General features: G+C 27.6%; 17 protein-coding genes, 2 long non-coding RNA genes and 1 other non-coding gene across 34 annotated transcripts in view; 9 read left to right on the top strand and 11 right to left on the bottom strand.

Annotated features, from left to right (window-relative positions):
- Positions 1-30386, bottom strand: part of LOC118070815 (atrial natriuretic peptide-converting enzyme-like) — a 45801-nt gene extending 15415 nt beyond the window's left edge. For 3 of the 4 annotated variants that reach the window (XR_004690805.1, XM_035089638.1, XM_035089640.1), the window contains exons 1-4: positions 30271-30386; positions 20799-20945; positions 1674-1734; positions 457-565 (exon numbers count right to left, since the gene is read on the bottom strand). Coding sequence is in view for 3 of the 4 variants with exons in the window: in XM_035089638.1 (XP_034945529.1) it covers positions 457-565; positions 1674-1734; positions 20799-20868 (240 nt within the window). In the remaining variant the exon portion in view is untranslated. Of the gene's footprint in view, positions 1-456; positions 566-1673; positions 1735-8762; positions 8834-20798; positions 20946-30270 lie in introns of those variants that run through there. The other variant, XM_035089641.1, reaches the window with a different exon arrangement.
- Positions 4235-4591, top strand: LOC118070819 (uncharacterized). Its single transcript, XR_004690806.1, has 2 exons — positions 4235-4373; positions 4466-4591. It is a non-coding gene; the product is annotated as an uncharacterized lncRNA (long non-coding RNA).
- Syn2 (Syntrophin-like 2) lies at positions 30271-45183 on the bottom strand. 2 transcript variants are annotated; one of them, XM_035089645.1, is made up of 11 exons: positions 44770-45183; positions 42904-43008; positions 42128-42323; positions 40985-41110; positions 39939-40106; positions 39590-39774; positions 39238-39396; positions 38730-38954; positions 37922-38125; positions 37692-37843; positions 30271-30391 (listed from the first exon to the last, which is right to left on the bottom strand). In XM_035089645.1, the coding sequence occupies exons 1-10, from the start codon at positions 44830-44832 to the stop codon at positions 37697-37699; spliced, it is 1578 nt and encodes a 525-aa protein (XP_034945536.1). In that variant the 5' UTR covers positions 44833-45183; the 3' UTR covers positions 30271-30391; positions 37692-37696. The 2 variants fall into 2 exon arrangements, with proteins under 2 accessions (XP_034945536.1, XP_034945535.1); XM_035089644.1 differs by lacking the exon at positions 30271-30391 and having other exon boundaries at positions 36910-37843.
- Positions 45184-45671: 488 nt separating this feature from the next.
- Positions 45672-48004, bottom strand: LOC118070818 (solute carrier family 25 member 51). Its single transcript, XM_035089646.1, has 2 exons — positions 47865-48004; positions 45672-47798 (listed from the first exon to the last, which is right to left on the bottom strand). Exon 2 carries the CDS (start codon positions 47750-47752, stop codon positions 46832-46834), a length of 921 nt encoding a protein of 306 aa, XP_034945537.1. The 5' UTR covers positions 47753-47798; positions 47865-48004; the 3' UTR covers positions 45672-46831.
- LOC118070816 (SET and MYND domain-containing protein 4-like) lies at positions 47949-52782 on the top strand. Of its 2 annotated transcripts, none has more exons than XM_035089642.1 (8): positions 47949-48049; positions 48123-48178; positions 48603-48699; positions 48771-50179; positions 50272-51357; positions 51469-51749; positions 51860-52162; positions 52224-52782. In XM_035089642.1, the coding sequence occupies exons 4-8, from the start codon at positions 50149-50151 to the stop codon at positions 52461-52463; spliced, it is 1941 nt and encodes a 646-aa protein (XP_034945533.1). In that variant the 5' UTR covers positions 47949-48049; positions 48123-48178; positions 48603-48699; positions 48771-50148; the 3' UTR covers positions 52464-52782. The 2 variants fall into 2 exon arrangements, with proteins under 2 accessions (XP_034945533.1, XP_034945534.1); XM_035089643.1 differs by lacking the exons at positions 47949-48049; positions 48123-48178 and adding an exon at positions 48362-48503 and having other exon boundaries at positions 48771-49998; positions 50083-50179.
- Positions 52783-52969: 187 nt separating this feature from the next.
- On the bottom strand, positions 52970-55156 carry LOC118070790 (odorant receptor 67c-like). Its single transcript, XM_035089603.1, has 6 exons — positions 54956-55156; positions 54636-54888; positions 53887-53990; positions 53500-53799; positions 53165-53443; positions 52970-53029 (listed from the first exon to the last, which is right to left on the bottom strand). Exons 1-6 carry the CDS (start codon positions 55154-55156, stop codon positions 52970-52972), a joined length of 1197 nt encoding a protein of 398 aa, XP_034945494.1.
- A 1810-nt stretch (positions 55157-56966) lies between these two features.
- Positions 56967-58628, top strand: LOC118070834 (uncharacterized). Its single transcript, XR_004690808.1, has 2 exons — positions 56967-57638; positions 58287-58628. It is a non-coding gene; the product is annotated as an uncharacterized lncRNA (long non-coding RNA).
- A 697-nt stretch (positions 58629-59325) lies between these two features.
- Positions 59326-67886, bottom strand: Argk1 (Arginine kinase 1). Of its 2 annotated transcripts, none has more exons than XM_035089660.1 (4): positions 67689-67886; positions 61485-61842; positions 60645-61019; positions 59326-60119 (listed from the first exon to the last, which is right to left on the bottom strand). In XM_035089660.1, exons 2-4 carry the CDS (start codon positions 61827-61829, stop codon positions 59772-59774), a joined length of 1068 nt encoding a protein of 355 aa, XP_034945551.1. In that variant the 5' UTR covers positions 61830-61842; positions 67689-67886; the 3' UTR covers positions 59326-59771. The 2 variants fall into 2 exon arrangements, with proteins under 2 accessions (XP_034945551.1, XP_034945550.1); XM_035089659.1 differs by lacking the exon at positions 67689-67886 and adding an exon at positions 62361-63138.
- Positions 67887-72813: 4927 nt separating this feature from the next.
- LOC118070833 (helix-loop-helix protein 1-like) lies at positions 72814-73723 on the top strand. The gene is made up of 3 exons (XM_035089662.1): positions 72814-72907; positions 73204-73347; positions 73570-73723. Exons 1-3 carry the CDS (start codon positions 72837-72839, stop codon positions 73721-73723), a joined length of 369 nt encoding a protein of 122 aa, XP_034945553.1. The 5' UTR covers positions 72814-72836.
- A 3834-nt stretch (positions 73724-77557) lies between these two features.
- Positions 77558-80361, bottom strand: LOC118070810 (protein KRI1 homolog). The gene is made up of 4 exons (XM_035089627.1): positions 80120-80361; positions 79950-80038; positions 77993-79859; positions 77558-77932 (listed from the first exon to the last, which is right to left on the bottom strand). The coding sequence occupies exons 1-4, from the start codon at positions 80232-80234 to the stop codon at positions 77580-77582; spliced, it is 2424 nt and encodes an 807-aa protein (XP_034945518.1). The 5' UTR covers positions 80235-80361; the 3' UTR covers positions 77558-77579.
- Positions 80362-80519: 158 nt separating this feature from the next.
- LOC118070799 (Golgi resident protein GCP60) lies at positions 80520-82331 on the top strand. Its single transcript, XM_035089616.1, has 3 exons — positions 80520-80824; positions 80887-81977; positions 82057-82331. The coding sequence occupies exons 1-3, from the start codon at positions 80638-80640 to the stop codon at positions 82222-82224; spliced, it is 1446 nt and encodes a 481-aa protein (XP_034945507.1). The 5' UTR covers positions 80520-80637; the 3' UTR covers positions 82225-82331.
- Positions 82332-84429: 2098 nt separating this feature from the next.
- On the bottom strand, positions 84430-88005 carry LOC118070794 (uncharacterized). The gene is made up of 7 exons (XM_035089608.1): positions 87564-88005; positions 87356-87487; positions 87155-87235; positions 86835-87062; positions 86465-86668; positions 85186-86372; positions 84430-85116 (listed from the first exon to the last, which is right to left on the bottom strand). Exons 1-7 carry the CDS (start codon positions 87582-87584, stop codon positions 84615-84617), a joined length of 2355 nt encoding a protein of 784 aa, XP_034945499.1. The 5' UTR covers positions 87585-88005; the 3' UTR covers positions 84430-84614.
- A 1575-nt stretch (positions 88006-89580) lies between these two features.
- Positions 89581-92203, top strand: FucT6 (alpha-(1,6)-fucosyltransferase). Of its 2 annotated transcripts, XM_035089613.1 has the most exons (3): positions 89581-89937; positions 90053-90783; positions 90868-92203. In XM_035089613.1, the coding sequence occupies exons 2-3, from the start codon at positions 90103-90105 to the stop codon at positions 91909-91911; spliced, it is 1725 nt and encodes a 574-aa protein (XP_034945504.1). In that variant the 5' UTR covers positions 89581-89937; positions 90053-90102; the 3' UTR covers positions 91912-92203. The 2 variants fall into 2 exon arrangements, with proteins under 2 accessions (XP_034945504.1, XP_034945503.1); XM_035089612.1 differs by having other exon boundaries at positions 89581-90783.
- A 607-nt stretch (positions 92204-92810) lies between these two features.
- LOC118070793 (dnaJ homolog subfamily C member 4-like) lies at positions 92811-94421 on the top strand. Its single transcript, XM_035089607.1, has 4 exons — positions 92811-93200; positions 93321-93408; positions 93606-93787; positions 93871-94421. The coding sequence occupies exons 1-4, from the start codon at positions 93127-93129 to the stop codon at positions 94253-94255; spliced, it is 729 nt and encodes a 242-aa protein (XP_034945498.1). The 5' UTR covers positions 92811-93126; the 3' UTR covers positions 94256-94421.
- Positions 94422-94680: 259 nt separating this feature from the next.
- On the bottom strand, positions 94681-101832 carry LOC118070813 (dopamine N-acetyltransferase-like). Of its 7 annotated transcripts, XM_035089634.1 has the most exons (7): positions 101720-101832; positions 100391-100554; positions 99819-99883; positions 99482-99647; positions 96262-96523; positions 95142-95361; positions 94681-95007 (listed from the first exon to the last, which is right to left on the bottom strand). In XM_035089634.1, exons 5-7 carry the CDS (start codon positions 96509-96511, stop codon positions 94809-94811), a joined length of 669 nt encoding a protein of 222 aa, XP_034945525.1. In that variant the 5' UTR covers positions 96512-96523; positions 99482-99647; positions 99819-99883; positions 100391-100554; positions 101720-101832; the 3' UTR covers positions 94681-94808. The 7 variants fall into 7 exon arrangements, with proteins under 7 accessions (XP_034945525.1, XP_034945527.1, XP_034945526.1 ...); XM_035089636.1 differs by lacking the exon at positions 99819-99883; XM_035089635.1 differs by lacking the exon at positions 101720-101832 and having other exon boundaries at positions 100391-100568.
- A 410-nt stretch (positions 101833-102242) lies between these two features.
- Unc-76 (fasciculation and elongation protein Unc-76) lies at positions 102243-106952 on the top strand. 2 transcript variants are annotated; one of them, XM_035089629.1, is made up of 8 exons: positions 102243-102686; positions 102840-103089; positions 104842-104967; positions 105043-105202; positions 105278-105389; positions 105481-105810; positions 105899-105964; positions 106127-106952. In XM_035089629.1, exons 1-8 carry the CDS (start codon positions 102581-102583, stop codon positions 106141-106143), a joined length of 1167 nt encoding a protein of 388 aa, XP_034945520.1. In that variant the 5' UTR covers positions 102243-102580; the 3' UTR covers positions 106144-106952. The 2 variants fall into 2 exon arrangements, with proteins under 2 accessions (XP_034945520.1, XP_034945519.1); XM_035089628.1 differs by having other exon boundaries at positions 105278-105392.
- Positions 106953-107231: 279 nt separating this feature from the next.
- On the top strand, positions 107232-112494 carry Upf1 (Upf1 RNA helicase). The gene is made up of 5 exons (XM_035089605.1): positions 107232-107484; positions 107557-107812; positions 108118-108395; positions 108479-108634; positions 108729-112494. Exons 2-5 carry the CDS (start codon positions 107624-107626, stop codon positions 111457-111459), a joined length of 3354 nt encoding a protein of 1117 aa, XP_034945496.1. The 5' UTR covers positions 107232-107484; positions 107557-107623; the 3' UTR covers positions 111460-112494.
- A 1850-nt stretch (positions 112495-114344) lies between these two features.
- Positions 114345-118973, bottom strand: LOC118070798 (poly(A) RNA polymerase GLD2-like). The gene is made up of 10 exons (XM_035089615.1): positions 118632-118973; positions 117743-118257; positions 117047-117654; positions 116765-116955; positions 116397-116683; positions 116117-116285; positions 115902-116045; positions 115533-115842; positions 115340-115455; positions 114345-115242 (listed from the first exon to the last, which is right to left on the bottom strand). Exons 2-10 carry the CDS (start codon positions 117932-117934, stop codon positions 115064-115066), a joined length of 2196 nt encoding a protein of 731 aa, XP_034945506.1. The 5' UTR covers positions 117935-118257; positions 118632-118973; the 3' UTR covers positions 114345-115063.
- A 1161-nt stretch (positions 118974-120134) lies between these two features.
- Positions 120135-140052, bottom strand: sha (shavenoid). The gene is made up of 9 exons (XM_035089611.1): positions 140026-140052; positions 125954-126077; positions 125375-125563; positions 123745-123858; positions 123548-123681; positions 123332-123482; positions 122722-123254; positions 120795-122649; positions 120135-120701 (listed from the first exon to the last, which is right to left on the bottom strand). The coding sequence occupies exons 2-9, from the start codon at positions 126060-126062 to the stop codon at positions 120211-120213; spliced, it is 3576 nt and encodes a 1191-aa protein (XP_034945502.1). The 5' UTR covers positions 126063-126077; positions 140026-140052; the 3' UTR covers positions 120135-120210.
- A 745-nt stretch (positions 140053-140797) lies between these two features.
- Positions 140798-140870, bottom strand: TRNAV-CAC (transfer RNA valine (anticodon CAC)). The gene has a single exon. It is a non-coding gene; the product is annotated as a tRNA-Val (tRNA).
- Positions 140871-141781: the final 911 nt, after the last annotated feature.

The raw sequence follows: 141781 nt of genomic DNA, 5'->3' as shown, positions 1-141781 counted from the left end.
TTACTCGGGAAATAATGAAAAACTGCAAGTAATTAAATAATGCAATTGAACAATACTATTAGGAAGTTTTATTTCAAAGAATTATTTTTTTAAATCAATAAAAATATATCTCAACTGTTCAATGCATTTGTCAGGTCAAAGATGTAATAAGGATAAAAATAAAAAACAAAAGGGAACAAATAACTTCTTTTATCGAAGTGTACAAGGGAAAAATAGCAAAATGACTAGAAAGTATTGGAATAACACGATTATTAAATATTCGGGTCACTAGAAACTGAAACGATGTGAGATCTAACATCAAATATAAAGTTTTTCAAATAAAAAAAAAAATGTGTAGTTAAAGAGAAAAAGTCAGAATAAAACGAGACCAAAAAGAACAGTTTATAAAAAAAAAGACTGTATATGAAACCATTGCTAAACTATTTCGTTGTGCTTTATTGGATAGTGCCAACGTACTGCTGGAGTTTCAGAATGACGACGTGGTAATGGTGGTTGACGTTGATTTCCGTTGACCAGTAGCATAGAACCACATGCCGGAAGTGCCACACTGTTAGTCCGAATTTGTCTGAAAAATTCAAAGAAAGAAATTAAGAAACAGAATTAATTTTTATTTGTTTTGTTACCTAGTTTTTTTCTTTACTTTTTATTCTTTTAATTCTATTAGATCATTGTCGCAATAATTTAACTCACTCAATCACTTCATTAATAAAGATAAGAATGAAACTAGTTAATTACTATTTTAAATTCATTTTCATTTATTCAATGAACACAATTTTTTTTAGTAAATAAAAATTTAAAAAAAAGTGTAATATTTTTTAATCTACAGTTTCTGTACAACTTCTCTTTACTCCAAGAATATTTTGAATTTCATGTAAATCCATAATATTAATAGAAATTCGATGAAATTTATTTCACAGTCCATTCAATCAGCAAACAGATTATTTCCTATCAAGTATAATTGATTTTGTTCATTAAATGTAATTATTAGTAATATATTACATCAGCTATTATTACTAAAGCTGAAGTTATTAACTAATAATCCACGTACCAATAAATCTAGATATAATTGAAGCAGTAATTGTTTAATTTGGGGTGTTCAATAATTACTATTTTTTTTTTTTAAGCACAACAAAATGGAATTCATTTAAATGTATATAGACAGTACCAACAAAAGTAATTACTCTTGAATAATTATTCAATCTGCATATTAAATGGCATGAGAACGGTCTAAACAATTATTTAGAATTGCTAACTGTGTTTCAAATACTTCTCGACTAAAGCTTTCCAGCAATCAAGGATTATTAAAGTAAGATAGTTCGCTAGGTGAAGGGTAAATTCATACAAAAGAGGTTTTTTATTTAAGATAAATAAATTATAAAATAATTTATCGTTTTTTTTTTATAAACTATGTTTTCCTCCTATAAATGTAAAAATTAAAAACAATTTTTTTTAAATACAATATTTATAACTAACTCATGTTTTACATCATCAATAATTAAAATGAACAACAATAAAAAAATTAAATCTAATGGATCATTATTAAGCGATTATTAATAATATCTACTGAGATGTGCTTGCATACTAAAATTAATAATTCATTAGATAATAATGTATGTAACAATTAAAATAAACTTTATTATGTTAAAAATAAAATAGATATTGATTGTTCTCACCTCGGTTGGCAGATTGAATTTAAATCATCTTCTCTACCCTCCACTCTCGACATTTCGTTAACTGCAATTGAAAAATGAATGTAATCATGTTTATTATTATCTAAAAATGTACTTGTTCTGTGTTAATTAGAATCTGAATACGCAGTTTGAAGAAAATAATAAAAATTTTTTAATGACTCAGATTTTGGTCACCACTGGCGCTAGTTTCCGATCTCGCGAAGGCACGCATCGATAATCGATTCTAACGTCCAATCAGAATATTTTGTTGCTTGAAACAATCGATTGTCGGAAATTGACTCTTTCTTCTCGAATCGGCCGTTACAAAATTCATCAGGTAATTCTAAATCTTAATATTAATATCAAGTTTAATTTTAAATTCTAACTCGATACTTTTTTGAAAGCATACAAAATGAATGCCATTACTTATTTGAACATTCTACAAAAGCAACGCCATACATTTATTCAAGATCTTCGAGATAAATTAGAAAGAAAACCGAGTGCAGTAGGAAACATGGAATTAAGTTCTCTCAAGACGATACTTGATGAATTAGAAAGTCAGAAAAGAAGATTTGAGGAGACACATGAAAAAATCCTTTTTTCATGTGAAAACGGAGTGCTTTATTTTTATGAATTTGCTGCTGATTATAAATACCTAGAGCTTGTTGATAACTTTATTTCTGCGAAAACTAAGTTATGTGAACTCATTCATATAAGTAGTGTTGCATGCAACAAGTTAAAAACGATTTAAGATAAGGTTAATAATAATACAAATGACATTTTATTATATAATAACAATTCCTTCAACTTTTTATTCAATCTATTTATTGTCTAATATTTGTTTGATTTATCATCAATGAATATCAACAATTCAAATTAATAAGAATTTTTAAAATTTATTTTTCTAAAGTAAAAATGTATCAGTAGTAATTTGATTTTTAAATGTAGTCCATTTAGTTTAATGTATTATTTTGGTTATTAAAATGATCATTTTAATAATATGTCTATCGAGGTTTACGAATCACAATAATCATTGTGATATTCAAATTAATAATAAATAAAATAAAAAACAATTAATTAAAAATTTGCTTTTTTATTTTAAAATTCTAAAAAAAAATGCTTGCCATAAAATCCCTTTACCAATATTCAAACAGAAAAGGGAAATGATTACATTTTTCATTGACTTTGAATGACTCATTGAATCAATTCTGACGTCTAATTAGAATATTTTATTACTTAAAACAATTGATTATTAGAAATTGACTCTTCTCGAGTCAACTGCTTTAGAATCAACTGTACAAGTTAAGGTAAGTCTGAATCTTATTATCATTTTAAGTAAAATTTCAATGATTTTAAATTCTAATTCGATATGCATACGAAATGGATTCAATATCTGATTTGGAAAAACTACAACAAGACCATTATAAATTCATTCAAGATCTTTGTGCGGATTTGAAAACGAATCGACATGCATTCGAAACTATGGAATTGGAGATGTACAAATCGAAACTTAGCAAACTCGACGAACATAAAAGAGATTTTGAGTTCATTCATGAGAAGATACTTTCTACATCTCAAGATGATCTTTGTTATCATTACAAATTCTATGAAAGTTCCAAATATTTAGATGTTGTTTATAAATTCATCGATGCACGGTTCTTATTACTCGATTTCATTTATTTAAAAACAGAGTGTTAAAAGAATAGGATACAATTTTAGATAAGATTCATCATAATACGAATAGCATTTTATAGAATGATAATAATTCTTTAAACTTTTCATTCAATCTATTTTTTTCCTATTATTTGTTTGATTTATCATCATCAATCAGGATCAACAGTTAAAATGAATGATTATTTTCAAAATTTAAAGTAAATTGATTTTTAAATATATGCTATCAAGTTTAAAGTTCAATATTTTCTGTTAAAATTTATAAAAATTTCTTTTTCACAATGGAAGTTTAACTGAAACCAAAGCTAATTGTGTTTATTAATGATATAAGATGGCTGTTCATAGAAATTGTGTTTCTTGAAATAAATCAACGGATAAGGGAATGATACACTCCAGCTACTAGAAATATATATTACACATTTGAGTAGAGTTATAAACTTTGTAATCATCATGAATGCACTTTGATACTCATCTCGTGCCTATTTGGTCATAGGAATTCCAATTACACCAACCTATTACATGCACTGAAATGAATATCTACCACGAGTTGAATGAAATGATGTTTTATGAGATGGTAACATTTGTCACTATTTGATTACTTTTTATTTGTCATTATTTATTTGATTTATCATCAATTAATATTAACAATTTCAATTAATAATAATCTGAAAATTCATTTTTAAGAAATAAAAATGTGTTAAGAGTAATTTGATTTATAAAATGTATTTCATCAAGGTTGAAATTTAATAATATTTGTTATAATTAATTTAAATAACTATTAATTAATTATTTCGAATGTTATTTTTGATAATTTGAGGTCAAATACTTAGTAATAATCAGTATTTATTCAAATAGAAAAGGAAAATAATCAACATTTCCAATAACTTTGATGATGATCAATGAAGGCGGTGTTCGATCTCGTAAACGTATTTATCGATCTCTTGATCCTGATACTTAAATGGGGGAAATAGTATATATTGATTAGTGACACTAGATCTGCCCCTTTGAATTGGCTGTCAGTGTGATCTACATGTAAGTTGAAGTAAATCTAAGTTTTATTATAAACTTTGAGTGTAACATTTGTGATTCATAGTTTTAATGTAATATTCTATTGATAATTAAAGGATGGAGGACGTTTTTCGACAACAACTCCAGCGTCATAAATACATCATGAAGCTGCGTAATGAATTGGAGAACGAAAAGATCGACTACCGTAAGGAGAAATTGAAGGCAATTAAGTCGAAACTCGGCAAAATAAGAGCTAACTTCGAACGTGTTCATAAAATGATACGTGAAGAAGAGCCAATTGAATTTCTTCAGTATAAATATGAGGAGGTTGTCGAGCTTGGAGCATTTTTCGAAGACTATCTTGGTGCTCTACGCAAGCTCATTATACTGATGGAAGCTAAGGAACTCAACACTGGTTGCATCTAGGCTCTCAATAGCCCAAAGGAAGAAACACTCATTTACAACGATGTCATGAATTTCTCATACAAGTTCAGTGAAATAACATTTTACAATATGATAATAATTGCTGCTATTTGATTACTTTTCATTCAAACTGTACATTTTTATTATTTAGTTGAATTTGAATTATCATCATTTATCTATCGATTAATTATCAATTAACCAATAGATTAAAGGACTATAATTACTAAATCTTACTCTAATCGATAAAAATGTATCAGCAATCATTTTGTCTGTTCCAAAAATGTGCTCTGTTAAATTCAAAATTCTATATCGTTGATTAAATTGAGTATCAAATAAAGAAAATTTCAGAAAATGTAAATTCACTGGTGTTTTTAATATTTTTATAAACATTTCAATTATAATATTCGTTATAAAACTCTTCTATCAGTATTTGAAATTCGATAAATCTTTCACAATCCTGGATATTATCAAAAGAAACGTCTTGGTGATTTTATCTAACAGGTTTTATTTTTCTTCAAATACTTTTTTTCTTTTGAAACTGACCTCTACTTTTGTTATTTATGAGATAAATAATTCCTTTTGTAATTATTTTAGCACTGAAAAAACTGATAGTCTATAACTATTGTGACGTAGATGTGATGATAAAATAAATGAAAGAGAGGAAAGAAAATTGAAAACTAGAAAAAACAAAAAAAAAAGATCATTGAAAAGGTTCAAATTAAAAAGAAAATATTATTCGATTTCTCTACACGATCTGTCGATAAATCAAAAATAGTCATTAATAAGTGTATAAATCAACAAAAAATGGGATATTTTTTTTATTTATTATTAAGACTTTTTATTACTATTGCTATGACTCTATAAATTCGTCCTCAGGTGATTTTGTGATAGCGAATATTATTTTTATGTCACATAAAGAAAAAGAAGGATTAGAGAGATACAATAATCGATTTTCGGATAAAATACATTTGAAAAGATATAATGACAAGTCTAAGATATTGACAGCTGTGGACGAGTATATCTTCCGGTTGATTAACTTCCGCTTCTCATACACTTAATCTCCGGTTTTATAGATTTTTTTTTTTCTTCATAATTCTTTCATTCTAAAATTAATTTTATTTATTAAGTCCATGGATGTCATACGAGAAATGAGTTTAATTATCAGATTCTTTTAACGATAAAATTTCTCAACAAATTAAAATTTTTTTAATAAAAAAAAAAGGAAATGAAGATACCTTGATTTAAAAGTTGGAAAAATATTTTTAATAAAAAAGTTTTTTATTGTCTGAATTTTTGAAAAATATTGAAAGGTATTGGAAGAAGTGCAAATGACTGAGTTCGAAATGATTAAACTTCAATAAAACGGAGTAAAATATTTTCTAAAGTTCTCCAGAGTTCATGTCACCTCAATCAATATTTAAAAAAAAAAAAAGTGAGTTTTTATAATAAGAAAAGGGAATATCTTGATTCTTCTATTTCATTCCGGATACGTCTGCAGATTCTTTTAGATCATTCTCGGATGTTCCAAAGAGTGATAAAAGAGGCATAAGAAAATAAAAAAAAAAGATAGTTTGGACCACCGACAAACGAGCTTGACAAAGACTCTACCAAAAGAAATGGCTAGAGGGTTGAAAAAGAAATCCATTCGTTTTCATCGTATACAAAACTTTCAAAGAACTTTGTACCAGATAAGATATAGTGAGACCTATTATAGTCAAGCTATTGCTGATACCTTCATTGGATGTATATAAATATATACATGACAATAAATACATGGTAAATTTTGATACATTACAGCTATTCGGAGAGTGGCGGAACAAAACAGGATTATTCTATTGTTATGTTAGCAGAAATTGGATGATTTTGTTTTATTTATATCATCATTATTTACAAGCTGGAATGGAGCAAAATGAGATACTCTGAATGTTTTTTTTAAAAATTCTTTTCCCCACATAGAAATATTCAAATAAATTTTAGCAAATAAAATTTCCAAGTTTATTAAGATGTATATTTGTTTTATTTAGTAGTGGTATATAAAATGTTCGAGAATGATCTAGAATCTTGGCTATTTACTATGGAGATGTAAACAAAATTCCTAAGCAATTAGTGTATTTCAAAACACCTTGCCCATCAATCGTCTCTGTAAATTTAATGTGTTTTGATAAATAATAGTTTGTATCTAAACTTGAGTTCTCTACATATGATCTCTATAAACTGTAAGTAAATAATAATAACCGACTGAATAATGAACCAAAATATGAAAATAATTCTTGTTGAAAATAAAATTCTTTTTTCAACAAATTTTATTGATGATAAAATTGATAGTTTTTATGTAACATAATTTTTTTGACAAAAAAATATTCATTACAGAAAATCTCTTCTTTTTACATTGAAAAAAGAAAATAGGAAGACATAGCAATTGGAAGCCTTTTTATTGCACTTCAATTTATGAGAAAAGTTTCAAAATATTTAAATTAAATAAAGAGAAAAAATTACTAATGAAAAAAAGATTGATTACACAAAAAAAAAATGATTGGTGATAATAAGTTAAATTATTGATTTTTATATTGATTATGTAATCCTTTTCCAGTCATATTACAATATAGAATCAACTCTTATCTATTTATTTTTCCATAATTACGTATTTAAGTTGATGATTTAGCTATTGTCAGAATGATGTATTATTTGAGCTAATTGATTTCATACTGTAATCTCGAATACATATCACGCAACTGCGTGAAATCTAAAACAATAGGAAGATCTGAAGTTCAAGAGTATTTCATTGTGTTACATAGTCTCTAATTTAGTCATTGTTCCTACATGTCTATTACAATAATTAAAATACACTAAACAATTATTATACCTCATCAATAATAGCAATTGAAATTTTTTCTCGATTCTATTGATCTAAAAAAAAATCTTAAAGGTCGTAAACAATAAAAACAACTCTTTTTAAAAAGAAAGGCGTCACCGACACTCAAGGAGGTTCTTGCATTTAACAAAATTAAAGATTAATTTATAAAAATTTTAAAAGTGGTAGTTAATAATTTAAAGAAATCAAGTTTGCTTTATTAATAGATTTTACCGTTTAGTTTAGCAATAATAAATGTATAAAGTTAACAATTGAGGTGAAAGTTAGGTCAAACATTAAACTCAATGGCAGAAATAAATTTAGATTTCTTGTAAACAAAATGCTCAAAAGTTTCATAATTGTGTAATTAATCAATTCTAATTGTCATGTTTTATTTAATATCAAATATTTTCATTTATCGGTAAATAAAATTTAACTATAGGTTTTCTCTGTACCATACTATTAGTCGTGCAAGAACCTCCTTAAAGGGTCAAAGGTTTCAATTGCCACTGATGTGGAGGGATTGAGTCTAAGTAGAATTGTCTGGATTTGGTCAGACGCCAATTTTTTGGGGATGTAGATCTGGTTGAATGTTTTTGTAACATATTAATTGAATTTTTTTCTTTTATTTAGAAGTTTAAACTGACAATTCTAGAATAAAGTTGAAGTATTTATAGATCATGAATCTTGCATGGGTATAATTATTTTTTTCTGACAACCAATTTTTATTAGTAGTTAAATTCGTGTGTAGAAAAATAAGTTTATTACGTAATACGAATGATAATGATGTATTTGAATTGATGTTAAGCTAACTGAGCCTGCAATAAATTAATTAATTTGATGTAAAAAACAATAAAATAATTAATTAAAAATACATTGAAAATAATAAAATAATTTTAATAAAAGTATACTTTAATGTGCTTTAAAAAGTTTAATGCAAATAAAAACTGCCAGTTTTATTAAAATTTAATTGACTGTAAATATTGTCTGTCTGTCGATGGAATTTTGTTTGTGTATTATTATTTTACATTTATAGAATCACTCGGAGTGTTTATAGCATTGATAAAAATTTTTTAGTTAATTATAAACAATTAATAATTATATGTAAATACTGAATAATTGATTTGGTGTTAACTTACGTATCTGAAGATATTTTTCTCGAAGTAATTAAAATCTACCAAAGTTGTTGGATAAACAGCATTTTGTCTTCCTCCATATCAAAGTGTAAATGATGAATGAAAAATATTTTCATTTTAAATTTTACCATAATCTTGTTATAAATAACACTTAGATAATTGACGGACATGGATTGTTATGTTTTTCATAAAAAATAAAAATATTATAATTCAATTATTTAACCCACGAATTTTTTTTTTTTTATTTTCAAACTAAAATTTTATTCAACTCGGCATCAATAATTGTTGATAAATTTTTTTAAAAATCTTTAAATTTCGATATTTTTAATTTTAGATTTAGAATTTAATTAAATGAACTTTGAATTTTTATTTTTGATGGTTTAATAATATAATTTTATTAGTAAAATTAATTTTTAAAAATTGTCCAATACCTAATTATTGTGAAAAATTATTTTAATAAAGAAAAAAAAAGAATATTTTCGATGTTTGTGGCCGAGTTACACGTGGCGTAATTGTGCGTACTATATGCGTGGGTGGTAGAGTACTACTGAGTTGGCCGACGACGACGGCTTGTCGACGTCGTTGTTCGTCGACGGCGGCGGCGGCGGCGGCGGCGGCGGCTTTTAACCCCCCTACACATTTATCGTCCCTTTTCTGCAACCTTTATCCAGTTCTTGCGCAGAGCATCTTTACTCAGACAATTGTTTCATCTTTTCTAATCTTTAACATCCTTAAGAATTTCAAACCCAATCAAGCTCTCACTCATTCGTACTATTTTCATTCACTAATTAACTAAATCAACAACTTTAAACATTTTTACATTATCTATTCCAAATTACAGAACAATCAATCGTTATAAAAAACAACTCACCATAGATCTTTCAATGTTATAAAGCTTATGAAGTGTATTTGCATGGGTTTTAATGTTAAACTACTGTACGCGTTTTAATTAAATGCACATGGATTCATGATGGATTTGCAGTGTAGGGTAAAATGTCCTGTAAATTATCACTATTGTTTATTGGGAATAAACCCATGTAAAAAAAATTTATTTCAAAACTGTTCTTCATGAGGACGTTTAAAAAAATTAGACAAAATATAATTTTGGAACAATATTTTTAGAAATATTCTATTCAATTATGCACTGTAAATCCCAGTTTTCCAAAATGCATTATTTTAATGCGGATAAGTGTGTTAAATATGACGTCACCCATTTGATTAACATTTTAGTCACTTTTTACACACTTAGAAATGCATTAAAAGTGACTACAATGTTAATCAAATGAGTGACGTCATATTTAACACACTTATCCGCATTGAAATAATGCATTTTGAAAAACAGAGATTTACAGTGTGAGAATATATTTTTTAATAGCAGAATAATAACTGCGAATTCAAGTGTGTTTTTTTTGTAGACACTTTTAACACGTTAAACCTGTTTAATATTGAATATCATAAACCAACTATAGATTTGAATACACTTTGAAGTGTATAAAAAGTGTCTACAAAACATGTACAGTTTGTTTATGAACATTCTACATGGAACACACTTTACGAGTGTTATTTTATCACGTTTGGATTTACAGTAAATGAATACAATGTTAATCAAATGGGTGACAATATATTAAAACACTTTTTAGTGTATTAGCACTTTTAGTGCATTAAAATTAAACACTACGACTTCCAGTATTCTTTGAATTGAAAGTAAAAGAATTTTTCTGCCATTAAAAAATTCATTGCTATTATTTAATAAAGTACTTTTTTTTTATTAAAGCCAGAGAAATATCTTATGAGGTTTAATACAACTATTAAACAATGAGTACACTCAATGATGAGAAAAATAAAAACAATAATTGGAAGAATCAAAATAGAGAAAACATCTTTTGTATAGTTAGACCACATTCTTTAAAAAATTTATGGATTAATTGACAAGTTTTTATACTTGGCTTGGCCAGAAACATTGCAATAAATAAATTATTTTAAAGAATATTCCTAAGTTCTAAAATAATTCCGAATAAAATTCTATTTCATTTGATTTTTTGAACATCTTAATGAAAAACAATTTTGAAAAGAATTTTTTTTCCATACACTGCAAATCACTGCAAATGTTAATCATCTAATAAGTAGAATCTATTTCAAGTGTCTTCTTTACTCAACTTATTTTACACTCTTTTTGTTATAAAAAAAGAACAGCGGGATCGTCTTTGTTCAAACTTTATTCAGATCTTCTTCATTATATTATCTTTAAAATGAAATTAGTCCGGAGTCGATATCTTCAGTGGTTCTCGAAATGTGTTAAAAATAAACATTCATAAACGTGTTAAATAATATAAAAGAATTACAGATTTTAACACACCTTGAAGTATGTATAGAACAATTAAAAGACTTTTATCGTTTGTTGATGGTAATTAACATTGAACACATTTATGTGTATTCATTTTTAACACACTCTAATTTACAGTGTAGGGAATAAAATATTATTAATAAAAAAAAAAATTCTAAGCTTATTAATTATTATTTAGTATTGCCTAAAATGAGGAGGAATGGTAATATAACAACTATAAGAAATGAAACAGCTTAGAGTTGATAATAAATAATATTTTATCATGTATACTGGTGATCCACTGGACAATGATGATGATCATCCATAGGGTAGTTTACCCCAATAATCTACAAAACATCGAATTATTTTTCAATATCAAAATCAACTTTAACGATAAATGATTGTCAATTGACTGTTATTTATATGCAGTTGGAGATAAAGAATTTAAGAAAAATAAATCAAATCACTAGACGAAGGAATTTAAACCAATAAAAGACTCCAACAAAGTCAATGAAAATTATCAGTAAGATTTTAGATAGCTAAAAATGATTCGAGTGTTAAATGAGAAAACATTTTTTCAAGTCTAAGGAGACAATGTAACGAAGAGTAATATCCTCTTCTCAATTTCAAGAATCTTAAGCTCGAATAAAAGAAGGAAAATTCAACACTAGAGATCTCATACGTGTTGTTTGGATGGACTTGGTAACTTATATGAGTGTGTGATAGTCTGCAGCCACATAATAATCTTTAAGAACTTAGACATACTACTACTTCAAAGTTGATATCTCGATTTTCCTTGGTACATCGCTAGAGAACTGTGACCCCATCTCTTTTTTTTCCACGTGACAAAATTCAAACTGGCTGACAGCCAGATAATGCAAGAAAGCATTTTCCAAGCTTTAAAGGCTTAATGGATTATATGATGTTTTTCAACAATCTTTAAACATTATTAAAAATATTTTTAATTTCCATATTAGGAAGTTATTGTCATAGGGTTCATTATTAAAATTCGTCTTTTTATCATATTTTTACGTTTTGAGACATTTGAAAGCATATTAGAAGGTTTAAAAATATATTTATGTACGTACGTACAATTGTCCGTACGTATGACAGGTTTTTTTTGTTTTCGATATCTCGAGAACCACTGAAGATATCGACTCCGGACTAATTTCATTTCAAAGATAATACAATGAAGAAGATCTCAATGAAGTTTAAACAAATTCGGTCCAGTTGTTCTTTTTTTATAACAAAAAGAGTGTAAAATAAGTTGAGTAAAGAAGACATCTGAAATAGATTCTACTTATTAGATGATTACCATTATTGACGACTGAGGTCAATATAATATGGTTGTTAATAACTCTATATGACTCTAAACAATTATGTATTGTTTATAACAAATTGAATTTGTTATAAACAATTAAAAATGGTTTGGATTTATTGAATGATCATTACTATGGTTATATTCGATGAATATCAATAAAATATTGTTATAAATAACTTGATGTGATTAAACAATTGTATATTGTTTATAACAATAGTAATTTTTTATAAACAAAAAAACTAAAAGATGACAAAATTACGGATTTCAATGAATGGGAAGTTTGTCGTCAGGTCACAAACTAAGCTCAGACGTATTTTCTATTATAAAATACAGTCTTAGAAATATTAACTATCATTAGGGCCATACTGGACCAAAGGTAGCGAAAAAAAAAAGAAGATTAACAACTTTATATTATTAAATAATACACAATAGGCAGAATGAATATCCGAAGGCAAAATTTAGTATTAATCAAAAGTAAAAATGATAAGTAAATTTAATATTTAGTTTTACAGGAAATGTTGCCATTAATGATACATAAAATAATAGTAATTACAGTAACAGTGAACAAATAAAAATTTTTATCAAACTTTAATTATTATTGTCTCTTGTTAATGATCAGAGGAGTTGAAAAATAAAATAATAAATAGTTCATTAAGATGAAGGATAATTCTTGAGATACTTGAGACATTGGAGAACAGCTATCTATGGAGAGATAAAAACGAAAAAAAATTACCACTTCTCTGTTGCTTAGCATACAAATAAGTAACAACACTCTATTTTACAAAATTACAACGTCTAGGCACGAATCAACTACGTTATGTGATGAATAGAAACTGCAAGCATTCGATGCACGTATTGAACAATAAACTATTCGAACAAAAATATATTTTGTTTTAATACATGGTGAGTCTAAATCTCTTCATAAAATTATGCAATGTATTTGTTTTCTTGCTGAGAAAAATATATAACAGATCAAATATGCACACTTCCATAAATGAAAAAAAAAAAAAAATTTTTTTTAATACTTAATTAATTCTGCCAGGGTTGTTTTATGAATATAATTGAATTATTTCCACCCCTAATTACTCTTTTGTTATTCAATAATAAATTCCATAGCTAATTTTATCATTGAAGCAGTTAATAATCCATGAAATGATGAATTTCATTTCATTCTTCCCCGAAACATTTGAGATCAAAAAGGAGGAATAAAAAGAATAAAGATTTTTATTGTATTTATACGAAAGTTTTGTCAAAAAAAAAAAAAAAAATACATCGTAATTTAGCAGAGTAGAGAAAATGCTCCCTCATTTTTATATTTGACTAGACTACAAGGCGCCTAGTGGCGGGTGAACTCCCTTATAACGCCACCCCTTCGCTTTTCAACTGAAAGCTGAAATGGTTTGGCTGCCTTTGCGACAGTCATCGATCCGTTCATACCACAAACCAAATCCCAAACTACTGTCTCTCTTGGATATTACAGTCGTACCTATATACCACGATTATATATCCAATGTGATAACGAGTCATATTTTGTTACGTAACATCAGAACATCATCGACGTAAATGCCATTTGAGATACTATCAGTCATCTAAAACATCCTATGTTGCATTTATATTTACGATGGTTCGTTAATTAATTAAAACTCGCTCGTCTGAGGTAGAAATATCTTCTCAAAATTCACATTTATAAATGATAATTGCCATTAAGAGTCATAACTCTTGATAAAAGTTGTTATTAATTTAAACAGTCATTATTTTTTAATAATTAACATTGGTTTAAAATAAATTGATTGAATAAATTTTTGTTGGAAGTTATGGAAGTGTCATCAAGAAATAATCAATAAATAAGTCCAATTAAATTTTCTTAATATAACTCAGTTGTCTTTATTAAAAGACGAATTGCATTTAGAGAAAACATCCTTACGCTACAGAAAGTCGTCCAGAATTAACTAAAAGTTTAAACTTCCAAATGTATTGGAAGAACAAAGAGATCTAAACCTCTTTTCCGTATGTTTTAAAATTACAGATGGTTTTTGTAAATAAATGTATGCAATATACTGAGGATAGAGGACCAAAACTTATTAAATATTAATCAAAAGAACTGAAAACTATTAAAAATAGTTTATAAAACCATTCTGTACTAAATAGGTAGTAATAACATAATCATATTAAATATAACAATGTATTGTTATAAACAATTAAATATTATATAAAATATTTCCTCACCATTACTAACTATTAGAAATTATTTTAAATCACTACAAATATTTTTTAATCGTCAAATGTTGATAAAACTAATTTAATAATATAGATTTCATTAATAAATTCATAATAATTATCGAAAACGCGTTGATATTCTGGATAAAGACCAAAATTTTTATTTTAAATAAAGTATGGTAAGCAGGTTCAGCGGCAAAAATAAATTTTTTCAGGGGGTTCAGTAGCAAAATGAGAGTAAAGTCCTGACTCGGGATAAAACAGAATTAGGACTCGTTTTTCCTGTTTACAACCAAGTGTTGAATCTTAAGAATAAATATTGGTAATTATTTAGAATTGGGGCTCAAGGCAAAAATTTTTTATGCATTTGGGGTTATTTCTGATGGTAGAAATAGTGAATTTAAGACGGGGGAGACATATTTTTTCCATTATTTCAGACATTACATGGTAGAATTTACGTATGATGAATCACTGAATGTCTTTAAAATTGTTGATCGTACATTTTAGAACGTAGCAAAAAGAGGCAAGGGGGGGGGGATGTTGAAAGGACGTAAATATTTTCAGAAATTACAAAAGTATTTATGCCCTTTAAATACCCCCCTCCCTCCCTCCCGCACCTACCATCCTCTTCGTCACTTTATTATTTGAATTCAAGCTATATACCTATACTTAAAAATCCTGTTTTTTTCGATGGAACCTCATGAAACATGTCTCCACCACCTTCAATTGTCTAATTCTACCTAAGAAAATAGTTTCCAGGTAGTGAAAAATTTTTTGGAGCGATTTTTGCCTGGATCCCCAATTCTCAATAATTACCTTAATATTATATATTTATTTTAAAAACTATAAAATAAAATAAACAAAAATATCAACTAACTAAGATTCATTTTTGCTCAGATAATCCAAAAAATTTTTTAGATGACAATTAAATATTTTTTTTTAACTCCAAACATTTGATTTTTACAAATGCAAATAATCTGATAGAAATAATTAAAGGATGATTAAAAATTTCCTACTGATTTTCAGAATGGTGCATATTTGTGAAAAGTGATCGGCTTCCGATAAAGTTGGGTGCATTTTAATGCTCTTCCTCATTTTTTTTTCTTTCCAGTCTGTCATTAAAAATCCTTTATCACTTCCACTTCGCTCCATAAAAATGGAAAAAAAGCAAAAGAAAAGCCAAATAATCCCGTCATTTTTTTGTTCGAATTTCATAGGAAAATAGTGGGATTAAAAATACTTGATAATTCCTTCTAGTTGAATATATTTGTGATTTTGATAAGAAATAAATATTCATCGTCATTTAAAATAAAAGAAAAATATGAGATAATTTTTTTTTAATACTGCCTTACTTGAATAAAGTTGAAAAGGAGGAATATTGGAATATTTTGAGCTCAAAGCGAACGTAATATTTCAGATTCTACGTCAAAGTTTACATTAAAAGTTAAAATCCATCAAGTAAATATGCCGTTCTGTTATTAGCGGTGTTGATATGGACTCAGTTTCATTGATCAGTAAACAAATCTAGTCTGGTTAATCAGCAAACATTAGATTTACCACAAAGAATCAATAAGAGTTTCATCAATCTTTTTTGAAACAATCAAATAAATCAATTCCACTCTTTTACTAGTTACCAAAAAGTGTTCTCCTGAATAATTTGATTTTTATTGATAATAAACATCGCTTTCACTGCAAATCAAATTGCATTCTTGTCAACATCTAAACGTGTTGAATATAACGTCACCTATTTGATTAATATTTTAGTCACTTTTAATGCATTTCTAAGTGTAAAAAAAGTGACTACAGTGTTAATCAGATGGGCGATATCATTTTTAACGGACATAAATATATTTTTAAACCTTCTAATATGCTTTCAAATGTCTCAAAACATAAAAATATGATAAAAAGACGAATTTTAATAATGAACCCTATTACAATAACTTCCTAATGGGAAGTTAATAAATAAATAAAATTGCATGTATATTTTTTTATCAAAACACTAATATAAAATTCATTATTTGAATTAAAACCGCATATTTAGATGGTAAAGAAAAATAGATAATTCCTTGCCCTTGCAAAAATATTCCATAGAGAATGACGAGTTAATACTTGTGGGTTGGAGGATAAAAATAAAAATATTTATTGTTGGCACAAGTAAATAAACATCGGAAAAAAAAGTATTCATAACAATACGATGATAACGGAATGTCACAGTTAATACAAGTTATGGCGTAAGTGTTAATGGTTTAACTGTTGCAATGATACTTGAAACGTGCCTGTGCTGTTACTACAAGTGCACTTGCAGTCGTGAAAGAGCAAATAGCTTTGTCTCGTAAATTGTCCTTATAAGTCCTCGGTCTATACACTTTGTGCTATAAAACCGATATATCGTTGATAAAAATGGTTTTTTCACTACCACTGCGAATGTGAATTCTCAACAAGTTCAAGCTCGTCTTAATATTCTTTTCCAGTACTCATAAAAAACTTCAACACTGTTGCAAGTTCAAAACTTTTCTTTACTGATTTTCCTTTCGTTTTAGGAAAAATTATATTTTAATATAAACTATTGAAATTTAATAAAAAAATACTAGTGTCTGATTGTGTTAAGATGTTGATGAATTGTTAGCGTCAGGTTTTAAGACAAGAGAAGAGAATTTATTTGAAAATGATGATGGAGTAAAAAATGATTGTAGAAAAATTTTTAATACCATCAGAAATAATCTTTTAAGCTTTAGATTTTTTATGAAAAAAATTTATAGGAAAATTTTGATGAAGTTGGAATGAAGATTGATGATGGAAAAGAAACTTAAATGACAACTTTTAAAATAAATTTAAAATGTAAAATTCTATCTCCGAGGATCAGATTAAAATTAACAAAAAAAAAATCATTCAGGATCAATAAATTTTTTTGTGTCATTGATGATGGGATATAATTTAAAAATATCTCTGATGGAGTTTTCATCCTCTATATTTTGTCCAGTTTCTGTAGATGGACATTGAAAAATTCATGGTGAAACCTTTTTTTTTTCTTTTTTCATTGTCTGTCAGAAAATTGAATTCAAGATAGTAAAAAATAACTTAAATATCCACCTCATCTGATTTAAGATGATGATCAGACTAGTAAAAGAAGGGCACAAGAAAATAAGCAGATTAAAAAAGACAAAAGGTTCATCGTTGAGAAAGTGATGTGAATTTAAACGACCAATGTCGAGTGTATTGCCCTCAAATTTTATTAAAAATCAATACTTTGTTCATGACTTTGTCGTTCATATTTATATCACTTGTAAACAAATTAAATAAAATTCTCATTGTTTTCTGGTAAATTAGTTTTACATTTTATTATTAACTATTCTCACATTTTTTCACGTTAAAGTCATATAATTCCAAATAACTTTTACATTAATCTATAATAAATATAAATTTATTATTTTATAAAAATTTTTTTTTCGTCTTATCTATCATTAATCACAAAATATAACATTTTTTCATTTTTCTAAAATTATTTTATAGATCAAAAAGAAGGATGATTAATAAGATTACCTTGGAGAACTTGAGAAGTGGACAAAAGACTTTAGAAAGGTCTCTAATACCATAACGATTCAACTGAAAAAGACTCAAGTCACAAACAAATCCTAATTGAAAATTTATTTTAAAAGAGTTTTCATTCGTTCAAATGATTTCTATATTTATTTTTTTATTTTTTTTTCATACTTGATAGATATAATGCTTTAACGGGTATCAGGGTACTCCTTTTGCGTCATTAAATTACAAAAAAAAAAAAAAATACTATAGGAAGGCTTTAAAAAAAATATATAACAACATTCTTAAAACTTTTCAATAATAAGCTTAAAAAATAAAGTTCATTTAAACTATTTATAATAAATTAAATTATAATTTTAAACTAATCTTAGAAATTTGTTTATATAAATAATATTATTATTTATAATTTCCTGATATTTAATAATATTTCATTTGAAATAATTTACTGTTTTTATTTCATTTTATAAACTGCAATTTATTACGTTTTATATCATTTTATTACTGCTTATTTCAATATTGGAAATTCGATTAAATTGTTATTTCATAAATTTCCTGGATGTACATGAATAAAGGATAATATTTTTATTTCTTTAGAGTAGTAACTATCAAGTGCAGTACTAAGAAGAAATACGAACTTAATTATAATATGATTTAGTTTTTATATTTATTAGCATAGAAAAAACAGCATTATAAAATATTTGAATAATAAATTTCTTCGATGTGATAAATCTAATAAAAAATTTGACTATAGATTCTTTTTCCTTGTAAAGAGTTTTTGAAAAAAAAAAAAAATATTAAAATGATAAATATTTGAATGCCAACAATGATAATAAAAGTCAGGAGATCAAGTGAAAAATGCGAACCCCCTAAGCAAAATCAATTCTCTTCGTCTTACACACGTTCCTCTATTTTCTTGGTCGAATGACAAGTAACTTGAAAGCCGATAACGCTGTTGAAATTCTTGGACATACCACCCTTTTATCTTCTCGATCACAAAAGTAGACAATGCTTTTTTTTTTTTTAAAATTCCACAATTTACGAAGAAAAAACTCATTTGCTATTTTAATTTTATTGTCGATTTAATTATTTACTTATCTACTTGATAAATCTTTACAAATCAACTAATTAACTTCTCATTAAGAAATTATTGTAATGGGGTTCATTATTAAAATTCGTCTTTTTATCATATTTTTACGTTTTGAGACATTTGAAAGCATATTAGAAGGTTTACAAGTATATTTATGTACGTACGTACAATTGTCCGTACGTATAATTGTACGTACGTATGACAGGTTTTTTTTTGTTTTCGATATCTCGAGAACCACTGAAGATATCGACTCCGGACTAATTTCATTTTAAAGATAATACAATGAAGAAGATCTGAATGGAGTTTGAACAAATTTGGTCCAGCCGTTTTTTTTTTATAACAAAAAGAGTGTAAAATAAGTTGAGTAAAGAAGACATTTGAAATAGATTCTACTTATTAGATGATTAACATTATTGACGACTGAGGTCAATATAATATAGTTGTTAATAACTCCATATGACTCTAAAGAATTATGTATTGTTTATAACAAATTGAATTTGTTATAAACAATTAAAAATGGTTTGGATTTATTGAATGATCATTACTATGATTATATTCGATGAATATCAATAAAATATTGTTATAAGTAACTTGATGTGATTAAACAATTGTATATTGTTTATAACAATAGTAATTTTTTATAAACAAAAAAACTAAAAGATGACAAAATTACGGATTTCAATGAATGGGAAGTTTGTCGTCAGGTCACAAACTAAGCTCAGACTCATTTTTTTATTGAATTAATTAAAAATTAATTGAAAATCATGATAAATGTAATGATGGAAATATTACAAAATTGATAAAATAGAGCTTTCATACTTACTTTAAATTGAAAAAAAAATTTCAGGTATTAAAAAGGTTTTTTCCTAATGAAAAAGCAGCAAATGATGTGGAAAGAGTAAAAGTCAAAATACTTTCACGGATTATTTTGTTGATTTCTTTTTTTATTAAAAGACGAGATGAAATGTTTTAGCATAATGATGAAGAATAATATCTATATTTTCATTATAAAATGAATTTTTAACTCATTTTTTGTCTACTTAAATTACTTTTTCTTTTTTAAGATGTATTAAAAATTAATGCAAAGTAAAAATAATTGTTTGAATGCAAGAGTAGCATCGAAGAGAATGAAAAGCTTTGCAAAATTTGTAAAAACAGCAAAGTGACAAGTACATAAACATTTCTAGTACATGTGTGAATGTATTTAAGCACATGAAATGCAAGCTCACTGGATTACAAATAGTTGCTGTAGCATCAAGATATAATCCCACGAGAAATGTTTCAAGCTTTAGGAGATATACACAGCCTATTTTAGATTCAATTTATGTCTAATCGATTGTCGAAACTATCGGATAATTCAGATATTGTAATTGAAAAAAAGCAAACAAATAAGTGAATTAAAAAAAAAAATTTCTGTGCTTCAAAATGAAAGCTGGTAAATAAATAGAATTTTAACAAATGAAGACTAGTATAGAATAAGAATAAAAATAAAAATCCATTAGTTGGAAAAATAAAAATAATTTCAAGTTGAAATGTCAACAGTTTACTTACCTTTGAAGACAACATTTCTGTTGTTCATCCAAATGACTTTCCCTGCATCGTTGCTTTGAACTACATACATTTGGCTTCATTGTTTTCACGATAACTATAAGCTCCAGAGAATTCTGAGTGCATTCACTTGGAACATTGCCTTGGATTCTGTCGAATAATTATAGTAAAAATAAATGATTTGTATTGTTTAGTAAAACAAATAAAATAAGAATATAATAAAATATAATATTAGACTTTAAATAAAAAGTATCAATACTAAACTAAAAGAATAAGAAAAACATTTTAGTCAATTTTTTGAAACCTTCAAAAGGTTTATTACAACATGATTAGTAAATATTGCATTGATACATTAAGTATAAGTAGATAGAAGATCTATAAGTAAATAGAATATTTAGAAATAGCAATCATTATGTGAAAAGAAATAAAAAACGAGAACCAACAATACAGCGATAGTTTTTCCAATGCATATATGTATTGTAAAATGATAGAATGAAAAAAACTAATATTAAAAGTTAATTTATCAAAAGTGACAGATTCAAATACAGAATCAAAGACAAGACGTCAAAAGTTAGTTAGTCTCAGTTCTAAACTGGAGATAAACAAACTCTCCCCTCGTTGCTATAAACAATCTAATTGTCAAGTAATCGTCGTTAACTAACAAACTGTCGTTAGTCAATCAGTCCATAAATGGAGATATTCATACATTTTACACTTCTCCCGATCTTCTAAAAATTGCCTCCTGACAATTGGCAAATATTGGATTAAGCTGAAATAAATTTACATGCAAAATCTAAAATTAAACTTCTAATTCAAAATTATGAAAATCAATTAAATAATCATTCAGCCTAGATTCCAATATTGCCGCTTCCCAACTCTGCCTGCTTAAAAATAAATAAAACCAATTTTTCTGGAAGGAAAAATCCTGCGGCAGGTAAAAATCTCCAAAACAGGCGAAAATAATCTAAATTAACTAATAACGTGACTCTATACAATCTTAAAAAAAAAAGAGACATTCATACATTTTACAGTATCTATATGTACATGTGTGTAGATATGTAATATCTTAAAAGATTGTTGAGATGATGAAGCCACACTCTTTAAAAAATTTGCAAATAAGCTTTAGTCAATTAATAATATCAGATTGATTGATTTCATGTAAAATTCATCTACGACATTGCAATAAGTCTGGAAAAAATATATTTAAAAAAAGTAGATATTTTTTAAAACTTCTATCACTAAATTTCAAAGCATTGTAAATTTTTCAAATGAAAATATCTACTACCTACAGCATCTTACTTGGGATAAAAAAAATACTCAAGCTCACTTTGTAAACGTTCAGAAAACATGTCTGATCTAAAAACACGGACTCTACTGCCAGCACCAATGCAGTAATTTTCTCCTTACAAGTCTAACTTGAAAGTATTTTTCCACTTTCCTTCATTCTAGATTCCATTTTTAAACAAATACTAAATTAAATAAAATGCAAAGTAACATATGTAGATTCTAGCCAAATTACTTAGTGGTTAATACTAGAGTAGACTTGATTTATATAAGAGTCCAAAAAATATACATAGAGTATGGTGAGTAGGTTGGAAAGTATCTGATGGTTTTCCGATATTACGTGGTTGTGTAAATTAGTTGAAAGAGAAGTCAGAATGAAAAGAAAATGAAAGATTCATTGCTTTGATAATGAGAATAAAAAGAGGATAATTATGTTTGTCGAAAATTTAATGAATATCAGATAATTGGTTATTAATTCATCCAATTATCTCAAGATTTAACTTATAATTTCATTTATAATCAAATAGTCATTCTTTATGAGGTAGAAAAGAATTTCAAAGATACTTTAAAAGATTTAACTTTACCAATTTTTTATTCTTTTTTTTTCTGATTGATAAAAAACTCTGGTGAATGGAATAACTTGATTTTGATCAGAAGTTTGTATGTTTTATTTTATAACACAAATTTATTCTGTGGATTATAAATGAATTTTAATTATCTGTTATTGTTGTAATTAATTAATAAATTAATTGAAATATACTTTGCCAGGAGTGATATTGAGTCATTTTAATTTATTGTCATTTCCAAATTTAAATGTTGAATCCATTTTAACATTGGAGGTTTATCGATAAATTAAGGGGTTGGATGAAGGTTTAAATATAAATCCTTACTTCATGCAACCGCATACAACGTAGAAATTAAATTATGATGTGCTACTGGAACCTTAAGCGTCCAATTCAATATCCACATCCAGCCTTTAGAATTTATAATTGGATCGTTCGATCAAGTTTTTCATGGAAGATATTCGCATTTATTTTTGAACCAGCTGTTACTTGAGAATCGATGAAAATAAAATGATAAGAAATTAGTCTCATTGACTTCTCAATAATATTATTCAAATATTTATTTATTTAATTCAAGCTAGATAAATAAATAAGAAGACATATATATAAAGGCAAAATAAAAAGCAGGTGCTTGCAAGTTCAATTAATAGACTTAGTGGAACTGAAGGGTCATTTTTCATTGACTATTAAACCACATGAAATGAAATATGAAATAATTTATAAGGGAAATAATTTTTAAAAAAGAAAATATAGTGAAATAAAATTAATTTTTTTCCATCTTAAATTCACTGAGTTCAATTTATTCTTAATAATGTCAACTTGCCTAAAAGCTTTTCCAAAAGCTGTCATAAGAATTCAAAGTCTAGAAGTCTTATTCAGATACTCAATAGTTGGTCCAATTGTTTTTTTTTTTTTTTAAACACCATTTTTCGTCTGTCATTAAAGTTATATAGAGAATTCTAAGTGTATATATGATGAGATAAATTTTAGAAAGTTTCATGAAGTATGTCAGTTACACGTGCTTTTCTGAAAACTTTTTCACTTGTGAAAGGAACACTTGAGCAGCATAAATGCATTTTATTCCCAAAAAAAATTTTTGTTGCTAACTACATTAAAAATTGTGACTATCCCAGTAATCATCAGAGTTTATTTTAATTTTTTTAACTCTGATTATTATAAAGTAGCTTAACCTGTCAACTGGTAATTCTAATAAAAATAAGTAGTGGCTAACATTAATGAACATATTGCTATCTTATAGCAATAATAAAAACAACAAAAAGCTAGCAGAACATTAGGTTTTGAAGTGAACTCTAAAAGCTGACGAATGCTAAATATTCCAATTCCTCAATAGTCATGTAAACTAAACATTCTTACACTCAGTGGAGCTTCCAATCATTCCAACTGAAGGCATCAACTATGAAGCTGCTGGTGCTTTTTGATATGGTAATAACATGTAACATCAAACTCATCAATCTATTTCCTGATTTCATGGAGCATATGTGTCTATCATACCTAAACAGAGGTTTCAAATTTGATCTAATTTACCAATCTTTTCATAAACATGTCAATTACTGGGAATTTCTACAGTTTCATCAATAAATTTTTAATATATTTAACTGCTTCAAACAAGTCTCTTTCATTAATTCCAGATGAAATGAAATAGTCAATAAAACAATGATAATGAACTTTTCAATTATTTAGCATACTACAGTGATTCAGATCTAAAAGAAATATGATGATGAATATTTTTTAATATAATAGTGGTATGAATAATAATACAAGTTCGAGTGGGAAGATTTCCATGGTATTTATTTCGATGGAAAAGAAATTAGAACACAAATACCCGACTGCATATAGTGGAATTGTTGGATTCTGACATCTGACAAAAGCAGAGAGACGTTAAGCGCAATATGATGGTATGGTATGGGCGATGTTTACTAAGCTCTCAGTTACGCCACTCGTGTTGATACTCCGAATCTCATCCTCCACACTTAAACTTCCATATATATATCAGGAGTCCAAGTGAGTACATGATATAGAAACTGTAGATGATGAAACGAGTGGGCACATCATGTGTGACATATGCCAAGACACGAGTTTCTATTCTACTGCTATTTATTAGAAATAAATTAATCCCCTCTCACGTCACGTTTAATTGGCATTCGAAAAATCTCAGAATTTTACCACCCTTAGTCGTCATCAACCACAAGCTGTTGAGATCTGTGCTTACTACCAAATAGGGAAGTTATTTGATATTGAAAAAATGAGTAAGCATCAATATTATTTAGTAAGGAGCTTTTTATATAGCGTCAATGTCTTAAATCAGAGACGATGACTGTCATGAATTATAGTGAATATTTTTGCAATGTGGATTTTTTTATTAAAATACTTGGAAGTTTTTATGAATGGAAATAGTAATATGAATGATTAAAATATTTTGGAAATATTTTTTTTTCTTTATCATTCAGTTGGAAAGAATACTGATGAAAAGATGACTGATTATGTGGAAATATGATTTTGCCAAAAGAGCAATAAAATTTTCACAATAGTTACATTCAACATTCAATAGAGACACATATGTGTTACATTGGAAATTTTACAATTCAATGAATTTTATTTGACTGAAAGCTTCGTACTTGGAATTTTTGGAGTTTTTATGACTCTGTTTGATAAGGAAGTTTAAACCATTTCAATTCTGTGAATTATAAATATAAAGTTCAATATTTAACTAATAGACAAGAAATTTTTCAACAATAGTCTAGATGTTAACATCTTTGTTTATTAATATCTATTATAATTTTATTGGAAAGGATTATCAGGAAAAACAAACTTCTTTTAAAAAATTTTCAAATTATTTCTCATGAAACCAATCAATTTAGGTCATCGAGGATTAACTTGAGGATTTTGGATTTAATATCAATTCAAATATGCTTTTTCTTCTGCTTCTTGTTGATAAAACCTAAACTCTAGTCCTAAAAAAATTGATAGTTTATAATTATATAAAAAATATCTTAATTCTTAGCAATTATGATATTTTAGTAATTAAAATTGTCATTAAAAAAGGAAAATAATGCTGTCATAAAATAAATGACAATTCAATTCAACATATTTACGTAACAAGAGCTTTATTCTTGTAATTTAAATAATTGAAACCTAATTTGACAGCAAGAAACAATAGTAGAATGAACATATGGCATGATAATTAAATGAAGACATGTGTTAGAATACAACTCATCTTTTATACTTCTGCCACTAGTCGTTCTACAATTCCAAATGTGTATGTTACATTTTGTACAATATAAATTCATGTATGTGTAGATATTATTTCTACATAAACATGTGGCTGTATGGGTATATTTGACAAGGATTACCATATACCAACCACTACATACATTTGAGCTCAAGCCTGTCCCTTGTGAACTGCATTTGTCTCTGCAACACTCATGTATAGAAATATATGAAGTTCTCCCAGAATTCTATGTTGCAATTTTGCCGAGAACATGACCTATATTTAAAGTTTGATCCTTCGAAGTGCACCAATATGTCTAAGCATTCAATATATATATGGATATGAAGAAATATTGCATTTTAAATACAAACCTAAAAGCTAGATATTATTGGAGTTCAAGTAGAAGAAGAAGTCTTTCTTTCCAGTAAATAAAAAACATGTAGTAATTAAGAACACTTTGGTAGAAGGTAGAAGCTATCCATACAGAAAATGCTAGACTTGACAAACATTGCTCTAGACTAGGTAGCTGAGTATTTCCAATTCCAAGTTGGTTAGTGGTATCAATATTAGCAATCAAACTTGAACCAATAATCAGTAGCATTGGCTAGAGTCTGTTCTAATTTTGGATCTGTTGTTATTTCCTACATGAGGGTCTTCATCATTGAAGTCATATTAATCCAAACTACCTAACTGATAGAGATCATTTTCAAAAGCTTTATAGAATGCTAGGTAAGCTTGAAGTTAGACTGAAGTATTTATCAAAAGAGAAAGATTATTATGAAACCAATTTCTTCTTGTAGCATTTACTTATCATCATTCCACTGCAGCCACAGACTAGATCTGTTTACCCTTTATTTTTATTCCAGTCACAACACAAATTTTTTCATGCAAGAGATTTACTCAAACACTAATATCACTCTAGAATATCCAAAGTGGCTTTTAATGCATTAGTAATCACATTAATAAGCCGATTATATTGAATTTATTGAAATTTACGTTGAATCAAATTCTCTGTTTCTGTAATGAATGAAAGGTCTATCCTTATAGGACCATTTGGTCACAGTAAATTTTTATAGATGGAATAAAGCATGTCTGTAGATGCAATAAAAGGATAATTTATAGCGACTACACAAATATGTCACTCCAGACGAAATCTATCAAAACCCTTGGCCCAGATAGGCTACATACAGATAAGAGCTTAGACCACATGAAGGATATTTCTCAAGGACAACTTTACACTCTCATCTGTATGACTTTATACAAAAGTAAATATACTGACATTCTTATAGATAAAACTAGAATTGGAGTAAATTTTACTACACTTAACAGAGTTGTTTCTAATTTAATTTTATAACTAGAGGAAATAATTCCATTTATTCTTCTACTATTTTTTGGCTAATTCTATTTGTATAATTCATTTGAAAAATTATCTTTGCTATTATTTTTAATAAAATTATTTAAAAATCCCGAGTCAAAATATAAAACCTATTTTCATCATAAGACTATCCTTTCTTAAGGTTTTATTTAAGATAAACAAATTTTAATTAAATTCGGAATACGTAACAAATCAGTGTTTTCGTAGGACGAAAATTTTTCAATTTTATCCTAAACTCATGTTAATTTTATCCTATCTTCATCCTAATTTTATTTTTCTTTTGCCTTAGCTTCATCCTACTTTTATTTCATCCTTTTCCTGGTTTCAATCTAATTTCATTTAAGATTCGAGTAATTTTATTTTAATAAAAACATTATTATTCATAATTATTTATTTTATTTCAATTCCAATTGGGCTGTCCATCAGCATTGACATCATATGTATTATTAAAACAAGTATGACTGTAATGGGAGTTATTATAATATTGACCATGTTCATATTTGAAAGAGCAGTTTCATTTAATTTATTATTAGGTTGTAACAAATCATTTAAAACAATTCAATTTGTAATAAATATAATTTTTGGAAAATTAATCCATTATATGAATCGTGACCTTATTCCAACTACTTCTATAAGTACTTCTAGATATAAGCAAATCAATTTATGAGGTTAAAATCAGGCTATTCTGTCTATATCCTAATTTTTACCAACTTCAGAAGGATAAAAAAAGTATTAGGATTAGAAGGTTAAAATTAAGCTTTATCATCTTAATTTTTATCTACTCAAAGAATAAAACAGAATAATATTAGGATAAAAAGGTTGAATCTACCCGAGACTTAAAAATGGAACTTATTTTGATTTTATTCACCCTGCTTCAAGATTTAATTTCAGTTTGAAATCATGAACCTGCAGGTTCATTTTATATAATAAAAATTGCGCTAATTTTAAACTGGTAAACCAATATAATTCCACTTTCAGGGCTTAAGGTTCAACTGAGGTTATTCATTCTTAGGAACTAGTTTTGAAACTACTTTGGCCCTAACAAACCTGAATCCAAACTACTTACATTCTATTATCCTGAAAATGAAAAACCTAAGTTGAACCTTAAGCCCTGAAAGTGGAATTATATTGGTTTACCAGTTTAAAATTAGCGCAATTTTTATTATATAAAATGAACCTGCAGGTTCATGATTTCAAACTGAAATTAAATCTTGAAGCAGGGTGAATAAAATCAAAATAAGTTCCATTTTTACACCTCGGGTAAGATAGAAAGGAAGAAAAGTGTATGAGAAGAATAAATTTAGGTGTTATATTATGACTTGGTATAATTAGAGTTTCAATAATTGAATTCGAATTATGCAAATCATTTTATATGACTTTTCTCAAGAGCAAATATAGTAATGATGATTACTGGTATTGCTAGGGTTGATAATTCTAACTACTGGTACAGATTGGTCAATATTATAAATTCTCATTGGAGACATATTGCACAGTGTAATTTGCAGTAATCTGTAGCACACACGTGTCGCCATCGCATAAGTTTGTCGGTGAGAAATATTACCATTTCCCACTGCCCTATTATGTCAAATAATATTAAATAACTATCGAAGTTATTATTTATTACTAAATTCATCAAACCAATTTGCGTTATTATTTATTTAATAGCTATTATAGTAATGATTTTTTTCCAATTTTTCAAAAGAATATACACAGTTATAACTCGACTTGTTGAATAAATAAAACTTTACTAGCTTGGAGGGAAGAAATATAAGGAAAAAATTATGAAGGAAAATGAATAAAGAAAAAAAGATAAAACAAAATAGAGGAAAGAAATTTTATAATGGAAAAAATCGCGTTTCACGATACAAGGCTTCTTGAGGTCGATCCACTCTTGCATGTTGGGAAAAACTTCACCTGCTATTTCGTCTTTTATTTGCTCTATCGCTTTTCTCAAATATTAAAAAAAAAAAAAAAGATTCTCAACAGTTAGAATTGAACTTACTTTTAAAATAAGTGATAGTAAAATAAATAAAAGCCCTAACTTTATCCTGCTTTATTCGTACTTGTTTCATTTAAAAAATTAGTTTCTTTTACATTTAGTCCAACCAGCACTTGAAGAAGTTCAGCAAATAAAGAATAAAATTTAAAAATAGAATACATTCATGAAAATACACTTTTGTTATCATCAATTGTATTTTTATGAATGAAAAAATTGTCAAGCTGATGCTATCTATTTTTATTTCTGTTTCATTTCTTTTTTTAAAAAAAAAAAAAAAGAAATTCGTATATAAACTTTTAAATACTTTTTATAACTATTATTTATAAATTTTAGTCAAAGAAGCTTTCTTGTCATCAACAAATGTAGTAAAATATCATAATTAAAAAAATAAATAATCAAAAGTTATTTAAATAATTAAAAAAAGGCCATAGAATTACCACAAATAAATGAAACATTTAGCATCATGGTCACTACTGTTGTTGGTAATCTAGCTCTTTAAAGACACTGTTCAATCTTCTGTCACAAACATCCATTACCCAGGGCAGTATAATTTAATCGTTTAAAACCCACGCAAAAATTTTTCTACAAACATCTAAAGCTCTTTTATCATTCTTTATTGCCATTAAAAATATTAATGATTTTGTAATCAACATTTCACATCTAGGAAGACTCATGCTAAAGGAAGAGAGTAAAAGCCCTAATAGCTGACCAATAATTGATCTTGTGGAAAGGTGAAAAACCTTACGTTAATTATTCGACAGTGGTAAGGAAAAATATTTATTAAAAAAAATAAAATGTATTAATTAATTAATTAAAAAATTACTAGTTAATAATCAATAACTCTTTAGAATCTTAATACTTCGTTCATTGTAGCTTTAAAATAATCATTTTTGCTTTTTTTATCATTTTTAATATTCAATTTTAATTAAATAATAATTCTTTCCGAGTCAATACTTATTAACAGGTAATTCTTTTTCTATTAAAATTGAACTACAGTACAATACATGGTAAATAATGAAACTCACCATTGATGTCTGCTGCTTCTTCTTTTGTCTCTCCAAATCCTACCTCATTATTATCAGACCAAAATTATTCAAATAATTGACTATTAACTGGCATTGTTCATATCGATTATTAAAATTAGATCTGAAACAGAAAACAAACCCAGAGAATAATTTATTTGAAGTGACTAGTGCTTGTGATGCTACAGAGAAGTTGTAAATAATATATTGATAAATAAATCATAAGCACGAAATAATTAATAATGATGGAACTATCAAGTTGACGGTCACCGATATACTGGTAGATATACTCGAAGGCAAGTGACTGTATGCCCTATGCAAGTCCTCTCGTGGGTTGTAGTTTGAAAAGGTGCGTGGGTGATCTTTTATCTCTTACTCTCATTCAGAGAGTTATTCTCTACTACATCAACTTGGTAATCCATTTTTCGAGTAGAGGATATACAAAATATTTCCATTTTTTTTTGGTATTTTTTATGGAAAATACATTGTTTGAGGGATTAAACAATTGAAATTATTCGTGAAATGTTTAATAATTACCAAAATAATTAAATTCATTGATGATAAAATGTATACAGAATTTGTAAGTTAATTATTTTATAAAATTTTAAATAATTTTAATTCAAAAGAATAATAAAATAAGTATTTTATTTAAATAAAAGCTTTTGAATCGAATGACAATGAATTAAGAAAAAAAAAAACTCCATTCGATTTGTTAATGGTATTCTGTCAAGTCAATCATAAAAGATATTTTGAATGTTAAAATAATTATCTATTAGAAAAATAGATTATTTTGAAAATATAATAAGAAATTTTATGAAATATTGGAAAAAGAGCATTAAAACTTGCATAACAACACTTCACACATAAAGCTTTAGAGCTTTTAATATTTTATTCTTTCAATAACTTGATAGAAAAAAAAATCTCAATCATTTATCGACGTTTTTATATTCAATTATAAGACTATTCAAAAACAGTACATTTTACTTTGAATCCTATTTAAAGATATTATTTCATAAAAAATAGCACTTTAAATTGATTTATGGATAAATAGAATTAAAAATAAATTATACAAAAAGGAAAATACTAAAATTTTATATAAAGTCTAACACCTGAAAGTTCTGTCAAACTTTTAGAAGCTTTAATAAGTGAAGATATTTTTAATAAAGCAGATTATATTCAACAAGTAACAGGATTATAACTTTCAACTTATTTCTTCGAGCTTATAATATTTGCTTGACTTATTTTTTCTAATCTCTTCATTAGTACTCGAATATAATATTTTAATAAAAAAAAAAAAACTTTTACATTTCTTGTGAGTTAAGGCGATTTTAATGATTAATATTACTAATAATAAATAATAATTAAAAACAAATGTCAAAGGAAATAATTTTTTTTATAATTATTGAGGCCTATTTTAATTAACCTAGGGACTTTGAACAAGTCCAGGTCATCCTTTTCGGTTGGCAAATCTATTGAGAAAAGATGTAACAATAGATAACAGTTTAATGAGTAAAAGAGGAAATGTAGGTCTCTAAAGAAATCGATTACAAGACGCTAAAAAGCGCGTGCTCGATGCAAGTCTTTTCTTATCATTTTATTTTCTTCCTTTATTACAATATTTATTACGTTATATGTCTTATTAGAGAGAGAAATATTTTTTTGCTCAAGACCTGACATAATAAAATTATTTAAGATTTAACTTACACTCTAGGGATCTCAATTATATTTCTAGTTCTTCTTTCCTTTCGGATTTTTAACGACTCGATGAAACAGAAATAATTGTCGATATTTGACAAATAAAAAAACATCTGCTGTTAATTTTTTTTCAATTATTTTTTTATGACAAATGCTGACGTTTTAGTTTAATTTAGGCTTTTATTGTTTCATCAAGGAAGCTAATCCTGACATTTGACAGACAAAGTCTGTGAGAATTGCAGACTACCATTAACATTAATGCTTGGATAGAAACATTTGTCAAATTTATTCTAAAAATTTCCTTGAAAGAATTTTTGTTAAAAATTTATTTATAATTCATGACTTGTTGTAGGTTTTATAAACCATTAATTTTTATAAATCTCAAGATTTATTAACAATTTATTAATGAATGATAATACTGAAAAGAAATAATGATTAATAATATAAAAAATAATTTTTCTCAATATGATAAATACTAACTTCAGATTTAATGTCAGATCTTGAGCAAAATATATTTAATAAATATAAAAAATGAAAAGAGATTTAGAAGTTTTATATCCTAGTTTACCCAAAGTTTAAATGTATTTCATCCTTCATCACGATTATACTAACTATTCTTATCACCAGATCTTATCTTCTAATACCACATTGGATTCTGAACTCAATCGTTATGTAAAAGTCAATGAAAAATAAGAAAGATTAATTACTAAAGTTAGCAAAGATTTAAATAATAAAACGAAGTTTTGAATGATCTACCGTAATTATTTCCTTCATTATTCAATGAAATATTTATTCAATTGTCTTATTAAATTTAAGCAAAGTTTGATTGTAAAGGTACAGAAGTGGAAATAGATAAGAAAATGTCAAGAATTTCTTTGATTGATTTCTATCCTTTTGATAAAGTAAGTAATTTTTCTCTATCATTGAACGCAATAAAAAAAATAAAATTCGTTTTAATAATAAATTAATTCCAGTGAATATTTTTATAAAATCAGACAATCTACAAAATGCAGGAATTTTTTCATCTTATAATTACAGAAGTATGAAGAAATAACTTAATAAAGTTACTTCCAAGTAGAAAACAAATTAAAACTCAAGAAAAATTCAAATAATTTATGGACAATTAAAACAACAAATTCTTTTACAAGTTTTTCTCATGATTAAATGCAGAAAATTTCGATGTAAATAAAAAATTATTCTGACTCTGAATACTTTTTGATAATGTATTTATTCAGCAATAGATAAATGAAAAATATTTGACTATTACGGAAATAAGGTAAATATATATTAAACGTAAAAAAGCAATTCGTCAAAGTTCATTTATGATAACGAGAAAATAAAAGATATAAAAGAGAAAGAATTGATTATTTAGATGTCTGTAATCAATCATAAGTTTCAACGACAAATTGTGCAAGTTCATGAAAGAAATAAAATAATCAATCATCCATTAATTTTTTCCTCAGTAACTTCTACGTAAAGCTAGGAATTTAAATGTTAAAATAATTTATAGCTAGTAATTTACTTTCATTAAATAAAACCCTAGACTTTTAGGATAATTTTTGTCGAGAATAATTAAAAATACAACTGGACCATAAACCTATAGAAATCCCTTAAAAATTATTACAGTAATTATTTTAAAAGGGTACGGATTGCATTCTGGTTTTAAATAGTTTATTACATTAAAAAAAATTCAACTTCAATAACTTTGATTCTATAACTTGGAATAAAATTAACATCAATACTATAAGTTATTGTATTGATCAACTGTGCTATCATTTATTAATTAATTATTTTCCTATTCTAATTTTCCTGTCTCTCCTTTTAACCAAGGACATCACTTCAACTTGAAAAGGTAAAAAAATGAAGACAATAAACTTCTAACAATGATATATTGTATTTTAAAACATATTGTCAATGGGGGATAGACATTATAACATAAACTATATGTTTAAATGCAAGATCGTGCGAATAATTTAGCATTAACGTTTAATATAAGCAGCGTTTACTTGGACAGTTACTAAAATCTACAGCTAAATGAAGACTTGACATTGTTTCATACGTTTTTTTCTTTTGCTTTAGTTACATAATTACAAGAAAGCTTCAGCATATTTTTTCACCCCAATTGCAATTGCAAAAATCAAGCTTAAATATTCTTCTATATTTTAATATAAAATCATTTTCTCAAACACATTCGTCAAAATTTCTTATTATTAATTTTTAGATTAAATTTAATTCTAAATAGAAACGTTTTTTCTTAAGAATTTTAAAAATTTTTTTATCGATTTCATTGAAACATAATTATTTTTAAATGATGAATGTTTATAAAAAAATTATTATTAAAGTATTGCTTACATATTCTTTATATAGAGACTTGAAAAATAAGCAAAAGAATTGTTCTTGGTGACATTTTATAAATATTGAATTGCTTTAGCCTGGATATGTATCTAATTTAGCTTCATTATGATCACGTAATATATAATTGATCTTGAGTATCATAATTGAACGGTAGCTGCTTTATATTTATTTGTTTTTTTTTTTTTCATTTATTTACTTCTAGTTGCAATTATTTTATGAGCTCTCACTCTTTTGGCCTTCTTATTATACTTCGTACATTTGCAAAAAAAAATTACCAACTGTTATTATTGCATTTTTATCCCTCATTTTGTTTAATTATTATTTATTTTATAAAAGCAATGTAGTTATCATTTTATTTATTTAATTTCTTATAAATTATGATAAAAGTTAATAAATAATTTTTGCAAATATTAAAAGTATTATGAGAAGAACTTAATCTTATTAGATAATAATTTTTCATTATATTTGTATACTTCATTTGTTAATTATATATATTCAATATATTTATAATATATCTAACCAATATATTGTGCAGTCCTTTATTAATCACTCGGCATTAATCGCAGATTAATTTTCTTATTTGATAATAACCTTTTTTTTATAATTTAATATCATAATATTTTGTCTTTTACTAATAAATTCTACGATTAATCCGAATTGCTCGAGTGTTATCTGAATATAATATTGCATTCAATACATTCAAGCATACAACCATTTTCTCATTTGTTTATTTTGTTTATTATTTTTCTTGTGAAATATTTTTTTTATCTGATTTATTACTAAGATTTAGTATTCATTGACATCAATATCAATATTCATATATCTGTAATTGTTGCATTTATTTGTTGAAATAAAGTTATTTTTGTTCATTGCAACAATTAATTAAAATCTGAATTAGATTCATTTAAAGCAATTAATTATAATTTATATAATAGATTAATTAATCATAGCGGACTTGGTTGTTTTTGTTTAATAAATTTTTGACCATGGCAACACCTTGGAATTGTGAGTAATTGTTCATATCCTAGAACTTCATGTCATCAATTAATTTGTAATTGGATTAGACAAATTATTCACAATCAACTAATTCATTTGTAACGGTAACTGCCTAGAATTGTTTATGATGTAATTGAAAAACTGATTTTAAAAATTATTCATCATTTTGTATATTATTTTATCATCAACGATTATTCTATAAAGCCAACCTAAGTATTGATTATAAAAAATGTTTGGACAGAGACATTCTTACTTATCTCTATTTTATATATTCAAAGATTAATTGAATTTAGATAAAAATTATTTGGTAAAAACCGATTAGAGAAATTTCGGCTTAAGTTTGATTGACCTGCATTTTTACAATTGCAATTATTTCTATAAAAGCAATTTTTTTACATGAATATATTTTTACTTGAATCAATTTTAACTCTTCTATAAAAACATTTGAATCAATAATTTGAAATGAATCGACATTTCAAACCACAATTCTGAAAGTTTTCTTTTTACCTATCAAAGGAAACATGTTAAAAATAATGTATTTTAGAAAAATTTAAGTTTAATTATCAAGTAGAATCCTACTTCTAGACAATTACCTGGTTCATAATTAGAATTGTATTCAAATACAAAGTATTTCATCAAGCACCCTTTTATCTTATTACATAATTGACTAGTTCAAGTGCCATTAATAATCATCACCAACTAATTATCATTAACTAATAATAATTAATATAAGTTCAACTAATGATGACTATCATAGTAACATAAGAAATTCATACTAAGTAGAATAAATTTACATCTCAATACTATTTTAGGCACTTTCTACAATTAAAAAAGCTAGAATTATAAAAGTATCGAGGGGGTGTGGTCATTAATAGCATGTCGAACTCTTAACTTCCTAATTAAAAAGTAATTAACATTCGATACATGATTAAAGTAGAGTATTCATGAATATTTACGAATTAAAATACTGTTTACACTGGGAATATTTATAATAAATGGTTAAGTAATGAATTTAAATAAAAGGAAATAGTCAAAATAAAAAATGCTTTGTCATTTTTCAAAACCACAAATTCCCCCATTAGTTATCCATTAGTTACTACCAGTACTTTGTAATATCAAAGGCCGCTAGATTGAAAAATTGTAATTATTCAATTCAATAAATATTACATTTTTTTTTCAAAAATACATCCAAAATGACATAATTGGCACATACCTAAAAATATACCAATTTCTAGAATGTGTGAAAGAGATGAAATGACAAAATGACAATTACAATGATTTTTCAATGTCGTGGTTTTTAAAAATACACAACATTATATCTTATTTTTAAATATTAATTATCAATATTAATTATTCTGTTTATAATATTTTATCAATTTAATTTAATTGTTCCTTTCTACTAATAATGGTTCCAAAAATTGTTCAATTTATTTAATAGAATTATTCATTAATAGGTCGCCACCATGGTCGTCAGAAATATTTTATTGCACTTCATTATAATATTCAAATAGTAATAAATAATAATTATTTTTCATTTCGTCTATGTTATATTATTTTTTATATTTTTTTTAAACATTCATTAATACTGTTCCTAATTAAAATTTGTTTCTTTTTCGTTTTTACTATTATTTTTTCTTTGTAGTACGATAACATCTTATATTTTATAATAGTACATAATTAATAAAGTTATCGAGAGCTTCTTATTTTATTTTCATAAATTCTATGGCCTTTTGTATTCTATTACATAACTTGGATAGGATAATTGTTTGTAATTTTCAAGATACTGCATTTATTAGTAATTCAAATGAACACAAAATATCTATATTAGTATTGGAGTAATGAATTAATTGTTTCCGATCAACCTATCATTCAAGAAGATTAATTCATTCATTAAAATATTATCTCTAAGATTAACACCAATAATTACAGTAGCTTGAACTTTATAAATATTTGTACGATTGTTTAGGGTTCGATTGGCGCTTATATACAATACCGAATAAAATATCACTTATTCTTTTAAATTTGTTTAAAGCGGCTAGCCGAAAACTATGCAAAGTCATAATTTATTCGACTGTAAAATGATACTTTTCAAACCTAGAGACTATGAATGATTGTGAACAATTTGAAATGTTCTCAGTTTTCAATTAGAAATGAGTAGCTCAAGGAAATGAAGTTATTATGTAAATTAAAAGATCATTCGATTATAGAATAATTGAAAAAAACATCTAACCAGCAGAACCCCAAATTTTACAACGAATAGAATTGCGATATTCGATATCTTATTTTATAATAGCATTATCAGTCAATGGCTAGATGTTTATTGGCCAAAAATAATGGAGAAAAAAGATAATAAAATAAAAATAAAAATGATATTATACCGTTCTTAATTTTCTAATGGGCGTGAATTGTGGTTGTTTGTAGTTTGTAGAGTTGTTGATTTTAAAAATGCTGGATCCAACATGGCAAGTCTTGCAGTGACAAATGCATTCATACAAAAAAGAAGATTCTGCAATTGAATGCATTCTATTTCCTGTAAATTATTTGTACAAATTAAGTTAAAACATTGAAATTATTGATGATAATTAATTATAAGTTGATCAATACATACCTTAGTCTCGACTATTGACTTTTCTAACTCTTTAAAATGCAACTTCAGTCTACTTTTCCCGTCATCACTAGATCCTCGAAGTTCACAATATCTATATTTCCACACAATATCCTCGTGCCCCTCGTAAGATAGCATAAATCCTTCGGTACAGTCTAAAGTTAGTCGTGAGCTTCTTCCGTTGTGAATTACCATAAATGTTTTGCTCTGTTTAAGAATAAAAAATAAATTAACTTGCTTCGTGACTCTATTCTATTAAATTATAATATCATTTTTCTTAACAATTTCTTTAAAATTAACTTAGTTATAATGAAATTTCTTCAATGCTTTTAATGCTTCATTCAAAAAGTTTGATTGAAAAAACATTCAATAGTAGAAACAGAATAAAGTATGAAGTTAAAAAAGAATCAAGTCAAAAAAATTTTCTCGATAAATTTGCTTTGATTGTTTTTTATTATATACTAATTAAGTTTCTATACTTTATTTTAAATAAAATTTTTCGAGCATAATACTTTATCCTTTATAAAACTATCAAAGAAAAGGGAATCAAAACCAATTATAAATTTTTCCAATATATTTGAAGAAAAACTTTGCACAAGTTTTTTTTTTACTGTCATGGTACATTATTTTAAAATTATATTTCACGTCAGAAAGATTTTTCAACGTTAAAAATACATTAAAGAAGCTAAGATCTCTTTTGTAATGAATAAAATAATGAATATTACAATAAATTATCTAAAGAACAACATGTAAATAAGAGTTTTTATTTTTTTAAACCATTATTATTATTTTGATTATTATTGCTGCGTACCTTGAGGCGTATTATAGCTGCACAAACAGTAGTATGCCAAGCAGCTTCAACTCTTAACAACTCTTGTCTAGTTTCAACACTCATATATCTTGGTGGTTTACCTGGACTCTGCGTCTCAAAACAATGCTGTCGTTCATCAATGTGCTCTGACTCCCTAATGACACTAAACATTGTCTCGTAGACTTTAAATGTCAGTGCGCAACGAGACCAATCTCCAATATTACACTACAAATAAATATAAAAAATATTCACATGTACGATTATTATAGTGATTATTTTAAATGGAAAAAAATACTTTCAAGAATGATTGTAAAGTACGTATAACTTGTAAAATCATTCTATTAAATAATATGTTTTTTAAAACTTATATCAATGTTAGAAGAGTATTCTAATATTAGAAAATATATATCGTTGATGCTTTGAAGTACTCTTGAAATATTAAAGTTGACTTTTCTTCAACATAAAAATCAGAACACTTAAAAATATGTGCACACAAAAGTATACTCACGGGTGGTGTTTGAAAGAGCAACAAATCAGACCCTTTTAAAGCCAAAAATCGTGGTCTATAGCTTTTCCAGGGCTGGTTGCTATTACTCACAGCTTCGTTTACCCAACCCATGTATTCAATGCGGTCACCAATTCCGAAATTTCTATTATAAAGCTTCATCTGTAAACAGTTTGGTAATTAATTATATCATAATCTCTCCTATCAATATTATGTTGATATATGAATAAATAAGATAAGCAATCAATAACAACAATAACGGAAGTAATCAATTGAGTAATTATAATAAATAAAATCAAACTGAAACTTACTTATGTGAAAATAGAATAAAATACTGGGTATTACTAAAACTTACCTGCAAATACGTTAAATCAGTTATATTGTCTGTTATATATTTCAACCATTGACTAAGTATTGCACTATCATCGCAATGAATTATTCCAGTTCTTGATCCGTTTAATCCTCTTACTTCAAAAGCATTCTTTCTTAATTTATCTGTACCGAATATATACCTCGTAATATATGCCATCATTAACGGTACTGAAACATTTACAAGCGAAAAACTTTTAATTAATTGAGCTTTTTAAATTGGCAATACAACTAGAACATATTTTTATTGAATTTTATATTCACTATTTTTAATTAGAAATGTACTTTCTTTCACTAATTACCTACTGTGAAACAAAAAATACAATTAACTATACCTGTAATTACATCAATCCATTTTTTAAATTGTGCCGAACAAGTAGATGTAGTAGAACCATGTCTACTATGGCCACTTTTAGGACTGATAGATCGTCTATTAGGCAAACTCCATTCATCTTCGACATCACCATTTGCAGCATTGTCCAGTTTTTCTTCATTATCTTCCACTTAGTAACAAAATTATTTCATTTGTTAAATATTTATTAGAACGCCATTCAATAATTAATTATAGTTCATGTATTTCAAATTAATAATATCGTACTAATTAAAATAGTATTGATGATAAAAGCTTATTGATAAAATATTGTTTTTATTTGAAAACTGATGGAGCGTAATTTTCCTATATCTTTTTTAAACCGTTTTAAAGTGACTATCGATCGGAATCGAATTCAATTTGAACGGAATTAGTTTAGTTGCTTTTAAGACATTTGAAAATTTTCGTCGCTCATTAGAAAATAGTTCAATCGATTTAGTTTGAAACTTAAACTTCAATCGACCACAAAATGTATTGGAAAAAGGTGCTACTCCGCTAACCAAAATCTATCTATCGTTCCGTAGAGATTCTTAGTATTCGTGACTTTGGCATTGATTGAAAGATTGTCTCTTTTATTTTTCTATTCATCAATAATGAAAAAAGACATATAAAAAGAAAATTCTTCTGACAACATAAAATATTAACATATTATTTTATTTAAAAATAAAATTATTACCCTCGTTAATGAAAAATTATTGAACTATTCTAATGAAAAGTATATAAAGCTTTGTTCTATAATATGTCTTGAGAAGCATCAATAAAAAAATAGATTTTAGATTATAAATTCTTTTTAACCGAACAAAGCATTGATGATATCTTGAAAACAATTTTACTGATTTCAATCAATTCTTTTTTAGGTCACAATATCCTAGTTAAATTATTTTGAAGTTATTTATAAAAATTCATTATTATCTAAAGCGAAAATTTTTATAATTAATTTTTTCATAAATACAATCAGGATAAAAAAATAAAAACTAACAAACTTCTTCGAAAGAGGAAGAAAATTATTACCATTTTTTTGCAGAAATGGTTTTGCTGCACGATAATGTTTCACTGTTAAAACGACAATATCACCAGCATTTCGTAAAATATTCACTGCATCGTCGTGGTTACACGCTGTTATGTACTCTCCATTAACTGCAAATGGAAAAATAAAAATAAGTAGGAAAAGAATCATTATAATTAGTTAAAATTTCTTCGAATTTTGATAGAATTTAAAATAAGAAAAAATATACTAACGTATAATCAATAATAATTATATTACTAAATGAGTTTAACTTAGTAACTGTATTTTATTTTTAATTATTCAGCTAATTAAATTTATCAATGAATGATATTAATGATATAGAATGTTTCTCTATGTATTGATAATTTGTACAAATAAGCTAATTTAAACGAGAAATCCTTTTAAACTTTTCATTTAGATGTTCTTGTAATTAAATTATATAATTAAAACCAATAAATGAAAATTGAAAATAAACAAAAAATAAACTTGAAATTAAATTTTAATACTGTATCTTACTGATGAAACAGAAATCTGTATTAAATTTAAAATCACCAAACAGTAAATGAAAGGATTTAGGAAATTCATTCACAAGCAACATGAATAGATGAAAAGATAAAACAACATAAACAAAAGCTACGTATTTTTAATACAGATTATAATTATGAATATTTTAATTGAAAACATTTTGATTGGAGTAATTTTATATCAAAAAATTTATGAACAAATATTTCAATTAAAAAAATGCATTAAAGGAGAAATTTTTCCAAATTTTAATTGAAATAACTTCTTGATTTCTACATTTTAATTGTTTTTCTAATTACGAAGAGAAAATTCTCGAACGCAACTATTGGTAAAATGTCAACTAGTATAAATTCGATCTAGTAAAATGTAAAATAATTCTAAGAAGTGAAGTGAATAATCAATTCTATAAAATATTTATAAATGTATTGACTACTGTGCTCTACATTTAAGATAATAAAAACAGTCTGTCATCACTTGACATGGATTTATGAAAAAATATTATACAGAACTATATATGTATACATATATTTGAGCATCACTTGTATGTGATAACGGCTGCTAACCGGTTATTGAATCTTAAAATATTCAAATCTACTTGAATCTTTCAAAGTCTTCAAGTTCTTTACCTTTAATAATTGCATCACCAACAAAAAGTTGACCGCATTGATCAGCAGCTTGGCCTTTATATATTCTTGATATCAACACTGGAAGTTTATGCTCTGCTCCTCCTTTTATACTCAAGCCCAAACCGCCTATTTTTTGTCGCGTTATTTGGACCATTCTCTCCTTTGAATCTGGTGGTGGTTTATTATGATTCGTAGTCTAAAAAAACCAGGAAAAATTTATTAATTTAATTAAAATAATAACAAACTTTAAATAACTTTTACAAACTGAACATTTTTTATACTATTTTTCATTCATTTTTTCCAACAATCATTCATACTCTGGACGTTTTTGATAGAATAAAAAATAACGTTTTATTAAAATAGTTTGCAACGATGCAAAAAATAATATAATATTAATAAAATGAGGAAAATATGAATAAATATTGTTTGTATAACTACAGCATATCTTTTGTGTTTACTTCATAATATCATGATTTACTACCACGTTTCTTTTTTTTTTACAAATAATCTACATTTGTATATTCACGTTATTATACTTAAAATATTTTTTTTAATCATCATCTCTTTGATAAACTTTTTTTGAATAACTAACGTGAATTTATGATTTAATAGAATAATAAAATTCAAAGTATATATTTCTAGTATAAAACTTTTTCACTCTGTCATTTAATTAGATATAGTTTCTACCAAGGATATTCGTATAAAAAGATTTTTCCAACTATTCCAATTAAATTAAATCATTACTTGTTCATCAGAGCATTGAATATTTAATTTACCTCTAAATCTTCACGTTGGAGTTTCAATACTTCCATAGATAATTGAAGCCGCATTGGAATAGGCTTGCTCTTTCCATCGCTGACTGCTACCATCCCCGTCCGCACCTACAAACAATTTCATTAATTATATCTATTCAAGGTAATAAAAATAATACGGTCATCATATGAAATTTATTTCTATTATTCAAAAGAAAAAATAATTAGGTATAAAAATAGATATTGATTAGCTACTGATGATTTTAACTTTTTCAATTTTAGAAATTTTCCGATCGAATTATCAAGACTTCACCTCAAACTTGATGTTGATGAATAAAAATTATATCAAAAATTATTTCTCTTTGAACTCTCGTGGAGTACGCAATTTTTTTTTTTTTTTTACTTAAATTAAAAATTTAATTAATTTCACTGATGAATATAGGGAAGAATATTTGAATAAATTTGAAATTAATGATGACGATAATAATAATGAGAAAGAAGAGGATTCAAAATTTACGTGTCTTTACATTTATTTATAATAAAAATAAATATTCATTTTACAGTAAATTATGTAAAAATTTTAATGACTAAAAAGATGATTTTTGATGCAGAATTATAAATTCTTTTTGTAATTAAAATCTCTTCAGTTTCATAAAATTTATTTTGATTATAATCAAAATTTAATAATATAATCTTGATCAGTAGGAAAATTTACAAATGGAAAATTTATTAAACTTACTTAGTACGATAATTGTGTTTGCATGCTAAAGATAAACCCTTAAACTACATCTTTATCGAATTTAAAGCTACCGCATCGATCTTTTTTGGTAAAACGTAGTGGTTGAATATTATAACGATAAAAGAATGGAAATTCCACGTATTGAATTATTTAACAATCCAATGTCTGAGTTATTTCAGATTATCATTCACTTAATTTCATTCAAAATATAAAAATGGTCAGGATGGAAGTAATCAATTTCCTATTTTAAAAAATAATACTTAAAAAATGTAACATTCTAAAAGTAACGTAAAAATCAATACACAAAAAAATATTATCTTGATAAAGTTGAAAAATACATTCCGTTCAATTGTGTATAGAATTAGTCTAAAGTTTTTTATCGCAAAAGTTATTTCAACAACTAACCACTGCAATAAGAAAAATCAAATAATTAAATAATGTTATTCCATTATCGTTGAATTTTTATGATAGAATGAAGATTTTATTATACCTTGAGCTTTTCTTAAGTTAGTTCTTAAGTACTAAAAAGTCACGTATAATGTCTATGATAAATCTTGATGTGATTTCTATAAGAGCTCAAGCAAAAAACAAAAAATGAATTTCGTAATGGAATCCAATAATTTTAAAAAGTCCTAGGATGGTTGATAACGTATAATTAAAATTAAAATGCATGATAGTATTTAGAAAAAAAATACTCATACCTAGAAATAAGTCATAGTTATTAAAAAATGATTAAATAGAAAAAAAATTCTTTACATCACAAGTAAAAACATAAGAAGTTATAAAAATAACTATAAATAATAATTAATGTCAAATAATAATTTTAATTATAATACATTTCAATTATTGTTATAACAATTAGTGAAATAAATTTTTTTTGTGATTTAATTATATCAAATATTCATGAAAAATTGATAAAAAACAATCGAAGGTAATATAATAATTACTAACTAACAGTTTCTTTCATAAAACAATTAAGTTTCTAATAAGCAAAACAAAAAAAAACAAAATAAGAAAATAAAAAATGCTATGTCTTTGTCTTGACAATGTTAAGGTTTCATAATATTCCAAAAATCAATAATAATTATTATAATAACTGGGTAATTATATCATGCATAAAAACAAAAAAAAAAACAATCAAAAATACTTGCCTTCAACTTCTGGTCTATCTTCTCCTCAATCGGAGTATTCATCTTGATGCTGTTAATTCTCATAATCTTGTTTTATATCAAATGGTAAAGATTCGCACTGAGAGTAAGCCGAAAATAGCTCACTGCTTCAAGGGATGATGATTCAACGACTGCATTTGCAATACTAAGTTTTCTTGTAAATTCCATCGCTCGTATTGCACTTACAAAGCTCATATCAAATAATTCTACTTATATGGATCGATTCTCAAGCTGCCACCAAGCTTAAAATGTGTACGGTCTTGTAATTTCACTAAGTACCACATCCGGAAATATTTTACGACTACTTGAATTGTCAAAGTGACATTTTCTTTTACGTACTTGTCCTCTTTCAACTCTTTACTACCCTTCACTTCTGCAAACTGCGAGCATGTACCGCTAGACTAATCCTTCTGCGTTCTTTGCACTTGTTCTGTGACCTGTGTCTCAAGCATGCGCAAATCAATTTAAATGTGTAGCCATGCGCAACAAATGAGCGGTTTATTTGAACAAAACCAATTACCTATCTAGGAAGTGACCCTAAATATTTGATAAAAAAAAATAGGGGCAAGAGTAAAATCTCTGATATATCTACATACAGATTTTATTTTCATGCATTTTTTTTTAGGGGTTGATGACCACTACCCTTTATCAAAAAAAGTATGCTGAAGAGTCTCCTCCCACTAGGATCTTCTACTCTTTTTATAAGGAGGGTGAATTATTTCCTATATATATATTATCAAACGAAAAAATTAAAATAAATTACTACATTTATCTTTCATTTGTAGGTTTTAATTAAGAATTAATTGATCCATCTGCTAATAGCTTCTCCTAGATTAATTACATACAATTTATTGAAACGAATATCAGATCAAGTTAAAACTTTTTGAGTTTAATTAAATTTTCAATACTACACAAATATTTATAATTATCAATTATAAATTTAGTAATAGTCATGTTGGTTACGTTGATTTTAATTGAATTATTCCTTCCATGCTTGTCTTATCAATTATAACTTAATTATTCAATGAAAATGTCATTCAATCACTTGATTTGATATGTATAAAAATAAAATTAACTATTTTTGAAAGATCAACATGTATATTTTATTTTGTATTTACCACATTTGAAAATTATACAAAGATTTAATGTAATTTTGATAGAAATCAATTCTTATAAAAAACTCTAAAAATTAAACATCATTTATCAAATTTGATTAGAATAAAATAGAACACTTGACACATTGATGTTGATAATTTCAATTCATCATTCAATTTCAAAACAATCAATATAAACTGTTAAATTTTACGTTACATAACAAACTATTAAAAATAATGTCAAATAAAACGAATAAGTCGTTATCACAAGAGTAATTTCCTAATTAGTTCAGCACCAGACTTAAAATTTGCATTTGTGAACTGTCTTTCATTTTCTCTTGAATAATACATGCCTTTCATTATACTTTACAACTGCATGAAATGTCACAATAACTTATCAAACTTAATTTAATTTCGTATTCGTTGTCAATAAAAATAAGACGATTATTCATTTAAATATTTACACCATTGAATGATTTATATTCTGCAATATTTATATTTGTTTGCCAGTACAAATAAAGTCATTATGTACTGGAGCCAAAATTATTTTATCATAAATGAGATTTTCATTCAGCAATTATTTGAATATTCACAATTATTATCACTATTTAAAATATTCTTGTTTATCTTTAACAATATTAATAAACAATTATACTAATTACTATTACACAGGATTCCAAATTGCTATAATTATATTTAAAAAAAAGTATTTCACAATTTTACTTAAAATAATTCATTCGATTTATGTAATTTATTTCATTATTATTTTGTATAAAAATCAATGAATTTTACTAATGTAAATTTTCAATAAATTAATAAATAATTACTTGACCTATTAAAAATATCAATCTCTGTAAAACATCCACAGAAATAACGTTTATTTAAATTGAATTTATCTAATTGAATAATTGAATTTATTCACTAAAAATTATTAATAAATTCGGTTTTTATCAAAAAATAATGGACTTTAAACAATAGTATGACGCATTAATTACTCCCCAACTAACGAAGGATCTTATGTAATTTAAATGCACACCTTGATAAAAGTTTCGAATATTTCGGTCTCTTGCTATCCACACATCTTTTAAAGCAACAGACATTTTATCAAACTCTCCTCCTATTTTATTTTGCATGTGAATTTTTATTATATTCATTGGATAAAAGATGGTACTCGTAAATCCACCAATTACTGCACCACAAATGAAATTCGTAAATAAAGTTTGTTCTCGTCCTATCACTTTTGTTGATTCATCTCTTAACATGAAGAATGTTACATTCGACAAACCATTTCTTATAATAATTGGTGTTAATCCACGATAACATTCCTGAATTCCATGCGTTGTTAAAATATGTTTAAAAGCATGGGATGTATTTTTGAACTTATTGTGATATCTCCAATCTTGAAGAAGAGTCTGAACTCTTTCTAATGGAGTCAAAACTGCTTCAACAGTTCCAGCAATATTAGCAGCTAATACTTGTGATAGAATTTCATTTTTTGTGAATAAATTCAATCTTGATCTACTTCCTTCATAAACACTGAACATAATACTCAAGGACAGTGTTTTTTGACAAAGTGGAGGCAATATTCCTCTATATAACAGTCTTATTCCTTCTTCTGATAATTGTTTTACAGCAGCATTCACTTTTACACCTTCTAAAATTTGTCTGAAAATTATTTTATTTATTGGATAAGTCACTGTTACGTTTATAACTGCAGCACCCCATCCACACAAGAATTCCTTGTAATCATCAGATGTAATTTGATATATCGAAACAATGGAACTATTTTTTTTCAATTCAATATCATTTTCACATCCATCTGTTGCTTTTATCGTTGGAAATAATTGTTTGTTAATATTATTCCAATCCATAGTTTCTTTTTTTTAAATAACAATGTAGATGATGGAGTAGACTCAACTAAAAAATAAATATTTTCAATTAGAACAGTCTAATAATGTTAAGCAGTTATACACGTAAGCTTACTTAATTTCCACTGCAATCCCATCGTTCCTTAGTCGATTTATCATATAAAATTAATAGATGATTTATATCTTATCGAAATATGTAACATTTTTAACAAGAACATTACATAATATGCTCTGATTACAATTATACAATTGATGAGTTGTAAAATTTGAGGTTAGTTGCTCCTAACTGTAGAATTATTGGTGAGTAAATTTTTCCAATACACAATTTTTCTGATAAAAAGTACTTGTCACTAAAAATTTCGAATTTTTATAGATAAATTTTTTAATAAATGTCAATTTTTGTCGTATACGTCACTCTCAGCTGATCAGGTAAGTCGACATGTGGGCAATGAACTGTCTTGAACGTGAACTGCGCGTGTGCAAACTCAATTAGAAAGAAAATAGAGGATAAAAAAAAAGTTTACCAATTAATCTGCTGGTATTATTTATTTGTTTACAATCAGATAAGCTTGTTATTTATTGTACTATGATAAAACCATAGAAATTATTTATTGGTGTCCAATCTTTGGATATTGTATGAAAATAGCTGAAGATGATATAGATATTTATGATACTAGAGAATACAAGATTGTATATTGTGATATTTATACATGTTACTTCAAATTTCCTATTGCCACGTTATTAAAAAGATTGAGTATAATATCTCTATTATTAATTAAATTATTATACTAAAGAAATAATAATAATAAGTTACTTTAATTATTTGAACTATCAATGAATGTTTTCATTTTAGGTTACCGGCTTTATCACTGAATGCACTTACCATGGTGAACTATCATCATTTATCACTTTGATTGATGAAAGTAGAAATACTCCAACAACTAGACATTGTAAATATAAATATTAAAAAATACAGAAATAACATAATACTGAATTATACATTTATTCTGCTATTTCATAGATGTAACAATGGCTAAAACACCAGCAGAACGAAGCCGAGAATACAGAGCACGAAAAAAGGCTTTGACAAATACTACCAATCAACATTTAAAGTCAGGATGTTCAGCTAGTGTTTTAAAGAAGAATAATATGTGTATTATAAATCAAGAATCATCTCAACAAAGTATCACAGATGATGAAGATGTTACGCGTGAAAATAATCATCTTATACTTTATAAGTATCTCACACATCAAAAAAACCCTGATAGCAAGCAAATTGGCAATGATCATCAATCAACTATTGTTCAAGTAGATGTGCAAGGACAATCTATCAATCAAAATAATGTGACAGTATTGAAAAAAAAATTAAAAACTGCTAAAACGTCAGCAGAGCGTAGTAGAGAATACAGAGCACGAAAAAAAGCTTTAAAAAATGCTGTGATTAAATAATATTCGAAAATTAAATATTTAAAAATGCTGTGGATAATGAGCCTATTTCATTTATTCATCAACTCGATAATTATTTTTAGCTTTAAAATTACACCACCGTGTGTATTTAAATAAATATATGTATAAAGAACATCAGTAATTTGATATAAAATTAATGTAGTGAAGAATTTGCAACGTAATCAGATACTGATCTATTTTAAATGTTGCCTAGTCTATCAAAAAGTTATATGCTATCGATTATATTAATGCATTAAAATTAATTAGTTTCACAATACATTGCAATTCGCTTTTACATTATGATTTGTAAAAATTTCAAAAATTGTATTATAATTGTAAAAATTTATGATCATCAATATGTTATTGACCTTGTATGTGGTTCTATAATTAATCATAATCGTGGTCATTATCAGGGAAATTTCCGTGTTGTTTTTAATAGCTAGTAATAAGATCAGGGTCATCAATTGGTACATTTACCTCAGTCATGTGAGTCGTCTTCAAGTTTAATAGCTCTTTATAGTGGTAGGAGGAACTTAGCTAAGCACAATAGGTGAGTAGTGGGACAAAAAACCTCTTTCATCAACTAATTAACCAATGGCTATAATTAATAGTCGATTTTTAATTTGAAGTTCAAGTAAGGTTCTTATGATGATTGATTAATCGTTTATTCTACGTTTATTCCTCATCACGTTTTAATAAGTTAGAGATTGAAGAGCTTCTAAAATTTTTTTTCTTATCATTATTTGTAATTGCGATTTATTTGTGATTAAAAATCACATTACATCAAGTAACAGTTAAGTAAAGTGAGTACAGTGAAAGTTGCATAAAATGTTATTATTATTTAATAAGCAAATATTGACTAGATATTGTGTGTTTTATGTAAAAAGGTGAAATTAAGTCAAGACAAGTTGAGTGCAAAGAAGTCTTAATATTTGATATTCTAGTGATTAAAAATGGAACAAACGGAATCTGAAGAAAATACAGGTAACATTATTGATTTTCAATTTTTAAGATTAATACACTTTATCACATTTTAAAATTTACCAGAATAAAAAAATCATCTAATGGTATTACAGAAATGGAAGATGTAGAAGAAATAGAAGAAATAGAGGAAATAGAAAAAACGATGCCAGTAGATGAGATTGTTCAATATGTAATGCAAAATATTATTGACCCTGAATCAGAAAACAGTGAAAAAGAAGCTATAAAATTTATTTTACAAAATTTAAGTACAAAAAATTTTTTAGTAGAATTGAAAATTCGTCAAAAATGCCAACAACATGCTCGAGAAAAAATAAGTGCAGGAAATAAATTATATGATGCTTATCCATTTATGATAGATGATATTCTGAAGCTATATTCTGAAGCCATAGCATATGCTCCAAGTGATTCACCTGAATTATGTGAAGCTTATAGCTACCGATCTGCAATACTGAGTAATGCACGATTATTCAAAGATTCATCAAAGGATATCGATCGAGTATTACAGGCTGATTACTCCGAAGATCTAAAAGCTAGATTATACATACGGCAAATAAGAAATTTATTAACCCTAGACATACGTAATCGTCCAGAAATCGAAGAAGTTGCTACTGCAGCTCATCGTTGGATGGAAGAAACTGATGATGATTATAACAAGAACCTTCTGGAAGATAGACTACAAGAATTGAGTGAACGAAAGATTTTTCCTAAACCTTATGAAAAGCCTGATAATAGTCATATTGTACCACATATACTTAATCCTCATGAAATTTACTCTGATGCCTCAAATGCTATTGAACTTAAATATTCAAAGCAATTCGGTCGACACTTTGTTGCTGCAAGAGATATCAAACCCTCTGAAATTTTAGTCAGACAAAGAGCTTATGCTATAGCACCTTCTAATCAGTTTCTTTATACTTACTGCTGGAATTGTTCAAAGCGAGCGTGGGCTGGTGTTCCTTGTGAACATTGTGTCAATGTTATATACTGTGATGAACGCTGTCGTGATGAAGCTTGGAATAATTACCACGAGCTTGAATGTCCATTTCTTACTTTCATGTCTCTAAATAGACTCGCTGATACAGAGTTAATGGGTATGAAGTTGACTATCAAAGCTTTAAAAGGAGCAGAGTCCATTGAAGTTCTTAAAGATAATTTGAAAACAGTTGATGCAGTTTCAGGTACTGAATTTAATCCTTAATAAATAAAAAGGAATGTTGTTAAAAAAAAATTAAGTTTCTAGCATAGAATGTTTTCAATTTATTCATAATTTTTTTCCATACCTGTTGTAGATCCTTTGCTGAAAGGATTTATTGAAGGAAAAATGGATGGAACGAAATATGAAAATGTGTACACACTCACCAGAAGTTTTCCTTTCAAATGTAAAACTCGCTATTATGTTGAAAATTTAATTAGATGTACAAAGATGCTTTTTGCATTGATAAAATCTACTAAAATTCTTGGAGAAGAAATTAAAACTATGAGTGATCTTGCAGATAATGAATCAGCTCTTTTCATCGGAGAATTATTGATCAGAAATATGGATATTGCAGAGATGAATTGTTATGATATTGTTAGTTCAAGTTAAATGTTTCTTTTTAAATTATTTAAATAATCCGTTAATGATAGAATTTTTTCGTGCTTATTTTAAATGATAATTAAAATTGAAATCATCTTTTCTAGGCAAATCTTTCAAATAAACGAGATTTTTATAATCGTGGAATTCAACTTTCATGTTTAACGAGCTTTTTCAATCATAGCTGTGATCCAAATGCATGCATGGTTCATGCTGGAGACATTATGGGCATTCGTAGCCTCCAGATAATTAAAAAAGGTGAACAAATATTTGTTAACTACATGAATAGATATGAAGAATGTCCTACGAGTTATCGACAAAAAATTCATGAAGATCGATATAACTTTCTTTGTGAATGTCATGCTTGCCAAGAATATTGGGGTCCACACTCGCAATGGCCATCTTTCATGGTAATTAATTCTGTTAATAATATACTGTTTCATTATGATAATTTTAAACTCATTCTTATAGGAGCAGCCATTGCCTAATCAAATAAAATATAAAATAAGGAAAAAGTTTGCGAAATTTTGTAAACATTTCCAAGGACAATCACCAACTATGGTTCCAGAATTAATGCTTACTGATCCTTCATACATTCCTCTGTTACTAGAGTTATTAGTTACGCTTTGTGAAAACGCTTATTATCCATGTTATGAAATTTGTGAATACAAAGGACTGCTGAATGAATATTTTGAACATTTTACTTATTAAAAACGAAAAGTAATTAAATGAAGTTCGTGAGTATTAGTAATATTATCAATAGATATTAATTTAATAAAAATTCTTTCTAAATGAGAAAATAAGTCTGGTTTGAAAATATGAGAAAGAATTTGAATAGATGAAATGTTTAAGTCAACTTGGAGAAAATTTCGAAATTTAAGTATTATATTGTGTGTCAAAGATATATAGGTAACAATGACGTGATGAGTAATAATAATAGATAAAAAAAAATAGAGCAGTCAGCCAAGATGTGTTCTAACTGTTATTTGTTTTTGACTTTTAAAAATAAAAGCAGATCAATTGAAGAAAATAAAAGTGTTTCTTTTTATTATCAGTATCATAAGAATTTGTCATCTTTTCAAGTTATCACACACAGTCTGTAGAATACTTACCCAATTACTGTAAACTAATGATTATCTATTGATTCAATTCATCATTCTAACAATATTTGGAGTAAATATTTAATTTATTAAATCATTATTTAGATGTAGTGAATACTATTCACTATCATTGACCGTTTGAAGAACAGTAAAGTAAGACATTGCAGTCTTCAATACCTAAAATGAAAATATTTTAATATATCATATTGGTAATATTTCGAAATATTTATCTGTAATATCAAATGATTATTATTATGAGGAAAAACATTTTCATCATAACTTTGAAATAAAAATATAGATCTATATTTATACCCCAGCAAATGTGTTCAATGACATCGGAGAGAACTTCCCAACTGTTATTACACAAGGTCTAGTAGTTCGAATCATAATAATTTGGAGTGATCTACAGATACCATTTTTTTTCGAACTATTCGAAATATTATACCAGAGAGCATCATACGTTGCTTTACCTATTGCATCGCTTTCCTCTATAATAGTATGACATGATAAACTAAAAAGTAGTAATTGAATAATACTACCAACTACAAATTGAATATTTAAAATAGTTCGTTGCATACTTTTTCGAAAATTCTACAATAGAAAAGAAAATTAATTAAATGCAATATCATATTTAATGATCTGCTCACCATTACTACTCCAAAACCACTGAAACATAATGATATCACTGTACCCATAGCTTGACATAATATAACTTTATTATAAAGATTTTCTATTTCTCCAACGTAATCCAACAAAATTTGATGTTTTCGGATACATTTGTTTAATTTAAAATCTACCATTGATGGATTATTGAAATATGAATATTCACATAATGAACTGAATTGATCTTGGAGTATTTTAAATTGACCTGCAGCGTAAATATTTATGGTGAAAAGGAAACTGGCACTTGTCATAGCACACAATGATACTCCATACGCTGCTAAAATCTGATGTATTTATAATCGATCTTCATATTTTCAGTATTAGTTTGTCAACAATTATTATCGAAGTTAATAAGTATTATTATTGATTACCTCTTCAACATAAGCTATTTGATAAACAGGAGTTTTTGACCATTCTACACCAAAGTATAATGTAAATGGTAGCGTTCTGATAGTCCCATTTGAAAGAAAATATTCTGAAAAAAATTTTTCTGAAGAAAATTTAAACATTTGATAGTTTTTTTTTTAATTTTTATACTATTTTTTATTTTCTTAGTTCTAATAGTTAATGCAAGCAGCTAGGTATCACACCAAACATTTAGTTGATGATGGCACACAGACAATTGAAATAATAATGGTATTTATCTATCTGAATTAAGTATTAATGCTTTAATAATATATTAATATAATATTCATACTATATTAATACATATTAATGTATTAGTTAATCAATTAAACAGATTGATCAGAAATATATCTGCAAGCAACTAATAAACAGCAAAGAACCATCAATGAATTAACAGTGCATTATTTATGTTAATTAAATAATAATAATAATAATAACAAAAATAAATCAACTGCTTATTTATACATATTTGCAGAAGCTTTGGTTTATTTTAGTTAGAAAATACAACGAAATATATTTTTATTAGTTTTACTTTCAACTGATTATTAATTATTAATTTATTTCAATCAATAACAGCAATAAACGTTAATACTTTTCTGCAATTTATTGAAAATATTTTTTGTTAAATAAAAAAATTGTAAATTTTAAAGACATTACTGTGTCTGAACGATTTTTTGCGATTAGTTTTTTAAAAAATATGATGAATAAATATTACCTTTTAATGGCATTGTCATGTACTGAATAGGTACAACGTATAATATTATAATATATAATGGATATAAAGAAATTATTTTTCGATTGCAATCATTTAAAATTGCCAAATCGTGAGTATTGTATTTAACTTTCCAGAAATTGATTTCAGTGTAAATATTTAAATTGATGATTCTTTCACGTTGGTACAAAGAAAGACAGAACTTGAAGCACTCTGATAGACCAACTGCAATAGCGGGCATTGCTGTTGTCAGTTCCTTGGCAGGGAAATTATTCATTAAAAATTTAAATAATTAATTTTATTTGAAAATAGTTTTTTCTCACTTCGAAATCAGATAGACGATAATAAAAATCCATAGATTGCGCAATTAAAACAGTTGTCATTAGGAGAATGACAAGAGTGAGACTGATATTAGCACGAATTTTATCACCACGTGTTTCAACATACCACATCCCCATCATTCGCATAAAAAAGCGTGTAGTTTTTATGGCGATATGATGATTGATAGAACTTTGTACTTCCATCAGCATTAAAAATCAAAGAGCTCCAGGAAGAAAAAATCTACCAGTTGTATTATCAACGTTACTTTCTTTAATACAATTAGATCAAAGACTTCAAAGACTTGAGACAATTTTTTCATGTAATTTGTAAGTATGAAAACGACAGTTTTTCATTGATATCTGATCGATATTGATGTTTGTAATTTGTGCTTACAAGTTGGACAAAAATTACTAAGGAAGAATTGATTGAAGTAGTGCACCTGGTGTAAACCACAAGGGGGAGTATTGCGGAAATTCTTTACAATAGAGAACTTCAAAGAAAACTCCTTCCCTTCATGCTATTGTCATGTGAAAGAAGTGGTTTTCTTTCAGTTTAAGAGTTTATACATTTTGTCATCATTTTAAAAAATTTTATGCATCATATTTATTAAAACTAGAAAAACACAGAAGTTTTGTCTAAAGTTTCAAAATAATTTTTTAAGCAAACGGAAAATTATCAACAATGATTTAATATTTTTTTGTATTTATTAAAAATCAAGTAAGTGAGAAATAAAAAATGTGTTTAAATTTAATTTTTCTAGAAGAGTTTTCTTTTGGTTGATTAAAAAGAATATTAAAATAAAAAGTATTCTTATTTCTGAAGCTGGCTAACTTAAACAAAAAACTTTTACAAATGATCTTTTAATCCACATCCCTTGAATCGTTAACCGATTTTTTACCGGAGTGAGTCAACCCTAGAGCATTGAATGTGTGGAACTTGAAGAGTTCAAATCTTGGCGAGAAGGTGGAACAGCTTATGATTCAAAAGCATGGAACTCTATTGTGACAACTGGTACATCTTTCATGTAAGAACTTGAAATCATCCTTTTCCAAAGTCTACACCTATCTTAAATTCTGCTAGAAGCTATTAGAACCTATAGAGTCAAATTTGCAGAAGTAATTCAGCATCTCAACACCCAAATTTTGGATTGTCCCATAGATCTTTGGCAGTCAAAGGCAATTTAGTATTTATCATTTTTTTGTTAATCAAGATGCATTTAATAAATTATGTAATCTCTCTCATTATCAACTACAGTCAGCCACCTACTGAGCAAAGTTTCAATACCCTTCTTCCAAAATGAAGGAGACTGGGAGTCCAAAAAATTTTCGACTAACAATCAAAAGTGACAAGAACTTATGAGATAACCTAATATTTTTTCTATGGCATACACGCAATTGCAAATATAATCAATGGTCCTGGAGCCTACATATTCTTTTTGAGAGTATTGATGATGATTAAAAATATGAAAATTAGGTTAGCTATATTATGATTAATATTTGTTCATCTTTCAGGTAATCAAGATTTAGATATTAATTTACTAAATCATTGTTTGTTTCTCATCCCCATTGAAAGTAAACATTTTTCTCCTGATTTTAGTGAAAAATAAGTCTAACTCTATCCGTGATAAAAAAAGCAGTACATTATTCATAAAAATGTCAATAGAACATGGTTTTTTTAAGTTGATATACCAAATAGATTCGTCCTAGCTTGTAACAAAAACTATTGAAAGAAGGTTTCTTTGTTATTGAAAAATATTCGAATACTAATAATAAGATTCATTGTCATAGAAATTTTCTAAATTTTCCGTCACTCCCAAACTTACCCAATCATTTATTCATAAATTAAATGAAATACTCATTTATATACCTATCTACCAATCAGTAAGATAAAATATGTAAACATTGAATATATAAACTATTAAAGCAGCTTGACTTTATCATCTTATCATTTTTAAGTCAATATAGATATGTACTATTAAATACTTTCTTTACTTCAACTTAAGCTATTGTCAGTGGTATGAGTCTTGTCATGAGGTTTCTTAATATTTTTTTTTTTATTCTTCTTCAATAAATTATCATATATTATTGAGTGTGTATGTATGAATATTACGACGAAAAGTGATATCTCTTTAGTACAACTCTCAATTCATTGGAGATGATGTGTTGTGGAGAACATAGAAGCATTGTTTATTTATTTTCTGTGCAAAAATTCCTAAATGAATAAGACAATTATGAATAAATTTTTTTAGTTGAATAAAAATTTTTTATCTAATTAAAATGTAAATTGATGAAGGATGAGAATAAGAAGTGGGAACAGGTCAAAGATAACCAATTACAGTTCACATTAAATCAGAAACATTTGATAGTGTCGACATGTTGCTTGTGACAACCTCAAGTTTAATAAGACTATTATGAATAATAATGAGTAATAGCAGTAATCTCAATCGTATTAATAAAGAAGAATGTACAACGGTTGGAGTGAAAGCAGTGTTACAGAGTAATAGAACTGTTCATCACGACCAGAATCAATTATACATGTAATTATGGAATCAGAATATTTTCAAGTTTCTTGGAAATTTAAAGTTCAATGGATTAAACGACGTATCAATGAATTGTTACAAGAATTAACAAAAAAATACAGAAGAAAAAAAGGGTATAAGAGATTTCTCACTGATGAAGAAAAAAGGTGTGTATTTCATTATCATAGATTACTTTTTTCCAGGAGAAATGATTATTATCAGTCATTATTATTTTTTAACCAGTCATTGTTTTCAATTAACTCATTTGAAACCTTTGTTTCGGATTTAAAATTATCAGTGTATTGTATGCAATTAAAAAAATTGATAAAAACTTTTAGAAACAGTGTTTAAATTTTTTAAACTCTTTAAAGTAATCATTTTTTATCTAAATTATAATTGATTATTTCTATTATCAATATTAAAATAGAACTTTACATTCAATAATTAAATTTATTTTATTTTTTCAATCTCTCCTGAAGTATCCAGAAATCACATTTTGATGTTGATATTGATTAATTGATTATATCAATTCAATATTCTGATACCAAATCAGATATGTACTAGTTGGAGATGATTTAAGTGATTAAAAAATTATTCTTTTCAATTTCCTCCACAAGAAATACAAATATCTATCAATTCTATAAGCAAAATTGTCTATTAAAAAATCATACTTCTTTTTTTTTTCTATTACTGGGCTAAAATTATACAATAATTAAATTATCAGATCACTTGAATGACATAGACTTTATCATAAATCAAATAATAATACTTTAATAATTCATACGTATTAATGTAAATTTTTTTTACTTTCACAGGTGGCTTGCTTCTGTTGAATATGATATATCTACCAGAGTTGCAATACCCTACACCATGTAAAAGAACGTCTTTATGATAATAAATGTACTTCGAGTTATAATTTAATGTGATGAACAATTCATGAATTTTTTTATACTTCTCGTAATAAAATTGAATTTTCATAATAATAGAAATAAATGTTAATTCTGACTTTAAAAATCCAAATAATTATTACTGTCTAGTAATAAACAATGTAGGATGCCTACACGAGAGAATAAAAGAATTCTAGTATATTTATAACTACAGGATGGAATATCTGATAAGCTATCTAAACATGCAAAAATAAATTGACTAGAAATATCTATAATTATTTATAATAAATAAATTTTTATACGTTTTAGTGTAATTTTTACTTTATTTGTGATCTCGAGTTGTATTCTGGTACATCAGTAACTTTGTCCTGCTATTCCATTCAAGTTCACATAAAGAACAAAAATAATTTTTAATACTTTCTGAAACTAATAACATTTAATACTGCATTAGTAATTATCTCGATGAAAAAGAAAATTCAAACATTTGATAGTTTTTTTTTTTAATTTTTATACTATTTTTTATTTTCTTAGTTCTAATAGTTAATGCAAGCAGCTAGGTATCACACCAAACATTTAGTTGATGATGGCACACAGACAATTGAAATAATAATGGTATTTATCTATCTGAATTAAGTATTAATGCTTTAATAATATATTAATATAATATTCATACTATATTAATACATATTAATGTATTAGTTAATCAATTAAACAGATTGATCAGAAATAGATCTGCAAGCAACTAATAAACAGCAAAGAACCGTCAATGAATTAACAGTGCATTATTTATGTTAATTAAATAATAATAATAATAACAAAAATAAATCAACTGCTTATTTATACATATTTGCAGAAGCTTTGGTTTATTTTAGTTAGAAAATACAACGAAATATATTTTTATTAGTTTTACTTTCAACTGATTATTAATTATTAATTTATTTCAATCAATAACAGTAATAAACGTTAATACTTTTCTGCAATTTATTGAAAATATTTTTTGTTAAATAAAAAATTGTAAATTTTAAAGACATTACTGTGTCTGAACGATTTTTTGCCAATGTCTATTGTGCGTGAAGCATTCAAAAATATTTTATAAGCATGAAATCTAAAACTAAATAATTTGATTTAACATTTTTTTATTGAATTTTTTTTAATTTTTTTTTTTTTTCAGCCTCTATACAACTTGACTGATAATGAATCGCACAAGTAGTCGCACGACAATTAATTATTTAACGTTTTGTTTTTTTTTTTTTAATTCACTGGGGAAATGGGAATTTTCACTTTTTATTGGATTATTTGCTTTTTATTTTTGACAGGATAATACTTTAAATACTTCAATTATTTCAAACATTTAAACTGCGCGACTCTATTATGTTGACAAAGAGAAAAAACAATATGACAATAAAAAGCACTTTACAGCTCTTTCTCCATTTTTATCAATTCAGCAATTCCATCATTCATTTCCTTGACTGCTTGATACTCAGTAAGACCAAGTCGTCGTTTGTTTGAGATATCATAAATACCACCCTCAGCTTCAGTGTGTTCTCCACGAGTACCACGAACTTGGAGATTATATTGAGAAGCAACTTCTTCAAGCTTGGATTTGTTGGCAGCTAATTTGGGTAATTTAATGTGTACCGAAGCACGAATAGTTGTTCCAAGATTCGTGGGGCAGAAAGTGAGGAAGCCAAAACGCTCATTATGAGAGAAGGGTAGTCGTTTTTCGATTTCGTTAACAGCAGTTACTAGACGGCGGTAAACCTAAAAAGACATTTCATTATTTATTTATTTGTATTAAAATCGAAGTAATAATTTATTTAATATTTTATTATTATCTAGTGATATAAGTACTTATTTATTATTTATGATTATTATATTCAGATTAAAAATGGTCATAGTAATTCAAAAAATAAAAAACTTCTATTCTCGAAATTTCTTGCAGCCAGAATGGAACAACAAATGAAGTAATGCATTAGATAATAGTGTAGAAGCTTTTTATTTTTATTATCATCAAGAGAATCATTTATAACTTTATCTGTAAAACTCATCAAACCTATTATTTTGTAGCAATCAACAATTACTTCGTGCCTTACATGTTGTATTCGAAGTAATAATATTTAATGCATTTCTACTTGGCAAAAAAATTTTTTAAATAAATTGCATTACTGTTCTAGTTTCTAAACTAATTTTTTAAACGATGAAATTCGACTGACTTATCAATAATTTATTATTAACTTATATTGTTTATTCTACTTTTCAACGATTAAACATATTATAAATACTAACCTGTCCAAGATCACCACCCATCTGCATAGAAATGATACGCAAATGGTCCTCTTCGTTGCACCAGACAAGGAATGTCTTGGCATCATTGTGGAAAATACCACGACCAGTTGGCCAGAATCGGCAGGCATTAGCAGCTTGAAGGAAACGATCACCTTCTTTAAAGAGGAAGTGATCATCAATAAGTTTCTGCTGGACTTCCTTGCTCATTCCAGTCAATGGGTAGAAGGTTCCCTTAAGTTCACCCTCAAGTCCTGATAGGGTACTGGAAACTTTCTCTTCCATTTCCTTGTATTGAGCTTCCGTTAAACAAGGATTGAAGGGGTATCCTTCCAAAGAACGTCCACATCGAACACGAGTTGAGACAATGTATTCACCCTGTAGTTAATTAATTGAGTATTAATAATTAATTGCAATAACTTAATACTACAATTACGTTGATGATCAAATTATAATTAACAGTAAATCTTAGTATTATTTCCAATATCAATGTCTTGAGTATTTTTAATTGTTTAAATAAATAAAATTAATCTCTTTAAGTATATTGCAAACAAATATTTGTTTTATTTTACAGAGTAATTATTTTAGTGATTTATTAACATATCAGTTTCAACCACTTTATATTTATTCAGAGGAGCCATGAAAATCGATTTTGCCTGTTGAAATGGTCGTGGAATAAGTCAATATCAATAAAAATTAGCATAAAGCCTACCACAAAGAATAATAAACTCATTTTTTATTTTTATGATTTCTCTAGTTGTTACCATCATTGAACCAATTAGTTGAAATTATTTGGAATAAAAAAAGGTATATTTACATAATGACAAAAAAAAACCAACTTACAGTGGGATCAAGATTTCCAAGGGTATCGGCATCACCGAAATCTTTTGGTGGATGTTTATCAGTCTTTTTGAATCCCTTGTGATAGTCATCGATGATTGGATCGAAGAGGTCAGCGAACACAGTGTAAGCCTCAGCATCAGGAGCATAGATACCAACACCAGAATCCAAATTTTCAACACCAGATTGGATGACATCCAACAAGGTTGAGCCAAATGATGTTTTCTTTGTTTTTAGGGCATCGAATACCTCCTTAGTAAGGTACTTCTTCAACAGGGATTTGCTATCAGAGCTTGAAAGCTTTGCAAATCCAGCTTCCAATTTATCCAATACTGCTTGATCAACCATCTTGTCCTTTTTACTGCAATTGCAAGGTAATTTTTTGGATTTAGAAGACATGATTTATTAATAATTCTACACTTTTGTTACTTATTACTACTTTTAGCCTTGATTTATTTTTCATATAACCTTCATTGTATACCCTTAGTTAAATTATTCAGTTTCATGACAATCGATACTCATTTTTTTCGCGATAATAATTTTAGTACTGGACAAAGAATATATTATTTTTATTTCAAATTATTCAATGTCGAAATTTATTCCAATTTTCAATAAAAAAATTCATCATTTCATTAATATTAATGATGTTATATTTCATCAAAAATCATTTATTTTATTTAATAAAATATTTCTTGTCAAACAATTCCTAAAAATCTTATCATATGCATAATTGTTCCGTTTCTTTTAGTATTCTTATTTCAATTAAGATGCTTGAGACATGTCAATAAATCTTATCTCATGACTAAAGACGATAGATAAAGTGCTTATATTGCATCAAAAGATAATGAAGGGTGTGTAAATGTATTAAGTGATACATACTCGTCACCTGAAGCTGTATCCTTGGACGTACACCCACCCATGATTGATAAAAAAAATTCACAATAATTCTAGATTCACTAAATTAGTAGTTTTTTTTTTTTTTTATAAAAAATCTTTCAGTATGAAATGTCAAAAATTTTCAAAAATATTTGCAGTTAAAAAAGATTATCAAGACAATGGACGTAATTTTTAACAAATATTACGCTAACTTTTGAATAATCCGTGGTCCCACATTAGTATATAGATATATCTGATAGGAAATGAGTGTGTTCAACAGGGTGTGGTGACTAGTGGATTTTCTTTAAAGTCACACTGTTTCAGTGCAATATTTAACAGCGTTTTTATTCTTAAACTACACTACACTTAATTTTATTTCGTTATCTTCGCTGTTGGATTAATAAAAAAGATTTTATTTATTAAAAAGAAGGTTATTAATACAATTATCTCACAGACACTTCAAAAATAATTATTGCTAATTATATTACAATATTTCACATGTAAATTTAATCGCAATAGTATGTAAATACTTTCAAATAGTGCACATTTTGTCAAAAATAACTGCAAATATTTCTTTGAACCCACAAAAGTAATATGAACCCGTGTTATTCTTTAATTCGTAGTCGATCTATGAGTGTACTTTGAACTTTTTTTCAGTCATGTGTTAAAAATACAATGACTTTGTCACAATGTTGATGAGAGATGGATTTATTTAACAATGGTTTATATGATTATAAATAAGGTGATGTAAACACTACAGTATCTACGCTATCACTAAGCAGAAACCCGTGGGCATCCTGCGTGGATGATTCTTGGATCTCACTCTTTTTCTCTCTCACTTGCTCGTGAGCTTCTCTCTAGCTAGCAACACAACGCCCCGAGTTCCCTAGGAGTAGGGTGGGGCACGCAACGCCGGCTACGAGGACACCCTCCTGTCGGGGTAGTACTACTCTCTCCCTTCCTCTTTACAACCAACGAATCGAGACTGCAAGCGCCTTCTATAAGAAACTTACACACTTTTTTTTACTCTCGTTCCGCGAACAGGACCCCCTTGTACGCTTTGGTAATAAAAATACTGATAAAAATCGCACGATTCTAGGACTTTTCATGCTATCATTTGATCTAAAAGTGTAGTAAATATTTAGCAATAATTATTCGTCAAGGGGTTTCGGGTACTAGTGTTGCAGAGAAGTTCATTATAGAGAGGTTCAATTGAAACATATGAGTGAGAGTTACCGGTTAGAAAGGGATATGCAATTAACTACCCTGAACAGAACACGGTCGATAGTACGAGGCTTTTACTCGTTCCATGAAAATATATAGATATATTTCAGTTGGTGCGCATGCTTATTGAGCTTTCCCCGTGATTTTTTTGCATTGTTATAAAATTTACATTTTATTTAATTCCATGATTCGATATTATGTATATATACATAAAAAATTACAAATTTCAATTGATAAAAAAACATTTGTGATAAATAAGAGACTTTGTAACCAGCTTCATCTATCAGTATCAGCTTGATTGTTAATAAAAAATATCATTATTTAAAAAAAATTTATATCTCATGATCTAATTTTAATTACTCAATAATTAATTTATCATTTATACTATTAATTATTTTTATATAAACACATTTTTATCATTGATAAGCATTGATTATTAAATTAAATATTAAATAACTGTATTCAAATGAATAATTTTAAATGAAATTTAATCACTAATTAATTTTGAAATTGATATTCAAAAAGATTTAAATTGTAATAATAATTAAAATTATGCAAATAAGATGATCCATCTGTTGGAGAATCAATAATCAATAAATTTGAATACTTCTGGAGTTTTCTTTAGTTAAATAATATCTATAAAATATTTATCTATTATTTAAACAGCCAAGACGATGGTGATAACGATATGAGCGATTATAACAATAACGATAACGATCGAGACGAATTGATAAGATTAGATTATTTGAAATGTACACTTGAATGACAACAACAGTAAAATGAAAGTAACACAAAAATCCCTATTCTTGGAAAGAAAGATAAAAAATATTGCTTTATGTAAAACAAAATTAACTGGTCATAAAAATGACAACTTCTCCTTCTTTTATGTAACTATAAGTTGAATTTTAAAATAAACTTGATGCCTTTGAAGGTTTACTCATTTTTATACAACACTATTCAATTAATGTACTTTATATGTATTAATATATTATATTAAAACGATCAATTAAATGATCCTATAACCGCTGTTAACTTTATAATGTCAGGGACATTGTATACTATTTTTATTATGGGAACTAGAGACGTCATTTTCAAAAGTTTATTCTAATTATCGATCAGTAATTGTCTCACACAGTACGTCATTCATAATGTTCAATTACCACAAAGCATATTATTAATTTAATTATTTATCTGAAATGTTTATTCAGTTAAAATCAATACTCTATTAAAAATAAATTAAAAAACGAGAGTTCAACGAACTCTTTTTATTTTCGGAAATTTGAACAAATGTGTTAAGAAATATTTATGAATAGTTATTTAACTTTAATCGAATATTTTTCACTTTATTATCTTATTGATTAGCATATTTAAATAATTATCACTTTAAAAATCAAGAATATTAATTAAAATAAATTAGTATATTTCACTTGAAAAATCTCATTAATTTTCTTTTCAACTTTCTTATTATAAAAATAATTATGCTAGTCCACTACATAAATAATTGTTAAGAGACCCAGAAGATTTCTTAGAAAAAAAAAAAAAAATTCCTTAATTTATTTCCAACAATTCATCAACTTTCTGTTGGCATGTCAACAATAATTTCTCAAACGCGACCACAAAATTAATGAAAGCTGTAATCAGTAAAAAAAATTTATTATCTATTGTCAAATGTCTACGAAAGATTTACAGCAATGTGAGGAGTTCAGAATGTATTTATTTTTGGAAGTTGTCTGTGAGCACATGTGTAAATGACTCTACAGCTAATTCCCGGGGGTTCGCGATGGAGTTCTTTGTTCCGAGAATAGCAAGCGAGGTTCTTTTTTTTTTTTTCAGTTTAAATTTGAAAATATATTACAATATATTTTTATTCAGTCTAACACTCAAATGTACATAACTCAAATAACACTGGAAGAAACTGAACGTAGCGAGTTAAATTTCGCTGGGTCACATACACACTTCTGGTGCAGCACAATGATCAATTTCCGTTTTACATTACCGGTCGTATAATGTATGCTCACTGTACAGACTACAAAATATTATATGGTAACAACATTTGAAGAACCTTTGAGAGTCAGATTTAGACAGTAAGTTCAAATAATGCTGCCTCAACACGGAATATTAATCCTAGTGTTGTTGCACTATTGTTATAGACTGACTACTTTTACATACTACATTGCACATCAATTTTTTTTATTTTTGAAACTGACATTGGCTTTATCGATTTCATTGTGATTATTCATCACAAATGCTAATGGTGGTATTATACTCGGATCGAATTTATCGTATCATTTGTCATTGGTAAATAATATGGTATTTCTTGAGATTATTTATTGTTTCTTTTAATTTTTCAAGCAAACAGAATGATCTTGGTAATGAAACATATATTACCATTACATAATGACCACAGTTATTCGATACGAGGTTTTTTTTTCATTATAAAACATTTTTATGAACAAGAGAATGATAAAAATTTCTTATTATTGTGAAAAAATCTTAGATTATTATTTTTTATTATTAATATTTAAAATAATACTTGAAATTTATTAATTTTGTTTGTTTTACTACGTTTCATATTTAATTAATTGTTTATTTTATTTCAAATTTAGACACCTAATGATGTCAAAATAAATCATTAATGTTCAAATTTATTTATAAAAATTTATTATTATTTTGTTCATTTAATATTAAAGCAAACGTTAAATGATCCATTTTATTGTTTGTTTAATTTCATTTGCCAAAGCATTTTAATAAATAAACCTGTCTCTCTCTATCTCTTTTATTTTATATTCAAATTAAATATCTATCAATAGATATTAAGAGTTTTGCTATTATTTACATAAATATTATATTAAATTTTTCTTTTTTTTTTAATTTTAATATTTCAACTTCTAAGAAATTTTATGTAGTTTCATTAAATTTTATTATGCTCTCATAAAACTTTAGTAGAAACATTCTATGACACAATGAGAAAATCAACTACCCATAAATAATTATTTGTTTATTATGTCAGCTATAAAGTCATTATTGTTCTCCATTGATCTTTTATGATTATTGGTCACCAGTAGTTACATATCATCAGTTGAATAAAGTTTAGTAAATAAAAAAAAATTTATCTTATCAGAAATCTCTGTAAAAATGGTAGCCTGAAATGCTACTAAAAAAAAAATACTTCACTTGAGTTTATATCTGAAAAAAAACATCAAAAATAAAAAACATTTTAAAAATCATAGATTATTAATGACAGGACTACCAATCATAAAATGTTAATGGAGAAAATCACTTTCAAACATAAACTTATACTTAGTTTTGAAGAGATTCAAATCTACCCTAGTTTTCTCCACTTCAAAATCTGTCTGCCAGACATTTCCTTCTATTCTATTTTCGTTCTCAAAATAGCTTTAGTAACTTACTGTCTGGTTGTATCGTAAATTATGAGTGTATATTCCCAGCTAATTGTCAACAATCAAAACAGAACATTTATTTTTCAAACATGATTTTTAGATTGATGAAAAGTAGATAGGGTAGAGCACCACTTTAGTAGTGAACACATCCCTGCTATGCCTCAAGTTATGTAATTACGACTGCACCCATTTTGAAATCGTCAAACCAATACTTTCTTTAATTTTCATTTGCTTCACGCGTCATTAAAATTTGAAGAAAAAATTCCTTATGAAGTCACCCGTTAAAACAAATAAATAGCTTACCAGTATAACTCAATCAAAATAACTTGTCGTCCTTGAAAATAAAAAGAAAAATTCAGAATATTATTTCTAAAAACGAACATAACTAAATCACAGAGGATTTAACATTAAAATTGATTTCTAATACGTTATTATAACCCTAAAATGTGGATAAAATGAAGCATATAAAGTTAAATTAGATAATGAAGTGTTTGAGAAACCGTTGAAGAAGCAAAACAGTTGAAATCGATTTAGCAAGCCTACATGAAACAAAAAACTGCTAACATAATCTATATTGGATCTAACATAAAACTTGAGTGGAACATTCATCACATGGTAACATGAAATTCCATTATAATTGGTGGAGATGTGCCTTAATTCTAACGGTTATAAAATAATGATAATAACAAACAAAAAAAACACTTACCCTTGCAGTAAAATGAAAAAAAATTGAGAGAAGTGAAAAGTGATAACTAAATAGCACCAGCAAAGATATAAGAAGGATTAAAACTGATAAGAAAATTTATAACATTAATATGTGTGTATCAATTCGTGTCAACTAGGCACACGGGTTGGAAACCAAATGCGTTCTCTGAGTTTGGCTTCGACTACTCGGACGCTTGCCTCTCTTCAGTTCTACCCACCCTCTCCCTCTCCTCATCCAGCTTATTCTTGCGCCCCCCGCCAAGTACTGATTCTACTTCTATATACATATACCTACACACACATATTTACCTTCCATTCAGCCCTTCCACATATTAAATCACTGGCCTTCAACTCCCACTATTCTCTCAAACACTCATTGAATTTCGTCCATCAATTTCCGGTCAATTGTGTCGGGTCGTTATTATTCTTAATCATTGCCATGATTGATTCCGTTCATTTTTTACAAGTATTTTTCCTATAAAAGGATTGACCGAGCATGAAATACGTAGGTATACATATTGGTTTGCGTTGATAAAACTGCACCTAGGGTATGATGGGAAACATGGTGTAGGTAAGTGTGGTATATAAGGTATATATTATTGCGAAATCAGCTGTTGTGCGCCGTTGCTCTAGCTTATGTCATCACCATCCCCTCCAATAATCTGCGCAGCTGGTTGCCAACCCTCAACCCCTAGATTCATGGACCGCGGTAAAGATTTCAAGTGTAGAAATTGCAGCACATCTTCAACTTAAGATCCTCGTTTATCTAACAATTTATTTTAAATTTGTTTTTAACACCTTGATTTTCTTCATTGATTTTCTATTCTTATATCTCTTTCAATGCTATTATTATTTATTATTTGTTTTTTATTTTTAAGTATTCTCTTTTATTGTTGTTTTTCTTTTAAACATTACTATGTTTTCTGATCATTGTCACTGAGTTCTTGCAGCTTTTAATCAGGTCACTGAATTATTCTTATTCAATAACTGATTTTACTTTTAATTCTTATTAAAATAATAATAATAAATTAATTTCATCATACCAACTCTCTAATTTTTTATTATTTTTCAAGAATTTGTGTTAGAAATATCTATTTGTTGTTGTTATTTTTTAAACATCATTCCATCAAGTCTTTTTATTGATGTGTTATGTAAATAACTCTTAAAAGATTCACCTATTAATTTAAAAAAAACACTTCAAGCTTATTGATCCTATTTCAAAACTTGAGAGTTATTCTATCAACAGCTCAATAATGTGATTATTTTCTTATAAATTTCTGGATTCTCTCTTATTGGATTTTTCAAAACATGTAAATAAAAATTACCTGTAAAAAATAAAATGTAGATCAGTGAAATTTTTTTTTTTCAGAGCAATTGTTAAGTTATAACAAAGTTTAAAAAAATAAATACAAAAAGTAAAGAGCAATTGTTTAAACACTTGACGATAAATCTGATTATTTTTTTAATGACTGTTTTCAGTTGTTGAATAAATGACGGAAATGAGACATTCAACTAATTGGATGGGTTTTAGTTGCTACCGCAAAAATTTGGCAATTGCTCAACAAATTGCTCAACTAAGACAAAGTCTAGAGTAAAATAGGAAAAAAGTGAGAGAAGATTGTAACAGTGATTATTTTTATTACAGAATATAACATTAGCACTTATGAAATACATTTTGTCTTATGTAAAACCACCCACACATTATGATGAGGAATAGTTTTGCTCTTCAGACCTTGGAGATACTTGCCAGAGGCCTTCAACCTCAAAAACACACTCTGTCATTTTCCTAGCCAAATTTCCTTAGTAAAAATAGTCAAGTAAACATTTATACACACCTTAATATTGACGGGAAGAAGAAATGCATTTTTCTAAAATAGATTCGAAGTTTCATTTCGATTATATAATGATTCTTCTTGCTTTTGTCATTCAAATTGAATTAGATTTTTAACTGGCAAGTAATCCAATAAAATAACGAAATTTTTTTTGTGTTAATTGCTTATTACATTAATAAAGCAGTAAAAAAGCTGTTAGCGAGGGATATAGCTATGCGATCGATCAGCCTACCACAAACATAAGTCCAAAGTGCACTTTTATGCTTCTACACATGTAACAACTGATGCACTTGTTTTTTTTATTTCCTCATAAATTATTGTAAACGATGGTAGATAAGCAGGTGTGCAGTTTTATTAACTGAATTTCTTCAACTACAATCGAAAAGAGTAAAAACTGTAATGCTTGATTGCTCATTTGATGATAAAACAGTCATAATTGAGATGGACTCCAACATTGAACATGTATTTGGAGCTATGAGAGTTTGTTCTTAGTTTATTGTTAAATAATATTCAATTTTATTGGATACCTATCCTCTATATAACCTCAAATTAACTTATTTAAGATATTAAACAAATTTTTGTTGGAGATGAATGTTAAAGAATTTATAAATATATCAAGGTTAACACCTCTACTGATTATTTACAACAAACAAAAGTATCATGTAGAAAATAAACAATTAAATAACAACAAACTATTTTTGATTGTTAAGAAAAACTTTGAATAATCAGATAACTATTATATTAAATATCATTGACGTAATGATGAAAAGTTTAATTCAAAAAATATGTGTACAAGTTTCTATCCCACAATTATTTCTTGATGCACACATCAATCGTGAAGTCACATAATTTCAATCATCGGAGTCACTAATCTACAGATATATCCAAAACTTTAAATATATGCAAACACGTGTCGACACGTGTTGTCACCACAGCTCAATTTGTCATCGCTCATCGGTTCTAAAATTATCACATTGTCTGCACATGCAATACACACAGGAGACAGTGATCAAACCATAAATAAAAACTACGAAACCGATGGATTAATACTTGTCTAACATCTTTTTAACATGTAAAAACTCATCATGGGAAATAAAATCATTCTTATCGTGCACAATAATTCTTCACAAGTTTGATGTTTTTAAAAGGTAACGAAAAAAAATATGAAAAAATCTCAGATATGGTTGAAAGAAGTAGTTGAAGAGTATGGATTTTCTGAGAGGATCAGGTGCAGAAGAGCCAAAAATTCTGTAATTCATAAGTTACAGAATTTCGGCTTTTTAAAGACATATTCCAATGTTTTTTTTTTATTAATTCATTGAGGTTGATGTTTTTTTAACTAATTTCCTAGTTTTTGAACAGTATGTTTAAATATATTATTTTTTACCATTTTTTTGTTGATAATACTTAATGATTAAACCAGAGTTTGACAAATATTTATTAATTGAACAGTTTATTTATGATTAATTAATTTTATCACATCAAGATATCATAATTTTATTCCAGAACTATTTCTACTTAGCTGTTTTCAATTTAAATTAAATAATAGTATTCTTTATCAATGACCATTTTAATAAAATTCAATTTTTAAAGTATGAATTCAGTTTAAAGATATAATCATTTAATTTTTAAACAAAAATGGAATTGATTAAGAGTTTTTGTATTCATAAATTTATTTTTATGAGTTTTAACTAATAAAATGTTATCAAATAGAATATTTACTCGACATTTTGACACAATTACATTGACAACTATTTTTCGTTCTTTGTTACAGTTAATCAACGAGACTGATTCCACGGTTGAAATTTAAAGAAGTCAGAAGATTGATAATCGAAAATATTTTTATCAGTGGATAAATTGTCTGATTGTTTAATGGCGGCATTATAGAAACAGTAGGCGTGTTATGGGTAAATCAGCAAGTTGAATCACAATTGGTGGATTCCAGAAAATATCACGAAGTTGGGGTGTGGCTTGATAAAGGGTGGAAACCACCTCAACGCAGGGATGCTGCGATGTGCCGTGTCATCCCTCGGAACGGATAGAAATCTTATCAGATATCTCACACAAGTTCTCTTTTACAGTTGACAAGTGTTTTAAAATTTGTTAAAAACCATTAGAAGAATTTTATTTTTTATAAAAATGCTCATTGTTATTATCTGCTCAAATTTTTAGTTAATTTACTATTAATAAATGTTTTGATAACTAGAGGGTAAATCAATATGGTTGAATTCAAATGATTGGTAAGTTTTATAATTGTTTAAAAATATAGATACATAATATTTTAATAATTGAAGAAGTTATCTGAATCATACTCGTTAGAAAATTCGGATATTTCTTGCCTTCAAGAAGTTTACATAGTTTACAAGATTAGTAAATAAAAGACTGAATAATAGGATTGCTTTTATTAGTGCAGAAAAATGTTTATTATATTTGTAAGATTGTTTAATCAAAACATTTAGCAAGTTATTATTTACATTAGCCTACTCGTATAAATTTATTATCTTGAAATTGTTAAAAATTTTTTTGTAACGGGAAACTGTGTTTAAATAGTAACAAATAGAGATTAAAAAAATGCAATAAAAGTTGATATTTTGTGAATAATATCAAAATATATGTGACGAGAAGTAATGTCATAAAAGAGGGTAAAGGAATTCATCCTTCGAAATTATTAAAGAGATTATTCTTACGTGTTCTCTAAATCCATACAAATAGTCAGTTTTACATCGAAATTGGAAAAATAAATATGTAATACTTATGTATATATAAATTTTTAAGTGTTCTTTGCATAACACATAACACGACTTGTCCAACGATGTCAATATGTTGAATGTTTTGATTTTTTATGATTTTTTTACAAGCTCACGACATATAAAGATATAAATTAAGCTTGAATTTTGATTCTGTTGATATTTTGTTGTCAAAAAACTCGACTAAATTGAAGTCTCTAAATTCATTATCATTATTCGACGTCTGACTAAATACCCTTATATCTACTTGTAATGGTAAAAATAGCAAAAATCAGAGATATTTTTTTTGTAATTTTATTTTCGATTGTTGACTATTTGGATTTATTTGACTCTCAAGAGAATAAACATTATGGCCAAAACACGGAAATAGAAAGGGTGAAAAATATTATTGACACAATAACAGAAGGTTAAAGTGTTGGTCTATGACTTATTATTTATTTAACACATCAACAAAAATTATTAAAATACAATAAAGAATTGGAATTAAATTAATAAGCATAAATATGAGAAAATAATTAAAATAACGAAAGAAAAAGTAAACTTCTTGGGAAATTTTAGCAACATTAATACATGATGGAGAGAGAAGCATTGCATCCAATATCAAAATGCTGTAATGTAGGTGTTCAATCACGTACTCGAAGGTGTGTAAAAATATTTAAAACTCACAAATTTTATCATATTATAATAAATCAACGAATGTTCTTACTCTCGAAAAATGAAACAGTGAAAAAAATGAAATATACTGCAAAATCAGTGAATATTCATTAATTTTGCAGTGTAAATGGAACCATTGATTGAATCAGTTGTATTATATTCACTGATTTTGCAGTGTATTTCATTTCTTTCACTGCTTCATTTTTAGAGAGTAGAAATAAAGTCGATTGAACAAATCTCAACATTCATATTTGTTTAAATTTTATATTTTAATTATTTATAGAGAAAGAGAGAATTCAATTAATATGAACCTTAATGGATCAAATGGAGTTATGAATTCTACAAATTCATTAAGCTCTCTTTCACGAGAGGAACGCCGACGGCGTCGGAGAGCTACTCAAAAGTATCGAACTGCTCATGCTACTCGGTAATTACTCAATTCAACTCTTTACTGTAATTTGAAAAAAAATTATTATTTAAATTAGAAAGCAATTTATGTTCATTTTTTCATTTTAATTCATTGATTTTCCAGGAAAAATAAATTTTAAAATTATTTTCAATATAATTAAATGATTTTAAATATTAACAATTAATTGAAAAATCAATAATTATTCACAAAAAAATCATTCTAATAGATACTTTACAATAGGGAAAGAGTAAGAGTGGAAGCATTCAACCTCGCATTTGCAGAACTAAGAAAGCTCTTGCCGACACTTCCGCCCGACAAGAAACTCTCCAAAATTGAAATCCTTCGATTGGCTATCTGCTACATTGCATACCTCAATCACGTTCTTGAAGCCTAGATTTATTTCAATTTGTACATTGAATACCAAAATGAATGATTTCTAAACAAATTATTATAATGATAATAATTAATTAGAACTATAAAAAAATATTGCTAATAAGTCAATAAATGAATTTAATAAATAAAAGATTATTTAAAACTGACGATATTAGTATTAAGTTAAATAATGAACAATCATTTTTTTAAGCAGAATATTTAGCAGCTTGAATTGTATTAATTAGTTTAGACTTGAGAGGTTTAATTCTCTCACATCTGGAGACTAATTATTGTCAGTTGTCTAATCGACACGTCTCTTGCCTAGTATTGTCCGTTATCTGAGTATCAATTCCCTCAGGATCACTTCTCTTTCTTGCATCTATTGCTAAGTGAAAAAGAATGAGATTACTAGAGGCCAACTTCACGGATCGTCACCCCTGTAAGTCCATCAATTTTTTCCCTATTTCAGTTTTCCCTAATTTAGGATGCTCGACCGGTTGATGTTCCATCAGACTAAGTGTGCATTGAACTAAAAACTTTTTTAAATAATAAATATAAAAGTGAACTCGTATAAACACATAGTTTATCAATTTATTTTTGGTATCGAATCGTTCATTTGTATTAATATTATCAAGTATGTCGTTAGAGATCCAGCAAACTAAAAATTAATTTCTATCAATGATTTCTAAAGATATAATTTTATAAATTATTATAAAATATTTTTATAATCACTCACATCTCGGATGAATGGAAATCCCAGTTGTATCAATCCGCATGGAGAAAATTCCAGAGGATGATGCATTAATTGTATACAAAACTGTTGAATTTTATTGCGAATATCTACATCAGATGATTGCATATTTAACTGATGAACAATATCTCCAGTTTTCCTGTACTATAAAGAAACAATGAATGATTTTTTTATCAAACAGCAATAAAAAAAAAATTGTAAAATGGTCCTTTAACCTCCATAGCAGTTTGAGCGCACACATAATTTATTGTTATCATTTTAATAAAATGTCCTACGATTGTCATAATAACAACAAATGATTTAAATGTTCTGTCGGGATGAAAAATTTTTGGATCCCACATACTTAAATATAGTGTGTAAAATAAATACGTTGTCATTGAAAATATTGTAGTCATCGTTGTTACCACTGAAAGACCGTACATGCTCATGACTTTTTTCGACAAAACTTTAATTTCTAAATGAAGATATCTGTAATATAGACTCTAATAAATTCTTTAGTTTAAATTAAAAATTTTACATATTTAAAATTACTTGATAATCTGTAGAACATTCTCAGCATTGGATACCAAGTCATTAGACTTAGAAGCTGAATCAGATCCAGTTTGACTCCTTCGAGAAAATTGGGCAGAAAAAGAAAAATTGTAAGGTGAAATATTATTGGTTTTTTGTATCCAATCATCATGTTTGATATTATTAAAATTAGATAGAATTTGGTTGACACTTTTTAATCGCAGTTGGATGTGTTTGATTGACAACATGAAATTGATATCAATAAATTCATTTACATGTATTGGATGTTGAAGAATACAAATAACTAAAAATCCTTTTAAAAGTGGAATATTTTGTCGAAACCAAATTATTAGAAGTATGTTGGATGCTGTACTAAAAGTAATCCAATTCAAAACCATCCATAGAGAGTTCTTCAATGCTTTTTGAAGGTTTACTGGTGCTCCTAAAAACTCCAGAATTTTTTCTACAGCATTATTTCTTTCCCATACTTCTGCTAGTGTCTGAAATATTCATTAGACTGTTTTAAAAAGTACATCTTAAATTAAAGACACTTTATAAGAAAAATCTTACACGCTTATTACTCCATCCTTTCATGAAATTTACCACCATGATTGTACAATTGAAAATGATGAAAGGTTCTATAAATTTATTTTCATGCTTAGGCCAATCTAAATGGAAAAAATATAAATATGCAAAATAGAAACATATTGAATAAATACTGCTGACAAAAATCAAATATATCAGAGAAAAAATTATCCCTAATTTATTCAAAGGATGTTCTATAACTCCATAACCACACATCCAAGCTACTATCATCATTGGTAGTTGTGCTTCGTTTAAGTTTTTGGGTTCCCACATTTTATACATCACTGCTCACATGAAAGTGTAACAATAATTTCTTTCATCGACCAATAAAAGTAAAAAAATACTCGTCTTCATTCATTTCACCTGTAGAAGTTATTTCATTATTATTAATTCCAGTTTGTATTTCTTCTTTTAATACTCTAAAAGCCCAAGATTATCAGCATTACTCAGGAAACCATCAATGACATGATAATGCACTTAATGTTGTTATTGTTGTTGCTGTATGTTTTATAAATAATTTACAACATACATGATGAGAAACATTAGTTACGACTGTACTATTTGTACTTAGATTATCTAATTATAGTAGTACTATTTGAAATTATTTTTTTTACTGCTTCTAGATACCTTTATACACAACTTATTACGTCAGTTCATTTTATTTTTTTAAATTTAAATTTCGATAAACATATATGTCTGATAAATGGATTAAATATTTATATTTTTACAGTTCATTTTACTAAGTGAGTTAGCAAGATAGAATTATCCACTGATTTTCAGATAAGCTAACTCAAATTGAGTTATGTGTTCATTGACACGGCTATTGGATCGCAATTACAATAGTAATCGACACTTTGTACTCTAATAGCTTCAAGAAAATTGAAAACCAGATGGAATCGTTGGTCCGGTTAATATCATCTCTTATTGATTATAAATAGTGTTTTAATTCATCCTGAACAAAAAGTTCAATAACATGAATTAAATTGGTAGAATGTTATAAAAAACAATTAAATAATACATTTTGTTTAAAAATTTTAGAGTTAAAATGGATAAAATAATATTGATATTTACCCTAGCAACAGAGATTAGCACTAGATTTTTATTATAAAAAATTTATCAAATCTCTTTACAATACAAATATAAGTGTTGTTTCGTCTTGTAAAGATTGAAAGGATCAACTTTTCTGTTAAAGTAGTAGATGACATTAATTGAGAATTAGAGAAGCGACTGGTGGGTATACATAGTGGGCGTGTGAGCCACCTGCTCCTAAACTGGTCTCTCGAATCCACAGCAAAGGGGCCAATTGATTTATCGCACCCAAGGGGCTGTCTCCACGCCTGCCTTATTCTTCCTTGTACTACTTGTGTAGTAACTGTGGTACTTTAATATAACTAGTACTACTACTGTTATACTATGTCACTCTTTACCTATCTCCACCTCCGTTCACTTCCCTTTCATTTATCTTTTTTTGCACTGTCTTCAATTTAACTAGAATTACTTTAGTTTTCCTCGAATTTTTTGTTAAAATAAATATTGAATTAAAAAAAACATCATTATTTATTTAATTTGCTATTTTTCAAGTACTTTAATAAAATATAATTTATTGTATTTAATAAAAGGATAAAGAAATTCGGGGAATCAGAGAGTGCAAGTCCTGGTTGTCAAGAAATAATGAATAAAAGGATTTTAAACACTGAACACGTATTCGATAATAAAAAATTTTGAACAACATATGGGAGAGCTTAGAGAAGGTAATTGTAGAAATACAAACATCGTTTGAACAAGAGAATATCTATCCTTAAAAGATAATCCGCAAAAGTCATTTATCATTCTTTTCCCCTGTAAAACTTGAGTGCATACACAAATATTTTTAAATTGATAATTTTTAAAACTTTATTCAATCTTATTTTCATGATAAAAAATAACAATTAATTTATTTATTCTTATATTATATTAATATAAACAATATTATTTAACTAACTTATAATTACTTAATTACAATTATTCCCTTTTTTTTAATTTAAACATTGTATTAAAATTTTTGTTTACCATATTTTAATTTATTTTTAAATTTCTTAGGATTCAATCCATAAGCTTCTAATCGTTTATTACTCATTGAAGTAATAAGATCTTCTTGTTTCTGTGCTATATTAGTGCTGTTCGATTTTTTGTGTTTTTGTTTATTTTTTGCTGATACTTTTTCATTTTTGTTTTTCGCCATTTTTGATTTTTTAGATGGAGGCGAATTTGACTTGCCATTTTTTGCCTGAACGTTTTCATTTTTAATTTTTTGTTTGTCCTTCTTTAGTTCTTTTGGAATATTCACTATTGGTTGTATTTTTGTAACGTCTATCAATGGTGTTTCTGCTTCATCTTCTTTAGGAACTAAAAAACAAAATTCAATTAATCTTTAGGTAAATTTTTAAAATTATTTATCAATCTTACCTTTTTCTTTAGATTCCCCATTCTCATTTGCATCTTCAATTTTTCTTTTCCTATCATTTTTATTATTCACTACTACATCTTCACTCGTATTTTCAACTTTGATTTCTGGTTGACTTGAATCTTCCATTTTTATATCTTGTTCATCTACTTTCTTCTTATTCTTTTTTCTTTTCTTCTTATTTACAGTTTCATTAGTTTCTTGTTGATTTTGGTCATCGTTCTGATCTTCATCATCATTATTTTTGTATAAACTAGATAAAATTTTTTTCTTGTACGCTTCATTTTTAGCTTTTTGCTTATAAATCTGAATCTCTCTAAATTCCACATTCTCAGGCTTATGCTCAAGTGCTTTTTTCAATGAACACCACTTGTTAAGTTCTTTATCATCTGCTAACAAAATCTCCTCTGTAGTGAGACCATAATCATTAGGTACCACTTTTCTATATTTAAATCTACAAGGTATATCCCCAATCATATCTTCATAATCAAGGGCATAGTATTGATCAAAATATTCCATAAACGATGAATGAAGTTTCGGATCAAACTTAGGCTTTTCTGTTGCAATAAGTTTGGCAAATTTAGATTTTCGTTTTCGTTTTTTCCTTGAATTGTCAACTAATTCTTGTTCTAGATTGCTTTTATTATTAGGGTCGTAATCAGCGTCCATATTAAAATCAGGATCTTCACAGTGGGGTTGATTATCATCATAATCATAATTCTCAGCATTTTTTACAGCATTCGGATCAACATTATCCCAATCTCTTTCGATTTCTAATTCTTGATCTAATTCAGGAAATTCTGGTTTTACATTATCTTCACCGTTGTTATAATACTCTTCATTAAAGATTTGCTGCATTTTTTTATCATGTTCGTTAGGATCAAAATCACTGTCAAAGTCAATAGAATCTAGATTAAGATCATCATTGCCAGTAATTTCTTTTAATTGAGCTATTTTATCCATAATTTCTTTCCTCTTCAATGCTTTTAATTGTTTTAATTCTTCCTTCATACGAATTTTTTCTTCTTCTTTTCTTTTTTTCACCTCTGCTCGTTTCTGAGCTCTTCTTGTATCTTTTTTTCTCAAAGAATTTTCCATTGTTCTTGGATACCGTTTAATAAATTCTGCATCGGGTTCTTCAAATCTAAAATTATACTTATGTTCAAATTCTTCTTGCTCGTTGAGATTTTTTTCATCTTCGGATAAATTTTCATCACTATCATGAAGTCTATGATGATAATCTTCATTTAATTCTTCTTCAGCATCATTTTCTTTTTCTAAGAATTTTTTATTCAGTACATAGTCTCTTAAAAATTTCTCATTTTCATTTAAATTTGGATCTGACCAAAAATCTCGAAGATATTTTAATTGATCTTTATCTTCATCATCGATTTTTTCAGTCTGACCTGCTAACCACTGTTTATAACTTTCCTCCTCTTTAATCTTTTCTTCTTCGCTTTTATTTTTCACCTTTAAAAATCCATCATCATTATCGTCATCGTCTTTTAATGCTTGCTTTATACTTTCTTGTAATTCTCGTTGCTCTTCAACATAAGTTAATGGTTTTTTCTTTTTTTCATCTGATTTTTTACTAATATCAAGTTCATTTTCACTATCACTAAACAATCCATCATGTTCTAAAATCATCTTTCGTTCATAGTCTCGTATAGACAATGGCTTTTCTTTTTTTTCTTTCTTTTTTTTATCGTTTTTATTACTTTTTGAAGATTCATCTTCATTATCAGTAGCATCCTTGTCATTTTGAGTAGATGGAAAGAAAACAACATCACTTTCATATATTTTAGGATCTTTTTTCTTTAAAAATGAAAGAGTTTTGAAAAAATCCTTTTCAAATTCTTCTGTCAACTCCTGTAGAAGATGAACATAGATTAATAAATATTTAATACCACAAATGATTTATATAAAATAAATTTTATAATTGTACAGATTCAATCTTACTTTTCCATCTTCATCCTCAGAAGAGGAGCTCTCAGATGAACCTTCTGAACTGTCAAGATCTTTCAAATGGTCTCCATACTTAGTTTTCACTATTAAAACACAATAAAACAATTAAATAAATCAAAATAAGAATAACTAATGACAAAATAGTAAACAATTTCACAACTTACGTTTGTTCAATTCTTCTTTTTGCCTCCATTTATTATAGTTATTGGCATAACTACTATTAACTTTTAACTCTTCTTCATTGTCATCACACCCTCCATCATCAAACAATTTTGACATGATTCTACTTTCAATTTACTAGAATACAAGTCTCATAGAATAATTTAATATTATATTGTTTAACTTTTCTTGTTATTGTTGTAACAAAAACACGTGTATCAACAAATAGAACAGGTTTTGAATGAAAGAGTGAGGTTAGGTTTATGTTTGAGATAAAATAACCTATGTTGGTAATACAGATTGGAATAAATGTTGAAGGTCGATAACAATTGCCTTCACTTGATAATGTAGGCTCATAAAATTTTAACTTCACGCCACGTAACCATCATTAGTGAAACACACAGAGACACCTAAATAAAACTAAGTCAAGGTATTTGTTCATCAAACAGACATTAAACAAAACGTCATAAAATAAATTGTTGTATTTTCATTACAATTAATCAAATATTTAAGTTATTAACAAATGGCTTCGACTGAAAGTGATGTTTCAAAAATTGTTGAAAATGTTGACAAACTAAACATAAATAACCCTGATCAATCAACCACAAAAACGATTGACAGTAAAGTGGGTGAAGAATTAAATTTTCAACCTCATTTATCTGGATTTGAACTTAAAGAATTGTATAAAATAGCCCTAAATTTCTACAAAGGTAAGAAAACAATCATTAATCATTTCTTAAAATATTTTTAATCATTCAATTTTATCATATAGAGAAAGAAGGCAAAGCCGTTCATCTCTCATATGAAGACAAATTAAAGTTAGTGGCATTTACTCAACAAGCCACCCACGGAAAATGTACGCCCGACAACTCACCGCCACTAGGAGTGTTAGATGTAATAGGAAAAGATCGAAGATTAGCATGGCAAAATTTAGGCGATATTTCAAAAGAACAGGCAATGGAAGGATTTATTGTTTTACTAGACAAATTGTGTCCTTTATTCAAAACAGTAGTTGAAGCACAAAAACGAAACATAGAGGAACAAAAACGATTACAGAAAGAAGAAGAAGAGAGAAAAATAGAGGAAGATAGAAAAGCTAAAGAACTTGAAGAGGAGAAAAAACGTGAAGAAGAAGAACAACAAAAGCGAGAACATCAAAGAAGACAAATTCAAGAAGCTCTAAATCAACAAACCTATTATCAATTTAAAGCTTATGCAGAACAACAATATCCTGGTAATCCAGAACAACAAGGAGTGTTGATTAGACAACTTCAAGAACAACATTATCATCGTTATATGCAACAATTGCACCAGAATCGGTTAATGATTGAGGACAATCCAGAAACTGAAAAAATCGAAAAGAGTAGTAAAGAAAATGAAGATGAAAACAAAGCGGAGGGTGATGAAGAGGAAGAAGAAGGTGTGGAAGCTACAGAAAAACCTAATGATGACGATGAAGATTCTGATGAGCAAATAGATTGGCCTCCAATTGATTTACCTAAAATGTGGACACGTCCAGGAGTTGAAGAATTTAAAAACACCATTAGAAGAGAAGCTGGTGATGCTGTTATTAAAGTTAGTCATGGGGAAACAGTCACTGTAAGGGTTCCAACCCATGAAGATGGCTCTTGTCTTTTCTGGGAATTTGCAACTGATGGTTACGATATTGGATTTGGTGTTTATTTTGAATGGTCTAAACCTGATACCAATCAAGTATCTGTCCACATCAGTGAATCTGAAGACGATTATGATGACGATGCCGAAGATTATGAATCAAGAGATGATTTAGAAAGTGGAGGAGTTGATGGAGATGTTAGAGCTGAATTTAAACCAAGTACACCACCAATTAGCGTCATTGTACCTGTAAGTAAATAGGACTGAAGTTTAAGACTTATTTAAATTTTAATGGAACTGAAAAATAATTACCTCATTTGTTTTTAAGGTTTTTCGAAGAGACTCACAAGAAGAAGTTTATATAGGAAGTCATAAATATCCGGGCCAAGGAATTTATCTTCTTAAATTCGACAATTCATATTCTCTATGGAGAAGTAAGACTCTTTACTATCGTGTGTATTATACTCGACCGGATTTTACGAATGAGCCCATTTAAATCTTAATTCTAGTCAAGTTTAAATAAAGTGACGTCATAAATCAAGACCATGAATTAAAAATATTATTTTCTGTTCATTTTATTAAAAACGCACTGTCAACAATATATATTCAGTTTTTTTCTATCCTAGTCTGACCGTTAACAAAGTCATTAAAAGATAATTACAAATATTTGTTTATTTATGTAAGAGCGATTAGAATGTTTATTAATTATTAATTTGTTAGATTACTGTACACAAACTACATAAATGTAAATCGAATTAGCACAACAGTTTACACAAATCTTAGTTGAATATTTTCATAAAAAGAATAAATTACTTTTTTTTAATCTTTTTAATGGACAGTTAATACTTTAAAAGTATCATGTTGATATTTTATAGCAATTTTTAAAAACTTTTTTGTGTATCGATGTCAAATTTAGTTTTATCATTCATAGAATCACTTTTACAAACTGTCAATATTTTAAAAAGAAGACAAAAAACCAAAAAAAAAAAAACTAAGTTTTTTAACTAAAAAAATGTGTCAAATTGTCGTCGAACAAACAAATGTTCAAAAAGTTCGAAATGAATTTGTGCCTGAAATGCCAATCGTGTGTATTGTTTTTTTTTTAACTTGATTGACAGGTGAAAAAAATGTTGACAAAAAAAAAAAATAATACTGCGAATTGGTTTTAATTGTACTTAACATTTATTGCAACTATCAATCCATGTGTTTATTTCATACATCAATATTATTAATGTAATGTATGTAATAATAATCACAATAATGTTAACACTGAATAGCATAAATGAGTTTCATAATTTTTTTCCACCCATCATAAAAGTGAAATCATTTAAATAATTACTCCTTCACAAGTTTTTATCATAGCATTCACAATTCTATTGTAGTAATAATGTTAGTAATGTTATCCGACCAATTATCTAAGCGTTTAATTTTTATTTCATTATAATTCACTTCCAATAGTTTCATTATTCACTTTTACGTTTTCAAAATATTATACAACTTACAATATGCAATTATAAGCATTTTAAACGGAAAATATTACCAACTTTTTTTAGCTTAAAATTTACTTACAAGAGCACTTATTAAGACGGCATTAGTTTATGCTGTATCAATAATATTAGTAATTTTTTTATTTGCTAAATATTTTTTATGTAAAAATTTTCTTTTTTTATCTCGATTGTCTGCGAAATTTTTTTTTTTTCTTTCAATTCAATTTACCAAATTTAAATTTCAACTAGCTCAGAATAATTTACTATAATTTTTTTATACCATTTTATAATTACATATGTTCTCCTACAATAAATTATTTAAGTTAATTATTTCTTAATAAATACTTGGCATTTAAATTTCGAAAACGAAATAAATAATGTACAATTATCGAACATTTTTAATGCACTAATTGAACATAATGTTCAATACAATTAACGAATAATTTTTTAATATTAACAATTTATTCATAAAAATAAAATACCCCTGTCTTTAAAAATAAAATCAATAAAATTATACTACACTAAATTCAATAAATTAGATAATTGTTTCTAATAATCCATGCTTCCCAATTTTATTAGCTAATTTTCTGGCAGTTGAGAAAGACTTAATAATCGACTTATCGATTAAGCACAAAATAGTAATTTGGTCTTTTACATAAAAATCGTTAATTATTATTATTAATTTTCAATTATCGTCAATTTTTTTTCTGGATAAACCAATTGACAATAATTTTTATAAATTCAGCGGTTATATCACATATCAAAGAGCCCCTATCATTATATTTATTACAACAATATCATATTTTTATAATAATAACGCTTTTATCTCACAGTATGTTTCAAGCACGAATTGACAGTAGGAATGCTTAATAACAGTGTTTCCTGCCTTTATATTATAATTAATTATCATGACGTTAGAATTTATTTAATCTAAAAAAAAAAAAAACTGCATTATGTTATTTATCATTATTACTTTTGTTAATGTACTTGTATGTCTGTTGTCAATTTTTAATGGAAAATTTACGTATAAGCGTTAAGTAAAAGTATACAACAAATATTTATCTATACGTTTATTTTTTTAGTATCTTTTACTTGTGCGAGAGTTTTTTTTATTTCACTTTCATCACGTTATAATGTTTAAATTTTGTTAATTTTTTTTTATTTTTTCATAATATTGAGCTAAGAAAACACGAGAATATTTATTACCTATCAATATTTAGCTAATTAACTAAAATTTTTATTCAATCAAATTACAAAAGTAATTGACTGATGTATTCTCGTGAATTCAATTTAAAAGGCATTTTCATTACTCCTGTCGTTAAAAAAAGAATTATTTAAAATAAATAAAAAATTTTCTAATAAGTTATTAAAAAACTAGGTGAATAATTGGATTTTATAATTACAACGAAGTTTCCATATTTAAATTAATTCTTTTTGCAGGACCTAAGTCAGTTCTTTCATCGGTAAAACTGTGTCTAAAATACTTGTCTCTTATTGGAGGCTTTGGTCTTCTTTCAGTTAAAGACCGGGTTAAACCACTAGTAATAAAACGATTACTGGAACTTGTAGTTATTTCATTATTCCGAGAGCAATTTGGGTCATCGGAAGACGAGAAAATTTTCGAGAATTCAGGCTCATCACTCATAGTTCTATGATGATGCTTGAAACGTGGTTTATTTTTACACTTATGAGTAATATTATTAATAATAAAATTATTATTACTATTTGAATTAGAATTATTGGACGAAGCTTTGCTTTCTTCTAAAACAGTTAAAGATTGGCCTAATCGTGTAAGTACTGGAAGATCTGAATTATTAATTCCTGTACATTCTCCATCAGCTTCAGTAAATGGATCAGTAGACTTACAAATTTCATGAATTGGAGATGCAAAAATAAGGGTTCTGAAATCATAAAGTTATTATTTATTATATAATCAACTTGAGTGCATTTGAAAAAAATGTTTTTATTACCTATGAGGATTGTTATCCCATTTATTTTCCATTGGAGACACCCACAGACGTTTTTTAGAAGCATTTTCATGGAGAACAATAACTGAATCATTATTTATTTCATTATTTTTATCTTGTACATCAGTAAAATTTTTTAATTCTTCGGTTGTAACTAAAGTATATCTTCTCTTATGTTGTTTAAGAATAGATTTTAGTGAAAAATAAGTTTTAGAAGTTGGCAAATGAGATGATACAATAATATCAACCATCCTACTTGATCTAGCTTGATCTTGTGAACAGTGATTATAACTATTGCTTGTACCTTGAAGATTCTGCTTAGGAATTGCACCTTTAGCTCTACTATCACATTCTCTTATTTCTGAAGAGGCTAAAAAATTTTCTTCACTTTCTAAAATATTTTCTAAACTCCGACCATTATCCTTGAGGAATTGTAAATTGAGATTTCCCATGGAAAAACTGGAATGGGATTTCAAATTTGGTGCAGAAATATCCCGTACCATATTGGAAAACCCTTCCTCTCGAGGGTTATAAGAACCATTACAAGTACTGCAAACGCGGATATCTGGTGTAGAGTGTCCTCGAAATTGCCCGCAGTAATTAGTGTGAACTTGTTCCTCATTATTATCAGTTTGATGACAAGGACAATTGCAATTAGTCGATGGTGCTTCGACCACTGCAACTAAACTCTGGTTAGTAACACTTCTACCAACTGAACAAGTCACTTCGTGAACTTGGTTGCACGAAGACGCTGCACGCTCATACAAAAGAGCTTCTGAATAACTTGGCACTAGCATTTCGCTATTATCTTGATAATTGGAAGCTCCTGTAAATATCTCTTGTGACGTTGGACCAGCAGGTTCCATTAATAAAGCTTCACTGTAACTGGGAGCAAGCATATAAGAACCTGGAGCACTTAATTGGCTCGATGAAGCATGAATTTGCGTTGCACTCGTTGGAGTGTCATAATTGACACCAAATAATTTAGTTACTTGGTAATTGGCGTATTGTGTGTGACATTCTATAATTATCCGTAATGGCCAGCTAAGTAAAAGAGCACTCAAACACCAATATACATAAGCATTGGTGAACCATGGCTTCCCAAGTACTGCAACTAATGTTGTTGAACTATTAAAATTATACCCAAGATCTAAACCTTCTCTCATTTCCATGTAGTCATCTCGAAGTTCCTATTTTAAAAATTAAATCAATATGTACTTGAATGTTCATCGAAGTTATTATTTTAAAAAAAATCATGTCCAACTATTCAACTCCGACTTACTTGTTCAGCAAAAAATCTTGATCTAGCTTCTTCAAATTCTGTAGCAGATCTCATGTTTGAAAAAGCAAAGCCCTTACTCAGTGTTATTTTAGTTATTGGAATTTTCGGATCCATTATTAAATCTTTGCTAATGTCCTTCACTCCACAATAATCATAAAAGTAAAATGATGTTGCTGCATGACTATTTATCCGTTCATAGTAAACCTAGATGATCCATCGTATTAGATAATGTAATCAATAAAAATATATATTGGAATGATGCAATATGTTTTGCTCAATATACTTAGAGAAGCTACTTTTCTTAATTAAACATTTCATAAACTTGAAAACAATTTGCATCAATCCAATAATATTGAAAAATCAATATTACTTGAGTTGTTGTATAATTATCACCGTTTCTATAACGTGTGATTTGACGTTTTCTACGAACATAATGATAAGATACTGCCTTCCACCAAATTGTAGGCTGAGCGAGTCTTAATTGAGATAATTTGGATAAAACGCTATCCTGACTTTCCCCATGTAGTAGATCGATTCTTATAGGAGAATGATAACATTCTACCAAGTAGACTAAATAAAGCATTCCCATAAAGGCAACCTACGAAATTAAATACATTATTCATTTCATTCCCCTTTATTAATTAAATCTTTCGTTATATTTCTCTTATAAATAGATTAATTTTAACTTACAGGAATATAAATATATCCATCATCACAGGGTGACACGTGTCTTGTACTTTTGAGCGGGTACTTTGAAAAATTTATGACGATCTTTATAAAAAAAAAAATACAGTTATTAACAATCAAGACTTGATGAATGTAGTCATTTTCAAATTATCGCTACCAGTTGATGGCTTAATCACATTTAATTTAAAAGGTTTTCAGACACACCTTAGTAACATTAGCACACCTACACCATGTGACAGCAGCGAGACAACCATAAATTAATACTGATAAAACTAAACATTTACAGTTTGCTTCTTTTTGCAATGCACCGCACAGAGTTTGAGAAATTGGTCGTTGCTGCAATATGAATAAATAAAAAATTAAATTAAATAATAATTAAATACAAAATGATGCAATTTATTTCATTACTTACTTCTTCATTGTTTCGGTTCATTTTTAAAACAAATTCTTCAACAACGTTGGATTGGCAATAATTTACTCCAAATTACTTTGAAAACTTGATCACAATAGTTTTTTTTTTATAAATAATAATATAAGTGATGAGAAACAATTTATAAACCGTTTATTAGGCTTATTAATAAAATTAAAAATAACTATGCAACATTCTTGCAACATTTGTCTTGTAATAAACTTGTCAAAGAGTTTAAAAATAGATTAAAAAAGGAAGAAAATGCTCGTAAATATTATCAATAAATATTTAGATGATTCACTGTTATTTCTACTATCACAAATAATATAAAAAATGAATAGTTTTTTTATCAACCAAAGTCATAATTTGTGCGACTAATTTGAGACTAGAGAGTAAGTGAGAGTAAAAAGGACGAGGGTGGATCTGTTATCCACCCCCAGATGAGGTTCAGAGGCAACTGGCAAGTTATGTAGTCTGTACAGAGACGGCTGTATGGCGCCAGTCATTCTATGACCCATCTCAAATAATTCTAGTTCACCGGGATGAAACATGAAACACTCTCTCACCCTTGCCAATGAAAATAGACGTACTAGTCGAGCAGATAACATTGATAGGGGTAGTGATGGTATTTTAGACCTCAGAAGGGATGAGATTGTTTGCTGACGCGTCGGCAAAATGGTTTGTCAAAGCACTGAGCTACATTGTCCATTCAAAATCAATTGAAGCAAACAATATTGACAAGATAATCTTTAAACTGTTTATTTCCACATGACTAGCATTTTCTTTTGATCATAGATTCGACGAGGAAAAAAATTTCTCCTTCCTAACAATTAATTTTTATTTTCAATTTTTATCTGATGAAAAAAAACGATCATGCACTCATTATTCGCTACATTACATTTTTTAAACATCAATTAGTGGATAAAATATTATTTTACTGCTCCTAAAAAAAATTATAAACATTAATCAAGTAACAATTTAACTTTGCTGAAACTGTGATTAAAACTTATTAAAAGTTTTATTGAAAAATTAAATTCATTTACCTTGTTTAATCAACGTCCTTATAATTAAACATGATCATACATCAAAGACCCATAGAATCTCTAATCTAAAAAATTGATTTCATCAATAACAGATATAATGTATACTTCTAATGACAATAGGGTATTATTAGATTTTTTATAGGTTTAAGAAGGGTCGTATTTATCCCGTCAAGTTATCAAGAAAATTCATTGAAAAAGATAAAGATGTCCTTTGGCGCCGTCATGACGCCTGGCATCTTTATCGATTACTTTCCTAAAAGGGAAAGATGTAATGCTACACTCTGGCATTTATTATTTAATATTAAGATAATTTTGTCCAAATTTTACTACTTCAATGAATAATTAAAACCGATTCAATTGTTATTGATTTTAATAATAGAAAAAAACCCTTCTTCTATATAATGCTTCTCAATTACTTTTGTTTCTTTTTTATTATTTTTATTCTCTCTTCAGATTGTTTTCTCTGGCAGACGTCCTTCGTTTGATTATCGGTGTGGTACTACTACTTGAACGTTTCGTGTACATCTACACGAGATAGATAAAACTGCGACAACAGGGCATATTCTTGTGTTTTGGAAACTCGCCAAAGCCGCATAAAAATCTATATTTTAGCTAAAATTTATACACCAATTATTTTAAATTATCAACAACATTTATACATAACCGAGTTATTTGTCTTGAAACTATTAATCAAGAAAATGATTTTCAGTCATTTTTTTTTTAAAAATGACTCTTCCCAATCACTAATAAAAACTCCAAATTTCTTTATTTGCAAAATATAGTTGATGCAACACAGTGTCAAAATTTTAAATATTTTGAAAATTTGCATCTTTTGAATCCAGTCGATAAATCGATGAATAAAAATCATATCATCAACTGTCGGTAACAAAAGTTCAGATTACCATGCGATGTTAACAACTGGTGGTGGCAGCACCGCCTGAGTTGATAAAAAAAACTGTTTTGTTCTATCACACGAACAGTGCAAAAGAGGTTAGTTTAGTGAAAACAGCAATAATAATCATCGTTATTATTGTTATAATAATAAAAATAATAATTGTATAGTGATTTACTCATTTAATTGATTGTGATTCAATTATCTCTAAAATATTACATAATCGGTGATTAAACTCTCTGATTTGATATTATCAAATAAATATGTAGGAGTATTTCTAAATTTTTTACGTGATTCATTATCTCATATAAATAATACAATAATTGATGTGCCAACAAGCATACGTATTGAGAATAACAATATGTTTTTGATCGAGATAAAAGCAGCGTAATACAGTTTATTGGCATATCTATGTATTATGTTGTTTATTAACTCTAATAAGGTATGAATATCATCATTAAGATAGCATAAAGTTGATTTATCTAATAGTCATTTATTTGATATAATGACATTTAATGGGTTACGATAAATATTTATGAATGGGTTTCAACTTATAGATGTTCTAGTACAATCAATATTAATTAATGTTAAATATCCTCCATGTGGCATGGCTTTGTGGAACGGAAGACTAGGTTGGCTAGGCAAATTAGGCCTACTACTATTAATAACATGGCAACTTGTTCTAATAATCTCTGTATATTATGTAAGAGAAAATAATTTATCTGGAGACAATGCTGGGGTTCAAGAAAAAGAAAATACCGCCAAATTATCAGAACTGATGGAAGAATTTGCCATTCTTAAAAAGCAAAATGAAGCGTTATCGGATATTATTATGAATAATAATATGAAAAAACAAGGCTTAGAATTGAATTCTGTAGATTTTGAAAATATTCAACAATTATCTAATAAAATTAAAGATGATAAGGAGCCTACATTAGAGTATGAAGAGCTAAGAAGAAGAGTTAAAAATAATGTTCAAGAAATGTGGTATTATGTAAATGCAGAATTACGTAAACTAAAAAAATATGTAGATGATTTTCCATTAGATAAACGAGGCAAAGATGTTGAAGATGCTTTAAAAAATGTATGGGAACATAAAAAATCTTTAATGCTCGACTTAGAAAGACTGAAAAAAGCTGATGGCCATGAAGAGTGGAGAGAAAAGGAGGCTAAAGAATTATCTGAATTAGTTCAAAAAAGATTCTGGCATTTACAAAATCCTAGCGATTGTAATAGTGCACAGAAACTATTATGTAATTTAAATAAAGGATGTGGATTTGGCTGTCAAGTAATTTTTCATATTTTTTAATTTTGATATTATGTTGTCATTAGGATAAGACTTATTTATTTATTTATTTATTTTATTTTTTAGATTCATCACTTGACTTATTGTTTTCTGGTAGCTTATGGTACACAAAGAACATTAATATTAAAGTCGAAAGGCTGGAGATACCAAAAAGATGGATGGGAATCAGTTTTTAAACCACTGAGTGAAACTTGTCTTTCACCTAGTGGTGTTTCTCATTCTAACTGGCCTGGAGATCCTTCAAAACAAGTTGTTTCATTGCCAATAGTAGACAACGTTTATCCAAAACCTCAATTTCAACCACCAGGGGTTCCAGCTGATCTTGCTCCAAGGATTCAAAAACTTCATGGACATCCGATAGTTTGGTGGGTTGGTCAAGTACTGAAATTTTTGATGCGACCTCAAGATAATATGAATAGAGTAATTAATTACTCGAAAGAAAAGCTTGGTTTTGAAAAACCAATTGTTGGAGTACATGTAAGAAGAACAGATAAAGTTGGCACTGAAGCAGCGTTTCATGATATTGATGAATATATGGTAAAAGTTAACCAGTATTACGATCAATTAGAAACTGAACCGCCTGTTAGACGAGTTTTTATTGCGAGTGATGACCCGAAAGTTATACTAGCTGCTAGGAAACGATATTCAAGATATGAAATTATAGGAGATCCTGCTGTAGCAGAAACTGCATCAGTTTCCAAACGATACTCTGACTCATCTTTACATGGAATTATTGTCGATATTGTTCTTTTATCACTTTCTGATCATTTAGTCTGTACATTCAGTTCTCAAGTTTGCCGTGTTGCATATGAACTCATGCAAACTTACCATGTTGATGCTCATGATAAATTTACATCTTTAGATGATGTTTACTATTATGGAGGTCAAAATCCTAACCCTCAGGTTGCTATTTTGGATCATTCTCCTACACACGTTGGAGAAATAGAATTAAAAATTGGAGATAAAATTGAAGTTCATGGAAACCATTGGGATGGTTATTCGAAAGGAAGAAATTTAAGAACTGGTGTAACAGGTCTGTTTCCCAGTTTTAAAATAAAAAATACTGTATCTGTTGTTGAATTTCCAAAATATCCTCAGGTAACTCTTTAATTCAAGTGATTGAAAACCGAATTCTTTATAAAAATCAGAGTTTTTTTTAAATTTTATGTGCAATTTGGATAAATATTTCACGTGTTACGCACATTTGGATGAATTTGAATATTTGCATTTATAAATTAATTTTTAAAATAGCTAAACTAAGTTTGACATTGTCTTATCCGAAGAATTCACAAGACATGACGTATACTAAAATAGATAAATTTAATATAAATATTGCAATGAATTCAATTGTAATGAGAAAATTATTTTTTTCTATTATGCTGCAAGATTTTTAAAATATTTAAAAATAGATTATTATTATTATTATGTAAAAATACACGAATATTGTAATATATTTTATACTGTGACCTAAATCTTTATGAAAATAAAAATTGATAATGTTTAAATTTTAGTTTGTTGAATCTTTTTTGATTTTAATTTTATTAGTTATTATTATGTTATTAATAATAATGTTATTGATTATTCCTTGAAGGTAAAAATTTAAATTGAAAATTAATACGTTTGTGCACGAGGACACTGTAGTAGTTGTGTATAGAACTAAAGCCCACTAAGCGGACACAATATATTGTTAAATAAAAATTAATTTTGTAAAATTAAGAAGAATTCCGGCTTGAAGAATGTAAAAAAATATATCTATTTATATTGGACTCATGCACAGAATACTCCAAAACTATCTCAGATAGCTCTTAAATAGTTGTCAATTGAAGCCAATTTGCATAAATAATTTTCATAATCATAAAAAAATAACTAATAAATAAAACATAATTTTGTTAATTTTAGTAATTTTATTACTTAGGTGAATTAATTGAAACACGACCCATGATTGAAAAATTTATGATTAAAAACTTTATTTTAAAAAAAAAATCTATTTTAGTCGCCAATTGCTCTTATGGTAAAGGGAAGGCATCAATGAAGCCAAGTATAGCTCTTGTATTTTTGTCTGAAAAACCAGTGTTTTTAATTATTTATTTGTATAAAAGTAGTTTTTATTAGACAAAAAAAAATAATTACATCTTTTCTATAACACTTTATAAATTTTGGAGTTCTTTTACGAGCAACGAATACATCAAAACAAACAATTTACAGTTTAGGTTAGGAGTACATCAAGTGTGCAGTATTTACATATATTTGCTTGCAAATATAGCTGTAACATTTATGAAATAATGTGCAACAAAATTTTTAAGTTGTTTTATTTGTAAACAAAATATGAATCGATCCCGAGAAATCATTAAAAATCATTTGATGTTCAAACAAGTTTATAGATATTATGGAGCTGTAAGGTATTTTATAATTTTTAACGATTTTATTTAAATAAAGCTGGAAAATGTGTTTACATTTCACACCAACAATTAATTAAGAAAACTTTTTTTACATTAAAATAATTATTTTCATTTTCTCAGAGAGGAAACTTATTATGATGTTCTAGGCATATCAAAAGATGCATCTAAACAAGATATTCGATTAGCTTATTTAAAGCTCTCCAAGGAGGTAAGTTTTATATGTTATGTAAATTTGTTTTCAAGATGACGTAAAGTAATTAATAAAAAGTTGTATTAAATCACTGTCATATACTTATTAAAATACATCATTACACATTCTCAAAATTTTTATATCCTTCAAACAACTCATAATTTAGCAATTCAAGTATTTATAAATTTTTAATAAAGTATTAAAAAATTTTTCAGAAACATCCGGATAAAAATTTTCAACAAAGTAAAGAGAGCCATACTCATTTTGTCAAAATAAATGAAGCGTATAATGTTTTAAGCAAAACTGATTTAAAAGCACAATATGATGACAAGTTAAAATATGGCTATGGTAACAGCAATAGAGTAAGAGTTTATAGGACATCGTCTTCTCCTGGATCGTGAGTTTTTAATTTAAATATTTCAAGATGATAATAATTGAATAATAATTATTAAATTATAATAAAATAATTTTCCTAACCAGTGAGGATTTTAATATGTACGACACATATTACAATACTACAATCCATGCAAACAGAAGAAATGTTAGATATAAATATAAATATGGAAACAGATTTGGAAGAGAATTCACAAAAACTCAACTTGTTTTTCTTTGTATTTTCATATGGATTTTTGGAAATGTTTTTCACGTATGGGCAGTAATGAAGTCACCAACGTTCAATAGAAAAGCACTTCTTGAAAGATCTCAGAAGTTTAGTGCCGAAGAAAAAAAAGTACGCCAAAGAGCTCATGAAAATGGAAAGATGTATAATGATAATGCTGCAATAGCACTTGCATTATTAGCAGGATTAGAAAAAGACGACGATCTAAAGGACGATGATAAAACAATATTATCAGATGATTTGTAATCAATATAATGAGAGTGAAAAGTTATGAATATGTAGCAATAAATGTATATTAATATATATATAGTTACTTTGATGTAAAATTATGTAATTATAATATTTATTTAAAAAATGTACAAAAGATTTACTATTACAGAGATAAATATTCGTTGTAAAGTTGAATAATTTATTTTTATATATGAGTAAACATGTTTCACTGAAAATAGAATATGTTTATAATTTTTTCACTGTAAAAATATAATTCAATTTTTTATAACATTATATTTTTATACGATATAATATAGATAATAATTTAATTTTCGTATTTGAGCGGAGTGAGAATATTTCAAATTTAGCATAAAATAAAATTAATGATTTTAAAATATTTCAATCAAAATTTAATTAATTTGAAACGAATGATTCAAAATTATTTTAAAAATTCTCTTTTAATGAAAAATTGTTTTTAACATAATAAATATAGCGGAAAAGTTGATCAATAATGAATGAAATGAAAATCACATCAATTAAAAAACAATAATTTATAACAAACGTTTAAAAAACGTTTTTTTATACGCCACTACAACTTGCTTACACATGTAGAAATAGAATCATGAGGTGGTGCAGGTGTGAAAACTGGTTTGCCATCTTGATCCACATAATCTTTATACTTAAGCTCAAAAATTTCTTCGAAGCCCAAACGTTTACAAAGTTTACTTGTAAAATGAGAGCTACAATCACATCGAACGTAGTCGTAATTCAATTCTTTGGCAATTTTCCTGTAATTTAATCATTATTGTATCATTATTATTACATTAGTAAAAAGAGAAATAATTAATTTTTATTACAACATAAACGGATAATATTTAATCAGGATATTCATTGCACAAACTTCTAATAATTTATTTCTTACATGGTTTTTTTGAAAAGTTCTGCGGCTATTCCTTTCCCACGCCAGTTATTGTCCACAGAAATAATTTTTATGTCTAATATTTTTTTTCCAGGGTATCGTTTGACCACATTAGCTTCTCGATCAACATGATGTAATAATTTAAGAATTTTCCTGAACTTTTGGTGATCACATTCTTTGATAAAATCTGGTTCCTCTGAGTCTTCCGGTGCTACTGTTGTTCCTGCAAAAATATTCACCATCATAATTTAACTTCAAAACTGCTTTCAACAACGTAATACTGAAGCTCTATTAGTTTGTTAATTGATTGATTAGCTTACTGACTAGTTGACAGTAATCTCATGTTTTTAAATAGATTTATCAAAGAAATAACGATTGACACTTGTACACCGAAAGATATTGTAAGATATTTTTAACTACAAATTTTCACACATAATTTATTCAGAGACAATTGGATTAGTAAAAGCTAGCTAAGACGGAATAAACGAAGATAGAAGCATTATTTATGAGACTATCAAGTGTATCAATTTTGCATATACAACTGTTCTCTATGAATTAAATAACACTTATTATTATCTAGCAATCAGAGTGAATGGATCAACTATTAGCATACAGTGAACGGGACTCTTCGTATTCTCATACAAGAATAAGAATGGCAAAAAAATATCAACTCTAGAATAGGACATTGAATAGATAAAAATGCTGAAGAAAAAAAAAGAAAGGAAAAAATAGAATAATAGAACAATAAATGAATGGATTATCAACCTGGAGGTCTTGGATGTAAAACATTATATTTAATTAAGCTTATCATATGCTATTTTTAATATTGCATTTATTTAAATGGATTTTTTATCTTATTAAATATATAGTTTTTACGTAATTTTAAAATGACTACTAGATCATTTTTTAATGTTAATGTTGGATACATAGTTGCTATTGTCAATGCCTAGTTATTTATATGTAATGTCTAGATAAGAGTAGCTTTATAAATTGGATAATTGTTTTAAAAATCCAATGATTCAGTGGATCATTGAACCGTATGGAAATAATGGTCTGTCAGTAAACTACTATTGCATAATCAAACAATACAATTGTAAGTATTGTAAATAAAATTTATTGTTACCATTGAGTAGAACTCCAACAATAGATCCACTCGAAGATACAGCCATTAGACTTAGATTTTCTTCAATTGAGGACATGCTATAATTCTCTAAAGGTGGACAGCTTGTTTCTCCTTCAGGAATGAGTTGAATTGAATCGTTTAGTGGTTCATCTCGGAAAAAAAATCGTTTGAGAAATGCCAGGACTTCAGGTTTATCTTTTGGTTCTATTTTTTTGATGGTGTAGTCCATTAATGCCTCGTTTTTGCCCATTGCATCTATGAGCTGTAAATACCACAATTAATTCGATTATGCTTATAATCTAACTGTTTGTTATTTATATGTAAATAAATATGAGATTACGAATCTCGTTGAATCCAAGCTGTCAATTATCTTACTTGGATTGGAAAATAGTCAATGACAACTGATAATTTAATGTATGAACAGTAAGTGTGTTATTTGGTGGCTGGAGATTACCAGCTTGTTTAATATTAACTATGTGATGAAATTCAAAGTGTGTTTTTGAGTTGAAAATTTTTTTTATCATGAGGAATATAAATGATAGCTATGGATAGATAAGTGTTTGAGTTATCGTACATACAAATTTACTTTGGCTACATTGTTTTGTTATGTTAAAACTCTTGAATCGACTAAAGTACAGCTTAAAATTATGAAATACTACGACTAAGTACATTTCTCAAGGTTTTTAACTCTTGTTCTTTATATGTACATATATGCAACGTCTTCAGAGTGTTGGAGCAATAAATATCATATTTCTCCTAATAATCGTATACATGAAATTCTAACGATCAATTATCTTTCTCTCGTATGCTAATTAATTATTTGAATAAATTATAATGAACATCATGATAAATTTAAATAGTATGTAGTGATGTTTATTTTGAATTTGATATATTCAAATTAAGTAAAAAAAAATTGTTTTTTTTTTTTTATTTTCATTCAACTGGCTATGGATTTTACTTCAGTGTTATTTGTCAGTCATTTCATGATTTACAATTGTATAATTGTTGTCTTAATTCCATAAGTAGAAATTAAATTTGCATTCAATTGCTACATGATTTGAATTCAAGCACATCAATTGTTTGTAATTTAATACGATTGTTTACCAAGTAACGCGTCATCTGGCATGTGGGATCATCAGCTGTGGTCAAACCATGGGACGAAATTGTTGCTGAAGCCATTTTATCAGTAATTACAGCGGTCATTTTTTTTTGCTTTTGAATAAATAATTAATGATAATAAAAAAGTGTGTGTGAGCTGATAACTTTAAATTTAAAAACTTTAAAAAAATTTTGTTTTCTATTGAATCTAATTGAAAATAATTTTTTGTCACTATTTAAGTTGAAGTTTTTTAATAATTTATAAAATTTTAAAATTTTTAATTGATTAAATTAAACACAAAAAATGTACACTTATTAATGTTATCCGTATTTAGTTAACAATGGCTTCGTTTATTTCAAACTGACTATATGACAGTCAGACTGTTGCTTTTATAATAGAGACTCCTTCCTTGAACATTTTTACCCCAAGACAATTCAGGGTTATGGAAATAACTTATTCTTCCTATATTAACATTAATTATATATTTATATATTAAAAATATATGTATAATCATGTAATAATATATTATTAGGATGATTTTACACGAGAACTTTGTATCTTATTGTATCGTATTGAAACAAAATTTAAAGATCTTAGTTCGTGGACTGCATTTCATTAGAGTGACTTCAAGAGTGCATTTGAACCGGATGTTGTCCCCAATTATTATGAAAAGATTGTACAACGGAACGTATAATGAATTAATGATCCAACTTTCAAGGACATTACATTTATATATTTATTATAGTCAATGAATAATCGGTGTAATATTGTTCTACTGTCATTATTAATCACAAATTTATTTAATGAAAGATTAGACACATATTGAAATTGATCTTGTTAAGAGCATTATCTTCTTTATAAAAACTTGAATACTTTATTTTATTTTATTTCATTGATTATATTCAATACTCGTTTCCAATACTGCATTGTTCTATAAAAAGAACATCGAACCATAAATAAATAATTTTTTCATCTATTTTTTCTTTTTTAACATTTAATTAAATTCTTTTTTTTATATCTGATCAAGTTATTTCTTCGTTTATTCGATTTTCAATAAATAAATGAAAAATTTTTTAACAATATAGGATTAAAATTTAAATATGAAATAGTTAAATCTTTTTCGTGTCAAGTAGGAATAAATAAATGTATTGTCAAGAAAGAATAATAGAAGAATGTTTCTAGAAAGCACGTTTGAATTTTGTTTGAAGAAGGTTTGGAATATTTTATATTCATATTATCCAAGGTTGTAGATGTTTTTTCCGGATTTATTAACCTTGGAATTTATCATATTCTCATCAAATTTAGAAAGGAATATTTATTTCTCTCTCTCTCTCTCTCTCTCTCTCTCTCTCTCTCTCTCTCTTTCGTTAATAAAAATTCGTCTATGATTTAAAAAACAAGTTGGATATCAATTAAAAGGTAAATTAGACACAAAATAGTTATAGATCAATTACTAAAATAATTTAATTACATACGTGGTGGAGATTTATGTGAATAATAAATTAGATATTATGTTTAAAAAAACTGATACTTAGCTTTTTTAAACTGATTATAAAATAGATAGAATAAATCATTTACTTTATTACCAAGATAAAATGATAACCAATCAGCCGTGACATGAATCGTGTGTTACAGGTAGAGATCAATTGTGAATTAAAGGCTGATCAGGCTGACTATCAGGAGGAAAAGCTGGGTTTAAAAACCAGCAATTTTATTTCTAATAAAATTTCATTAGCATATGACATTAATGAAGGATATTTAAAATCCAAAAAATTAATATTTGCTTGCCAGGTGATTTAAATCAACACACACCCCCTTTTTAATATTTCTTGATCACCTTGAAACTAAAAGAATTCTTCAACTTCTATTATATAACGCCTTTGAAGTGTTCAAGATTTTTTTTTTTTTAACAAAATGATAATATTTTTTGTCCATGTTACTATTATTTTTTTTCATCCTACATTGTACACCAACGTAGAGAAAAACACATGTGTATAGAAAGAGCATAAATAAATAAATAAGCATCAATGAAAAAATAGTGATTTAAAAGTCAGAAAGAAGAATTTAAGTTCAATAATATTATAATAATTAAATGATTCTACTAAAATGATATATTCATACCTTATTCTTTAAATCTGTAGCATGGAAGGTGTGTCCAAATGAAGGTCGAGGATAGTCTTTGAGTTTATTTACGCCAAGGATTTTTATTTAAGGCTAAATGTTATATCCGAATATGTCCGTAGGTCATCATCATTAGGACCAAATGTAGCTGTGCTTTATTTTTTATCTGATAAGATAGAAAATATCACGTAAGTTCGCAAGTTCTAAAAACATACTTCCTAATTAAATGTATCCATAACAAGTTCATATTCACGTAGTTCAATTAAATCTATTCTTATATTTTTACTAATTTAATTAGTTCTTATTTCATTATAACAAATACTTATTAGTTCCTTACTTGTTATATCCTTGAAGAATTATTTTCAATTTTGTTCGTTAAAAGTTGAAAATGAAATAAAACTTCTGAAAGTCAAAAACAATAATTTCTTGATGAATAACAAATTAGTTTAATGCATCATTGATGAATTGTTAACTTATTAATGGTAATTTTATTGGTAAAGTTTTGAAACTTTTGATGATGTTACAAGCAGTTTCGTATGATGACTGCTGGGAAAACTTTAAAAAAAGTAATCTGTATATTTCAGTTGACTGTGACGTATTGAGTAAATAATCAAAAGTATTGATAAGACTAAATGATTGATAAGGCTATCGTTCAGCAGTCACCCTACGACTCAACTGCATCAGAAGCCGGACGCACCAACGAATAAGGTTGATGATAGCATCAGTTAAATTACGCACATTGTTAAATAAATTTGAAGAGGATATGGCACCCTTCAATAGTTTGACAATAACCATTGTATGTGATCATCAATTACACTGATCATTGATGTATACTTTGGTGTTAAATATATTCCAACGTTAGAAAATTGAAAGTGTTAGTATTGTTGCTATTAATAAGCTATCACTTACTCAATAAAGGAATATCGATCTCAATTGCTTCTGATTGGTTTTATTTTCCATCGAATTGGGGTAAATTCATAACAGATTATTTTCCTTTTAATTCTATTCACTTGGATATTTTACAACATGATGGTAGAATTTTTCTTCTCTTTTTTCTAGATGATTGCATTCACCTGCAAAAATATCAACACATCTGGTTTGATCAAATTGGATTTTATCAGAGCAGATTATTTAGATCTGATTAAGTAGAAAATGGCTGCATTCGAATGAATATGGAGACTTTTGAAATTTTAATTACATTTTTATTCGATAGTAAGTTTTATTATCTTTTATGGTCAACTATTATTATAGGTTAATTATCAGATTTACTCCAAAATGATCATTCTGTTAATCTTGGGGATGAATTTATCAGTTCGAAGCCCATTGAATCTCATCACAATGAGATTGATGTTACACTTAATTGCAATAGATTTAATCAGTAATATCTAGATCCGATTAGACGTGACATAATAGATAGAATCAGGTCTGAGAATTTTTTTCTGGGTAAGAGCCAATTAGATCACATGTTGATGAAGTTGAATTTTTTTTGTTTGAAACTCTTGGATAAAACTCGTATTCATGTAAACAACTACATTTTCTGATATTTGAAAAATTAGAAGAATATAAAACCCTTTCTATATTCATTGTTAGCATAATAATAGCATTGTAACCAATGATTGCAATTATGATTAATAAATATCGACTTTTTTCATGATTTTTTTGAAATAAATTCCTCGAATAACACGTGGAACTAGAACAATAAAAATATTCTTGATAATGTTGTAACATACATGAATGGTTTTATGATGTAAATTGATATTTAAACAACTTTCGAGCTCCTCGATATCATTTTTTTTAGCGGCTTGTTTATCAAAGACACTAAGTTGTGAAAAGTTTAATTACCAGGTGGAGTATTGGTCTAACATTCATGACGTTTCTCAACATAATTGTGTGATCGATATCAAGGTAGATCAATTTTTGCATTGCAATGATTAGACGTAATTTCATGTTATTAATCATGTAGTGAATGAATGAATGACAAAATTTTTGTGCATTCTTTTTCATATCTTACTTCAACTCTCAACGATTAACATGATATTAACGTTAAAAAGAAATATTATTTCTTCTCAAGAAAACACCATTCTATTTTTATTATGTCTCTATAATAATAGGTAAAAAGTCTAGTAGCACAATACACGTGATTGATTTGCTATACGTCAAATTATAACCTGTCTGATTTTTATAAACATTATGTTACATGAATTATCAAAGTATGTGTTTATGACTTATTACACTTACAATAATAACACTCATTTGTATAATCACTTGAAAAAATGATATAAAATAACGAGACGGTAAAGTTGTTCAAGTTCCGATATGTTGAAAATTATAAATAGACAAACACATCTGTCTTGTAATTTTTGTTCCATTTTTAAATTTCGGCGCTTGCGCATAAATTAACGAATTCATCAAATTAACATTTAAATTACCGGCTGCGACATTGCCGACTAATATCAACATTACCGACTGCGCGTCATTTTCTTTTCTGTTTTATCTACAGTTAACCAACGTGCAGTAACGTATCGGATTAAAAAAAAAGAGGTCATGTACTTTTTGTAAATAATAATTGTTTAAACAATTATTTTTGTATCTTTCAATATATCATTCATTGTATATTTGTTTTTGTATCATGAAACAATTTTTTTTACAATGAAAGTATATTTGGATAGATTTTTGTACAGTAAAGGGCTCCAGATCATTGGATACAGTTTTGATGTACGCTAAAGCGCTGAAAATACTGGCTCCAAAAGGTCTAACGTTCCCCACCAACATGTTATAACCAGTCTGGGTGACTCGCGTTCTCCCCTCTGAGTCACAGGAGTCATCAGTCGTTCTGTGAGTTTTATTGAGGGTAACTCTCTCTTTCTTACTTTTTCAGTGCATTTTGTTTTCTTTTATTCGGCCTGTATGCTGCGATAATTGTGTCTGTATCAATTTCAAAATTAGTGAAATGAACAAACGCTGTTAATTACGTGAATCTGTGTGGAGAAGATTAAACATTGGATTGGGAGTGATCTAAAAAAGAAGATCAACTTAAGAAGTAAGAACTCGTCAATTTGGGTCTCAGCATAATCTAGTCTACCCTGGAGTTGGTCAATAATGAGGGACATGGCGGGTAAAATTGCTGAATTAAAGTTTGAGGCTCCTCTTGCACGATTCGAGGAAGAAGAAACTGCTAGTTTAAAAAATATGAACTTATTAACAGGTAATCAATAATTTCTTTTTCTTTATGCCCATTTAATTATTCAGAAACCTTTTGAAGTTGGACTTAAATAATTATATTATTTTTTTTCATGTTATAGTGTTGAATGTTATGATTATAAATGTGCTAATTAATTTTTTATATTTATGTTGATAGAGCACTTGTTAGAAGCAAATTTAGAGGTGAATTTTGGAGAAAACCGCAATGATAATGATCCCCAAATACATGAGAATGGCACAGATATTTTGCAAGAAGGAACATTCAGTCCTTTTAGTGGAAGCTTGGAAGATCTGGTCAATACGTTTGATGAGAAAATAACATCTTGCTTTCGAGATTATGCGACAGATGTAGAAACTCTTGCTCCAGTCCAAGTAAGGACTCAAGAAGAGATAATGAATGAGTGCCAGTAAGTTTATATCTTTTTACACTAAAATACTCAATTCATTAAGCAACTTTTTTTAAGACTTCAAAGATGTTGAAGAAAAAATATAATGAAACTCAGTTATTGGTAGTTAAAGTCATCCGACCAAAGCCCATTTGTGGCAGGTACTTTTCGCACTCGGTCATAGCCCAAGTACAGTTGAAGCTCAGCCGAGCACGAAATCGCACCTGCAGCCAACTGCAAAATACAATAGGGCCCTTTTTGTCTCTTTGAATATTTTTGAGCTGTAAATTGTATTCATTAAATCAAAGTAAAGCCGCCTCCACTACTTATAGTCTAACGTTCACCGTTGTGTATTTTACTTTCCTTTACATAATAATTTATTTATTTATTCATTATCACTTTTTGAAATTTCTTTTCACATAAATTGTACGAGTATTCTATCATTCAAAATATTTGATTATAAATAGATAAATCAATCAAAATTCATGTAAAATAATTAAAAGCTAGACTTACGTAAACTTTCAAGTGAATCAATTTCTCTGACATGAAGCCATAATATATTTTAATATTTATTTTACAGTAAATATTTATTATTTTTCTCAACAGTTACGTCATATTAAAATATAATTTGTGCTAATATATATATTTTCTTTGTTTGACGTTGATAATTAAAGTTCATGCTTGAAATCAACAATAATTTAAAGATAGAAACATGAAGAAAATCAGTTAGAGTTCGTGTTTTTACATAAGTCAGTTATCTTTCAGAGTAATTGAAATTTTTTTTTTTAATGAAATCTAAATTATAATAGTAATTTTTTTCATGCATTTCAGCAATATAAGTATTTGTATGTGTATGGAGTACAGAATAGAATGCGTAATACTCAAGTTCCTGCGTGTTGAATAGAGCACAACGTCAATATTAGCGCGCGTGCGCGTATCATTGATTTTAATACCAACATGTATTTTTTTTTTTATTTTTTTTTATTTTAGAAGAAGCACTAATACAAATAATAACATAAATTACAATGGCTTGTTAAAATTGTTCTCTTAACGTTAAAGAAGGTAGAAGCTAATGAGGTCATCAAGTAGTTCAACAAATGATGAGATAAATCTCAAATGATACATTTATCCTGGAAACATGAGAGAAATATATGTATTGAGTTTAATTTACAACTCTCCCGATAATTTATTGATGTATTTCTCCTGATAATTTCCCTTGGTTACCCATGATTAACGTACACGAGCTACTGATGATGAGACACGCATTATGGTTTCCTGCTTGAGATGAAGCATCACGTGATATTTTAACACGAGAAACGCGCGGGATTGACCTCGATCCATTAACTAGCCGCAATAGTTGCTGACTACAGCATCTTATTATATCTTTTGCCTTTTATTTCTATTCAATCTTGTTCGTTTTATCGTTCTTTTTCAATGTAAAAACTTGTTGATTAAATAGGGCAATAGGTATATCGTTTGTATACAAACCAGAAAAAAATGTAATAAAATAAAACCACAATTACGCCAATTAAAATATCATTGAATACTTATAAAAATAGAAGCTTGATAAATATGTGCTCAAAAATAGATTAATTTTATTGTTAACTCGATTAAGAAATTACTGTTTACTTGAGTATAAGTACTATAGTTGAATCAAAAAAAAAAATCTAGAATTTTTTATTCATTCTGATGGATCATTAAAGCTTATTATAATTCTTGTTTAAATGGAGCATTCTTTCAAGATGATTCATTTCTTTATTTGAAATTTTTCAGAATGTGGTGGACAATCACGGGAACATTTGGAAGCATTCTACCAATAGACTGGAGTAAATCTTACGCAAGAAAAATGCATATGCCTGCATTGAATCTCAATGAAGCTCCAGTAGCATCAATGGAAAAGTGAATAATTACCAATAAAGATTCAGAGATGATTAAAGAAGACTTATTAATTTAATAAAAATTTTTATTTTATAGGCCTGAATTAGAAGACCTAAGTAGTGAAGATGAAGCAGTGGCTACTGATTTAGATATGCATGCATTAATATTATCTAGCAGCACAGATGCCACTCATAGTCCTGAAGAGCCTCTAAAAACTGCGGAAGAAGTTTTACGTGAAATAGATGATATTATGGAGGTAATTTCTTTTAATTCTTTTTAATTCTTTATCGTCATTAAAGAAATATTTAAATAATTTTTTTTATCTCAACAGGAAGAAAGTCCTTCATTAGAAAGATCTCCAGACACAGATGGATCTATGCTGGATACTGATGAAGTTTTAGAACGAAGCCGAGAAGTTCTAGGATCTCCGCTTTACGAGAAAAGTAGTGAGAATATTATATTATTATGAAAAAACTTTAATGCTCAATTGTGAAAGCAAAAACATGTTATCTTTATATATTATTATCATTGCAGAGTTGAAACAGTTATCATCAAGTGAACTAATCGGACTTCTGGGAGAAATGGAAGCTCTTGTAGCAGCTCTTAGTGAAACTTTAATTGCTGAATTGGCATTGAGAGATGAATTAGAATTTGAGAAAGAATTAAAGAATCAATTTATTTCATTACTTCTCGCTGTTCAAAATCGTAGAAGGCAACATCATGTTACGAAAAAACGTGGAAATGGAACCAGTCCATTACCCCAACACAGAACACTACAAGAATCGAAATATCTTACTACTGTTATTCCTTATCATACAGATAACGGGCCACCAAACAACCAAGCACTGCAAGTATTAATCAAAAGTAAGGATTTTTTAACTTAATGATAATGTGAATCATTAAATATAGTCTAAACAATATTAATTATTAATAAATGATGATTTATTTTTAGTTTTAAAAGCAATTAATGAAGACAGCCCAACCGTACCAACATTATTAACTGATTACATTTTAAAAGGTGAGTTTTTTAAATTAATTTTTTATTAGTTATACATCAATAATATGTCTTAACTAATAAATTAATATTAGACATATTGAGATGACCTAATATTGGAGTTATTTAAGTTGGAATAAATTATTGAAATCTTCAAGATAATTAATTGATGTAAATTTTTTTCAGTTTTATGCCCCACCTAGTGAAATAATGGGTTGGTTTAACGAAACGACTGGTAAATTTATTATAAATATTGACACGGATTGTCCCTAAACTTCTTGCCAACTTGCTTGCAGTCATCGTTGTATACAATTTATTTAGTTATTGAAATGATATATCTATTTGTTAAATAGCTATTGCTTATTTTCTATTTTTTGAAAATCAATTTCGTGGATGAATTGACCATTTTTTATTAATTGCTAAGCAATTATCGAGTGGTACAATCTTCTTTTTTTCTGTTCTAGTCTTTTATTTACGCTTTAAATATATCATGATACGTACATGAACATATGTATTCAAATTAATTGCAATGATTTTGACTACAACTTTATAATTTTTATATTTAGATAAATATCAATTATCGATCGACGATTACTTAGATTATATTTAATAATATAATAGAAAATACAATATTTAAATATCAAGTGAAGAGTGAGAAAAATTATAAGATACGCACTGACTATCTTGCACGGATTGAAAATTCAATGATTATAAACTATTATTATATCAACAGACGTCATGGATTGATTTACATTCATTTAAAATTACTTATGAGATTATTATTATAATAATTACTTTATTATTTCAACTAATTTTTATTCATTTTTTGAGTATCTGTACATATGAATGATAATATTTTTTACTTACTTTTTACGCTTCATAATAATTATAAATTGACTTTAATGTGAATAAAGTGTAGAGAATAATGTTATTCGAAATATCACTGTAGGGAGAAGAACCATATAGTTCAGTGTATTTGATGTATAAAATAAATCATTGTTAAAATCACTAATACAATAAATATATTCATTGTACTCTGCAATCTGAAATAAGAAATAAAATTGTATATTGTGAAATTATATAATTACAAAGGTTTATTTATTTTACCAAGAGAAAAAAAAACTTTTAAATTTGAAAAATTAAACCGCCAGATTTTCACCGGATGATAAAGTAGAAATTGAAAACAGATATATCGATATAACAGTAAATTTTTTATCGATCGAAAAAAACAGTCAATATACATAATTTTAGTTATAGTTTGTGTACACATTCAGAAATCAGCTGATGACGTAACAAACGACTGGCGCATATACCGCGAATAAATTGGTGGAAGAGCAGTAAGAAATATGGCGTAAAAATTTTGGTGGCCTGTTTTAATCCTCAAAAATATATATAGATATATACATACGTGTGTTACATTGATATTTTTTACTATTATTTCAATGTTAATTTTCAACGTTTACCTGAGTATACTAAACAGACATCAACATCGTGGTCGTTCTATTTTTCAATAGAACTTTAGTACAAGTGACTCGACAAGACACGTTTGTATTTTCATCATTATCATCATTATCGCCAACGTTTCGTGTCGGAATAATTACTGTTAAAATTTTTAGAAGTTGGATATAATTCAGAGAAAATAAAAGAATATAAATTTGAAGAAAAGAAATTTCGTTTAGCACAATGAGTGTCGATGCTTATGGACCCAGCAGTCAAACTTTAACATTTTTGGATACTGAAGAAGCTGATTTAATCGGTGCTGATACGCAAGGAAGTGAATTCGATTTCACTGACTTTACTTTACCATCTCCAAGTCAAACTCAAGCTTCACAACATGATGTGGTACAAAACCCACAAAGTCAAAATGTTCAGGTATTATTTTAATAAATAAATCAACTCTCACATATAGGACAATGAATTTTAGAAGTTTATAACCTTAAATTCTATTGGAACAATATTTTTTTTTATTATCGAAAATTTTTTTGCTAATATTATTTGAAGTTAAACTGAACTCTATTTTTATATTAATATATTTTATGTTTAATTTTCCTTATATTATTGTAAACAATTTTATCACACGACCTTGAGATCAAACTTAATCTCTGTAACATTTTTGCAATGTAACTAGTGATAAGGTGGCATATTTTTAATAAAAATAATATAAATAACAATTGCAGATTAATGGTACTAATGGAAGCTCTGCGTTAGACCTAAAAATATCTGGAGCAGCACAAAATTTAGCTGAGCTTCAGTTTGAAGAAGAAGAAGAGGAAGCTTATTACAATCGTGATTTACCCGAACATGCATGCAAGTATTGCGGTATCCATGAAGCATCTTGTGTTGTTATGTGTAATGTATGCAGAAAATGGTTCTGCAACGGACGAGGAAATACTTCTGGATCTCATATCATCAATCATTTAGTAAGAGCTAAACACAAGGAAGTGACATTGCACAGGTATTCTATTGTTCATGAAAAATTATAATATTTAATTAATGAAATTATGAGAAAGAAATTTTCATCAATTATTTATTCAATAGAGACGGACCCTTGGGTGAAACTGTCCTGGAATGTTACTCTTGTGCTGTTAGAAATGTTTTCGTTCTTGGATTCATTCCAGCAAAAGCTGATTCCGTGGTTGTGTTGCTCTGTAGACAGCCATGTGCTGCTCAAAGCTCACTGAAAGACATGAATTGGTGAGTTGTATTCAAATAGAATATTTAAATGGATGATGCTGTTGTAGCCATTTTTAACTTTTAATTAATTAATAAATCGTTTTTTTTTCTTTAGGGATCAAGAACAATGGAAACCTTTGATAGAAGATCGTAGTTTTCTTGCATGGCTTGTAAAAATTCCATCTGAGCAAGAGCAACTTCGTGCTCGTCAAATTTCTGCACAACAAATAAACAAGCTTGAAGAATTATGGCGTGATAATGTTGATGCTACGTTTCAAGATCTAGAAAAGCCTGGTGTGGATGAAGAACCTCAGCAAGTTTTACTGCGCTATGAAGACGGTTATCAATATCAGAATATTTTTGGACCACTAGTGAAGCTTGAAGCTGATTACGATAAACGCTTGAAAGAATCTCAAACGCAAGAAAATATCGAAGTACGTTGGGATGTTGGTTTAAATAAAAAAACAATCGCATATTTCATGCTGGCAAAAACTGACGGAGATATGAAAGTAATGCACGGCGATGAATTAAGACTTCGATATCTTGGAGAGTTGCATAAACTTTGGTCTGGTATCGGTCATGTCATAAAGATTCCAGATAACTATGGTGAAGAAGTTGGAATTGAGTTAAAAAATAACTCTGGTGCTCCAACTGAGTGTGTAAGTAATTTTGTGGTGGATTTCATTTGGAAAAGTACAAGTTTTGATCGTATGCAACTGGCATTGAGAAAATTTGCCGTTGACGATACATCAGTATCAGCTTATATCTATCATCGTTTACTGGGTCATGAAGTTGAAGAAGTTTTATTCCGCTGTCATTTACCTAAACACTTCAGTGCTCCAAATCTTCCAGATTTAAATCGATCTCAAGTTTATGCAGTTAAACATGCAATTCAAAGACCACTATCTTTAATTCAAGGACCTCCTGGAACTGGTAAAACTGTAACAAGTGCTACGATCGTTTATCAGTTAGTAAAGCAAAATGGTGGTCCAGTTTTAGTATGCGCACCATCGAATACTGCAGTAGATCAATTGACAGAAAAAATCCATAAGTCGAATTTAAAAGTTATAAGACTCTGTGCTAAATCTAGAGAAGCTATAGATTCACCAGTAAGTTTCTTAGCACTTCACAATCAAATAAAGAATATGGAAACCAATACAGAACTTCAAAAACTTCAACAATTGAAAGATGAAACGGGTGAACTGTCATCCGCCGATGAAAAGAGATACAGATTATTGAAGAAGGCTGCGGAAAAAGAACTTTTAGAAGCAGCTGATGTTATTTGTTGCACCTGTGTTGGTGCCGGTGATCCAAGACTACATAGATTAAAATTCCATTCTATCTTAATCGATGAAAGCATGCAAGCAACTGAGCCAGAATGCATGGTACCAGTTGTTTTGGGTGCTAAACAATTAATTTTAGTTGGAGATCACTGCCAATTAGGGCCAGTTGTTATGTATAAAAAAGCAGCAAGAGCTGGATTATCTCAATCGTTGTTTGAAAGGCTTGTTGTATTGGGAATAAGACCATTTAGGCTAGAAGTTCAATATAGAATGCATCCTGATTTATCAAGATTCCCTTCAAATTTCTTTTACGAAGGTTCTCTACAAAATGGTGTTTGCGCTGATGAACGCAAATTATTGAAAATTGATTTCCCATGGCCTGTACCTGATAAACCTATGTTCTTTTATGTTACTCAAGGCCAAGAGGAAATTGCAGGTAGTGGAACTTCGTATTTAAATAGAACAGAAGCATCGAACGTTGAAAAAATAACCACAAGATTCCTTAGATGTGGGGTAAAACCAGAACAGATCGGAGTTATTACTCCATATGAAGGCCAAAGGGCTTATTTAGTACAATATATGCAATATCAAGGATCTCTTCATCAGAAATTATATCAAGAAATAGAAGTTGCAAGTGTTGACGCTTTTCAGGGTAGAGAAAAGGATATAATAATAATGTCTTGTGTACGATCTAATGAACATCAAGGTATTGGATTTTTAAATGACCCAAGGCGATTGAATGTAGCATTGACACGTGCTAAATACGGAATTATTATTGTTGGAAATCCGAAAGTTCTGTCTAAGCAACCTCTTTGGAATCATTTGCTAAATTTCTATAAAGAACAGAAAGTTTTGGTTGAAGGTCCATTAAATAATTTGAAAGAGTCAATGATTCAGTTTGCAAAACCGAAAAAATTAGTTAACTCAGCTAATCCTGGATCACACTTCATGTCTACGTCTATGTATGATGCTCGAGAAGCTCTTATACCTGGATCTGTTTATGATAGATCAGGGAACCAAATAAATGGCAATCAGAATCATAATCCTTATTATCAAAGAAACGTTCCTTTAGATATGTTTAGCAGAACTCATGATACTATTAGCTATATCAGTCCCGAAAGGGCTCAAGCTGCAATGAATAATGTTCCTGTACCTGTAGGGATGTTTATGAATATGGCACACGTTCCTCCACGATTCTACAATCAACACCAGCAAGCTCTAGCTGCTAGACAAAATCAGAGAAGTCGAAGACAAACTGGAATTAAAAAGGTAACACCCAGATTGGGTAAGTTTAGTCAGTCGGAGCAAAACACACAACCTTATAGCCAACCAGGGTTACCTTTGACTCAAGGAACTACCCAAGGTATGTCTCAACCAGGCTTTAGTTTATCTCAGCCAGGATTGAGTCAAGCAGAATTATCTCAAGATTCATTTGCTGTTGGTGATTTCCAATCCCAAATGGATGGATTATTATCACAAGATTCGAATTATCATGCCGATCGAAGCGGATTTTATCAAGGAGGACAATCACAACCTGGAGGACAATTTTCCCAACCCTACTGAGGTCGTTTAAGGAAGGCTAAGCAACGCATTTGCCATGCAATGTCGCGGGAGCGACTGAGAAGGCTCGTTTGAAAAATTCTTCTTCAATAAAAATGAATTTAAACATCACTAACTGATGCTAGAGAACGGTACAATGTTACGGCAACTATCAGGAATGAAGATTGATAATTTTTCGATCGAGATGATTGAATATTTCATGGTCAAACTTGAACGATTATGATAATTGTGAGTTTATGTGGATGATTTTTTAAAGAGATGGATGATAGACAGCCGTTACCGTGTGAGCGATAACTTTAAACGAACATCAGAAAGTAAGAAAATTGAATTAAAAACTACAAACGGTTTATAACAACTTTAAATAATCGATAATGATTATCGATGATCGAAGGAGAAATTGTAATTCACTGGTTTACAAACTTGGAATCATCTTTAACGATATCATGACGAATCTGACAACATATTGTGATTGAAAATTTATCATTATTGCTAGATTTCGTGGTGTTATTTTACAAAAAAATATTTTCTTTCATTTATCCGAGGAATAGTTTCAATTATGAATAAATTTTTGGTTTGAATATGAAAAAAAATTATCAATATCAGTTATTTGATTAGTTAGTGAATGACAAGCTGTTAAGGTTTGTGATGGTATTGAAAAATGCTAAATACTAGTGAATTCATCACGTGATCCAAGTAATGAATATCAACTTAGAGTATCCTTCGATAATCATTACTTCAAATAAATTTAAATTACTTTGATTCTATTATGGTTATCTTTATTGTTACTATAGTTAACATTTTAGATATCATTTATTATAACAATGTATAATTATAATTACTTTGTTAATTAATTGGTTGTAGAGTTTCATTAAGATGACGGAGTAAAAAAAAAAATTTCTTCATAAGGGTACTTTTTTTTTTTTTTAATAATAATAAAGTGATGACGTATCAAAAAATGTTGGAGAGCACAATAGATAGTAGTTTCATATTTTATTTTCAACCAATCGTTTTTTTTTTTGTATAAAGTTTAAAAAATACTTACAGATCTTTAATTTATAATTTTATTACATTTATATTTTATTATTTGATTATTATATATGATGTTTTTGTATTTTTTTTTTATTTCCTTATTGGGAATTTAAATTACAAAATACAACAAATTAATTTTCAACACTTCGTCATACTTTTGGAAAATTTTTTGCAAAAAAAATATGAAATTATTGATTAAATTGAGATTTTTTTAAACATTTTTTTTTTTTTCTATTCTAAATTATATTTTAGCACATTTAGATAAAAAAATTTTAAGTACAAGAAAAAAAATCACTGTAAAAATAATGGTACCAATAAATGTGATGTAATAAAAAAATAAAATTAAAATTTCTATTTATTTAATTTATTTAAGCGATTTCAAAAATATATAAATAAAATTTACAATTACTTCAAACAATTACTTATTTAGTTGATTTAGTGATTTTTTAATCTACAAACAAATCAGTATCATAATTAATTTCAAAACCGCCTACAAGTAGTTACAGCGCCACACTTCCGGTCTTTAGAATTATTGCATTCAATTGTTGTTTATCTAACGACGCAACAGCATGACCTATTGTTTTCGCACGTGTTAATGCTCCATTTATTTTCGTATAATTTTATATTTATTAGCTAAAAACAAATTAACAACTAACAAAATATTCGTCATAAGTAATAAGTTTACAACAATATAATATTCGATCGGGAATTCAATCACATGAAATTAATAAATCGATCAATAAAAATTGGCGTCGGTTAACGCAAATAGTTTTAACGGTTTTTCGGAGCGTCGTTTTAATCAGTATCATGTTTTCCGCGAAATTTTTATTTTCGTTAATATAAAAAGAGAATAAATGTATGTTTGGCCTGAAAAAAAAACATGGAACGTGTGTTTATGGTATTTATTTTATTTTTTTGAGTATTTTTTCTGCATTATTCAATTATAAATTACAATTATTTAAACAATATTTTACTTCATTAACACAAGGATTATAAATATACAGCAGATTTAAATCAATTGACTCTAATAATTATGTGGAAGTCTGGTGTTAAAGATTTTTATTCCTCTATTCTTTTTTTTTTTAATGTTATTCAATTCTTTCTATAATTTAAATAAAAAAATTCGTAGACAGCTGATTAAATAAAAGTAGATATTCAAAAATAGAGAAATAATTATCTATTCAGACTTGATCAAATTGTATTATTTTTGGACTTATTAATTTACACATATTGTTTCTATTTGTACAAAATAAGACAGTAAATGAGTTAACTTAAATATTTGAATAAATTAGTTGAATTCTTCAATCATTAAAATGAGTTTAGGTATTGTTTTATCGTAAATTAATTAGAGAAAATGAATAATTTTATTATTCTCAATATTTTTTTTTTTTTAGATTTTATAGAATTTTTTTTTTGTTTACTCCTATTCTATCTGATTTATGTTTTTCTATGTAATCTGTTATATCTAAATATACCAAAGTCCATTAAAGTAATCAAGAGTAAATTTACAAAAATTTATAAAATTAATTGTACGGATTATAAGCAGATGATTAAATAGTTAGATTTAATAATAGGCTTAATGGTATTTATTTATTTATTTTTTTTTTTGGATTTTTGACTTCTTCCTCAAAATAAATCTGAAAAATATTAATATTAGTACGAAAAATAATACAAATTTAGTTAAGATAGAAACAAATACTAAAAATCTCAACTGGACTAAATAATATTTTTTATTATAAATAATTATTTATCGATTTTTTATTTTTTTTTTTTTTTATTTTTTTGTATAATTTCTGCGTAGAGGAAGAAGTACTTTTGATATTTCTTACGCTATGAAATTTTTTTATTTTCCAGATTCAGATGTCAAAAAGATGAAACAATAGTACTTTAAATTCTCGTTCTTAATCATTTTAAAATTTTTTCATTTTTATAATTTTTTTTTAGTTTTTTTTTCTACTTATATTGTTATAAAATGAGTTTTTTGAATAATGAAATTATGAATTTATTCTTATGAATAATTTGATTTGAAATATTTAGAATATCAAGGCACTATGTTGATTCTGTTTGAAACTAGATGTTAAATGTTTCCGAAAAGTACAAAAATATAAATATATTTTCTCAATAATTGAGACATTCTTTTTTAAACTGAACTTGACTTTATAAATCGTTCACTTCAGCAATAAATACTGCATTCGATTATAGCCTATCTTTCTTGGCTGTTAAATTGCTGATCGATGAAAAATCGATCCAAACTCATCATTTGATATTGTTTTTCTTATCCAGCTCTTGCTTTTTCTTTCTTATAGTACGAACAAATAAAGGAATTCCTATTCCTGATATATTTTATCAAATCATCGAAAAGTAGCCATTCATCTTGTATAAATATTAGCAGAGCCTTATTAGGTTTAATCGCGATTATCAAAATCACATTGATTCGCATATATATGACACGTACAAAAGACTCTAAAATAGGAGATCAAAAATTTCTCCTTGTTTAGATATCCTCAATAAATAAATTCCTACAACAATTAACCGAATTGAGGAAATAATAGAATTATCAACATTCCATGAACTTCAATCAGTTTGAAGTCATTGCTCTAAAATACTCATTCACAGGTGGTACTTGATTAACAAAAATGCTAGCTAAATTATTAGTTTTTTTCAATGTTTCATATGAACGAAAAAACACAGCTTTTATTCTTAAGAATACGTGATAGTCGTACACTGATCTTGCGGTATTTGTCAAGTCAAATGGTTCTGAAAGTTTTTATGTTATTATTTTATTTATATGTTATGATTTTTAATCATAACAATAACTATCAATGTAAATAAGAAAATTCAATCCATAGCTTACCTTCAATGCAAAGAAATTTCCATTGATGAGGATTATTTTTTAATGTTCTTGCTTGTTGACAATCTGAAATTAAGACTCTTCTTGCCAGACGAACTGATATCGCATATCTATCATATCTGAATAATTTCAACAACAAAGTGAGTTTAATAAAATTAGATAAAATATTATAAAAAAATAATTTACTATTACTTACTTAAAGTGTGCATAATATTTGAAGAATTCTAATAATAATTCTCCAAGTGGTTGTTCATTTATTTTTTCCATTTTAATTTCAAGGTCTTCATGAATATTGATTGTGTGTACATCAGAATTTGGATTAAATTTAGATTCAAACATTGTTTGGAGACATGGTAAAACAGGAGGATCTACACCACATTGTAAAAAATGAATTACCATTAAGGCTAAGGAATAGCTGGAGATTGTCATATTCTTGGCATCATTTATATTTTGACTTTGAGCCCATAGTTTGACAATCAACACCAACGGTCTCACTCGCCAATCAACTGAAACCATTTATAAATTAGTTACTTTTTTGTAAATATTACTCAAGCAACTAACTTACTTCGAGAATAACAGTAGAGCATATGTGTGTTACGTACGCCCACAGCATTATTACAATTCAGATCAATATCAAGCTTCTGAATGGCATCTTTAAATTTCAATATTGGTACTTTTGCTTGAATTAATTGCAAGTCTTGGATGAAATCTATAGATGAATATTTATTATATATTGATCAACTATAAATATTTGAGAAAAAATTGAGCAAACAGTCATACCACAGTGTCCTAGGTAATGCATGAGAGCATCTAAATGAATAATAGCTTCAGCTCGTTGAATTATTTCTGCATTTCTAGTTAACAAACAAATATCTGCATCACTGCTATTAGTACCAAATCCATTCATTGTTGATCCAACTAAGAATAAACTAAACTTTGGAAACATAGTCTGTCAATTCAATAACTTTTTTATTAGTTGTTCACTTTTATTTCATATTCACTATTCTATTTTTAAAGAGTAGATTTTGTAGTTTTTAAAATAATTTTTTCGATAACAAACCTTTATAAAAATGAACAAATATTTCCATAATGTTATCTTCTTTTTGAACGTTTGTTCATTTTGTTGATTTTCCATAAACATTTCCCATATTTCTTTTGATAAATTATCCCATTTTTTTGACCCAAATAGATTTTTAGGTACCTCCTTAACTTCAATTAAATGTGATCTTGCAAGATAACGATCTGGCGGTAGATGAGAAGTTGGAAGTACATTGGCAAAAGTTGGGACAAATATGTTCATATTTCTCCTCTTTTTTTGATTTTTTTGTGTTGCTGGGCTATTTTTATCTATACCAACATCCATGTTTGTTGACTTATTCATACTTTTTATAATAAACCTGTTCTAATTATCATTTCTAAAACACTTACTTGTTTGGACCCTTTTCTTCCCTGGAAAGTTTTGATGAATTTGTATCCGCATAGGATAATTCGAAGCTGTTGGATAAAAACCAAATATCTGTTGATTAGGAAACTGACTAATATTTGGGATATTTGGTAAATGTCTTGAAGGTGTGTATCCCATTGTTGACATTGGATTTGGCCAGATGTCTTGAAATTTCCTTAAACAAAAATCAATATTCAGTTAAAAAGAATCATTTCGAATAAGTTGATGAATTACCAACATTTAAGTACAGTAAATGTGTTTTTTACTTGATATTTGGCCTAGCATTAGAACCAATTGACTCTCGATCATCTGAACTCTCAGCATGATCAGACTGATGTTTATTAGGTGTAGGAGATCGTGAACTAAATCCACTATCACAATTATAATTATTCCTATTTTCTTTATGTAGTGGCAAGTGATCTTTAAGTGTGTTTCGTCTGTTTGATCTGTTATTCCAGTTTTGTTTTTTTGTGGATCCACTATAATTACTAGAGTCATTATTGTTGCTGTTGCTATTATTTTTGTTACTGCTGCTATCATTGTTGATGCTAACATTATTGATACTATTATTATTGCTAGTATTATTTTCATTATTATTAATATTGCTATTATTAATATTATTATTATTATTATTATTTTTATAACTATTATTTGGATTATTGTTGCTGTTGGTATTGCGATAATTGTCATGATTATTGTTGGTGCCATAACGATTATTGTTGTTGTGGAGTCGTGAATGGTAATTGTTTGGTGATGGCATATGTTGACTGTTATTAGTGTTTCGTCGATTCCAATTACCACCTCCATACGACTTACGAGCTCGTGTATTATCCACTCGCATCATTGGATATAACTCTATAGGACGCGTGTTGTGCTATATAAATAAAAAATTTAATTTAATTTTATCGTTAATTGTATAAGTGGTGTGTTAGAAATTGATAACGTCAATAGTGTAACTTTACCTGAGTTAATCGATGTTTATTTGAATAATTGCCGTTAGTAGAATACGACGAGATTCTACGATCAATTTGATGGGGATCATTACTAGGATTAGGAGAAGGATGGGGACGAGTTTGTACAGGACATTGTCCATTTGTTTGTTGACTACCAACAACCTGCATCATTATAGGGGATGGAATAATAGCTTGGTACATAGTCAATGATTTGAATAAAAAAATATAATTTTGTTTAAGGGCATGGAAATTGATTATCAACTATTATTATTCATTGATAGATGCATAATATTGATTTATTTTGATATTTTTAAGTACCTTTATTCTAATAATATGTATATTTATTTTTAAAATTAAAGTAATACTAGCAATCAATGCTTTTAATTCTTTTTTTATTGTTTAATTAAATTATTCATTTTAGAGCAATGTATTTTCAATACAGAATGGGATAGTGGATTATTCAATAAGTAATCAGTCGTTTTATTTATTTATCGTTAAAAATCATTTATCTGATCCATCGTTTCCTGAAAAAAATTAATTGTCAACAGTAATTTCTTCTTTATAATTAGCAATAATTTAGTAAAGCCTGTCAGATAAAATATTGAAGTTATTCAATAACAATTTATGTTCATTCAATAGAAAATTAAGGTTAGAATGATTGAATAATGGCATTAAATGTTTTGGAGTAAAGTTAATTTAAATTCGAAAAGTAACGACAAAATAGGAAAAATTATTATAGAAAATAATTAATGGAATTTAATGTTAGTATATTCCTTCATAAAAAAAAAATAAAAACATTATTTACATGATTTTTATAAATAATTTAACTTTTAAATAGAATAATAAACGAATTTTCACTAATTATTATAAAAGAAATTATTTAAATAATTGTACTTACATTTATTAATATTAGCAAAAGATACCATCAATCACAATGGTTATTTTTCAAAATTATATTCTTGTATTTTTGTAATGTATTTATTCACTTATTTATTCTTTTTTCCACGTTTAAATTAATTATTTATTATTTTAAATTGTTTATTCGTAACCTCAGTAATATTTTTATTTCGTTTTAATTATTTATTCTGTCTAAAAAGTCGTACGAATTTTATGAAAATCGTTAATATATTTCTTTTGTTCACGACTTGGTCATATCCTAATCTGTACTGAAAACCGTTCGAGTTTTTCGATACCAACACAAACAAATTTTTTCTCTCAATTTAATGTGAAGAAATTACTGTTGACATTTATCGTCGAATGTCAAAAATAGATTGTTTGGATTTAGATTTTGCCTATATTCGTGAGAATTAATATTATGATGGCGCGCAAATTCCAAATAAATCACATTTTAAAAGATATCTCAAGATAAATATTCCAATGTTTACATAAAAAAGTATTAAATTTTATTAAAATATGTCACATTTAATATACATTTCATAAATACGTCACATTTAATAACAATTCTTAGATAAACCACTACCATAGCCCCACATTATGGGAGAGAAACTCTCAAATCATCAACATTTCTCAATCCCTAATTCTAATTGATGCAATAAATTTATTTTATAATTAACATTAGGATACATTATGTTCCTTATTGCATCAATTACATTACAACTATATATAAATATATCCAACACAAATAATAGCAATATATTAATCTTTAAATATTTAAATAATTTAAAATTTTCAATTAAAAAGCATAGTTAATAAATATTATTTAAATTAAATAATTAAAAAAAAAAACGTCATTAGTTCTTATGTACATTCAACAGGTACATATAAGCGTGCGCTTTTACTTAATAAATAAAAATTTAACTATTCAATGTCCAGAGCTAGTATAACTTTATAATATGTCTACTAATAAATAATTAATATTTTTATTTTATTAACAGTAATAGTTTGAAATAAAAATATAAAAAAGTAAAAAATATAATAATTATTTATTTTTATAATTAACTATTATTATTTCTTTATCAAATCATTAAAATAGTTTTAATAAAAGTTAAAAATTTGTTGATAACAGTTACAAAATAATACCTTTTTTGGCAAGATATCGCATCAGTTGATTGCAATAATATCTTACATGTTTCTATATCATTTGATAAATCAATAAATATTTTATCAACATTAAATCACTCTATTTTACGTATCTTTTAATTTACTAACATTTATATTATTCATAGATTTCTATTACATCGAAATATAAAGACTAGAATGTTATAGATTTTATAAATTAAATATAAAAATTCATTATAAATATTTTTAATTAAGACATAATATTGCACTATCGGCCACTATTTGCTCTATCATCATTATTGATAATAACAAAAATAAAATAATTTAATATAATGCTATGATTTTTAAATAAAATCAACAAATTATTCATAAATACCCGATCTCTGAACTTGTTAATTTGAAGTTTAACTAGTAAATTAAATTACTGGCACTTTTTTTTACAAAAAATACTACAATTATCAAGATCCTAAATTAGATCTACTTTTATTATTATAAGGAAGAACTGTAATAAAACTTTCATTCTCACTGTCACTAGGATTATGAGTATGTCCTTCTGTTTCAGAACCTACATAATAGAAATTTCTTAACTTAAAATCTATTCCAGAGTCCATAGATTTACTATGAGAAGCATTAGATAATTTTCTAAAATTTCCAAAAAAGACACTATCAGTTCCAATACTCTCTGCCCCACTTTCACTGGCTCCATCACAAATTGATTCAGTTTCGTCAGTTTCAGAGACACTACCAAAGTCATACTTAAGAGTTTGTTTATTTAATTTGTTATTGTCCTTATTGGTGCTATCATCAGTGCTACTGAGATATCCACTGTCTTCATATTTACTTCTATAGGAATGAATTTTCTTGAAAGTCTTCGCATTTCCTCGTCTTTTCCGAGTCCCTACGAAATTATTTTTCGAGACAGGAGGACTTCTGCTGGCCGTAGGGTCGCCTGAAGCATAATATTATGCTATAGAATTAGAAAATATAGTTTTTATTTATCTTAAATTAATTACTTCACTAAACATTAACACATTTTGATTACCTGCATCAGTTGCTGCACTCCTGTCCCATTCGTTTTTTTGATGTATTCTAGAATCATCAATTGGTCTTGGAGATTTAGGATGTTCATAAATATTTTGCTCCGGTGGTAAAGGAACGACATCAGGTTGATTCTTTTTTCTCTGTCGTCTTGCTTGCCTTAATTCTGGTGTAAGATATTTAGATTTCATTTGCAATGTATTTTTTGGTGAGTCTTGGTATTTTTCATTTAGAGATCCAGTTTCTAAATTTGCTTCAACATTGGATCGAAGTCGGGCCTCATAAATTTCTCGTAAACTTCCATATCCACGACTCAACGATTTGCCATTTCTCGATAGATCATCTCGGAAACTGCTTTTGCTTCGTAACATGATATGTGCTGGACGTTCTAACGAATCAACATAAATTTCATTTGCGGGCTCTTTGTCGTAAATCACATCTCCATTAATCTTCAGCTTCATTGGCTTTCGATCTAAAGTGTCTGGTTCATATTCAGACTCATCACATTTCACATAATTCTCTGGTGAGTCTTGGACTTTGATTGTTAAATGTCCAGGTTGTTCAGGTTCGTAACAAATTTCAGGACCTGAATCATCACTATTGGCAGGGCTAGCATAACCATCATTAACGTAAACTTCACTCACTAGTGAATATCCTTCTGATCTTGATGAAATTAACTCTGGAAGATTATTGTAATAATTTTTTCTCATAATTTCATTATTATTTTCATGATTTTTTTCAACTTCGATATCTTTATCATCACTGTTTGAGTTATGATGATTTTTCTTCTTGACATTTAATTTCTGTTTATTTGTTCTTTCAAGACTATCAACTTCATAATCTATGTCTACAAGTTTTGCATGATGGTCAAGAGCTTTAACGTCAACCATTTCTTTAATAACTGCATCCATAATTTTTTTAGCTTGCAGTTTAGAGCTCGGAAGTTCATTAATCATGTCAGGAAGTTCTCGAACAGGTGGTTCAGGTGCTTTACACTTCTTTTTCTTTCCTAACGTTTCAATACCTTTCTTAATAGAATTAAAAGAGTCCAGATTATTTTCTGAACTTCCATCAGGTGAAAATCTTTCACTCTGATTTTTCTTTTCTATCATTTGGTTTTCTATCGCAGCATTTTCCTCCATTTGTTTAATAAATGAGTTTTCAATAGCTTTTCTTATTTTTTCATTTACCACATCATTTGGATCAGCATTTTTATCTTGAAGATTACATCTTCTAGTCCTACAGAATCGATCATAATTTGTATCTTCAAACATAGACTTGGTAGATCTTTGAGAGATACTGTTACGATCATCATCACCAAGGATTTCACTTTTAGCCATGTAATGTAATGTCTTTAACATTGGAGGATTATTCTTCCAACTTGTTGGAGAATTTCGATCAAATTTCGTTTGATCAATTTTTAATAAATCTTTTCGAACGTCTTTTAAGTACTCCAAGCTCTTGGCAAAGCTTCTGAAATTTTCATGAATGATTTTATGATTTTCCTCAGTACCCCAATTGAGTCGTTCAGGAGGTTTGATGTCTTCCAACCACGCCCGAACTCGACTTTCACCAGGAATTGGTCTTGAATTATCAGGAAGTGCTGATGAGAGATTATTTTTTCTTGATTCCAAACATCCAGGGCAACCAGAACATTTTTGAGATTTTCTTAATTTTGTTACGGAACTTTGAACTGATCCAGGACGTTTATTTGATGAACTGCACCTGTCAGATGCAACTTCTTCTTCAGAAATAGCTGACAGTGTAGGAATGAAACGTTTTGCTGCTAATTTATGCTTTGCAATGGAAATGACTTCGCGAATTTTGAGCAAAAACTCAATGGCTGCTGGTGGTGGTGCCTGTCAGCAATTATGGTTATTACATTTAAGTTCGAATTGGCTACTGATTTATATTCTTACAAACATACTTACCATAAGAAGTTGCCTGTCAAAGTAAGCTGGATTAAAGTATAACTTTCTTCTTTGAACACCGGGAAGTACTGAAATATCCTGCTGATTGTCTGCAGTTTCCACAATTCGTACATCCTCCTCTGGTAAACGTTCAGCAATTATTGATGATCCAAAAGAACCTTCCGGCTGCTCTAACATTCCCACACACGAATGAATAACAGCTGAAGTTATTTTTTTGAATCCATTTACTTCATCATGTATACTTAATTCTTCATTGTCACTTTCACTGCGAAGACTATTGGCATCTGCACTTTCGAAATGTTTCAATAGAGGATTATTTTTTATGATTCCACTACTTTCACGTCCACTTGATATTACAGTTTCAGGATCACGAATTATTTTTCGACGAGATTTACGACTGTGAAGATAAAGAGAAACACTGGCAATGTATATTAAAGCTAACAAAACTGATGAGATGCCTATGGCGGTATATTCAATTGTTGAAAGACCTTGGTGTGGTTGTGCTGTTGACATGAAAGTTACTTCTCGTGTATCTAAACCAATGTTTAATTCATTTTCATCAATTTTATAAATACTTTGACACATTTATTGAGCATTTGAATGTACATACTACTTTTGGATGGTGATCCAGCAACTCTGAATGCCACACAAGGAGTAAAAACTCCAGGATTTATTGGATTTGGTGAAGCATCTCTACAAACCAGTCTTACAATAACCACTTTGCCTTCTGCAGCATCTCTAAGTCCACTCTCTCCAACCCACTGTAAGAAAGATATTTTTATTCATTGAAAAATTCTTCCAGTCTCATTGTTTAAGTGATCATCACCTGTAAAAAAGTTCTTTCTTGATCTTTGAATAGTTTAAAGGGTATTTCTATGCTTGATAAGTTCCTGAACTCCGACCAACCTGATTTACCAAGTTGTTGAGCACCAGCAATACCACAGACTGGTGTTGTAACACCTGTACATCAGATTAAAATTATAAGAGATAAATTGTCTTGTTATTTTCATTAGCTTACTTTACCTTGGAATTGAATTTCCGCTTGGGGATAAATTATCTGTCCACGTTGAGGAAGAAAAACGTAGGGAATTTTTTCAACAAGTCCAGAGCTGCTGACAAAGCCCGTGACGCTGCATTCTATTTGTGACAGGGGAAAAATTGTTAAACATATTTATTTTTCTATATTTGTTGAAAATCACATTATTTATATCAACAATTGAGATGTAGGATATGCTTTTTTATCAAAGTTGTTTCTTAAATTCTACATAATAATAAATATAAATAACCTATAATTGTAATTGATGATGTTGTTCATTATTTGTACTTAAATTTTTATAATTTCTTCATCAACAGGTAAACTAGCGAAACCGTTTAACTACATCTGATTAAACCTGATGAGTGAATTTAAAGGTCTAGCATACGGGTAACTATTTGTATACCTTCTGAAGAATGAGAGAAAAAATAATACAAGTCCGGTTTCAGTGAGAAATACCAAAGTTGCTAGACCAACTTGACATTATTAATTAATCGGCAGTCAACAGTGACTTCTCCTGCTGGGACGAATTTTAAGTTGCTTATCATGACCCCTTCAACCTGTTTCAAACCTCATTGCGGTACTCAGATATTTTATTTGTTTAATGTTTGACACTTTATACACGTTTATCACATTTGTCAATTAGAATTATACGGGCTATACGTATTCTTCCAACAATAAATTTTCATTAAAGTGTTAGATTTTATTCCACCAAAATTTTTAGCTGACAAATATTTCATATTTTTAATTGATGCCATTTGTTATTCCTCTAGTGGAGAATTAATTTAACTTCTAGAAATGAGTATGTTCATGTTAAATGTAGTGATTATTTCATGAAAGTTGACGTTATTTTTTCTGGAGCTTCTGATTGATTATTAGATAGTTCATGTAATAGTTTTTATGACTAATGAGAAGGTGGACGTTTATTTATTGTTCTAACACGACTTCTAACTGTCATTTTTCATCAATCTTCTTCTTTTTGACCCTCAGGTTAATTATGCATGCAAATGATGAATTTGCTCATCACTTATAGAGTTAATACTAATTGATAAAAAATCTTTATCAATACTTAAACTAATCATTTGTTAATTAGGCTTATCTATTATTAATTTAGTCTATAATTTTTAATTTATTAAATAATTTAGTTTAGTGGTAAATGATTGAATAAGAAAGTGTTTGTCTATTTTTACAGTCTTTTGGAAAGTTTAAGTAATCGTTTCTCTTGACTTCTCTGAATATCGCTAATAAACATTTTAATATGGTGGATGTTTTTTTTTTCTTATCTTAATGGAAAGTTCTTCAATCATTCTTCCTTATAAATTCGGGAGTGATAGGAACACTCTGAATTGCAAATAAGTATTAATTATCTCACCTCGTAAAAAAAGAAAACAGTCGATGAATTTATATATTTTTACAGTAATAATTAGAATGATATTTTTGCAATTAAATATTTTAAATAATATTTTAAATTATTGTAATAATTAAGTTATTTCATGTTTCGACAGTTTAATGTATTGATAATAAGAGTTTTTAAAAGTAAAGATTGCGTGTGATTTTTGTAAAAAAAAAAAATTGAAACGTCTTAAGATAAAAAGGAAAAATGAGAGAAATAAAACATACCGGGAATATCGTTCACGCAAATATTCAGGTCCTCACGAAACAAGTGAAGACTCGATTTGCATTGACAGACACAGGTAGCATTAACGGTTGAAGAAGATGCCGTGGCACCATTGCTTGATGTCAACGTTTGACGTCGGTAAGGGCTTGCAGTTGAGCTACTGAGATCAGAACACGCATTTGAACATGAACCTTGAGAGAAAAAAAAATTTAACAGTATTTTTTAAGAAGATATATATATATATATTTTTCTTTAAAATTACATTGTCATAATTTTAAGTTACTTTCATTGGGGATTCATTTTTTTTTATTCTAATAATTATAATGATTAAAGATTCATTTAAAATCAGGTTTATATTTTAAGTGAGTTGTAAAATTGAGTACACTAAAGTATTTATTTATGCGAATATCAGTCGTTAGATATAAATAATGAGCTTAGAAGCAATTAAATAAACCGGGCTGAAGAAACAAGTTGTATATTTCATGTCTGACAAATTTTTTAAACAAGTTAATGATTTTAAAAAAATATTCAATCACACATTATGTGATTAATAAATATTAAATATGACATTGCTAACTCACCCCTAACAGTAAAAATATCACCATCAATATGTCGAACCACTGATATCTCTTGTGCTGAAAGAGTGACGACTTGGAGGAAACCAATGAATAGAAGAAACGATAGAAACATTTTTTCATCGGCATTCTAGAAATGAAAAAAAAAAAACATTAAAAATAAAAAAATAATGATGATTTCATAGTGAATTAGCATATTACAAGATTTTTACGTTTTTTAAAAAATCATTTGACATTTATTCAATAGAAAAGTGCCGCGATATTTATGACTCTATGAATCAACGAAGCACCATATGATTTGCCAAAATGAAGATGTTTCATTCTTTACAGCGTAAAACCGTTATTTCTTGATTTCAATATATTTTATTAATACGATAATGTTTCTCTTAGACATTTTTATATTTTTTGTTATTTATTTTCGTAAAATTACTTGGCATTACGAATGCTGGGGCGTATAAGGAAGTCATGAGAACGGATATCCACACCATATTGAGGTGATATTCCGTCTCCACTATGATCATGTGCAATAAGAGTTAGAGCACACCGGGAAGTTTATTTCATCATCATTGCTGTATCATGTTTAGAACTATAATCTTGACATCTTCACTTGAATCTCCATTTACTATGGCTACTTCGTGACCTTGGCAAAGTGGACACAAGAAGATCAATGTTTATTTAAACTTGAAAAATATTATAAACTTTTTTTAAAATAGATTATTATATAAAATAGATAAATGTTCATAAATTAACTAATTAAATTGATGAGTAAAATAGATGTTATGTTTAATAATGTGAAAATGGTATCTTTGATGCTTTAAGTATTAATAATTATCGATGAGGTAGTTAGTGAAAATTGGCCGACAATTTTCTTTCTTTGGTTTATAAAAAAAAAAAGAAAGTAATGAATACGTTTAAACAAATTAACGTCTCGTCTTCAAAGTATTTTATCGTCAGCGAAGCGGAATAATTTCGAAAAGTGTGGTGTCTCTTGAGGAGATTCGTCGAAGCGTAGCGGCACGAGCTTACATTTTTATGCCTCCATATCATCACCTGAAAGAACCACGCCTACGAAATCCTCTTATTCTCTTTACGTGATGTACAACGGGATCTAACAAGCGGTCCTTCTCCAGTTGCCTCATTCCCTCAAGTCTTGAAGGATTTGCAATATCTTCCGGGAGTTAAAGAAAAGTTGACAAAATGTTACTTTAACTGTATTGAAAAGCTGACGTGACGATTTTTAATCAGTTGAACCAAATACGTGATTATCAAGACTTGGATACAGCTAATTGTCCTTTAAATTCAGTTGAAATATTCGGTAAAAGCCTCATTAAAGGATGAAAGTTCTTGGCGACAAGACAAACTGATCGCTCCTTATGATACTCGTTAAAATCGCATATATTGACAAGTTTTTATTTACGACCGAGGGAGAGTTTAAAAATAGAAAAAAAAATTTCGTCCTCGTCAAAATACCTTTCATTCATTTCTCAGACATTCTCTCACGTGTTTAATAACTTTGGAGAATGGTTTATTTGAAAATATTAATTGCCAACATCGCTAATTAAGTGATGAGGAAATCTTTATTTTTTTTTGTTTCCGAAAACATCAAAGGGTTTATGAAAATGAATCATTTATTATAATTCTTATTTTGCAAAAATTAATATACTAATTAGCTTAGTAATAAAAAATTAATCTTAAATTATTATAATAATAGATTATTAGAAAATAAAGTTAACATCTAGACTGCTGTTGGATGAAATGAGAATCCAAGTTGTTGGTTCTCCACTTCTAGTATAATCACAGGTGTGACTCATCTAGATCATCATTCCCATTCATGAAATGTTATCCATGACTTTCAATATCTTGGTTTCATCATTACTTTCTGCTTAATGTGTTTATCCTAACTAGAACCTCATTCTCATATACCATTTCAGACCTCTTGAAAAATTAGTAAAATCAATTGGCCATTTTTTAATTTTAAACAAATCCTTAAAATTAATCTAAAAGTTTAAATCAAGTTCAATTGCAAAATATAAATTTTCCAGGCATATAGAAAATTAGAAAAAACATCCCAGGACTCCTCGAATAAATAAAATGATCAGTTTTTGGGCGCGCCAAAAGGAAACAATACTTTGCAGGCCCAACACGCGCCCAAAAATATTTTCGAGGCCTATAATGTGCCCAATCCAGACCCAAAAATATTTTAAAAATCTAGAAAAGAAAAAAAAATTGTCATAAAAACTTATCATTAAATTAACTTTTGTGCTACAAATTTACATTTAGAATAATTTATTGTCATTGTCGAATATGATCTTAGAAAATGGGCACGTTCTGGGCCTAGAAAATATTTTTGCGCTCGAATTGGGCGTGTTTTAGGCTTGCAAAATAGTTTTAGGCCTGATTTGGGCGTATTATGGGCCTGGACAATATTTTTGGGCTCGAATTGGGTGTGTTGTGGGCCTAAAAAAAATTTTTGGGCTTAAATAGGGCTCCTTCGAAATTTAGACCTGTAATGGGCTTGTTTTGGGCCTGTTTATTTTTGCTCGGGTCAGTCTGCTCTAGAATTTACTTCCAAACTATTATGTAATAATGCTTCTTCTTCTTGTATTAATAGATAGCTAACCTAGTTTTTATTATTTTTATTATTAATAATATTAATTAATTAATTTTGTCTTTTTTTACAGACGTATTACAGTGTTAAAGTGATGTGTCAGTTAACAAATAGTGCAATTAAATCATCTAGGATCCTTCAGCAGAGAAAATCAATATTTTTTAGCCAAATTTCCTGAAATGTAAGTAACTATATTCTTTCTAAATTTATGAACCTCGGAGTATTGAAAATCTTTCTATCTGGTTGGGCAGGGAAATGGGTTCTCTCTTTACAACCACAGTGAGTTGGTTTCGCCATGTTTTTATAGCAGTAAACGATCATAAAAAGTAACGTTGAACGTTTCATTTTATGAACACTATGGAGATTATAAAAATCATAAGTCGTTTTCTTTACGCGATAATATGGTTTCGTTTCTGTCTCACGCTGTACACCTGTTGGTAACAGGTGATGACAATACAAACTGAGTTGAAGTGAAAAATAACTATTGATTATAATCATCTCAATCTTTTTTTATTTAGAAAATATGACAATTATAGTAGCAATAATTTTTGTGATTGAAATTAATTATTCATTGCTTTATTAATTTATTTAAAATGATTTGATTTCTTTTATAATGATAGTTTATAAAGCAGTAAATATTAAAAGTATTAATTAGTATCGTCATATTATAATAATTATTTCTTCTAAAAACAAAATATTTCTCATCGTAAATAATTTTCTCAATATATTTTTCAAGTATGTAAAATAATTTACGAACTAATAACTATCGGGAGAGTTAAAAAATGATAGATATAGAATAGATCTTTTACATATACAACAAGACTTTATGGTGTTATTCTCCTGGTTACCTTAACACTTCCTATATCAATTAAGTTTAACGAGACTTCATGTGGGGACATAAGTACAATCATTAAAGGGTAAGGAATGTAGTTAGTTGAATGTTTCTTGAAAGCATCACGATCATACCAACTTAAATGTGATAAAAAATTAATTAAAGAAATTGAAAAAAAAAAAAAAATTTGTTTTATAAAAAAACACCATGAAAAATGAAACATCAAGTTGGTTTAACATTGACTGTGATTAGTTTTCCAACTCTCTGATACTTGTACTGGACTCATAAAATCCTACCTCTAATCCATGTGTATATCATTTCTGCCATTAACGATGTCTTATTCGCGTGCCTACAATTTAATTAAACAAATTATTACCGATAAAATGAAGTAATCTATGGCTTCATTAATAGATTGACATCAGCATCTGTAGAATCAATTATACAACGAAAATGTTTATTATTTATTTACTTTTTACACTTTTAAATTAATTGAATATTTTATATAATTCATTATGTTTAAGTGTTTATAATAATTACTAATCATTAAAAAGTCAATAATCTAAGTAAATTTTTCCATTATTTATATTCAATATACATGTCTTTATTTCCAATATGCAAGCTTGGAATGAAAAAAATTCGATAAGAAAAATGTGAATCATTAAATCATATATTTAAATGGCCCAACCCAGTTTATTTATCTTAATTATGGAAACAGTAATATAATTAATATTATTTTTTTTTCACTTCATTATCATTGAGACGAAAAAATTTCTTTGTACAAACTCGTTTATTAAATTATGTAATCTTATAAGTTCATCCAAAAATCTGGTTTTTCAGTATACTTATTGGTTTTTTGAAACTGTAAATGCTGCTAAATTGATTAACCTGATAATTAAAATTACAAATAAAGTCGTCCAGTTGGTTATTCCTCATGCATATCGATCAATGTCCTTTGACCTTGTGTCATTATAGTAATTATCATTTTATCTTAGGCTCCATGAATTTTTAATTTCACTTTACAATTCAGGAATGAAATGACGAGAAATCTGAATCAGATGTATATTAAATCAGTTCAATAATTATTCTTTAGTGTTGTCTTCTTTTGGAGAAGATATATTCAGTTGAATTGAATTTTTCAATTAATATACAAAATTAAAGCAGTCAGAATTCATGGAATGTTTATATTTCCTAGTTTATTTATATACTGCAATACATCGTTGTGCTATTGAAAATAAAATAGAAATTTTAATTAAAAACATGAATAAAATGAAGAACATTTCTCTTAACTTGAAAGGAATTATATATTTTACGAAAGAAAATTAACATAAAAAAAGATTTGACATTTTAAAATGACATAGTCAAAGAAAACATCTCACTTATTAACTTGAAGATTCTGTTTGCTATTGACTACACACGTGTGCTTCAGTATTCAATATGAATATATTGAAGGACTATAGAAAGCTTTATTTATCTACAAACATGCCACAAAGTTTGTCATTTTTATTTCATTCTATTTTTTTTCACAAAATATTCATTAATAAGAATTACAATCAACTTTATACAACAATTATTTGTGTTACATCATTTATTTTGCTTTAAAATTGCAGAATTCTAGGTGGTTACATTTTTACGATTTTTTTAATTGAGGCAAAATTTTAGAATCAGTACTAATAAAAAATTTATTTACATAAAGTGTGGATTTAAAAAATTCGAAAAATCAGAGAAATACCAAAATAGAATTGTTGTCATAAACTAAAGCACCTGTCACGTTAAATACATTTATTTCACATTCCAAATCCTTTGATGGCTCAAGTGGCAGAGACATCAAGTTATTTTGGCTTCAGTTTGAGTCTATAACGGAGCCCACCTGTAGCTACTCTTAAGATATTTCTTCTTTTCGCAATTTACGATACTCTCAATCCAAAGTATATCTTTTCGCAACTTTTCAAGTCAATAAAAAAAATATCACGAATTTACGTAAAAAATACAGAATTTAAAATATGTAGAAAATAAAATTAAAAAAAAATTATTCTACCTTATAATTAGTTCCTGATATTACATTTTATAATCACCGGGTTTTAGTGTGTGATTATAATTGAGATATCAAATTGACTGAAATTTAACAACATTAAAAAGTCATCACTCTTTTGAAGTTTATTAGCCATTTTTATGAACTTTTAAATGCAATAAACGTTTCATTTTTTTTTATTTATATTATATTCAGGTATACCATGAGTATTAAATCTTATTAAAAATTCTCTCAGCCCCAACACTTCATCACCTGTAACTTACTCATGCATCTTTAATCATATTTCAATATTCAACATCACTAGAAGCAATGTAAAGATATTTATCATCCTTGTAAATTCAAAAAAACATATCGTAACATAAGTAAAATAAAAATATCAAATAAATATTAAAATACCTTTTGAAATGACACGATGGAGTTCGTGTAAATCTAACTAATGAATTTAAAGAGGTCCAATTATACAATTCAATTGGCTTGAAATTTATTATTGTGGACTTGTCACACGTGGACTAATTAATGAGATACTTTTTCAAATAAATTACATTGGAATCCGATCTCTAGATGATTTCTCTACATTCATTAACGAATGAAAAAATTATTTTATTGAAATTTATGTCATAATTTTAAAGCTATAAATAATTTGGAGGAATTATTCATTTAAATAGGATTATATTGTTGATAAAAATGAGCTACAGTTAAGAGGATTTGGTTGATAATTAATGTCTGATTGCAATTAAATAAGGTTTGTTTTATATATCAGAAATTCCACATATTCTCTAAAGCACGTGCCAGTCGTATCAACAACCCAATTAAAGTCACGCCTGAAATTACATGATTCCTCGCTCATCCGTGTGGCTAAAGTACTTACATATCCAACTCGTAGCACGTATCAAGCACTACATAAAACTGTGTGCAGACAAGCATTGGTCAAAGCGCGATGCATTGGAAAGCCTCACGTACAAGGTTTCTGCGCGTGAGCTCGGGTAAAAAAGTCTGATTTATCACCTAGCAGCTTTGAAGACTTGTTCCTACTTGTACAATGTACAGTCTCTCAGCCGAATCGTTGCGGTGATTATATATTGCAGTCTCTTTTGCATGACTTGCACTTGGTAACTTCTCAGAAGACACTTGATGATTTTTTAATCTTCTTCAAAGACATCTGAACGATTTGATGAAAATTCACAAGATCATTATAGCTTTGATTTAAATCCAGTCAATTTTTTTTATCTCTTGACATACACGTTGATAAAAGGATTTATTTCAGATGAATAAATTGATTTATTTAGGTTATTATTTTTTTTAAAGTTCGTTTGATATGAGTAAGCACTTTTTTTTTATTCACAAGTTAAGAAATGTTTTTTTCTTTTAATTTAATAACGATTAAATAATATTCAATAAGTAAATTCAAGATCAAGTTGATATTTAGGTGTAGTAGAAGATTTTTTTAACATTTTATTATAATTTATTCTTTTAGAAAAATAATCTTAAATAATTGTTTAAATTAATGGAAGATTATTTGGTAATTTAATTTTATCTTTAATCAGAAACGAAAAATTATTTTCCAACTTATTTTGGCAAATCGAGATCTTTAAATGATTGGTAATTATCATTGAATGCATACTGCATGATATTAATATAAAATAATTTGGAGTAATCTTCATATAATATTTCATAATCACAATGACTTGGTCTACCAAATGAATTCCTAACCACTAATGAGTCTTCGTTTAATCTCAATTTCACTCACTATAATATTCTTAAATAAAACAATAACACTTGTGCAACATGACACGTATGAAGACAGGATGAGGGTAGAATGGATCCAGGATGATAGCAAGATGGATCCAGAATGATAGCAGGATCATGGCATTTCTGTCATTATTCTGGCCCATTCTGCATCATCCAGGATTCATTCGTACTTCGTTGTACAAGTATTAATACCTTATTTAGAAATATTATGATCAAGAATGCAATTATTGTTGATCCAAGAACATGATTTTAATGAAATTATTAAAATATTTTCTTTGATTAAAATAAATCCTTCTATCAATTCAAGTCTGAAGATTGTGCAAAGAAAAGATTCATTTTCCAGCAGTTGGTTGAAAAGTTGAAGGTGTTGATTTCTAAAATTGTTTTATTACGTTATTCCAGTAAAATGGAAAACTTGTGGTTTTCTGGTCTCATTTTTTCCTGAGGTACTTTCTAGTATGATGATAGAAGCATTAATAATAATGTAACGACTGGCTTAAATGTTGTTGTAACAAAGTTCATTCAGTCACATTGCCATTAACTTCCAGTACCCTTATGTCTAATGGTTTTAACTATTATATCCATTGCAACTAGAATTGACACTGCTCTTTGCATCTCGTAATATGACATTACTTGATAAATGTCTGCGGTTTTGATGCACGTCTTTGAGTAACATTCCACAGAAAAGTGAAGGTTCCAGGGTAGATTAATTGAAAAACTGTATTGTTTTGTTGTGATAAGATATTTAAATAAATTTTATTATTATAAAAATAAATAAAATGCATGTGAAATGAGTTTCATTAGCAAATCTTACAGTGTAAATATCGAATCTAAATTTATTTTAAAAATTTTCATACAAATGTCATCATCTCTCAAGTTATTAGTTGGTTCTCCTGGACGTTGGATGATGATAAAAAATGAAATCTATATGTAAGTTTAGCCATTTAATTTCGTTGCACTTGGGTTTATCAGGGAGGAGAGATGATAAGTGCGATGGAATGCCCAAAAGAGAGTGCTTTTTTTCGATTTTAAATATTCAGTATGATACTTAATTATCCATTTTTCGATAACTTTATTATACATCAATTGAACTAACGGTATTAAAATATCATTATCTTGGTATGAATTTTTAATATAGAGAATGAATAAAAATAAATTAGCACAAAATGAAAGTATTTATAGGAATAATTTATGCTATATAAATGTTAGATTGACAAATAGGCTTGGATCGATTAGGAGGAAATGTCAAGTCTTGGATTCTCATCCATAATTCAAAGTTGTCTCGATACAAGAGATAGTCTAGGATAGTCAATGGGCATAAAGGGATACGAGTTTGTACAATTTGCAACGATCGATCGGAATGATGTATGACATAGCGCAAGTCTTTCAGTCGTCAACAAATGCAACGATTTTCTAAGGAAAAGGAAATAAAAGTCTCTGGAAGACAGGGGAAGTAGAATCAAACTGACCACCATCGTGATAGCACAAATCGCTTGGGAATTTACTCGGCTTTTATATAGTCTTCGTGTCACGAATTCCGTCATTTATATGTGCTAGGAATGCGGAAGATTATGTTTATTGATAGTAAATATACTACTTTCATGGTGATCTAGTTTTTTTTTTAACTTCAATGAATATGTGCTCAATTTATTATTACATATTGATTATGAAAAATTGTTTGAGTATTTTCTTCCTTAGAGTCAATGTATAAATATCAGTAATTATCTATTGAGTTACTTTAGAATTGATCTAAACTATTTTATAAATATTTCATACTTTGAGTCTAGATATCAACTTTTGTTGAATTTATTTTGATTTAGAGACATGACAATGTAATTAAGTGTGATTGTTTTTACCATCAAAGTTGCTTTGAGAGTTTTCTACATAGTAATTTAAATCCAGTGTTAAACATAGTCCACTCAATTGTTGAGAGGCCTTGCTTGACATGGCTTTCATTGATGAATAAATTCAAGTCCAGAAAAGAAAATAAGACCAGCACTTTTCATTAATTATTTATGTAATAGGTTGATTAATGGTAATAATAGGATAACAATTACATTCATGAGGAAGTAAATTTAGATCAAAAAAATAACATCAGAACCAGTTAGTATTTGTGTAATGGATAGTACTGATATGAGGTACTAATAGGGTAGCTGGAGACCAAGACTATTTAGTAATTATTCATCATGTAATGGGTGGTTTTATGATGGTAATAGGATAGTTGGAGGGTAATTCTGAATTGTTATCATAAACATTTCAACAACATTACAGTGTATTGTAGGAAAATATAATCAGACCCATCTGTGACCACATTTCTTTGCTACTTGGGTTGTGTTAGATTTTTTCTGATCTTCTTTGATTGTTTTCTGATTGTAAGTCTTATTCTATACCTGTTCCTAGTTTATTTAAAGCTAATAAAAAAAGTGATTAAAATAAATGAAGAATCCCAGTTGATATAATCAATAATTAAAAGAATTCATGGTTAATTTGATTCATTAAAATTGGAAGACTACTTAATCGACAAGTTTTATGTTATAATAATTGATTAAATTAAATGACTGGCAGTAAAGTGCGAGTCTTAAAAAGCTTCAAAACATTGTGAATGTCGTCGTAAGAATATAATTAATGATTACGAGAGGAGGATTTGAGTGTTGAGATGTTAAAAGTTTAAGGAAAAAAGAGAAATTTCATGATGATATGGAGGGATGAGTAGCAAAAAAAAAAGAGAAATGAAATATAAATTTAAATGTTGAATGAGAGAAATGGAAAGACCAAATAAATTGTTGTGAAGTGGAGTGTAAACGACACTAAAAAGGAGATTGAAATATTTTCATCATCATTTCAACTAATGTTGATGCTTTACCACAAAAGTAGGATTATATGCATCGTTTCTAGGTATCAATGCGGCAAATTCAATTGATGTAGTTCTACTTTAAAATACAACTGATGTTTTTCTAAGCTTTTCCGTTAGTTAAATAGTTTTTTTTTTTACTTCAGATTCCAACTAATTAGCTTTTAAAGTATAATGCATCGTGACATAAGTGTTTTTTACTGAATTTGTGTGTAATATAAATCAATTGAAGATGTCTTTCTTATACCTGAACGGTTTGTCTTTATTACCAGAGAAGGTAGAGGTGTTAACGGCCCATCGTCAGCCCGTAAATTGTCTCCTAATCGCATTTAACATAAAGTTAAAATAAGAAAGTTTTCAGATAGTAGACGAATTGTTTAAAATCCTTTTCAACATTTTAATGGATCTATTTTTTGAATCATTTTCTGATGATAATGAGAGGAAAAATAGTGGAATTGATGAAAATTTAAGACTTCATTTCCGGTAATATTGACTTATTTATATGTTTGTTTGTGTACATCTTTTTTAATGACTCAATTAAGACTAAGTCATAACGGTATTTTTCAATCATAAAAATAGCTTATCTAATTTTACAGTTTTATTTTTTTTTTGGGGGAAGAAGATTTAGTTGTTTTCTATTTTACTTGGATTATTATTTGAGTATCGATTAATTGTTTATGCGAATAAAAATTGAACTATGGGTTATCGTTGTTGAAAATCTGAAAACTATATAAGCTCACGAGTACACTATCATCGATCGTATGTCCATAAATCTGAAGCAAACATTCGAACGATAATTCTACGAAATCGTTAAATCTAACATTGAGAAATGTTAAAAGAGTTGTTAAAATTTTTATGTAATTTTTTTCAATAAAATTTCTTTGTTTAGATAATTTACGTGAATAAATTATATTGTCTTGTTGATGAAAAAGGGGCATTTGTGTGTGTACGACATTGGAAAGTCGAGGAGTCAAAGTGTTCAAGTTCATTCGTGCTGAGGAAAATACTGCACTTAGTGTTGAAAAAAGAAAAAAAATGGATAGTTTCTTGGGTATTTGTTGGGTTATATATCTATAGGCATATACATACACAAGATTTACAATATATCCAGTGGCACACGCGTGACATTCCACGAAGTCAGAAAAGCGCTTCGATCTGAGTTATGTATGAACGACTCCAGAAAACCGTTGGAGCTGTTCTTGTGTCTTTACCTCTTTTTCGTTTGCATTATTTTCTCCCTCTGTTTCTCCTTTTATTTCCACCACAACTCACTCTTTTACTATTCAACTTCTCGCTTCGTCGAAGCATTCGATAGGGATGTTGGAATGGCAAATAGGAAACGATTACTTTGTAATGTTTTTTTTTTTTATTTTATTGACTAAAATATTTATCAACTAACAGTAGAGATTGATTAATTTTTTTTACCTCTTTGAGGTTACTTGGGGAAATTTTCTTTTAGATAGTATTGGATGCAAACATTAAAAAAAAATAATTAAAGGTAAAAAAAAATATTTATTCATAAGAAAATTAAATAAAAAATTTAAATAATTGTGATTGAATGCATTTTTTTAGATAAAAGGAGGCTTTAATTATTCGATTATTATTGTTTATTTATTTCATTAAAAAGAATTATTTAAATTAAAAAAATATTGAATTAATTTAATAACATATCAATTATTTTTAAATATGTTATTTTGTTGAATGAAACAAAAAATGAATGCATTTTGAAAGAAAAATTTAATTAAATCAATAAAAATATTAATTTTATTATTATTTTTTATTTATTAAAAAATTTTTGTTTACCTAATTGCTTAGTAATAATTGTTAATTGGGTGTATAAATGAATTATTGTTTATTATAAATAAAGAAGAATTTTTTAAATATGATGATTTACGATCTTTGAGCAACAATTTATGAATAAATTGTCTGAAATAGTTCGTTCATTACATCGCGCATTGAACTCATCAAGAAAAGAATGAGTCTAATGCCCGCTGGTCATACCCCCATGGAAATTCATCGAGCCGTAATAATCTTAGCCCCTGCCACATAATAATGACGCATTAATTAATATTTATAATCTAACCACGTGCGCATGACGCTTCCTCTGCATAATTTTTTTTCTATTTCCCTTCCTTATAGTAAAGTTCATAAAAAAAATTAGCAATAACAGTTTTTATCATCGTCAAATCTCAAAAACAAAAATAATTATTTTAACAACAATAATTTATTGCACTTCATCCTTAAAATAGAGCTAACAAAAGATAATGATAAAGATAAAAATATTAAACAGTGATAAAATATTTTATTTAAAATAAAATATCAGCGGGTGGTCTACAGTATATTCAATGAAAATGAGATAATAATTATAATGATTATCTTATGATGACAAAATTGACGCGGAAGTGTTTGGCATCATCTTCCATATGGTCAGTAGGATCTTAGACAACTGGACATCACGACAGATGTACCATTTATAGTTTATTTGCAGTTATCTGAGCGTATTGGTTGGAAGGCATGTAATATGCATTACAATAGGATAAAACGAACACATTAAGTACAGTAAAAGATACTTGCATTGTATGAAACAGTTTCTCCTCTCAATACTAATTCATCTTTCGTGTCAATTATGAGATAATAATATTTAATAACTGACCGAAATTTTCTCAAGGTGAAAATGAACTTTCGTTAACAATTAGTTAGTTAACAATCAACCTATTATGATTCTTATTTATTTTTTTTACGTTCTCATAATTTCACATTCTATGAGAAAAAAATTAGTATTGAAGATTGGAAAATAGAGCTCGTGGATGGAAAAGGAGTAATGCATTTTCAATATGTGTAGGTGATAAACAAAAGGAATGGTAATTATTTTATTAAGAGAAGATGCTTTGAAAAGAGTAATATAATTATAATTTTTAATCAAATCTCCAAGGCTATAAGAGTTCTCATATGTTGTCAATTCAAAGCCACCAATAAGAATATGAAGAAGGGGGGGAAAAAAAAAGATTTGATGTTTAAATGTGAAAATTTTTCTTTATGGAATAAAACGTAAAATTAAATGAAGCGGTTAGGGTATAGAAATGACGGAAGAAGTTGTGAGACGACAGGTGTCTTACGATGGTCATTACTTCTCTATAGTTCAAGAAGTGTCAAAGCAAACGAGCGTGACGTATCATAAAGTTGATATGTATTCAAAGTAACTTGGAAAGAAGGTGGAAAAGTGTAGAGTAGATACTTGGAATTGATTGAATTACCATTTCAAATTTATCCAATGTTATCAAATATTTTTAAATAATTTTTGATGAGGGAAGGTGCATCAGCGCGAATAAAATGGGTTATTGTCGAGAGTTTGCGAATGAAAAGTATCTGCTTTCGCGTGTTCAGATCGTGAAAATCAGTAAAAGAGTTAGCAAGCGTCGAGATCATCATAAAAGTAGGCTGTTGCCTACTTCACTATCAATCTCATCTCACTTAAATTCCCATCATTGTCAGGACTCTAAGTATAATAATCATATTTTACTTGCATGATTTGTTTGATTGGTTGATAACATGTTTTGGTATACTAAATCAACAACTGATCATTTTTCACTATAAAAGCAAGAGTTATCGTGTAAATTACATCATTTGATCGAGAATGCGAATAAAAGAAATAAGAAAGCGAAGATAAAAGCGGAAGAAGAAGATTGAGAGATCAAGGCAACTGGAACGATCCGCATTCACTAGTTTATATTTTGCTTTACTTTTTTTTTTAAATTGTCGTGAATTAGTTCAATAGAAACAAGTTTCTTCAATACTCTATCTAGGTGGATCATTTATCAATATATCTCTGATATCAGTGACCTTGTAATGTCTTTATCATCAACTCATCCTGCACTTTTTTTTCTTTTTTCTCATCAGGATTAAAAAAAAATGTTTATTATTATTTCTTTCAAATTCTAATTTAAAGATTATTGTTTAGTTAAATTATTTATTTAATTAAATGTAAAATAAAATGAATGTATCAACTCACCTGGTATTTCTGCAGGTCAAAATTACGCAAGAAAATTTTCCTTGCGAGTTAGGTTGATTTTTCACACACCAAAATATAGTTTAATAATTGACTTGGACTGTCCATCACTTCACAATTTGATTTATTTAGCGAGGAAGAATTGTTTAAAATTGATTTATAGGATAAGGGAAATTGTTTTATAAAAATTCTAATGACCATGACATTGTCTCAAGGACAAGGGGAAGTAGGTGGTTGGATCTGTGTTGTCTGGTAGTCAGATAGTTTGTGACTGGGGGAATTGAAGATACACCAGGACACTCGGATCTTCTTACTCCTGCTGTTCTCTCTTTCTTTCTCTTTTTCATGGGTTTCATGTGTTACTGACGAACTCCCTCCTGTATTCTTCCCACCGTAGTTTACCTGTCGTGCGCGCGCAAATGGTGGTGATAGGAGATAAGAGTAAAGGTGATGCTTATCAGTCACTAAACAACCTGTTGAGTTTTACTCCAAAGAGTTTCTAACTTCATTCATCTTTCCGCAGCATCAGGTTCAAAACTAGGTCCAATAGATTTATGTCTCAGGTTTTTTCTTATTGACTATCATAGATAGTATCATTACACTTGTCTTCTCTTTCTGTTAAATTCATTATTGAACGAATTGATGATAGGCTTCAGAAATTAATTTATTTAATCTAGTGTTTAGAACCAATTACTTATCAATTGTAAAAATGTTATCCGATGATTTTTTAGTTATTAGAAGCTTTTATTGTTTAAAAAAAAGAACTAAAGAAAAATGTTTCCGCCCGGGATCGAACCGGGGACCTTGTGCGTGTGAAGCACACGTGATTACCACTACACTACGGAAACTTAGAAGGAGATTTACTTCGCTTTCATATTTATCGTTGCATTATAGACTGCAATGGTATTTTAATTTGAATAATGCTGAGAAAATATTGGAATGTAATATTGTTCAGTAACAGTGTAGTAGAACAATAGAAAAAAAAAACAATTTTATAACAAAATAAAACATTTATTTAAATATCTACTTGCCTATGAAGTTTAAACGGTTGAGAGCACAGAAAAAGTAATTTTCTTATTCGAACTTTCCCATGAATGTCTATTTTGCATGGTCTTGGGAATGATTTCGAGTGGTGAATATTGATTTTATTTAAATTTTATGATTGTAAATGATCCAACGATACCAAGGTTTTTTTTTGTTCTTTTTATTATGATTAAAACTATCAGAAAATATATTTGAATAATTCAACAATTTATATATTTTAGAAACTTAACAAGGATAAATATAATATTCAAACATATTAAAAATAAAATTTTCTGGGTTATACATTATTGATATTACCATTTACAGTACTATTCAGATTAAGTTCATCAATAGACTTTAAAAATATTGATTGAAATTGTGGTGATCCATATAATCAGCCAGGTCAATATGATGAATCCTTGGAGTGATAAAGCCACCAGAATGGGGGCGGGGGGAAGAAAGCAACAAGACCGCCAGAGGCCAGGGGGGGGGGAGCCGGCGAGGGCAAGAAGCGAAGACCAACAACGGGGGGCCAACAAGCGGAGGAGAGGGGAAGACAAAGAGAAGGACCGGAGCGCGGCGGCGGGGCAAGGGCACGCCACGGGGGGGGGGGGGGGGGGAGAGCAAGGAGAGGCACGGGGGGGGGCGAGAAGGAAGGAGCAGGAGGGGCGCAGAAAGAAGGGAGGAGGAAGAAAGGGAAGCAGGAGGGCGGGGGGAGAACGAAGCCACGGGAAGG

This window comes from Chelonus insularis, unplaced genomic scaffold (genome assembly GCF_013357705.1).
Source record: "Chelonus insularis isolate UGA/USDA-ARS -01 unplaced genomic scaffold, ASM1335770v1 contig_68_pilon, whole genome shotgun sequence".
Lineage (NCBI taxonomy): Eukaryota > Metazoa > Arthropoda > Insecta > Hymenoptera > Braconidae > Chelonus > Chelonus insularis.
The sequence above is the reverse complement of the archived record's forward strand: the minus strand, read 5'-3'. Positions and strand labels throughout refer to the sequence as shown.

What these genes read in the sequence shown, in the direction of transcription:
- LOC118070793 (XM_035089607.1), top strand. Translation starts at nt 93,127, where the DNA reads ATGAATCGATCCCGAGAAATCATTAAAAATCATTTGATGTTCAAACAA. An exon ending in ATTTAAAGCTCTCCAAGGAG is followed by an intron (nt 93,409 to 93,605) that starts GTAAGTTTTATA and finishes AAAATTTTTCAG; the next exon opens with AAACATCCGGATAAAAATTT. An exon ending in ACATCGTCTTCTCCTGGATC is followed by an intron (nt 93,788 to 93,870) that starts GTGAGTTTTTAA and finishes TTTCCTAACCAG; the next exon opens with TGAGGATTTTAATATGTACG.
- FucT6 (XM_035089612.1), top strand. Translation starts at nt 90,031, where the DNA reads ATGAATGGGTTTCAACTTATAGATGTTCTAGTACAATCAATATTAATT. An exon ending in GATGTGGATTTGGCTGTCAA is followed by an intron (nt 90,784 to 90,867) that starts GTAATTTTTCAT and finishes TTTATTTTTTAG; the next exon opens with ATTCATCACTTGACTTATTG.
- LOC118070818 (XM_035089646.1), bottom strand. Translation starts at nt 47,752, where the DNA reads ATGGATTGGAATAATATTAACAAACAATTATTTCCAACGATAAAAGCA.
- LOC118070794 (XM_035089608.1), bottom strand. Translation starts at nt 87,584, where the DNA reads ATGAACCGAAACAATGAAGAA. An exon ending in GGTGTGCTAATGTTACTAAG is followed by an intron (nt 87,236 to 87,355) that starts GTGTGTCTGAAA and finishes TTTTTTATAAAG; the next exon opens with ATCGTCATAAATTTTTCAAA. An exon ending in ATAATTATACAACAACTCAA is followed by an intron (nt 86,669 to 86,834) that starts GTAATATTGATT and finishes TGGATCATCTAG; the next exon opens with GTTTACTATGAACGGATAAA.
- LOC118070799 (XM_035089616.1), top strand. Translation starts at nt 80,638, where the DNA reads ATGGCTTCGACTGAAAGTGATGTTTCAAAAATTGTTGAAAATGTTGAC. An exon ending in AGCCCTAAATTTCTACAAAG is followed by an intron (nt 80,825 to 80,886) that starts GTAAGAAAACAA and finishes TTTATCATATAG; the next exon opens with AGAAAGAAGGCAAAGCCGTT. An exon ending in CAATTAGCGTCATTGTACCT is followed by an intron (nt 81,978 to 82,056) that starts GTAAGTAAATAG and finishes TTTGTTTTTAAG; the next exon opens with GTTTTTCGAAGAGACTCACA.
- LOC118070790 (XM_035089603.1), bottom strand. Translation starts at nt 55,156, where the DNA reads ATGGAAGTACAAAGTTCTATCAATCATCATATCGCCATAAAAACTACA. An exon ending in CATGACAATGCCATTAAAAG is followed by an intron (nt 53,991 to 54,635) that starts GTAATATTTATT and finishes AATTTTTTTCAG; the next exon opens with AATATTTTCTTTCAAATGGG. An exon ending in AAATAGCTTATGTTGAAGAG is followed by an intron (nt 53,800 to 53,886) that starts GTAATCAATAAT and finishes TAAATACATCAG; the next exon opens with ATTTTAGCAGCGTATGGAGT.
- LOC118070798 (XM_035089615.1), bottom strand. Translation starts at nt 117,934, where the DNA reads ATGTACCAAGCTATTATTCCATCCCCTATAATGATGCAGGTTGTTGGT. An exon ending in ATTTGTTCATTTTTATAAAG is followed by an intron (nt 116,286 to 116,396) that starts GTTTGTTATCGA and finishes TTGAATTGACAG; the next exon opens with ACTATGTTTCCAAAGTTTAG. An exon ending in GCTCTACTGTTATTCTCGAA is followed by an intron (nt 115,843 to 115,901) that starts GTAAGTTAGTTG and finishes AAATGGTTTCAG; the next exon opens with TTGATTGGCGAGTGAGACCG.
- sha (XM_035089611.1), bottom strand. Translation starts at nt 126,062, where the DNA reads ATGTTTCTATCGTTTCTTCTATTCATTGGTTTCCTCCAAGTCGTCACT. An exon ending in TGATATTTTTACTGTTAGGG is followed by an intron (nt 125,564 to 125,953) that starts GTGAGTTAGCAA and finishes TTTTCTCTCAAG; the next exon opens with GTTCATGTTCAAATGCGTGT. An exon ending in TTGACAGGCAACTTCTTATG is followed by an intron (nt 122,650 to 122,721) that starts GTAAGTATGTTT and finishes AATTGCTGACAG; the next exon opens with GCACCACCACCAGCAGCCAT.
- LOC118070810 (XM_035089627.1), bottom strand. Translation starts at nt 80,234, where the DNA reads ATGTCAAAATTGTTTGATGATGGAGGGTGTGATGACAATGAAGAAGAG. An exon ending in AAAAGAAGAATTGAACAAAC is followed by an intron (nt 80,039 to 80,119) that starts GTAAGTTGTGAA and finishes GTGTTTTAATAG; the next exon opens with TGAAAACTAAGTATGGAGAC. An exon ending in TGGGGAATCTAAAGAAAAAG is followed by an intron (nt 77,933 to 77,992) that starts GTAAGATTGATA and finishes TTTGTTTTTTAG; the next exon opens with TTCCTAAAGAAGATGAAGCA.
- LOC118070813 (XM_035089631.1), bottom strand. Translation starts at nt 97,464, where the DNA reads ATGACCGCTGTAATTACTGATAAAATGGCTTCAGCAACAATTTCGTCC. An exon ending in GCCAGATGACGCGTTACTTG is followed by an intron (nt 96,524 to 97,365) that starts GTAAACAATCGT and finishes TGGTATTTACAG; the next exon opens with CTCATAGATGCAATGGGCAA. An exon ending in GAACTTTTCAAAAAAACCAT is followed by an intron (nt 95,008 to 95,141) that starts GTAAGAAATAAA and finishes ATTAAATTACAG; the next exon opens with GAAAATTGCCAAAGAATTGA.
- Unc-76 (XM_035089628.1), top strand. Translation starts at nt 102,581, where the DNA reads ATGAGGGACATGGCGGGTAAAATTGCTGAATTAAAGTTTGAGGCTCCT. An exon ending in AAATATGAACTTATTAACAG is followed by an intron (nt 102,687 to 102,839) that starts GTAATCAATAAT and finishes TTATGTTGATAG; the next exon opens with AGCACTTGTTAGAAGCAAAT. An exon ending in TCCGCTTTACGAGAAAAGTA is followed by an intron (nt 105,393 to 105,480) that starts GTGAGAATATTA and finishes TTATCATTGCAG; the next exon opens with AGTTGAAACAGTTATCATCA.
- LOC118070816 (XM_035089642.1), top strand. Translation starts at nt 50,149, where the DNA reads ATGGAACAAACGGAATCTGAAGAAAATACAG. An exon ending in AGATGAATTGTTATGATATT is followed by an intron (nt 51,750 to 51,859) that starts GTTAGTTCAAGT and finishes CATCTTTTCTAG; the next exon opens with GCAAATCTTTCAAATAAACG. An exon ending in CGCAATGGCCATCTTTCATG is followed by an intron (nt 52,163 to 52,223) that starts GTAATTAATTCT and finishes TCATTCTTATAG; the next exon opens with GAGCAGCCATTGCCTAATCA.
- LOC118070833 (XM_035089662.1), top strand. Translation starts at nt 72,837, where the DNA reads ATGATGGAGAGAGAAGCATTGCATCCAATATCAAAATGCTGTAATGTA. An exon ending in GTTCAATCACGTACTCGAAG is followed by an intron (nt 72,908 to 73,203) that starts GTGTGTAAAAAT and finishes AATTATTTATAG; the next exon opens with AGAAAGAGAGAATTCAATTA. An exon ending in CGAACTGCTCATGCTACTCG is followed by an intron (nt 73,348 to 73,569) that starts GTAATTACTCAA and finishes ACTTTACAATAG; the next exon opens with GGAAAGAGTAAGAGTGGAAG.
- Syn2 (XM_035089645.1), bottom strand. Translation starts at nt 44,832, where the DNA reads ATGAGAATTAACAGCATCAAGATGAATACTCCGATTGAGGAGAAGATA. An exon ending in TCCAACGTGAAGATTTAGAG is followed by an intron (nt 42,324 to 42,903) that starts GTAAATTAAATA and finishes TGGTTTTTTTAG; the next exon opens with ACTACGAATCATAATAAACC. An exon ending in ATGGATTGATGTAATTACAG is followed by an intron (nt 39,775 to 39,938) that starts GTATAGTTAATT and finishes TAAATGTTTCAG; the next exon opens with TACCGTTAATGATGGCATAT.
- Argk1 (XM_035089659.1), bottom strand. Translation starts at nt 62,401, where the DNA reads ATGGGTGGGTGTACGTCCAAGGATACAGCTTCAGGTGACGA. An exon ending in GATACAGCTTCAGGTGACGA is followed by an intron (nt 61,843 to 62,360) that starts GTATGTATCACT and finishes TTGCAATTGCAG; the next exon opens with TAAAAAGGACAAGATGGTTG. An exon ending in TGGGTGGTGATCTTGGACAG is followed by an intron (nt 60,120 to 60,644) that starts GTTAGTATTTAT and finishes ATGTCTTTTTAG; the next exon opens with GTTTACCGCCGTCTAGTAAC.
- Upf1 (XM_035089605.1), top strand. Translation starts at nt 107,624, where the DNA reads ATGAGTGTCGATGCTTATGGACCCAGCAGTCAAACTTTAACATTTTTG. An exon ending in AAGGAAGTGACATTGCACAG is followed by an intron (nt 108,396 to 108,478) that starts GTATTCTATTGT and finishes TTTATTCAATAG; the next exon opens with AGACGGACCCTTGGGTGAAA. An exon ending in TCACTGAAAGACATGAATTG is followed by an intron (nt 108,635 to 108,728) that starts GTGAGTTGTATT and finishes TTTTTTCTTTAG; the next exon opens with GGATCAAGAACAATGGAAAC.